Below are 144179 nucleotides of genomic sequence, written 5' to 3'. Positions count from 1 at the left end.
CTATGGATAAGTCAACCCTCTGGCAGGCCGTACAGCCCAAAAGCAGGGTGCTCAATATCATATGCGAGGGCATAGCTGCATGAGCAATATGCCCCCACTGCGTCCTTGTCAAACCTGGGACATAGTGAGTGAACAGAGCAGCCATTTTAATGCATGTGCTGGACACTGGTCAACAGAAGATTCCTAGCTACATGATAGCCACTCTGAACCCAGGGTTGTTTGGAATCAAACAACTCAGAATGATAAATCTAAATTGGTGCCAGTATTGGATCTATCCCTAAGTGTACCCAGGGGCCAACTAAGTGGTGCCCCCTGCAAAAGCTAACTATCCTGGCATGGTTGGTGACTGGTCTTATCCAGCTGCCACCTCCAGAGAGCCAATACACAAATCTTGGGGGAGAAGACCGCCTCTCCAGTTTGTAAGACAATGCCCTTTCTGGGTGGAGGAGCTAACACCCCCTTCCTCAGGAATGTGCATTGACCTGGTGGTGTGCTTCAAAGGGCTTACTGCCCTTGAAACTCGACCCCCAAGCCTGCTGCTAGCAACAGCTGGCATCCCCCTTTGCAACCCCCCACTTTTGGTGGGAGCAAAGGCAGGAAACTTAACAAAGGGTAGGAGGAGTGGTCTCACCTGGCATGCACCACCCCTAAGATGTTATCTGCGCAGTGGACCCTCTTTTTTCAGTTTCCTCCATCTTGGGATAGAGAGAAATAGCCAAAGAGGTTTAGGTCAGTGACCCTTCCCACAGAAAGTGGTCTCTATAGCGGGTGTAGCCACCCAAATGTAAGTGTCTCATTGGACACTACCAGGTTCCCCCTAAAACGACCACTAAATTCAGTAATTAGTATGCATCCCTAGACCAAGAAATCAGATTTGAAAGGACAAAGAAGACCAGCACCAAACAATATCCAAAGCAAGAGAACCGTGGACCTGCTGAACGAAGAAAAGGTGCCAAACCCTGCCTGCTGCACACAGAACCCAAAAATCACTACTGCGGAGGGGACCTCCAGGATTCACAAATCACCCCAGATGTTTTTGGATGGGACTTGTGAACATAATTTCTTGTCTTGTCTATTGCATCTATGCAGGTCAACACCCATCAGAAGAAAGAGACATGGAGAGCCATCGCCAATAAGGGGTGGACCCTTTGGGTCAATGGCCGGCAGAGAGCCCATTTTCGCAAGAGGTGGGAGGACCTTAGATGCTGGGCTCAGAATATTGCAGAGGCCCATCTGGGGCTGACCTCCTAACATGGGCGGGGTGCCCGTCGATCCATGATCACACTAATTACCCGCATTCTGAAAGTGGCCTCCCGGAGCTTGATTGGCATTTGAGGGCAGCACAGAGTGTCTCAAGGTGTGAGTACACATCAAGTTCCTGTCTGTCCCATTGTCAAGTGATTGAGTGAGGTACTGACTGCTCCCTCTGACAATGAGGGACAATGAGGTGGGAGATTGCTTCTGTTGACATGTCATATGCATCAAAGTGGGGAGCCTTGCCTTTGGGATGTAGGACCTAGGACAACCTAGGGGTAATTATCAAACCACTTGCTCTGCAGGGACCACAACTGGCTGTGTACAGCAATCATTCATGTACTGTTTGTTGTTGTAGGGGGATTAATTTCTATCCAACAGATCAAATCATTAACATTTATAAAGCGCGCTACTCACCCGTGCGGGTCTCAAGGCGCTAGGGGAAAATGGGGGGGTTATCGCTGCTCGAACAGCCAGGTCTTTAGGAGTCTCCGGAAAGCGGAGTGGTCCTGGATGGTCCTGAGGCTGGTGGGGAGGGAGTTCCAGGTCTTGGCCGCCAGGAAGGAGAAAGATCTCCCACCCGCCGTGGAGCGGCGGATGCGAGGGACAGCAGCGAGTGCGAGACCAGAAGAGCGGAGGAGGCGGGTGGGGACGTAGAAGCTGAGGCGTCTGTTGAGGTATTCCGGTCCCTTGTCGTGGAGGGCTTTGTGTGCGTGGGTGAGAAGTCGGAAGGTGATCCTTTTGCTGACTGGGAGCCAGTGCAGGTGTCTCAGGTGTGCGGAGATGTGGCTGCTGCGGGGTATGTCGAGGATGAGGCGGGCCGAGGCGTTTTGAATGCGTTGCAGGCGATTTTGGAGTTTGGCTGTGGTCCCGGCGTAGAGGGTGTTGCCGTAGTCCAGGCGGCTCGTGACGAGGGCGTGGGTCACGGTTTTTCTGGTGTCGGCGGGGATCCAGCGGAAGATCTTGCGGAGCATGCGGAGGGTGAGGAAGCAGGCGGAGGACACAGCGTTGACTTGCTTGGTCATGGTGAGAAGAGGGTCCAAGATGAAGCCGAGGTTGCGGGCGTGGTCTGTGGGGGTCGGTGCGGTGCCAAGGGCCGTGGGCCACCAGGAGTCATCCCAGGCGGACGGGGTGTTGCCGAGGATGAGGACTTCTGTTTTTTCAGAGTTCAGCTTTAGGCGGCTGAGCCTCATCCAATCTGCGACGTCCTTCATACCCTCTTGTAGGTTGGTCTTGGCGCTGGCGGGGTCCTTGGTGAGGGAGAGTATAAGTTGGGTGTCGTCGGCGTAAGAGGTGATGATGATGTCGTGCTTGCGTACGATGTTGGCGAGGGGGCTCATGTAGACATTGAAGAGTGTCGGGCTGAGTGATGAGCCTTGGGGTACGCCGCAGATGATCTCGGTGGGTTCTGAGCGAAACGGAGGGAGGTAAACTCTTTGGGAGCGGTTTGAGAGGAAGGAGGCGATCCAGTCCAAGGCCTGGCCTTGGATTCCGGTGGAGCGGAGGCGGGTGATTAGGGTGCGGTGACAGACGGTGTCAAAGGCAGCCGAGAGGTCGAGCAGAATGAGGGCGACTGTTTCACCGTTGTCCATCAGGGTTCTGATGTCGTCAGTGACTGAGATGAGGGCGGTTTCAGTGCTGTGGTTGGTTCAGAATCCGGTTTGTGAGGGGTCGAGCAGGTTGTTGTCTTCCAGGAAGGTGGTCAGCTGTTTGTTGATGGTCTTCTCTATTACTTTGGCTGGGAAAGGCAGAAGAGAGATGGGGCGGAAGTTTTTCAGGTCGCTCGGGTCAGCCGTAGATTTCTTTAGTAGGGCGTTGACTTCGGCGTGTTTCCAGCATTCGGGGAAGGTAGCAGAAGAAAAAGAAGAGTTGATGACGGTCTGGAGGTGCAGGGCGATGATGTCGTCGGCTTTGTTAAAGATGAAATGCGGGCAGGGGTCCGAAGGGGCGCCGGAGTGGATAGAGTTCATGATGGATTTGGTTTCTTCCGTGTTGATGTGGGACCAGTTGTTGAGGGTGATGGCCGTGGATGCCGGTTCGGTGGTGTTTGGTTGGGTCTGGTGTCCGAAGCTGTCGTGGAGGTCGCTAATCTTGCGATGGAAGAAAGTGGCGAGGGATTCGCACAGATCCTGTGAGGGCGTGACGGCGTTGGCGTTGGCGCTGGGGTTGGAGAACTCCTTGACGATGCAGAAGAGTTCTCTGCTGTTGTGTCTGTTTTTGTCCAGTCTGTCGGTGAAAAAGTTCCTTTTGGCGGCGCGGATCAGGTGGTGGTGTTCGCGGGTAGTGTTCTTGAGGGCGGTCATGTTGTCAGCGGTGCGGTCCTTGCGCCAGGCTTTCTCAAGGGCGTGACAAGTTTTCTTTGATTCTTTGAGGGTGTCAGAGAACCAGAGAGGTTTTTTGGTGTTGGTCTGTCGATGCGTGCGTTTGAGGGGAGCAAGAATGTCTGCGCAGTTGGAGATCCAGTTTCTGAGGTTGAGGGCTGCGTCATTGGGGTCGGTGGTGAGGGTGGGTTGGTTGGCGGCGAGTGCAGAGAAGAGTTGCTCTTCGGGGATCTTGTTCCACTTTCGACGAGGGATGGGTTGGGTGCGGAGGTGGCGGGTCTCGCGTCGGAATGTGAAGTGGACGCAGCTGTGGTCGGTCCAGTGTAGGGCAGAGGCGTGGCTGAAGAAGACGTGTTTGCTGGCGGAGAAGATGGGGTCAAGCGTGTGTCCGGCGATGTGGGTGGCGGTGTTCACCAGTTGTTTGAGGCCGAGGTTGGCGAGGTTGTCGAGCAGGGTGGTGGTGTTGGGGTCATTGTTTTGTTCCAGATGGAAGTTGAGGTCACCTAGGAGGATGTAGTCCGGCGAGGCGAGGGCGTGCGGGGAGATGAAGTCGGCAATGGCGTCGCTAAAAGGGGCGCGTGGCCCGGGAGGACGGTAGATGAGGGATCCTCCGAGGGTGGTCCTCGGATCGGTGCGAATCTGAAAATGCAGGTGTTCAGCGGCGAGAGGGGTGTCTTCGGTGGAGGTGGTGACGCTGATGGAGTCTTTGAAGACGATGGCGATACCTCCTCCTATCTGGTTGGTGCAGTCTTTTCTGGAGATCTTGTAGCCTTCGGGGATGGCAGTGGCGATGTCAGGGGCCGAGGAGGCGTTCATCCAGGTCTCCGTGATGAAGGCGACGTCCGGTGCTATGGAGTCCAGGAGGTCCCAGAGTTCAACGGCGTGTTTGTGGACGGAGCGAGCGTTGACTAGGATGCACTTGAGGTGGTTGATGGCGTGTGGGCTTGTGGTCATGGTTGTTGCGTGGTGGAAGGTGCGTTTGCAGGAGTTGCAGGCGAAGGGTCCATGGGTGCGTTTGGGGTGAGCTTGGAAGCAAGTGTTGGAGCGTCCTGGGTTGAGGGCGTGAAGGGTGGTGGGGTCGTAGCGGGTCAGCGGGGCTTGGGAGAGCTGGGGACCAGGGGTCATGGCGCTGGGCGCGGGACAGGCGCGGACGGGCGCAGACGGGCTTGCCTCTGGCGCGCCTCTGGCGCACCCGCTGCGCAGTTGCGCAGCGGCCGCCATATGAGGTAGGAGGGGGGGAGTGGTCAGGTGGGGGCGAATGGGAGCTGGGGGGCGGGGGCGTGCAGGAGGTCGCGGCGGGAAAGCGCGAGGGGGGGACAGGTAGAGTGAGAAGAGCTGGGGGAGGGGGGTTTAAGGGTGGAGGGGGGTGAGTGTTAGGAGGTTTAGGAGATAAGGGAGAAAGATAGGAGTAGGGTTGAGAAGATAGGGGAGGGGGGTTGTAGAGGTGGGTGAGGGTGAGAGGTAGAGTGAGAGGATAGGAAGATAGGTAATAGAGGGGGTGAGGGAGGGGGGGAGAGATAGAGAAATAGATAGAGAAAATAGATAGATAGATAGATAGATAGATAGATAGATAGATAGATAGATAGATAGATAGATAGATAGATAGATAGATAGATAGATAGATACATAGATAGATAGATAGATAGAGAAATCGATAGATAGGGAAATAGATAGAGAGATAGGAAGATAGGAGGAGGTGGAGAGTGAGGGAGTTAGATAGTGGGATAGAGAGATAGAGAGATAGGTAGATAGGAGGAGTGGGGGAGGTAGATAGTGAACGGGTTAGATAGGGGAGATAGAGAGGGGGATGCGAGTGGGGGAGGGCGATGAGGCAGGAGCAGGAGGGCAGGCGCGGGGAGAAGAGGACGGAGGAGGCAGAAGAGCCGAAGTCAGAAGACAAGAAGAACAGAAGACAAGAAGACAAGAAGACAAGAAGAACAGAAGACAAGAAGAACAGAAGAACAGAAGAACAGAAGACCGGAAGGAGAGAAGAAAGGAAGATCAGAAGACCGGAAGGAGAGAAGAAAGGAAGACCGGAAGAACACAGAAGAACACAGAAGAACACAGAAGAAGATACAGAAAACGAAGAACAGAGGGCAGAAGACCACAGAAGAAGATGAGGAAGAAGAGAAGTAGAGTGAAGACGGGGGAAAGAAGAGTACAGAAGAAGATTACAGACGAGGAGCGAGGAGGAAGAACAGAAGAACAGAGAAGAAGAAAAGAAGAAAAGAAGCAGGAGAGAGGGTGAGTAGCGCGGGGCAGAGCGAGGGGCTGGGAGGTGGGGGGTACTTACTGTGAGGTGGGTCTCAGGAACTCAGGAACCTGGAGGAGCTGCAGCGGCAGGGGGAGCGACCTACCCTTGGGTCAAGGGTCGCTACCACTGTCGCGCAGCGGCCGCCATATGAGGTAGGAGGGGGGGGAGGGGTCAGGTGGGAGCGAATGGGAGCTGGGGGGCGTGCAGGAGGTAGCAGCGGGAAAGCGCGAGGGAGGGGGGGACAGGTAGAGTGAGAAGAGCTGGGGGAGGGGGGTTTAAGGGTGGAGGGGGGTGAGTGTTAGGAGTTTTAGGAGATAAGGGAGAAAGATAGGAGTAGGGTTGAGAAGATAGGGGAGGGGGGTTGTAGAGGTGGGTGAGGGTGAGAGGTAGAGTGAGAGGATAGGAAGATAGGTAATAGAGGGGGTGAGGGAGGGGGGAAAGATAGAGAAATAGATAGAGAAAATAGATAGATAGGGAAATCGATAGATAGGGAAATAGATAGAGAGATAGGAAGATAGGAGGAGGTCGAGAGTGAGGGAGTTAGATAGTGGGATAGAGAGATAGAGAGATAGGTAGATAGGAGGAGTGAGGGAGGTAGATAGTGAACAGGTTAGATAGGGGAGATAGAGAGGGGGATGCGAGTGGGGGAGGGGGATGAGGCAGGAGCAGGAGGGCAGGCGCGGGGAGAAGAGGACGGAGGAGGCAGAAGAGCCGAAGTCAGAAGACAAGAAGAACAGAAGACAAGAAGACAAGAAGAACAGAAGACAAGAAGAACAGAAGAACAGAAGACCGGAAGGAGAGAAGAAAGGAAGATCAGAAGACCGGAAGGAGAGAAGAAAGGAAGACCGGAAGAACACAGAAGAACACAGAAGAAGATACAGAAAACGAAGAACAGAGGGCAGAAGACCACAGAAGAAGATGAGGAAGAAGAGAAGTACAGTGAAGACGGGGGAAAGAAGAGTACAGAAGAAGATTACAGACGAGGAGCGAGGAGGAAGAACAGAAGAACAGAGAAGAAGAAAAGAAGAAAAGAAGCAGGAGCAGGAGAGAGGGTGAGTAGCGCGGGGCAGAGCGAGGGGCTGGGAGGTGGGGGGTACTTACTGTGAGGTGGGTCTCAGGAACTCAGGAACCTGGAGGAGCTGCAGCGGCAGGGGGAGCGACCTACCCTTGGGTCAAGGGTCGCTACCACTGTCGCGCAGCGGCCGCCATATGAGGTAGGAGGGGGGGGAGGGGTCAGGTGGGAGCGAATGGGAGCTGGGGGGCGGGGCGTGCAGGAGGTCGCGGCGGGAAAGCGCGAGGGAGGGGGGGACAGGTAGAGTGAGAAGAGCTGGGGGAGGGGGGTTTAAGGGTGGAGGGGGTGAGTGTTAGGAGTTTTAGGAGATAAGGGAGAAAGATAGGAGTAGGGTTGAGAAGATAGGGGAGGGGGGGTTGTAGAGGTGGGTGAGGGTGAGAGGTAGAGTGAGAGGATAGGAAGATAGGTAATAGAGGGGGTGAGGGGGGGAGAGATAGAGAAATAGATAGAGAAAATAGATAGATAGGGAAATCGATAGATAGGGAAATAGATAGAGAGATAGGAAGATAGGAGGAGGTGGAGAGTGAGGGAGTTAGATAGTGGGATAGAGAGATAGAGAGATAGGTAGATAGGAGGAGTGAGGGAGGTAGATAGTGAACAGGTTAGATAGGGGAGATAGAGAGGGGGATGCGAGTGGGGGAGGGGGATGAGGCAGGAGGGCAGGCGCGGGGAGAAGAGGACGGAGGAGGCAGAAGAGCCGAAGTCAGAAGACAAGAAGAACAGAAGACAAGAAGACAAGAAGAACAGAAGACAAGAAGAACAGAAGACCGGAAGGAGAGAAGAAAGGAAGATCAGAAGACCGGAAGGAGAGAAGAAAGGAAGACCGGAAGAACACAGAAGAACACAGAAGAACACAGAAGAACACAGAAGAACACAGAAGAAGATATAGAAAACGAAGAACAGAGGGCAGAAGACCACAGAAGAAGATGAGGAAGAAGAGAAGTAGAGTGAAGACGGGGGAAAGAAGAGTACAGAAGAAGATTACAGACGAGGAGCGAGGAGGAAGAACAGAAGAACAGAGAAGAAGAAAAGAAGAAAAGAAGCAGGAGCAGGAGAGAGGGTGAGTAGCGCGGGGCAGAGCGAGGGGCTGGGAGGTGAGGGGTACTTACTGTGAGGTGGGTCTCAGGAACTCAGGAACCTGGAGGAGCTGCAGCGGCAGGGGGAGCGACCTACCCTTGGGTCAACGGTCGCTCCCCCTGCCGACCAACAGATCACTACTCCTAAATGTTACAAGCCAAAGGTAAGTAGGTTATGAATCACTGTACTCTGCCATGTGTCTGGGTATATGTGTATAAACACATCTGCCACCCAAAAGCTAATTTTCTTCAGTGTATGATGGGTGCTGGTGACTTACTGCAGTCTGTGATGCATGTGACATGGCTGCCATGGCTAAATGATTGCTGATATAGCAAACTACTTTCCCTTGGTAAGTGGGGAATGTCTATTGACATGAAGGATGTGTCATCACTGTTGCCACATTCCTTGTGCCTACATGTGAGCAAGTGTCCCTTTCCATTTAGGAAACATTAGTAAGCTGCTGTTTCAAGCATGTTATACCTATGTTGATGGGATGATGTCTGTATTTCCTCACATATCTGTGCATGGCAACCAGTATGTAGAATTGTACATTAACAATGGGGGTACATTTCATGTAGTGCTACAGGCACAAGTGTGTCACCATTGTATATTGTCTGACAGATACCTTCATGCATTATAGTTTGTCATTTGGCATGTAGAACTACAGTAGCGATGAGGGACATGACAGGCAGGCCCAGAATGTGGCACCACTTTCTGTTCATCAATGCCCTTGATGTTGAATTGTGTGGAAAACTGCACTGTACCTGTGTAATGGTTGAGGGTTGTGCCCTGACTGTTGGCATTCATGAAGAAGTGACTTGCAGTGATGTTGACATGACATGTGTTTGGGTACAGGCATTCATCCACAGACACCAGAGTTGCCATGTCTAAGATGTGGATAGTGATGTTGCTTCTCATTGGGCAACAGTTTGAGGGTCTTCTATTAGTCCTCGCAAGTTCTGTGTCCCTCCAACATGCAACAGACAGATGGCTTCTACAGAAACACTGAAAGTATGTAATTGTAATGGGTATTAAACATTAGTGGAGACTATCCTTGGTTTTGCTGATTCATTGTTTTGTGTATTCTGGGAACAGCTCTCCCTGAAGTATTCAACCTGACATCAACAGTGTTCCTTTCAATGCCACATGTGATGTCTATCTGAGTAACATTGATACTACCTCCTTAACTCCATTGGGGCACATGTCAGTTTGTGAAATGTACCTAGTTGAAATATTTCCAATGTGGCATGGGTACTTCCATGTTTTCAAGGGAGGGACATTAACCAGTACAGCTACATATTGGGAGCAAGCCAGGGGTAAGTTAATTGTAACTGAATCACCTATGGACAGGTGACCATTATTATCACAAACAGACGGCTTAGCTAACAACTGTGTTTTATGACCCATTGCTATCTCTTGCGCCTGACTTAACATTTGGGCCCTCAAGTGCCACAGGAAGGTTACAATTCAATAAGGTCCCCAGGAAGAAGTGTTAGCTTGCCTCCCCCTTAAAGAGACTCCCACTTGGTTAGTATGACCCACACCCTGAATAGATAATTTCTGTATAATTAAATTACTTTCCCAATTTTCCCTTCTTGGCTGTACAACTATTCTTTATGCCGTACCAGCAAATTACTAATTACGGGTAGGAGACTGGTCCAGGTTGGGTCCCCCTGTGGGACCTCTAGATTACACTATACAGTTTGATGTAAAAGTGTCCGGATTATCCACATTAGCCTTTCTGCACCTCCTCTTGCATTTGGCTATGGGTGAATACACTTCAGAAATAGAAGGAATGTCTGTAATGTTTGATAACTTGTGAATTTCAGAAGATCCAGGAGTCGACTCCTGCTCCCTATCAGGACCTGGTTCAGTGATTAAATCTTCACAACCTGAGGAGGGCATTACCACTTCATTAGGTCAAGCCATACCCACTGATTTGCTTAACAATGACACCCACAGCTCATGCTAGAAAGGACTCAATGGTGGAGATTTGTCTCAACTGTCTTATTACTCCTTGTCTTATGTTTGCCCATAGCCCCAATTATAATCATACTCAAGGCCAACCGGGCACACAGCGAAGTCACAAAGGTCTCTTTTCTAATATATTAAAGCCCCTGACAAAGGGATCTCAGCCTTGTTTGCGGTAAACAATACTAAAAATAGAATACTGTGGTGTCTCACTTTCTTCATGTGCACCCATGGCTCCTATCATGAAGCCAACACCAGAATTCAGCTTCCAAGGATAGACCCATTAGCGATGATCAGGATGGCCACTGAGGATTTGGCAATGTAATCAAGGGCTCCCGGTACCAAGAAGCAAAAGATGAGGCCCAGCCCGGCCTCATATAGCCACAGAGGGCGCAGACGGGCCTGTTCTTGGACAGCCTTCGCCTGGGGATGTGCCTGGGTGTGTCCTGCTCAGCATGTGTAGGCAGTTCTAGTAGAGCACCTGCAGGTGTGAACAGTTGACGTGTGGCCTCTCCCAGGTGCTGCTAGAGCTGGGAGATTAAGGCCCATATTTATACTTTTTTAGCGCCGCATTTGCGCCGCTTTTTGACGCAAAAACGGTGCAAACTTGCAAAATACAATTGGATTTTGCAAGTTTGCGCCGTTTTTGCGTCAAAAAGCGGCGCAAATGCGGCGCTAAAAAAGTATAAATATGGGCCTAAGTTCTCATGCCCCCTGGGCAACACTCTCCTCATTTTTCCATACCACGTAGCAGGTGCGGGCAGTTCCAATAAAGTACCTCCAGGAGAGAACAGGTGACATGCGGCCTCTCCCAGCTGCTGTTAGTGCAGGGAGATGAAGTTCCAAGGCCCCCTAGTCCCCTGGACAACACACCCCTCTTTCTTGTGTCCGTGGAGAGGGCAGTTCCAATTTAGCACCTCCAGGCACAAACCAACTGATGTTAGTGCTGCGAGATGAAGTTCTCAGGCCTCCCAGTTCCCCGGGCAACACTCTCCTCATTTTTGCATGCCAAATAAATTATTGTTTTCTGTGGGGAGTAGTTGTTTGATTTAATTCCAATGTGGTTTAGTAGTTCATAGTAAGTGCTACTTTGTTAGGTAGGAGGGTGTATATGAATGACATATTCCTGTTTCGGTATTCAACATGTGCGATTTAAATATAGGCAAATGGTTTGGGGCACATTTAGAATTTCCCATTCATCATCCATGCTTGCCATTGTCTAGGTTTAATAAATTATGTGCTGTAGCAAATATTATAATGAATTTTTCATTGTTAAGGTTATCATGCATGAGGAAGGGTTCTTCATTATATTTGGTATTTAAGTGTTCAGGAATTTGAATATCTTGGTATCTTGTAGAAGCAGAAGATGTAACACTGGTAGCTTTTTTAGTTTGAGGTTTTACTCTTTTTAAGGTGGGTATATAACTGTTTGATGCCCTATGACATTTTCAGGTACTTTAGAGTGTATATTTTTCAGTATTTAAGTTGTGGTTTCTTTGGAGCTAGTGCATGCTTCTGTTAAATCTTGTAGTACATTACTTACTTCTCTTACGGTGATATTTGGTGACTGGTTATATTCTCTTACATTATTACCAACATATTTGCCCTCCCACAGTGGACATTAGAGTAATATTTAAAACATTTCCATTTGACAGTTTTGTTGCTTGTACATTCTTGGCTGCAAGTGTAGTGCCAGTGAGATGAATTGTTTCCCATTCTATGTTATGATGTAAGTTGTTCTTTCTGTCATCATGTCTGTAAATAGTATATTAATAGAAATAATTATATGTTAAATAATGTTGCATTTATTATTGGCATGCAAAGCTATGGTTCTCGTTTTCTATTTTATGCTTACATATGTGTTTTTGCTGGTCATTGAAGTACTAAAATTCTGGTTTTCATTGGGGGCATTATAATGTGGATCAGGTGGCTCATTTCTGTTGGGTAGAAACAAGTTGCTATAGATTTATTTCAAACATTGTTTGTTGGTAACTTGTGGGGACCGAGGTTTTGTGGTTTGGTCTTTAGAAACATAAGTTCAGGTGTGTGATTGCTGTAGTTCTTTGTTACATTAGTATTTTTTCCATGATTTTGTAAAATTGCATCGCCTATAGTTCAGGAAACAAAAGAAGTAGTCTGTTTTGTTAAATATTTATAAAATCAAATTTGTAATTTAAATAATTTATGTTAGTTTAAATAAACATTTTACCTAGTTGCGAAGTTAGTTGTATGTATTCTTCTATTTTTGTTTTCAGATTGTCTTTAGTACATCTGCCAGAGTATTGTTGTCATGCAGCTTTAGTAGTTTTTGGTCTATTAAGTAGCCACATTTTGTTGGTTTAATTGATTTTTTATTGGTTACTTTGCTTAACGGTTTGTTTTTACTGGTTAGTGTTTGTTTAGTTAGAATTATGTTAACAGTTATTGCCTTTTATGGTGAATGCTAAGTAGTGTTTAATTCATAACGTTAAATATATATTTTTATTTTTTGTATTATTTAGGATGTAAAATTTATGTATATATTTTAAATAATTTTTGTTAAATTTTTATAGGTAAGTGCTGATTGTAAATATATATTTAAAATATATATTTTGTTGTATTGAAGTGTATAATCTTTTTGTGGGGTGATTTATGTTTATTTTAGTGATATGAAATTGTTAAAATGTTGTTAGAGTATTTATATATTTGCTAAGTTTATTTTTATTTTTTGGTTGAAGTTAAATGCTGTTATTTTAATGTTTAGCAATGAAATGTCCTTTTTTGGGAATATAAATATGGTTGGTATTGTATGTTGCAACATTTTTGACAATTTATATGTTTCTTTAACCCCTTCAAGGCCACGGACATAATGGCTACGTCCAGTGGTGCAGCGCTGCTGCACCAGGGATGTAACCAATACGTCCTGGCCACGGCCCATGGGGGAATCACTAGAACTCCCCCCATGGGCCTAGGGCAGGGATGAATGGGGAGTCACTTCCCCTTCCACCCCCATCCCGCATTCCTCCAGAGTGATGTGTGATGATGTCATCAGATGTCGCCCCATCGTGCTGGAAGCTCAGCTTCCAGCATGTTCGGAAGATAAATGCTTTCATTTCTCTTCCGATCTTGGGGTGGGGGTGTGCAGAGAGACATGAAAGGCTGCTGAAAAGCCCACTAGACACCAGGGAGTTTTTTATTAATAAACTATAAAGGGGAGGGACCACTTGGACAAGGGTTGCTCCTCTGGGAGGGCGTTTTTTTTAGGGCCTTTTCTGCCCCCCGTGGGGGGCAGATCAGCCTATTTTAACAAGGGGGCTGTAGCCACTAGACACCAGGGATCATTTGTAAAATTATTTTTTAGAAGTGGAGAGCAACCCCTTAGTCAAGTGTCACTCACCTGGGGACCATTTTGTTTTTAGGCCATTTCTGCCCCTCTTGGGAGTAGGTTGGTCTATTTTTCTTAGGCCAATCTGCCCCAAGGGAGCCAGAAACAACAGGGGTTGCACCAATTTCAGGAAAGGGGAGCGACCCCTTAGGCAAGGGTCGCTCCACTGGGAGGCAAATTTATTTTGGTCCATTTCCGCCCCTCTTGGGGGCAGACTGGCCTATTTTAATTAGGCTGATCTGCCCCCAAGGGGGGCAGAAACCCCTAGGCACAAAGGATTTTTTATTTAATTTTTTACAGATGGCGAGTGACCCATTAGGTAAGGGTCGCTTCCCTAGTGGGAAAGTTTCTATTAAGCCGATCTCCCCAGGGGGGAAGACGCCACTTATGGACCAGGGACAGGTGTGTGTGTGTTTTGTGTGGGGGGGGCAGCCTCTTGGGCAAGAGTCTCTCACGAAGGGGGCACATTACTGTTCTCCATTTATGCCCCCCTTGTGGGTAGGTCTGCCTATTTTTGTAAGGCCAATCTGCTCCCAAAGGGGGTGGAAAGCCCACCAGACACCAAGGAAGAACTTTATTCAAAAAAGAAGGTGGGGGCGTGGCCCTACCCCTCCACCCAAATAAATGGGGACAAAGTTGTTCTGCCCCCCGGTGGGCAGATGGGACAATTACCCCCAATCCCCTCCCTGAGGGGGCAGAAAGCCAACTAGATACCAGGGATTTTTTTTTAAAAGTGGGGTGGTGGCTACCAACCAGAATAGGCATGGTTATGCCATCACCCCAACTGAAGGGGGTAACAGTCTTTCTGCTCTCCCCCTGCACACTAAAAGATCTTAGCTCAGTGGCAATCAAGACGACATTTGATTATTTTGGTTTTTGGTTTTACATTTGGGCCATGAGAACTTGTATAACTCTCAAAATTGTCCTACTAGGAATGGTGAGGGCTGCACTTTTTGGACTTTGGGACACTGCCATGTAGAAAAACCTATGATACCAAGACACATCTAAAAACTAAACATCTGGGTGGGTCCAGGGTGGTGTACTTCACATGCACCCGCACCATTTTCTTACTCGCAATGCCCTGCAAATCTCTAACTTTGCATGAAATCAAACATTTTTCCCACATTTTTGTGATGGAACCATCCGGAATCTGCAGGAATCCACAAAATTCCTACCACCCAGCATTGTTACATCTATACTGATAAAAATTCTGCCCCATTTGTCAGCCTAAAAATGTTTTTTCTCCACCTGCCCTTTTGGACCTTCTTTGGCTCGCCCTCAATTTTGACATGTTTTTGGCTCTTCCTTGTCACAAGCACTTGGCCCACCTACACAAGTGAGGTATCGTTTTTATCAGGAGACTGAGAGGAATGTTGGGTGGTAGGGAATTTGTGCTGGTGCAGTGATCCCACACAGAAATATGGGGATTTTTTTTTTGTAGCTAATTTTGAGGTTTGCTGAGGATTCTGGGTAAGAAAACACTGGGGGATCCATGTAAGTCACACCTCCCTGGACTCCTTTAAGTGTCTACGTCTCAGAAATGTCTGGGTTTGTTAGGTTTCCCCATATGGCTGCTGAGCCCTGGACCAAAAACGCAGATGCCCCCCCTCCCAAAAACAGGTAGTTTTGAATTTGATTATTTTGATGGGTCCACATAGTGTTTTCAGCCATTTCCTGTTGCAGGCACATGGCTACCCACACAAGTGAGGTATCATTTTTATCAGGAGACCTGGGGGAATGCTAGGTAGAAGGAATTATGTGGCTCCCTTCTCATTCCAGAACTTTATAGCACAGAAATTTCTGGAAAATTTGTTTTTTGCCAAATTGTGAGGTTTGCTAAGGATTCTGGGTACCAGACCCTGGTGAGAACGCCACAAGTTACCCCATCCTGGGTTCCCCTAGGTGTCTAGTTGTCAGACATGTCTAGGTTTTCCTAGGTACTGGATGAGCTAGATGTCAAAATCCACAGCTAGGCACTTTGCAAAAAACGGGTCACTTTTCTTTTGGAAAATCTGATGTGTCCATGTTGTGTTTTGGGGCATTGCCTGTCGCGGGCACTAGACCAACCAACACAAGTGAGGTACCATTTTTATTGGGAGTCTTGAAGGAATGCTAGGTGGCAGGAAATGTGTGGCTCCTCTCAGATTCCAGAACTTTCTATCACCAAAATGTGAGGAATAAGTGTTTTTTTGCCGAATTTTGATGTTTGCGAGGGATTCTGTGTAACAGAACCTGGTGATAGCCCCACAAGTCACCCCATCCACGCTTCCCCTAGGTGTCTAGTTTTAAAATATGCACAGGTTTGGTAGGTTTCTCTAGGTGCTAGATGAGGTAGGGGCCAAAATCCAAAGCTAGGGACTTTCCAAAAAACACATCAGATTTCAATGTAAAAATGTGATGTGTCCATGTTGCATTTCCTGTTGCGAGCATTCGGCCTACCCACACAAGTGAGGTACCATTTTTATTGTGAGACTTAGGGGAGCACAGACTAGAAGAACAAGTGTTATTGCCCCTTGTCTTTCTCTACATTTTTTCCCTCCAAATGTAAGACCGTGTGTAAAAAAAGTAATCTATTTGAGAAATGTCCTGTAATTCACATTCGAGTATGGGGGCCACGGAATGCAGAGATGTGCAAATAACCACTGGCTCTCAACACCTTATCTTGTGCCCATTCTGGAAATACAAAGGTTTCCTTGATTCCTATTTTTCACACTTTATATTTCACCAAATTAATTGCTGTATGCCCAGCATAAAATGAATACCCATTGCAAGGTGCAGCTCCTTTATTGGCTCTGGGTCCCTAAGGTTCTGATGAACCTACAAGCCCTACATATCCCTGCAACCAGAAGAGTCCAACAGAAGTAACAGTATATTGCTTAAAAAAAATCTGCTATAGTTGGAAAATGTTATAAAAGAAAACATGGACAGAAATGGCTCTTCTTTCACCTCAATTTCAATATTTTAGTATTTTAGCTGTTACTTTCTGTAGTAAAACATTGAAGGATCTACGCAAATGACCCTTTGATAAATTCAGAATGTTGACTACATTTCTGAAATGTTTAGCTGTATGGGATCCAGCATTGGTTTCACACAAATTTCTGTCACTAACTGGAAGGAAGCTGAAAGCACATACAATAGTAAAAATGGGTCATGTTCCAGTAAAATGCCAACATTGTGTTGACAAATGTGGTTTTCTGATGCAAGTCTGTTGTTCCTAAAAGCTGGGATGATGCTGATTTTAGCATTGCAAACTCTTTGTTGATGTCATTTTCAGGGAAGAAACCCACAAGCTTTTTTCTATAGCTCTTTTTACCCATTTCTTTAAAAAAACAAAACCTTAGCTGTCTGTTGGCTAATTTCTTGGTCTCCTCTAGGGGAACCCACAAACTCTGGGTACCTCTTCTGTTGAATGCCATATTTATAGTACAAAATACAATGTATGCCATACATTTATGTCATACACATCACAAATCCATAATTTCTTCAAATGTGAATCCAAGCCTTCCAATAACAAGATTCTCAAAGGCTGTGATTTCAGAGAGGTCAGAGAGTCTACCTAGTGCTGTCCTAACACACCCCAAATCAAAAGTAGTTTGCATTCTATTGCAATATTGCGCCAGTAGTGTATGGGCAAAGCAGCAGGCGAGCTAAAAGTTATGAACGTACAAGTCAAACCTTGTCTTCACACTACAATAGAATACTTTTTCTCGACTGTTAGTCTGAAGATAACTACTATGGTAAACATCTAATTTCAACAGGATTTAATTTCCCATGAGCATAATGCACAAAATATCACCAATTTGTTAAATAAGTAATCTGCTAACAAATTGGGCCCAGCTTATTGCAGACCCATCTCAAACCTCCCATGTGTTACTAAGATCAGGGACCATGAGGCAAATCATCAATTGTAATCATTTGTAAAATTAAATATTATTGTATTTGATGAACATCTGAGTTTCAGACCAAGGTAAGAAAGGGACATTTTAAAAGCAGATATCAAGGGAGACCTCTCATGACCTAACTCAGGCAACAAGAAATTATAATCCATCTTTACCTGTAAACTCTTTAATGATACTATCGATCTCAAAATACTTCTGAAACTACTAAAAACGCAGGTCTTTTCATGTTGCCATAGTGTGCTGCCCAATAATAGCAAGAACGTTAGGTCAGGCTCTTCCTCATTATCTGAGAAACTCTTCTTTGCTGGGGTCCCAAAGTCTTCTGCACTATTTTCCCTCTTGTTTGACTTACACACAAGATCACTGGTTGAGTTATTTCTGAACACTCGTAGTTCAAAATAAACATGGATGACATCCAACTGCACATTCAGCTGGGTGAGCAAACAGATGCAGAGTTAGTAACACTTCCTGTCAGCAAAATATATACCATAGGATAACAGGCATGTATCTGTAGCTTAGCGTTACAAAAACAGAAATCCTCAAATTGGAGATCCCTCAAGTGATGCTTTTCAAATAGTCTTGAAGTGCCTACAAGACCTTGAAGATGCCCTTATGCCATTTCAAGCCGTAAAAAATCTTAGAATATAGGTTGATGCAAAAATTGCTTTTGATCAACACATCATCATTGGTTAAAAGCACAAACCTCTTCCTTATAATGAGAAGAATTATCCCACTACTTGAACTTCCATACCAGATTAAATTTACAAAGACCACTTCGCTTTTGTCAAGTTTCGTTTAAGATATAAATTTTATGTAAGAGGGCACCCCAAAAAGATATTATAAACTCAAGGGGACGTAAGCCAAGCATCCTGTATCTCGAATTAGAGAAATCCTCCTGTATCCTTCTGCCTCTAAAAGACTTGCATTGACTCCTTGTGGCAGAGAGATTAAATGGAAGACTTCATTGAAAGTCTTCAGTACTCAGAGAAGTCCTCATGTGCCATGAGGTATTTTCACCAACCTAGCTACTGTTTTGTATAGAATAGTTCCATACTTAAAAACGGACCAAGCTACCAGCCAAAATCTGAGTTCTGGAAGCTCAGACTTGATAATGAAGGCTAGATTTACCCAAGGAATATGAAAGATGTGGCTCCACTTCATCTCTGTACTTCTGGGACTGCCCCTTACCAGTGATCATCTTTTATATGTTTAGATCTTACCACAGTGAAAACGAGAGGGGCATAAAATGACCTCTGTAAAAGTTATGCAGAAGTATTTCTTAAGCAAGGGAGTTGCATACATAAAGAATGTGAAATGAAACAATCTTAATTCTGCATGACAAAGTTAAGATGAACCAAACATGTAGATTTTATAGTTTGCTAATGCTGTTTATACATTTCAGTCTCATTCACTTTTATAAAATAGTTCCATACTTAGGGTCCGAATACGAGTTTAGCGGTTGGACCACCAGACCACTGCAGTGGTGGTCCCAAGAAGTCCTCTGCACTAGCAGTCTCCCAGCTGCCATATTATTATATATGCAGGTTGAACCACCGACCGTATTGACATTTTGCTGCCAGCCAGCGGTGCGGTGGTCTGCAATGTTGACAGTGCGTACTCTACTCCATCGCCATCATGGCCGCGGCCAACTGCTGAGCCTTTTACAAAAGCACAGTTGATATAGCGGCCCCTTGCTGTGGTTAACTGATGGAGGTATGCTCACAGCAAAGCACCAGAAGACTGCCCATTGGAAGGATTAAAAAAACAACACAGCTGACATCCATTGGCCAAGTGGATACACCTGTAAATCACGCTATAAAGCACACCCCATCCAAAACCATGATACTTTGCCTCTCCATTGCAGCACTGCAAGACAGAGACCACACAACTTTTTTCATTTTTTTTACGTAATGCAGCCCTTTTTTTCCTATCCCAATATCACTTGTCTTGTTCAGTTAGTCACTGTCACCCACTTTAATTTTCAGTCATGTCACCCCCAAAAAATCCATGTTTTACAGAGGATGAGTTGAGAGTCATGGTAGAGCCACAATTGTTTGGAGCTCAAGTAAAACATACTCCTCTCAGTAGGAAAATGTAAATGTGGCAAAGAATAATTGACAGAGTGAATGCAGTAGTCACCACCTCGCACACAAATGAGGTTATTAGGAAAGGTTGGAATGACCTGAGGGTGAGGTGCATTGCCTGGCCTCCAGGTAACACCTGGAGTCCCTGAAGACTGGTGATGGTCCTCCCAACACCCCACTACAAAATTTTCCCTTGAAAGAGAAGGTCTTGGCCATCCTGTATCCTGAGGGCGTGATAGGAATAGCTGGGGATGTAAAGTCTGGTAAGTCACACCACAAAAACTGTCACAAAACTTCAGTGTCCTGTATACTCACATCTCAGCTTTTGCCATTGTGTTGTTCATCTACTTTCATAGCCTGCAATACCCAAAGTACCAGAGACAGTAAATTGATAATGTGTACTGTCGTACATATCATCAAATGTCGATGTCTATTACATGACATATGTTGGAATGGAGTCTGTAACTGGCTTAATATCAAAAGATCATCCCAGGACCCATGGTGTGTGTCAACATGTAAATTTATGGTCCAGCCTAATTACAGTGTGGCAACAGTTATGTGAGACTAAAGATTTGTCAAGTGTTGGGAAGTATAGAGAGTGACATGACTACATCTACCATGAGGCCCTATTTCTATATCTCAAAACAAGAGGCCAATGTGCACTTGCCCAAAGACACTTGTTAGCCATGTCACATCTGATGTTCACTCATCATGAAGTTCACAATTTGGCTAGTATTGGGAGTCAGAAAGTGACATGACTACAAAAACCACAAGGCCCTCTTTCTGTAACTGAAAACAAGAAGCCATTGTACACTTGACCAAAAGACTCTTGTTAGACATGTCACAACTGATGTTCACTCATCATGGAGTTCACCATTTGTCTAGTGTTGGGAGTTTGAAAGTGACATTACTACAACCACCATGAGGCCCTCTTTCTGTAACTCAAAACAAGAGGCCATTGTGCAGTTGCCCAAAGACACTTGATAGCCATGTCACAAGTGATGTTCTCCAATCATGGACCGAGCAATCAATATATCATGCTTATTTCTGAGACGTGTATGCCTATCTAGCATGATGTTGTCCTGATAACCCCAAATTACACCATTGATGCCATGAATGACACCTTATAACTGTGTGCATCAAGTAGTTGTAAGGCATTAAGCTGCTTCAGCCAATTAGAAGTGGCAGGTAACCCATTGATTCTGCACTGCTCAAATTATTTCTACTACTACATATACAGCCAATTTGTTTGCTTGCCTGTATCGTATATAACTAGGACTTGGAATGGTCAAATACATGTTACTTCTCCACTTTGTTGCCTGAACAGTTTGTTAGATGTCATGTTCATTCCTTAATTCAAAATGCATGTTATCAGCACATCTAAAGAGCTGCTTAATCCTAATAGTTTTTGCAATCTCCGCAAATGGCTTGTCAAAAACTACAATACCATGGAAATATATCACAATATGAAACCCTACCTATTAACATTTTCCTTGGGCTCTACTTACTGTAACACTAAATATTTGGATGTAGATTCTACACTTCCACCAATGACAATGTACCCCATTTATCAACAGCTCGAACTGGCACTGCACCTGGGGAGACATTGCCCACCGAACAGACTCCCAACCCACCCCCGGATGAAGCCCTCAGGGATGACAACACTCCTGGACATGTGGATTTGGATGACAAACCTGGCACATCTGGTCAGATGGCAACAGTGATTATCCCTGTGCCCACATCAGCACCTCCTACCATGGCTGCTACAACATATCAGCCAGCAACATGACCCCAACTTGTGTATCTAGCACAGTTAGTACAATCTCAAGCCCTTCAGTCCTGGATCCTGAAGTGCAAATCATCACTCCTGACACAGAGGGACCAGGACCCAGATGGAGAGGGCACCCTGGACCAAGGGCACAGGTTTGTGGGGTAGTGTCCGCGAGAGGGATGCTGTGGGCTAGCAGAGTGCGCCCACTGGAAACACCCCCAACCAGGACACCATCAGCCAAGTCTTGGGTGTCTATCAGGAGTCCCAAGGCATGATGGGCCAGGTAGTAACCACAATCCAGGAAATCAAGCAGCTGTAGAGAGACATGTACCGACACATAAAGGCCCATAATTCAAACATGGGCATCCTAACAGGGGTGCTAATGGGCATCCACACAACCCTGGGCTTTTTTACCACCATCAACCTCTTCCTGTGATGCAAGTACATCAAGGGCATGTACATCTGTGGCAGACACAGGGAGGAAGGCCCTGCCAGAGGAAGGAACATTGTCAGACACTCCTGCCTTTGCAGCAGCTGAAGCTCCCCCACCCTTGCAAGCCGGGCATCCATGCAAATATCCAGGAGGTGCGGATGGTAAGACACCCATCACTGCCAGCAAGAAACATCAATCTTAATGTCCTCCTTTGTGTGACACACATTCACTCGGTGAACTAATTCTGGACACTTTTCCATCACTGATGGGAGGAGTAATTTGGACTTTGGACTTACTTCAGATGATTTGACTTCTACATCTATGGTTTCATTCCCCATGACTGACTACTTCACTTTTTATTTATGTTTGTTTCTTCACCAAGTATGCCTTCACCTTTAATGCTTTAATAAATGCACAAGTCACAAACTCATTGTCTGCTTTAGTAAATTTCACATTTAGCAGTGTAGATATATAATACCAGGTGCACTATACAATGTCATAAAGCTACTTGTTTAGCCATGGATATGTTGCATGTGCACACTGTTTAGCTCAGAATCACAACCATGCAACACCAACGCATACGTACAGGTGTCTTGTCTGAGGAGAATTGAATTACACTGTTCAAATCACAGACTGTCAAGATGTCTGATACATAGAAAAATCAAACATGATTGAATCATACTGTGTAAGTGATGAAATTACAGGTACAGAACTCCAGAACATGTAAGGAAGGGATATATGTCAAACATTGTCCTGTAGAATAGACAAAATTATTTTGGTTGATGTTATCAGTTGAAGCCATATTGCCTACCTCACAAAAGGAATCCAACATCTCATGTTGCAACATTCACACACATGGCAGCATTACAGTTCCTGATCACAGGGCGATTACAATCCAGTTTTCTGCTTCTGGTGCTATGACACAAACAAATGTTAGTGATGCGCCTCAGTCACTTTGGCCTACAATGATGAAACACAAACAGTTACATACGGTTCAAACAAAAAGAGTACTTAGGCAGTGTGAAATAAAATGAACATTGATTTGGTCTACAACTACAAATGTACTGAACATATGATGGCACTCATAATGCATCATGGCCAACACACGACAAGGAACAAGTCCAATGGAGTCTCCTTAACTTCCATCCTATCACTGTGCAAGCTGTCTTGGCCCAGGTCTTATACATCCAAAGTCTGTGACATGCATTCCCAGAAACAATCCATGTCCACTCTGTATATCCCAACAGCATCAAGTACCTGCCAATGCCATAATTCTGAAATGTCCAAATGAAGATGCCATGGTGAAGGTACCTAAACAAACACAAAAACAAAGTGCATAGCTATGAAACCATACATATGACACATTTCACATAGCAAATGTCTGGAGACCGCAGTCCATGACAAAAATCTGACATAAACAAAGCAGCATTTAGTAAATGTGAATGTGTCAAAAGCTTCATCACCAAACACCCTTAGCCAGATTTTTTCAGAGCTTCAGCCTCCTAACATGTTTCACAAAATATGCTCCTCACATCATCACAACTAGAGTTCATTGTACAGTCAAAGTCATTACATGTCATGACATACACTAATGAGAAGAAGCTGTCGAAGACGTCTTGTCCCAAATCAACTCCTTCTTTACCATTATCATCATCATTTGAATTTCAGGATCCTCACCCGGTGGCACCCCAGGCTCTCCCTCCTCTGAAATGTAAGGTATGTTCCTTCGCAGGGTGATGTTATGGAGCATGCAGCAGGCCACGATGATCTGGCACGCCTTCCTGGATGAGTAGAGGAGGGCTCCCCCAGATTTGTCCAGGCTGCGAAATCAAGCCTTTAGAAGTTCAAATGTCCCCTCAACTGGCTTTCATGTTCTTCCATAGGCCTCATTGAAGCAGACTTCCCCAGGCATGGTTGGATTCCTCAGTGGTGTTAGCAACCAAGGACGGTTGGAATATGCTAAGTTCTCCTGTTTTGTAATGAGACATAAGAGCTAAAATGAGTTGCACACTTTCTGATTATAGCACCTGACACTGCACACACAAAGTTAGGACAGATGTTACTTTACAACAAGCCATACCCTCTCCAGTTGCAGCTGTGACATTAGCGATGGTATGGTGCGTTTCACGTTACAAAGGAATCATGAGCTGAACCTGGAAACCCAGCACAGATGCTTGAAATGTACAGATCTGGCAAGCAGATAACGTGTTTACTTGCATGCAGCGGCACTATTGCAGTATGGGTGCCATCAATGGTTCCCACCACATGAAGGAGGCAACCAAATCCATAGAAGCCAACCTTCATATTGGCTAAATCCTCATGTCTGGGGAACCTGATGAAGCTGTCTATGTGTTTCATGATTACTGACAGCATGCCTTTTAAAACACCACTGAACAGCTATAGCCACTGTATACTGAAAGGACCCTGTGGCCAGAAAGTGTAATACTGCCATGAGTTTCACAATGAGTGGAATACATGTTGGATTAGTGTTTTGAGTCATGAGAGCTAACTCAAACTGATGACATAGATTTTGCATAGCTTGCCTATTCACATAAAAACTTTTTATTGTATCCCTTTCTTCCATGGTCTGAAGGTCTGGAAATGGACCAGTCCACTGAAGGTTGTCATCTCCTCCCTCTTCCAGGGTACTTATGTCTAGAATCAAATAAATAGGTGCATCAGTCACAGGGTCCAAAGCAACATATATGAAGGGTAAGACAAAAGTAATGTGACAAAACATTGCAGGCTGAAAAACCATTGCACGCAATTCACATTTCAATTGTCTACTCTGCAAGATGCATCCAGAATTCCCATTGTTGTCTACACATGTTTACAACATATATGTGCACATCATACACCTTTATGGTCCTCATGTGCACCTTGTTATAGAAAAGTATGTTTACTCCTTCCAAACTACTATTACTGGCAGTGTACAGTGCACTCTGGTGATATGGCATTTATAACCAGTAACACACTACACTGATGATTGTATACTAGAAATTACACATCAGTTGAGTATTCCATATGTTTACATGTTACAATACATTTGTAGTGGTAATGACATATTTACCAGTCATCAATACTGTAGTTTCAACAGCAAAAATGGTGGATTACTGACCACGTATATTGGACTTCTGGATGCTGCTACCACCAGTGGAAGTCAACCATGCAGTGGGTGGTTTCATCCATGCGGGTCCAAGCCATAGGCTAACGTTGTTGACTGTGATTGCCGCGGACCAATGGCTGTGCCTGTCTATGCTGATGACTGCATATGGGGCGTGCATGTATCCCGTGGTTTGAAAAATAACTCACTTGCCTCCTAATACTGCTGCCATCAATACCTCTGCTGTTTTAGCTGCTCTGTGCCTCTTCTGCCAGGCCAACCAAGTGAAAGGCCCCCTCCCTTCTCTCCGGAGGAGCTGTAGAAACTTATTGATAAGGTCCTTCCCCTGTATGGTCAGCTCTATGGCTCACCAGAGGACCAGATAACTACCTTACATACATATCTCACTATGATGAACACCATCCTTTCCTTTCCCATGGGCTACAATGTGCCTTTGAGTCCCAGATGTTTTTGGGTGACTGTTTTTACATTTTCTGGGCCATTCAAAGGGTGTACATGTCATGGATTTTGGAGCTCTGTACTTTGTATATTTCAAATGATCATTGTGTTGTGTGATGTGTGACAAGCCCTAGATCCTCCTTCTGTTGCATTCACAGGTCTATGAAATTAAACCTTTGAGGGTAACAATGATATATATGATGGTAAATGAGAAAATACATGTATTTGCACTACAGCATGAGCTGTGTATGTATATTGTTAGAAGCAGTTAAGGAGGATGTTAGCAATGTGTACAGTCCCACATATCACACAGTCTAGATCAGGCCCTGGCAGACTGTTGTCTGAGAGCGAGCTAAACCTCATGGACCCCTTTAGAGTGCCACACAACCTTGAGTTCACCTTGAGGCCACAGGATGTACTGTTATGCATTGAAGTGATGGAAATGTGGCATTCATGTTGGTATAATTTACTCAGCCTGCAGAGAGCAAGGCCTGTCAAAGGTTTTCCCATGAGGGACCATAGCCCGGGCTGGGGCAGAGTTACTGTGGCAATGCAACTGATGTAGAGGGTAAACTTCCCGTGGACCTGCAAATCCTTGGATGTTCCCAAAATGAGTCTTCAGAACCAATAGTAGGCCTGAATTTTTACATTAACTACATTTGGAATGGTGACTGTGGTAGCCCCCTGATCTGCTACATCTTTCAATTGATCCACATTGCCAATGTGTGATATTTACTACTGACAGGCCCCTTACTCTCACAGGTATGTTGTCACTTTTCCCTAAGTCATGTTTGCACTGTCCTGGCCTCTTGCGCAAGTGACAAACATACAGTGCAGATAATTGGTTAGTTCTGGAGATATCATTACTTGTGAATCACTAGCTTTGTTACATTGAACTAATCAGACCAAACATACCTTGTGTAAGAGTGCCACATATGGTAAAAGGCGTGTCCAGTGACACATGTACATACCACACAAATTCAATCAGATGTTGAATGAGATTCCATTATGTGGTCCACGTGTCCATACATCCACAGAGAGGAAGCTCTCAGTGACACCCAAGCAGCCCTTTCATTGTAATCTAAGTCTTAGGGTGGAGTCTATACTATTGTAGTAGCCTATATGGACCAAATGCAACAAGTCAATGTGCCTGGATGTAAAGGTGTCTGTACAGTCATTCACAAGTTGTTTACCCTTCAGAAAGTCATAATGGGGTTTTGTGTTTCATAGTGGCCCACAGCACAGTACATGTTGGTTGGCCTGGGTTACATGCATTATGTTAGTGAGCTTGGATAGTCAGTGTAGGTTACATCCAGGGTTGTGGACAGTCAGTAGATGACCACAAAAGTGTGTTGGTATATCCCTGTACTTATCAGCATGAGAAATTTCCACATGTAGTGTGTTAAAATAAAATGCTTGTGCTACGAGTCTACAAAATTTGTGTGGACCAAAAAGTTATCCTAAATTATGCAATTATAATCTCTTCATTCGTCTATTGTATCCATACTTGTCGATGTTCATCAGAAGCAAGCCATTTGGAGAGCCATCGCCAGGAAGGTGTGGACCCTGGGGGGTCTATCACCGACACAGAGTTCATTATCAGAAAAGGTGGGAGGACTTGAGACGCTGGGCCCAGAACATCATGGAGGTCCAGTTGGGGCTGTCCTCCCAACATGGACGTGGTGCGCACCGGAATATGACCCTCCAATGGCCTGCATACTGATTGTGGCCTACCCGGAGCTTGATAGCCAGTTGGGAAAATCACAGCAGCTACAAGTGGGTGAATCATGGGCAGATTCATACATGTTACATTGTCACCTTTATATGTAGGTAGCTACCATCTCTCCCTGAATAATGGAGGTGGCCCATGTGCAACACACAAGAAGAGGTATTGTTATTGCCTGTTGTCCTAATGACCAGGTACACAGCAGAGTCCAGTCCACTACCATTATGCTCTCTTGAGCAGACACATGGCTTAGTACAGTGATCAATCAGTTCATGTTGTTTGCTGTTGTGGGTGACATTCGTACCCAACAGGCCACTTGTCTTCAGTGTGTCATGAGTTCTGGTACCTCACTACAGTGTTTCATGGGATGGTGACCCTCATTCATGTCACATGGAATATAGTGCACTTTGGTTACAGTCACTGATAAATAATTTCCCTTGGTAAGTGGGGATGTAGTTACGTGAGTTGACTAACATCACTGCTGCCAACAGCATTTATGCCTACATGTTGGCATGTGTACTTTTCCCTTTAGCAGTATCATTTACACTACTGTTTCCTACATGTTCAACTCGTCTTCATGGGATGATGTCTGATTCCATCACATATGTTTGTTTGCATGAATTATTTGGAAAACAGTCATATGTGCATGTTATAAAGTTCATGTTTTACCACAGACAAGAGTGTGCCAACATTGGTTGGTGGGTTCCACATACCCTAATCCATTACTCAATGTTATTTGTCATGTTCAATTGCTGAAGCAATGAAGGATATGGGAGGTAGATCTACAGTACTTATTCACAATGTGCATTCCTGTGCCATTGATGTGGGATTATTAAGCTTAGTGATTTGCACCTGTTTATTCGTGAAGGATCATTAACTGACTGTTGACATGCATCAGGGAGTGCCATGAGGAAATGTGTGAGTCATATGTGAATGTGTACACTCAGTAATACATTGGAATTTGTGTTTCCATCAATAAAGGTGTAGTGATGTGTGTTCCCATTGAGAAACAGATCAAACCCCCTCTTCAGTAAATTGAGTTTCCCTGATGTCAACAACATTCAATGTACTATTGGCTTTTAGTTATGCAATCTTATAATGTAATTCCCACCAGTACTAAGAACAACTGGTGCTTTGCCTAGACCTACCTGATTCCTTGCACTGTGGATATTTGTTGGGAAATCTTGCAGACATTTTGAACAGATTGTCTCTAGTGTACTTTTCTGTGTGTCATGTTATTTTGTGATGCTACATTAGTACTTCAATTTTGACAATGGATAGATAAGAAAGTTACAATTGAGAAGCTTCTACAGTTTAACACACGTTTTTTCATGTCAACTTCTCCCAGCTACTGTGCATCTTGCTGCAACATAGCTTTATTAGTTAACCATCATTTCATCATGATGTAGTATGAGGTATATGAACATTTGCAGATTTCAGGACCTTGTGTGCCATACTACTTATGACATGAGGTTACTGAGGTAGGCTACGAGAGCCGATCCATTCATGGTGACAAGGTTTCCTACTTGATACTAGGGTATTGTGATTGCACAACTTCACTAATTTAATTGGAGTTGTCTGTGATTCTGACTTTACAGTGGGCAATTGTTTGCAGTTCATGTAGCCTTGCAGGCATGTGGCCTTGCAAATGTTGAAGCGGCTTCAGTTGACCTTGAAGCTTGGGTCTATTGTACACTATAGTAATATTCCATGATCCTTACCATTGGCCAAGTATGTTCTGGTACATGCAATAAACCTATTTGTATTTGTCATTTGAGCATCATCCCAGGCCAGCAGAGGGGACAGGGTCAACATCTGTGGGGATGCAGCTGGCCATTTACCTCTGGCCATAACACCACAGATATGAAGGGGCACAGAGGGTGAGGGGACTGCCATGGATGACACTGACTCTACATCATCATCATCTGACTCCAGCTCCAGTGGACACTCCCTAGTGGTGCTGGGACATACAGGACCAGTTCCTACACCATCCTTGTCCACCACCCACACTACCATTTCAACCCTCCCTGTTGTTCCTCACCCAGTTGGCAGGGCCTGGTCACCAAAGAGAGGTCTCCTTTGCTCTAGGCACCTCATCCATGCCCCTGGTCCCCCTGCTGCCCTCAGTGAGGAGGCTATTGGCCTCCTAAGAAACATCTCTGTGCATTATACAGCAATACTGAATACCATCCAGGTGTAGGGCAGCCATCTGCAACAGATGGAGGCCTACCTGGTAGGTATTCACAGTTCCATGTCTTCCCCACAGGGATCTTTTCAGGCTCTGGCCTCCTCCCTCATGGCAGCCTTCCACCTATCCCACACTTCCATCCCACCACCTGCCTCTTCCCCATCTAATTTCCCCATTCCCATTCCTGTCTCAAGCACACTCACACATAAGCATGCACACACCTCAACAGCTCCAAGCAGTGCATGTAAACAGACACACTACAAAACACAGGTGCACAACCACTCATCAGACATTCGCCCCACTCATAACCACAACCACCCCACTATACACCCAGACACAACAGCAACACCTGCCCACCACCCCCGTCATTCGCCCAGACACAACACCCACATCAACAGACACATCCACTACTTCCACCTTGTCTCCAGACATCACGACCACACCAACAGACACATCCACCACTTCAGCATACTCCCAGACCTCAAACCCATACCAACAGACACATCCACCACTCCTGCCATACCCCCGACACCACACCCCCACTAACAGACACATGCCCCACTCCAAGCATACCCAGCACATCCACATTACATACCGCAAAGAAACACAAATACCCACACTCATCCACACAACAGACACCTGCAAAATACAAACCTCATGCATCAGACAGACAGACAGAAGCACCAACAACGCACACACCTACACCTGACACTTCCACTTCCTCAACCTCCCAACACTTAATCCCTCCTGGACACCTTCCCCATTTCCCTAAAGAAAGCTTGATGTTTGCCTTTTCCCTTACCACTGTAAAAACCACCCCCTCCTGAAGTCAAAGTGACCACAGCCACACCCGAACCCATCCCTTCCACATTCAAGTCCTCCCCTGTGTCACCTGATCCCTTCCACTGGGCACAACCATACCTCTAGGAAACCCCAAAAAAGAAATTGCATTGAAAGTAAGGCCACTCCTCCCAAAATCAAACCCACATATCCCAAAACTGAGCCCAACCCTCCCAAAGGACATCATTGAAGTGCCTGGACTGCCTGCTAGATGCCCCTTCCTGATGAGGTTCCCATGGTGGTGTTCTGAGAGGCATGTTCATTGGCTGAGTGCTGGACCACCTACTGAACTACTGGCTGGTCATTGGCCTTACCTACATGTGTTTATTTTTTTCAAATAAAAAAGAATTTGCTGATTTTCTTACACTTTAGTCCTGCCATTACTTTTCGACCATTTGGATGCTCATGGATATTTTGGGATGCATGACTACTGTTGTGTTTGTTTCACCCTGATTGATGATCTATGTGATGTGGTTGTTATGATCTGACCTTGGAACCAGTGCTGGAGTTACCCAGGATAATGGTAAATGTTATATGGATGGATTTGTGAGATGTAAGCTTATTGGGACTGACATTGCATTGGGTGGTGTTTCATATTGTAAGTATTTCAACTTGGATTGACCTATGTCAACCTAAATTGGCCTTACCGTCTCCCTATGATGAAGGTTGGGAATTTGTTTAATTTGTGCGATCTAGAGATTTGTTTGTCCACACACGGAAGGCGTTCAATTGTCACACATTTCTATACGTTTTAATGGATGTATCTATTTTCATGTGTGGACCTTACACCTACTCTACCTAAATGTGTGACCCATGCTTCTACTGATGAATTTGCTTTCAAGACTTGCAGTTACACAGTTCTAACATATGCATGACACTTGGTTATACTATTGGTTGTCCCTGATGTACATCAAGCCACAGTTCCTGAGCTGATAGTGGTTTTGAAGGATATGCAACGTGGTATGTGACCCATGGCACCAGTCTTCCAGGGGTCCCCTGGTAGGGCATTCCTATTCTGCAGGGATTATATTGTGACCTTTGAATGTTTCTCACACTAAATATTTGGCATCCCACTTACCTTGCATTATCTTGAACTGTAGGTGACATTTGGAAGTCCATTACAGAAGTTTAGCAGAGAAGGTGGGATTTAGTTTAATGACAAATCCATACAAATGTATCATTTATCTCACAACAGGTCATCATATGTGAACAATGTGAGGGTGTCACTTAGATTTGTAGGTGGGATACTGATGGTGAGTTGCTGTTGTGTGACACAATGTCAAGGACACATCACTATCCCTGAATATTGGTTGTGCACACATTTAACATTTAGAAGAGTGTGACTGTGCAGTGTCAGTGACCTGTCCAAAAAGGGCATCATAGGGCTGTGATTGGGTCATACATTAAGCACAACTCCAAAAAGGGGCACACAAAATATGTTTGACCACATACCCGATGCCAGGTCTACGGCAGGCCTCAATTTGCTGTGGAGTTGTTGGTATTGACTAAGGAGGTCATTTTGACCTCAGCGGTCTTTTGAAAAGACCGCTGAGGGACCGCCGTGCTGAAGACCGCCAGTGGTGGCGGTTTTCCGCTTGGCGTATTATGACTGCTGGCAGCTCTCCGTCCTCTTTCGGATGGAGAGCCGCCAGCAGCCATACTGGCGGGCGGTGGGGAAGTGGAGGTTGCTCCACCTCCACCGCCACGTCAACAGAACACCGCCCACCGAATCACGTCCTGTGATTCGGCGTGGCGGTGTTCGGTTGACGGTGTGGTGGCGGTGGAGCAGCCCCCATGGATCCCGTCCCCTCCTGGAGGATCAATGGACCAGGTAAGTTGATCGTCCGTTAGGGGAAGGGGGTGGGGCGGTGTTGTGTGGGTGCATGGGGGTGTGCATTTGTGCATGTAGAGGGGGTGTGTGAGTGCGTGTATGCTTGTGGGGGTGTTGTGTGTTTGGAAATTAGTGCGTGTATGTCTGTATGTGGGTGTGCGTGTATGACTGTGTGTGTGGCTGTTCGCATGTATGTTGATGTGTGTGTGGGTATGTGTGTTTGTGGTTCCTGCGTGTATGTCGGCTGTGTATGTGTGATGTGATGTTGGGGGTTGGGGTGAGGAGGGGGTTCCTGCCACCTTTCGGGGGTGGCAGGGGTGGTGGGGGGTGTAGGGGAAGGACTCTGGGTGGGGGTTGGGCGAGACCCCTATCTGTGCCACGGAAGGAATTCCCTGGCACTGATAGTGCTTACCTCCATGGATTTCATGGCAGTTCGAAACCCCATGAAATCCATGGCGGTCAGCCGGGTCAAAATACCGCCGGCGGTATTGTGACCACTGCCGGGCTGGAGACCCAGGTCTCCAGCCCAGCAGTCATCTCCGCCCTGGCGGGCGGAACGGAATAGTGGCGGATGACCATGGCGGTAACCGCCATGGTCATAATTGCAACATTTTTACCGCCAGCCTGTTGGCCGTAAGACCGCCGCTTCTCTGCCGTCCGCCAGGGTCATAATGACCCCCTAAGTGTTTGGCTTTCTGTCTGTTGTGTCCATGATGGCATCAATTTTGGGGATCGTCTAGCAACACAAACAGCAGAAGTGTATGTACGATCAACTCCATGGCGGCACCAGATGTGTGAAGCTGAATACAGCCTAACATGCATCTCTTTCTACCTGCTCAGATGTGGTGGTTGGACTGCCATAGTCACATCAGTGGAATGCCACCTCGTAATTTGACCGGTGGTTGCACTGTCGGATGCCCCTCCGACAGATGCTTTGGCCTATCTCACCAAGGCAGCAGTCTAGATTTGCTGCTGTGTTGGCGAAACCATGGTGGTATTTCGTCTATGTAACCACATGATTAGCAATAAGGTAGTCGGACCGCCAACAGTGCTGCGGGGTGACTGTCACCACCATGGCGGTTCCAAGACAGCTAAACTTGTATACATAAATGAACAAATAACTACATAATAAATATTGCACACAATTGTTAAACTAGTGACATGAATGAAGCATTTTTTTTTTTCTTACTCATATAACATAAATGCTACCGACATTACTGGCAGAGTTACCAGCACATATGCAAAATATACATGCATTTACAATTGTATGCATGAAACTGGAGACATAGATGCATCTCACAAAAAGGACAAAGGATGATTTCAGATCTACCACCGTGAAAAGGAAAGAGGCATAAGATGACCACAGTAAAAGGTTTCCAGACATATTTATTAAGGAAGGGAGTTCCATACATAGGGAATGTGCCACCTGTGTCCCACAATCAATATTCTGCATCACAAAGTAAAGATAAACAAAACACTAGTGTGGGGCATACATTTCGATCTCATTTACTTCAAAACGTTCTGTACAAAATAGTTCTATACTTAATAATGCACTAATGTTGGCCTATGAGCGACATTTCTTATAAGGAATTTATTGCACAGTGTTTGCATTGAACAAATGCTGTTTGAAAAACCTTATGTGGTGATGTTGTGCACTCAAATGCCCCTCTTAGTATATATTTTGTTCTTTCATATATGCTGTTCTCCAGCTCTTACAACAAAAATGAAGAGAAAAATGGGAAGATATCTTCTTCATTTCTCCTCATTTCTCTTACTGTACATCTGTTATGACATACGTAGAGAGATTATTACAGTCAGGAAACAGACTACGGATAGGGAGATGGCACATCAGACAGAGATGCCAAGTTAACAAAGGCTGCCATCTGCACTCCATATTGGTTGGCGAGAAGTGATAGAGTGAATAGCAAAAGCAGCAAAAACAAAAACAAATAACACATCTAAATTGTAAGTAAAATTAAAGTAAACTTTCCTTGCAACTCACTCACTGGATAAACATAAGCAAATCTAAAAATGTGGACATACACAGATATCCCACTTAGGAGATCACATGCACTCATGGTTATTTTTAGATATCCACGCGAATAATGCACACATGCAAGCACGCAGACACTTCCACGTATATAATTACACAAAATTGCATGGTTATCACGTCGTTGTTTGGAGTTCTGTAAATTCATAGTTTTACAAAAGAGACCTTAGATATGTGACACAACAAATGCCATGTATCCCTAAACTCAGGAGATTAAATGGAGAAAATTAGTGTGACGCTACTGCTAGAGCATAAGACAATCATTCTGGAAAAAAGGCATTTTCTACACCTCTCTCGGTCTGCAAGTAAGTGATGTCTGATGTTCACTAACAGAAGTGTTTAAAACATTGATAGTGAATGTCTTTCACATGCTTAATATTTTTTACATGTTGACCTCTGGCTACATGTGACTACACTCTACAACATGCATTTCTGCTTAACTTCAAAACGTGGCTGCCTGCACTGTATGTAAATTCGCATTATTGGCTATCAAAGATCTATGGCCCGTATTTATACTCCGTTTGCGCCGAATTTGCGTAGTTTTTTTCGACGCAAATTCGGCGCAAAACTAACGCCATATTTATACTTTGGCGTTAGACGCGTCTAGCGCCAAAGTATTGGCAAATAGCGTAATTTTTTTGCGTGAACGCCTTCCTTGCGTTAATGAGATGCAAGGAAGGCGTTCCCGTCTAAAAAAATGACGGCGACGCAAATGCGTCGTATTTATACTCCCGGGCAAAAATCACGCCCGGGAGTTGGCGGGTCAAAAAACCCCGCATTTGCGCCACTATTTAACGCCTGGGTCAGGGTAGGCGTTAAGGGGCCTGTGGGCTCAAAATGAGCCCACAGGTGCCCTCCCCTGCCCCCAGGGACCCCCCCTGCCACCCCTGCCCACCCCAGGAGGACACCCAAGGATGGAGGGACCCACCCCAGGGACATTCAGGTAAGTTCAGGTAAGTATAATTTTTTATATTTTTTAATTTTTTTTGGGTGGCATAGGGGGGCCTTATTTGTGCCCCCCTACATGCCACTATGCCCAATGACCATGCCCAGGGGACACAAGTCCCCTGGGCATGGCCATTGGGCAAGGGGGCATGACTCCTGTCTTTACTAAGACAGGAGTCATGAAATGGCGTCTGGGCGTCGTAAAAAAATGGCGCAAATCGGGTTGAGGCGATTTTTTTGCCTCAACCTGACTTGCCCCATTTTAAGACGCCCTAACGTCATTTTTGCCCAACGCCGGCGCTGCCTGGTCTACGTGGTTTTTTTCCACGCACACCAGGCAGCGCCGGTCTGCTTGCGCCGGATAACGCCATTCCATAAATACGGCGCCCGCATGGCGCTTCAGAATGGCGTTAGACGGCGCTAAATTTTTTGACGCTAAACTGCGTTAGCGCAGTTTAGCATCAAAAAGTATAAATATGGGCCTATATGTGTCTAATATCTACACACTCAAAAGATGGGGGAAATCAAAGTGGAATAACCTTTGCCATTGCATGTTCCTGTATGAATGACACTATTGTCTTTTGAGGCACTTTGCAAATATTTTGAAAATTGGAATGTTTTGTATAGACAAAACTTGAAAATATGCAATTCTTAAACATGTCTATGAGGTATCCAGCCTGTTACACGATTATCTGGTGGATGGGAGTGGTGCAGCAAACATGGCTTACACACAACTCATTTTAAATCATTGCTTTACTTTATTATCCCTTAACCCTGTCTTAAAGGACCAGCCTAATAAATAACACTGGCAAGCAGGATCAGGGCCCCACAGCCCCCACCAACACTAAAAGTATATTCAGGATCTCTCACTTACAGTGCACTGACAGAGCTCATTAGGCTGGAACTTGGAAAACCTAAGCCAGCCAGATGGCAAATGCACGGGATCCCAAACATTGAGAGTGAAAGTTGATGTCCCTCCCTCCTCTTCTTGTGGCAGCTGATTGTCTTTTTTCACCCTTGATTGTAAGATCTCACAGGAATCCCTGCGAGACTGTTACACAGTGGTGACCATCAATTTTAGGAGGGAGAGGGGCGGGCTGGAAGCACACTCACACTTATTCATTCACAAATGCATGCACATCAATTCACAACACTCATTGACATTCAAACATATATGCACGCATCAAACATTAATTTAAAAGAACACACACACACTTACCTTCAGCTTGGAGGTCCCAGGATGGTGGGACTGCTGCCTTACCGAGGGAAGGCGGCAGTTCCAACTTCGTCACAGAGTGGTAGGGGGTCAGTTGGACTTCTGACCCCACCCCACTCTGTGACGAGGTGTCACTGATTAACACTCACCCTGGGCGCTTCAGGGCTTGAATCTGAAGCACCAGGTTGGAGTCAATGGGTGACGCTTCCCCTTGTCACCAAGTGGGAGGGTCTCGAGGCACCTTTGCTGAGCTGAGGAGGTCACGCCCTTAGGAGCTGTGACCTCTTCAGCCCAGCAAAGTTCAGCTCAGGCAGCCAGGAGTCTGCACAAATCCTGCATGTCTCGCTCCTGGCTGCCTGAGCTGAACATGAAGAGTGTCTGTCAGGCTGACCTTTGCTCAGCCTGGCAGGAACTCTTCCTGAGGGGCAAAAGGTGGGGGGGCGTGGCCCCTCTGCCCTAAAGGACGGACCGTGCCTGCTGTTACATCTTAATAGAGTTCCTGTGGAACTGTAAGATTCTGAGGGAGTTCAGAAGCCATGTTGGTGAGGACGACTTATGAAAATACTATTCAGTCTACCAGCCCCCTCTTCCAAATGAGACTTTACCAAGGTCAGGAACAACAGCACTTACAGCTGTCCACTCTCAGGCCCATATTTATAGTTTTGTTTGCACTGCATTTACGTCATTTATTGGTGCAAAAGCGGCGCAAACTAACATAATATAATTGTACTTTGTGAGTTTACGCTGTTTTTGTGTAAAGAAATTACCAAATTTGGCGCTAAAAAAGTATAAATATGGGCCTCAGAGTCCAAGAATATGCAGCATTCAAGTCACTGAAACATCATCTTCATATACCAACAGAGAAGAAAGAGCTACCGTTCAACAATGGTAGCAATCTGAGCAACACTGTAGAGAGGTACATATTCTTCACTGTGACGTCAAGTTTTCCCTAAATAATAACAAGTTACCAATCTTCGAGCTTCAGGCAGATCGATCCAGAGCCTCAGAGCCAGACATGAGAAGGCATGGCTCAATTGTTCTTACTTTTAGGATTTCTAGAATCAAGTGTAATTTGTTTCGGTAGTTTTTCTTCTCTATGGTGATTGTGAGTTTGTCTTGAAAGTAGGAGGGCAGCAGTAGGCGTATAGAAGGTCACTTTACAATTATGGCATCTAGTCACAGTTACTAGATTTCTCTCATGATGGCGTGATGTGATCGGATTTCTCGAGAGCTTTACAGTACGGTAAGCAGTGCAAAGGATGACTATGAGAGTGGCTAGTGGTACTTTGATAAGGCCAGACAGTATTGTATTACTTCCATCTAGGTGTGATATGAGGAAGGCCTGAACAGTTTTCTTGGGGTCTTCAAGTGCGATTGAGTGCTTACATTTTTAGAGAAGGTGAAACTGGTTTCAGCCAGTTTGGAGATATAGGTAGTCCATGCCTTGTGTCCTTACATAGGGGGTAGAGTGGAAATAATGTATGGGGAATGTTCTCTGATAACCTGCTTGCCTGAAAAAGGCAGAAAAAAATCACTTTTTAAACAATGTCATGAAGAAAGAAAAAAGCTTCCATACCCTCTAAGCAATCTTTGACAGTGAATCAGGATTAGCGTGGTGCCTCTTTTAGTGAAAGGTTTCCTAAGCTGTGTATAACAATTTATATCTGTGTGATAATTACAATAGAGGATTGAGGAATTTCATTGAAAACTGAAGCAAACCATTACAGTTTTCTTCATATCAGCATCATTTAAATCAATTTGTATGTTTGGGTGAAATGAAAACTATGTCTAGATCAATCAAAAGTAATTCAAGGTTCTCAGTCTGACGGTTAAGTACAACTACTCACAAAATAAGCTATGCACCTTATTTTTTGATGGACTTTGGATCATGTTTTATGTGACAAGAATTCCTGGGAGAATGCATCTATAGTACATTGATTTGGTCAGATTGAGGTGCTAGGCACACAGTGTGATTAAACAGAAATCCTAGTAGGGAACCCTAACACAATCTCAAAATGGTAATAGAATGCTGTAATGTGTGAGTAGGCAGTGCCATGGTCTAAAGGAATGCTAAATTTTGTGAGTAGGTAGTGCCATGGTCTTAAAGAATAAATCATTCACAACAGTTTTTAGGGCCATATTTATACTTTTTGACGCAAAACTGCGCTAACGCCGGTGTGCGTGAAAAAAAACGACGTACACCAGGCAGCGCCGGCGTAGGGGGATATGGAGCTTGGGCGCCCCCTTAGGGCCATATTTATACTTTTTGACGCAAAACTGCGCTAACGCAGTTTTGCGTCAAAAAAATTTGCGCCGGCTAACGCCATTCTGAAGCACCATGCGGGCTCCGTATTTAATCAATGACGTTAGCCGGCGTTAGCCGCTGGCGCTGCCTGGTGTGCGTGGAAAAAAACGACGTACACCAGGCAGCGCCGGCGTAGGGGGATATGGGGCTTGGGCGTCAAAAAATGGGGCAAGTCAGGTTGAGGCAAATTTTTCGCCTCAACCCGATTTGCGCCATTTTTTTCGACTCCCAACCCCCATAGAAATGACTCCTGTCTTAGCAAAGACAGGAGTCATGCCCCCTTGCCCAATGGCCATGCCCAGGGGACTTCTGTCCCCTGGGCATCGTCATTGGGCATAGTGGCATGTAGGGGTGCACAAATCAGGCCCCCCTATGCCACAAAAAACAAAATATAAAAAATTACTTACCTGAACTTACCTTAATGTCCCTGGGATGGGTCCCTCCAGCCTTGGGTTTCCTCCTGGGGTGGGCAAGGGTGACAGGGGGTGTCCCTGGGGGCATGGGAGGGCACCTCTGGGCTCCTTCAGAGCCCACAGGTCCCTTAACGCCTGCCTTTTGCAGGCGCAAAAAAAACGGCGCAAAAGCGGCCGTATGTCATTTTTTTTGACCCGCCCACTCCCGGGCGTGAATTTTGCCCGGGAGTGTAAATACGGCGCACATGCCTCGGAGTCAATTTTTTAGACGTGAACGCCTACCTTGCATATCATTAACGCAAAGTAGGTGTCCACGCTAAAAAATGACGCAAACTCCATGGACTTTGGCGCTAGACGCTTCTAACGCCAGAGTATAAATATGGAGTTAGTTTTGCGTCGGAATTGCGTAAAAAAAAACGACGCAATTCCGGCGCAAACGGAGTATAAATATGCCCCTTAGTGTCTTGAGACATTTTGGAAAAAAATATCCAATTAAATATTTGTATATGGAATCAGGTTATTTAATGAGTAGCGGAGAAAGAACCATTCAAAAATTTGCACATTGTTCCTTCAGGTCATTTAGACTCAGAGGGACCACATGATTTCCATGGTGGAGCCTCTGTCATAAGAAACCCTTGACTAGGATTCTTGACTGGCACAAATAAGTCAGAAAAGCATTAGCTTTTCCCCAAGGTATGGAAAATCCAGGCAACGATAACAAACAGTGGTCCTGGTGCACAGTTGGAAAGCAGTTTGTCTGCGTTATTATTATTATTAATTTTTTTATGAGACAAACCAGTTTGGGAACTTTATTTCAGAAAGCCAAAAAGAACTAAATGGGCTGCCTGCTCTGCATTCATTTATGTCCTCCATGCACCTGCTGCACCGGGTGATGTACTGAAGGTAGAGAAAACTCTGCCAGTCTAGTGGGATCTCTAAATATGATGGGTGGTCTTCCACAGTGGAGTTAGATGCCAATGACTCCGCTGAGCTATCAGGGGATCGAGTCACCCACCAGAGTCTAAATGACCCTGCAAACTTCATATGAGCTGAGTCTGAGCTCCCACAAGGCCACACTAAGCTGATGCATAAAAGGTAAACTTGTTTTTGAGAAAAAAACAATGATCTGCCATGTTAGCATGCCACAAGTATCAAAGAGTTTCTCGGTCAAATGCATGTGGCACATGTGTAGCGTGAGAAAGGGTCTCCTCTTGCATTGACATTACCATTATTTTGTAGAGCTATGCTGTTGAAAATGGCTTACTCCTAATTGACCTATTCAACTTTCCATTGTTTATGTTATGCTAAAATACACCCATGACATGGAAAACTGAATGTCACTTATGGAATACAGCACTACAGTGATATCCACTGATAAAATAAACATATATCCAGGATTATCACTATAGCCTGTCTGCTTCAATTTTAAAACTGAAACCTGTCCTGCCAAACAACCCTTTTGGACAGGAGAAAAAAATCACTTTTAAATACTAATGAATTAGTCTTCGTTATGTCAACCTTGTAGCCCAGAAAGCAAGTTGTATTGCATTTAAAAGTAGGACATGTAGATATTTAAAGTTAACATGTCCTTACAATGTCTAGCACCCAAAACTATTTGCACTATATAGGAAGGTCCATAAAGGAACACTGGGAAGCAATATTACATGTTAATTATTTTTTATTCTGCTATCTCAGTCCAGGGATCAAATAGAAAAAAATGTTTAACAACTATGTTTAATATTAATTGAAAGCCCACCTTAATGGTGAATTTGGATTTCCGCTCAATATAAAGGAAAATTAACTTTTGGAAAGTTAAATTTTTCATGCCTGAAGTTCCTGGAAGATAATTTATATGAGCCTCCTATTGTCATCCAGCTGGTGATAATCCTTGAATTGGTGTGAAAGTTGCTCCCAGAGCAGAATCAGTGGTCTGAATGTGGGGAGGTGTTGTTTTTCCTGGTAGGAAGACTAGTTTCCCTGTGAATAGGAACTTAATTTACTTCAAAAGGGCCTCCTCTGTCACAAACAGATGTTAAACAACAACTGAACAGGCCACTTCCCTTGTCCTCCTAGTCAGGAATCAAACCCAGTGGGGCACAACTGTCTCAAGAACTAGTTTGAAGTGACCAGAGAGAAAGGGATACTCATTCACCTAGCCTTGCCTCTGGGTGGGCACACAGGCTCTGCACAAGGGGACAAGGGTTTCTCAATCTTGGATTGAGTAACTAAGGGGAAGTATTGCATTGTTTGCAGTAGAGCACACAGGAACTACTGCAACCCTAGGTAGAGTTGTCCCAGGGAACATTTCCCCCATTGGTTAGGAGTCATGAGTCACCCCTAACCACAAGCTAATGCCAGACATAACTTTGGTACCCCAAGACAGCTTCTTCAGAACATTCTGGATTCACATAAGTTCAGAAAAAGGACTGCACCTTTTGTTTGAGATGTGCAAGGAGATCCTCTCTTTCTGACCTTGTTCTGTGGACTTTAGGGATCTCAGCACTTTACCACTGGTAACCAGCTCTAAAATGGATGTGCTCTCTCCTCCTAACATGGTTTACCCCTGTTTGGCATATTTAATTTATTTGCAAATCTCTTGTAAAGCTGTATACCATATAACCAGGGCCTGTAAGTTAAATGCCACTATTGGGCCTGCAGCACTGGTTATGCAATCCACTTCAGTAGCCTTTCAAACTTGTCTCCAGTCTGCCATTGCTGGGCCTGTGTGTGCAGTTTCACTGCCACTTCAACCTGGAATTTACAACCTCTTGCCAAGCCTTAAACTCCCCTTTTATTACACATAAGTCACCCCTAAGGTAGGCCCTAGGTAGCCTATAGGGCGGGGTGCCACATAATTAAAAAGCAGGACATGTAGTTTTATGTTTTACATGTCCTGGTATTGAAAACTCCCAAAATATGTTTTTCAGTTCTGTAAGACCTACGCCTCTCATCTGCCAGCTTTGGGAATTCCTTAATATACCCTTAAACTGTAATTCCCAGGCAGAAAGAATGAGCTACATCATGCTTCATACCACTGGAATGGTAATGATAAATCCTCACTACCGGTCAGATTCAACATTACCATGGTAGAGAGGCCACTTTTAGAAAATATGCATTTCTCTGCCTGTGTGCCTTACAGCCTGTCTCCAATACGCGTCTGTGCTACGAGACAGTTACACTTCATACATTCCCTCTAGACAGCCACAAACACAGGAAGGGTGGGTGTGACAAAGGACTCATCTGCATTCTGATGGGCCTTCCTGGTCAGGAAGGGTGGAGTGGAGCTGTCACTTATATGTGAATAAGGAAGTGCCTGTCTCCACCCAAAGGGCTAATTATCCACTACTGATAGTATGGAACCAGGGCTTGAATGAAAGGAGGACCTGTGCACTTCAAGGAGCTGCTGTGAAGTCACCCTATTTCAAGGCCAAATTTAGGTATAAGTACTGGGGCTCTGGCCCTAACAAATCAACACATTACTGGACCTGGGAAGAACTCTGCTGGAGTAAAGACTGCTGTGCTGTAAGGATTGACACTCTGCCTTGACTGACTGTTCCAAAGAACTGCTTTTGTGCTTTGATGAGCTGCCCTGCTGCCTGCTGATTGTTGCCCTGCTAAGGACTATGACTAGATCCATCTCACTGGCCCCAGAGTGACACCAAGAGATTGCTGGCTTGCCTCCTGTTCTTCAGATGCCTCAGGGCAATCAAAGACATCATCTTCTTATCACTAACCTGGGACTCAGGAAGCCATGAGTCTGGTTGTTGAAACCAGCAAGGCCAGAGCTTTGCTCTCGAAATGATAAGCGCTCCATTCGGTGAGGATCAGCACTTTGCTGTACAAATGAAAAACAATCCATTCCGTGAGGACCAGCGCTTCGCTCTACAAAAGACCAGTGTTCCTTGCCCCACCCATAAGTGTCTAATGTCCATCCTGTAGTTGAATTTCATCTCAGAGTGGGACCTCGGTTAAGCAAACTAAGGGGGTCATTCTGACTTTGGCGGGCGGCGGAGGCCGCCCGCCAAAGTCCCGCCGGCAGAATACCGCTGTGCGGTCAAAAGACCGCCGCGGTAATTCTGAGTTTCCCGCTGGGCTGGCGGGCGACCGCCAGAAGGCCGCCCGCCAGCCCAGCGGGAAACCCCCTTCCATGAGGATGCCGGCTCCGAATGGAGCCGGCGGAGTGGAAGGGGTGCGACGGGTGCAGTTGCACCTGTCGCGATTTTCAGTGTCTGCATGGCAGACACTGAAAATCTTTGTAGGGCCCTGTTATGGGGGCCCCACGACACCCCATACCGCCATCCTGTGCCTGGCGGCCAAAACCGCCAGGAACAGGATGGCGGTATGGGGGTCGGAATCTCCATGGCGGCGCAGAGGATTCCCCAGGGCAGCGGAAAACCGGCGGTACACCGCAGGTTTTCCGTTTCTGACCGCGGCTGTACCGCCGTGGTCAGAATGCCCAAGGGAGCACCGCCAGCCTGTTGGCGGTGCTCCCGCGGTCGTTGGCCCTGGCGGATTTTACCGCCAGGGTCAGAATGACCCCCTAAATGTATTCTTTTGAGCCTGGTTGCCGGGACAACAGGAAGTGTACAGACGACATCAGTGCCATCTCGGACCACCTTTGGGAAACAAGGCCCATTTAAGACTTCTGCATCAGCAATTCACCACAATACTGACGTGAAGGGCCCCAGCCAAGTGAAGGATTGCCACATCAGGGTCTCTTTGCTGACCAATGGATGGACGAAACTGCCCTGAACCACAAGATGGTCACCCCGCTTCTTTGGCCAGAGAAGATGTACTGTGGTTGGGAATCAGACCTGCGAGGTCCTCATGGTTGACCTGCACACTTGCGGGTGGCTGGAATTTTTTGTATTCTCCGTACCCCAGGAACCCATGTGAAACTTTCAGCTAGTGCCTCTTTTAGTACAGCTCTGGACCCCTATGTGGCCTGGAAGTGACTATTAACTTTCATTCATTAGATCTGGTCATTTTCTATCCAGTATAACAAAACTGCCAAGAACATTAAGGTCAAGAGTGTTCCTTGACCTATGTGTTTACATTTTCATGTTTTTAAAACCATAATTTGCAATGTACTTTTTGGATTTGTAAAGTTTTGGTCTTGTTTTACTCAGATACATAGTCTCTGATTTTCTAAACCTTTGTGGAGTATTTTGTAAGGTGTTTTCATTGTGTTGCTATGTGTTTGTGTGTGTTGCACAAAACTTTGCAAATTGCTTCTTAAGTTAAACCTGTCTGCCTGCCTGAGCTGTGCCAAGCTACAGAGGGTGAGCACAGGTTAATTTAAAGTGTGTATCTGACTTACCCATACAAGGACTTTGCTCCCTATTTGGCAAGGTGCATACCTCTGCCAACATGAGTCCCAGGCCCAGATTTTCAATGTTTTGGCGCAGGGCAAAGCCACAAGCCTTCCTGCTGCTCTGCGTCAAAACAAAAAGGCAGGAATGCAACATATCTGCGAGATATGGTGCATTCCAGTCCTTTTCTCCTGCAATGGTGCACAAATTACTGCTGTGCACCAACGCAGGCTCCCTTGCAAGGGTGCCTTTGTTGCAGGGATGATTATTTTTGTGCAGGAAGGGACACCTTCCTGCACGAAAACAATCCCAAGAGTTTTCCTCTTTCTATGTGTGCTGCAAAATGCTGCACACATAGAATGAGGAAAAAAGGGAAGAAATAAAGATATTTCTCCCCATTGCATCACTTCTATGCCACCCCGGGGTGACGTAGGGTTTTGATGCACTCCCAGGTTTTCAAAACCTCATAAATCTGGGAATGCGTCAAAATCCATGGGTGTTGTGTGGGCACACACATGCAACACCAATGGAAACAACTCCCAGATGCAAAGGAAGGCAACTCAGTGACTTGCCCTGCGTTGCCTTATTCCACATCTACAAAGCCATGTAAAGCTGCGCAAAGCTAAATGTGACACATAGGCGTTGCAGGCTGCTTATAAATCTGGGCCCCGATTTATAACACTGGTTGACCTTCCTTTATGGTTATAGGGATACCACAAGCTGCAAGAGGCTTTTTCCTGATGTGCCCACATGACTAGTACCAATAGGATCTAAACTGGACCCTACTGTTGGCTTCGGCTGTAGAAAATCTTTGCATCCAAAGTGCTATTCCTGACATCCAGAGGCCCTTGGCTTAGTCAATATGGACTTCTAACGACTCTGCAAACCTTGGAAGTGGAGCGGTTTTAGATTTTAAGCCCTTAGGAGGAACAGGACAAACCTATCAGGCCAATCTACTAAGGTTTGACCTTGCTGGAATGAATAAATGCATTTCCCCAATCTCAAACTTCTCTACAGCAGCAAATCAGTTTCAGTGGGACCTCTGCGAGAAAGTACCTAGCCTTGTGGGGCCTTCATCCAATACAGCTTGTACCTTTGTCCTACTTGAGGATTTCAACCTCCAAAAAGAGACTAGGGGCCTGATTTGGAGTTTGGAGGAGGAGCTACTCTGTCACGATGGTGACAGATATCCTGTCCACTGAAACATAAGTCCCACTATTTTTGGCAGACGGGATATCAGTCACTGCTGTGACAGATTAACCCTACCCGCCAAACTCTGAATCAGGCCCTAAGTCGAAAGGTAAAAATCTTGAGCAGGTGAGGGCATCAAAAATATCCGATAGTTAAGAGGACTTCCTTGGATGGGAAATTCAAATATTCTTGTTCTGAGCTTTACCTCCACCAAAATGTACAGCTTCACCAGGACTTTGTCTAACACCTGTAGCCCTCTTTGGATAAGGTGTCACATTGTGGTTGGCTTGAAATTGCTCCTTCTAATGCAACCATTTACACTCATGGAAGCTTTGGGTTATTTGGTGCTATTTTTACTTCATTCTTTAAAAATGCATCTCTCCAGCTCCCTTTAATGGATTTTTTCTTGTTTGGTTGACATTTTGCTCATTAACTTACTCTCTTTTTCTATAAACTGGAGTGGGATTTGTACTGTGGTGTGTTTTTTGAGTTTTAACTTTTCTGGTATTACTATATGCTTTACACATTTTCTTCACTCTAAGCTTGTCCTCATACCTTTTACTGGACTTAATAAGACAGTTCCTTCATTACATGTGGCGGACTTCACTTCTCCCCAGCTAATAAACCCCTTTCTCACATGCAAGGACACTAGAAGAACTATACTGTCAAGAAATAAAGAAATTAAACTTTCCAACCAAAGTGAAATGAAAAGGGAAAATAATAATGAACAAAATAACATGAAAACAAAGTAAATTGGATATGGACCTCAAGTGCATAGTGAAAACAAAAATGTCTCAACTAAAAGCAACATGAAATGGAAAACTCAGGCCCATATTAATACTTTTTTAGTGCCGCATTTGCGTCATATTTTGACGCAAAAGCGGTGCCAACTTACAAAATACAATTGCATTTTGTAAATTGGCGCCGCTTTTGCGTCAAAAGCGGTGTAAATGCGTCTCTAAAAAAGTATAAATATGGGCCTCAATGTTTTTCCATGGGGTGAAGAAGACCAAAGTCTAGGTACCCTTTGCAGTCAACTCTTTGGAGGTGGGTATCTTGAAGAAAAGATGAAGTGCCGCTGAGAAGGCCTCCAAGAGGAGAGCTCAGCTCAGAATTCTCAGTGATTCCTTACAATTACACCAACAAATTCTGAGTAGGGAAAATATCGATGATAAAGCCAAAAAGGGTCACATCTTATTCAGAAAAGCACAGCATGTAATTGTGGTCCTTCAACATTATATTTTGTCAATGTTCCAAGTTTAAACACATTTTTGTAATTTTTTAACGTTAATAGTCTGCACACTTTTCAGAAAAGGTTCTTGGAACGCCAATGCACAGTTTCAAGTTACAAGAGAACTCTACAATACTTCAGTTCAATTTCACAGCACAATGTCCTACAATATTATAACTATATGCAGGTATTTGTCTGCAGGAACACAATTTTTGTCTACAGGATTGTCAACACTCCCTCAATATAAAGGATTTGCTCATAAAGGGGCAGGATAATTGCTTAGTAACTGAGTGCTTGTTTTCCTCCATCTTTCGCTGTTTCGGGACACTTCTAGAAGCATGCACTACTTTCCCAGTACAAAGGTCGGGACTCAGAGACTCAGTTCTAGGACCAAAGAGACAACTCTCAAACCACGCTGGCAAGAAATCATCTTATTTAGCAAGCTGGGGTGCCTGCCTGTCTTCATCTCCCATTAGCAGATGTGTACTGAGAGTGAGTCAAGCGGTTGGCAATGGCCCTTAACTAAATAAAATGTAAAATTCCTTGGGTCCCCTCTGCTTTAGAAATTCCATCTTGTCACTGTGAAGGTGCTATATTTGTTTGCACCAAATGAGGCTGTGTCATGAACAGCGGCTTTTCTCAGCACCGAGCCAAGCGCCTTTTTTATTATGTTTAATGCGTCTCAAATGCATACAATAAACTGGTAATTTTTCTGAGCAAATGCATGAAATGTAGACAGCACAGGCCTGAACCAGTGATCAAGGATTGCCACATTTTGTTTCTGACTTATACTGACTAGAGTTCATGAATTAACTTGGAGAATTTCTAGGTTCCAAACATGAACTATAGACACCTCAAATGCAAAACACCATTGCTTAATTTGTGCTTGTCGTTTCCGGTACTGAGCACCAGCACTTACTTTTGAGGGTCGGGATTATTCTTCTCCCTTAGGCATTTATTGGGAGCAGAAACACATATGGAAAAGACGGAGGAAGAGAAAAGCGCAAAAGTGCCACGATGGGAGAGAGCAGAAAGCTGCAAAAGTGAGCTGAAGGGGCAGAGAGTGGCTTTAAATGGATTGAAGAGGGTCGAGATGCCTTCAGGATTACACTGACTCAGTATTCGTGTTCTCACATTTAATTGCAGCAGCACGTGTTTAGGAGGAGGGCTTTGGGCACCAGCGCGTTTTTATTTGTAAATTAAGCACTGCAAAACACAAATATGTGACTCTGTTCTGAGCAAATACAGTCATGATATGGACATGGTATTTTGATCAGAGAAAGCAGAGGCTCGCAAAACAATTCCCATTTTCTTGTGTCCTTTCCTTAATCTGATAAATGATTATGCAATTAAAATTATCCTGACTTATTTGACATTTTATTAACAACGGAACAAGTTACACAAAGGTAAAATTCCAGATGTAAATATGGAAAGTTTTCTTTACTTTTGTATAATTGCACAAAGTATTTTCTTGAAGGCTAAGCCCTTGTTTACTACAGAAAAGTTAAAGCTGACCTTTATAGTGGTTCCTAAAAGTGCATTTAAAAAATGAAACATATCTTCTTAGTGTATATATTTGAAAAGTAAAATATTTGTCTTTTATTCAACTTTAAAATAGCATGGGCTGAAAGTCACATTTTGGCTAGCTAGTAAAAAGTAATACATTTCACAAAACAAAGGCAATGAACTCAATGGACATTTCATAACCTGCATTGCTAACATTAATTTTTTAATGTTGCCACATACATGCTTTGAAGTTAGCCAACCTGAATTGGTGACTTAAACCTTTCTTCGAGCTTAGACTCCTATGGATAAGAGGTGAACTGTTTTAATATCATATTATTTCTGAGGAAAGATGGTCCACTAACAGGCTTGAAAGGCTTCTCTGCACAATCACAATCACATTCCTGGCATTGCAGCCTAATTCCAAGCTATACAGGAGTGCTCAAAGGAAGCAGGGAAGCGGAAAAATAAAATGATAAAAAAAGCATTCATTTATTCTTTTATGTAGGGTGGGGCCAGCATCCTCCACTTCAGAAGAGGGTTGGAGGAGTGCTAGGTGCACTTTAAGGGCTTGATTTATACTTTTTTAGTGCCGCATTTGTGTCATTTTGTGACGCATAAGTGGCGTAAAGTTACAAAATATAATGGAATTTAGTACGTTTGCACCATTTTTACATAAAAACATTATGCAAATGCTGCGCTAAAAAAGCATAAATCAGGCCATAAGTGTGCATGTCGGTTTGGCTGGTTGCCTGAGGCTGGCCAAACCAACATGCACACTTAGAACTAAGCTCAGTTTCCCACTCCCTCACTGAGAGGCATTTCAGCCCGCACAGGCCAATCCTGGACCTTCGCTCATGCTGTGTAACAACATGAGAGAGGTGTCTGGATTGGGTGGGGAGGGTAGCAAAGCAGAAGCATTGAGGTGGCAGGAGCAGCGGGAGTGACAGACACAAGGTGTCGTGGCAGGTATGTGTCATGTTTTTTAATTATTGCCCCCTGCTCTGCCCCACCAGCCCTTCCTGCCAGAAGTCACGCCTATATACGTTGTGTCCAAGAAGCTTTTGTGAATGCCTGAGGAATTTTGATCATCAGGTAAGATAATTATAGCACTGATCCTGATGATCAAATCATTTCTCAGCAGCTATAATTTAAACAAGCATTGTTTTATTTCAGTTCCAAAAACAAATGCTCCATGGCCCCTCAACACATCATTTTATTTTGCTTTACTTCCAATGACAACTTTTTGCTTCAAAAAGAATCCTAAAATATCTACTAAATATTTAGAATCCCTAGATCAAATTTACTTGATTTGGATATCATTTTGATCAGTCAGTTTTTTTATTTCAATGTAGTTATTTTTGGAAATTTAACTTGCTTACTTTCTACCTGTAATGTTGTTTGCTGTTGCATTTCATTAATCTCAAGAAGGTCCTACCGTTGCACCAATCTGGCAAGCTTGTGCAAGGGATTTCTTACAAAAAGCTATGGGCATGATATATGACTGTATGTTTTGCGACTTGCAATTTGTGATTAATTTGCGAGTTACAAATGAAGAGTTGCAAAACCAAATGTATAACAGTGTTAACAACATTTTGCGATTCCCAGTAGGGGGGCAAATGACCTACTTCATCAATATTTATGAGGTGGGTCTCAATTTGCGACCCCATTTGGAGTGGCCCCACTCACAGGGATGGGGGCCTGCAGGGGGCAGCAGACCACCATGTCTGTGACTGCTTTTTAAATGAAGCTGTTTTTCATCAACAGCACTATGCCATATGTGAGTCCCACCCTGACAAGTGATACCACCCCAGTCCTGGATCTTTGGAAGTCATTCTGAAGTTGCTCTGCCATCCCATCCGTAATTCCAGCAGAACCAACACATCTCATCTGTTCTGTGGCACAACCTCGAGCAGAACCCATGCATCTCCTTTACTACGAGGGATGTTCCAATGCAATGACTCTGCATTGACCTCGCAGGCAGCATCAGAATCTCCTCTTTGCGTTGCATTTCTGACACAGACTTGTGTTGGAAATCTCTTGTCAATGACAGCCTTGATGATGACACAGGCTCTCGCATTGCAGCCTTGCACCTCTCCGGAACCAACCATCTTCTTAACTATGTGACACATCCTCAACGCTGTACTTCCCATTGTAACCCCTTGTTCTCAGATTACAGCTCCACAGTGCCTCTGAACCAACACACCACCTTGGCTGCATGATGCATCCTCAACACAGGATCTCTCAGTGTTCTGCATCAAAGATTTAAGGTACTTCTGTTTAGCAGGCCTAACTGGATCCTGGAGTGGGATTGCACTCCATGGTGGTTGGCCGGAACTTGTGACTTTGTTGCTGTCTATTACGACCTGATAGCCACAATTGCTGCTTTGTTCTTTTTGGATCTATTTTCACTGACACCTTTAAACGTCTTTGTTTCTGCTGATTGGATTTTTGTTATTTTGGCCTTTATTTATTTATTAAAATTAACTCTGTTCTAAATTGGTGTGGGATTTTTTCTTGTGTTCTGTTTTGACTTCATCACTGTTTGAAGTGCTGCATAAATACTTCACACTTTTCCTCTAAGTTTAGCCTAACTCCTCTGTGCCAAGCTACAAGAGGGTTGAGCACAGCTTAAATTTGGGATTTGCTTGCGATTCACCCTGACAAGGATTGTGGTTGTTGCATGAGTGAGGTTTCACTCCCCTCAACCAGTGACCCAGCTTCTTACTATAATCAATTAGGAGATAGTTTAAATTAGTAGGAATTCAGCCTCCATTTACATCAAGGCTGTGACTTTTCTTAGAATGTTTGCTGCACCTCCAATCATTTGCAGTAGTACAAGCAAGTTTCTGTTCTATGGATATGCTTTCACACAAAGCTATTCTGATCTCACTTTCACTGCTGGAATCCTAGATGGTGAAATCTTTATTTCCCTCTCTTCTTCACTACATTTTCATAACCCCCTTTTAAGGCTAGCTATGTCACTCTCTCATGAGGATTAAATGAAACCTCAAACTTCAAACCCCCATGCCACCTAACCTGCTTGCTGCATTTGTATCAGACACAAAAGAGATTGGATATTAGCAGTATGAGGTTAGCCAGCACTGCAGATCACCACTTGCTAAACATTGCAGCTTAACTAAATTTTAAATATATAACTATACCATTTAAGCAGTCAATCAATCAGTCTAGTTTTGATAAAATTAATTTATAAAAGAGTAATACCAAACTAACATTTGTTCACGACATCGACTGAAGGTCAACATTACTACAAAAGACATCCACAAAAGGAGAATGTAAAAATAAATATCATAATAAAAATGATACAAAATATTAATTAATGAGAGGACATTAGTAGATATAAGCAGATCGATCATAATATTATTTTGCAAATCTCACTTTGTTGTGGAGAAACATGTTCTTAAGAAATTACAACTTTATATTTAGTAACATGGGACAAAGAAAGAGAACATGATGTCTATCCTGCATATCACAGTATCAAAGAGGAGAAATACATTCATGTAGTTGCTTTCCCTCTCATCCACCTGTGTTAATTCCACTTGTTAAAATTCAAGCAAAAATGGTATAGAAGAAGTTTTTGCTAAGAAAATTATTCTGCTGTTTTCCTCTCAAACCTAAAATTTCAGCTGTTATAGTGCACAATATAAGATTTGTACAGTGTGCAACTTCAGAGATAGATGGTCTGATTTAAAGTTTGGTTGGTGGGTTACTCCGTCACAAATATGACTGACATCTCGTCCGCCATATTACGATTTCCATAGGTTTTTGAAAATCTAAACAGGTGCCTTAAACCAACAGAAAGTTAATTTCTAAAGAAAAGCTCTTTTTAACTCGCTAGCAGCTTTTATCTTAAAAAAGGTCTCTTATCTCATTAGCAGATCTGTGGATAAGAAAGCCACCAGGTACTTAGCATTGACTCCTATTAAGACGGCTTCTAGACAGAATGCTGGAAAGCTTTTCTATAGGGTCTTCATTCTTTTTAGGACATCTCTACTGTATAAATGTAATTTAGTACAATGAATTTGGCACATATCTTAAACTCAACTACTTATAAAATACAAAACAGTTGGTGGTACCTTTCTTGGGCTAATCTTCAGCCGATGCAAAAAGGCTCCTCTTCTCCATTGCATTAGACATTTTTGTACATTCCATTCATATGATGTTGCTCAGGGTATGTGCTGATGAACATGGAGAGAAGATCCTACAAAACATAAGCATTTTTGTACAGATATGCAAAACTGCTATAAGGCAGTAACTCAGAGATATTCCCCTGTAACATTTTTTTTGAGAGGGAGGATAATACACTCTGTGAATTTGTGACTAAGCGCCTGACTTAGACCTCAGCGTATGGGTTACTTTGTCACAACGCTGATGGATATCCCAGCAACCGAAATATAAATCCCATTACTTTCTATGCGATTTATAGTTTGGCGGATGGGATATTCGTCACTGTTATGAGGGAGTAATCCATCCACTGAGATCTAAATCATGCCCAAAGGCACACACAAAGCATTCTTTCACCCCATCGCTGCCAGGCCTTTTCCCCTCAGGCGCCAGGCCTTTTTTGGGCTATTTGGGGCAGTTCACGCTTAGGCTCTCATAACTTTTTTTCCATATAAGCTACCCATGCTGAATTTGCATCCATTCTCTCCAACGTCATAGGGATTCTAGAGGTACCCAGACTTTGTGGGTTCCCTGAAGGAGACCAAGAAAATAGCCAAAATACAGTGAAAATTTAGTTTTTTTCAAACAAATGGGAAAAAGGGCCGCAGAAGAAGGCTTGTAGTTTCTTCACTGAAAAGGACATCAAGAAAGGGTTTGTAGTGCTAACATCACCAGCTTCCCAGCTTTCATGAACAGGCAGACTTGAATCAGAAAACCCAATTTTTCAACACAATTTTGGCATTTTACTGGGACATATTTTTTGTGCTTTCAGCCTCCTTCCAGTTAGTGACAGAAATGGGTGTGAAACCAATGCTGGATCCCAGACAGCTAAACATTTCTGAGAAGTAGACAAAATTCTGAATGCATAAAATAACAGCTCAAATAAAAAAATATTGAAATTGGGGTGAAAACACAGCCATTTATCTCAATGTTTTACTATGTAACTTTTACAATGTCAGATTGTTGAAAGCAATATACTTTTACGTCTGCTGGACTCTTCTGGTTGTGGGGATATATAGGGCTTGTAGGTTCATCAAGAACCCTAGGTACCCAGAGTCAATAAATGAGCTACACCTTGCAAAGGGTTTTCATTTTCTACCGGGTATAGAGCAATCCATTTGCTGAAATATAAAGAGTGACACATAGGTATCAAGAAAACCTTTGTATTTCCAAAATGGACACAAAATAAGGTGTTGAGAAGCAGTGGTTATTTGCACATCCCTGAATTCCGGGGTCCCCATAGTAGCATGTGCATTATAGGGAATTTCTCAAATAGACATCTTTTTTATACACTGTCTTAAATTTGGAAGGACAAAATGTAGAGAAAGACAAGGGGAAATAACACTTGTTTTGCTATTCTGTGTCCCCCCAAGTCTCCCGATAAAAATGGTAGCTCACTTGCGTGGGTAGGTGTTATGCCATTAATTGTGTTTGACCAATGACTTTGTGTTTCACCACTGCGCATATTAGTTGTTCAATGCTCATTAGTAGCACATTACATTCTGTATTCAGTTTTGTTGCATATTGGCTTTAACGTGGCACTAGACATTACATTTGGTATTTAGGTTAGCTGCCTATTGGTTTTAACATGGCATTAGACATCACATTTTTTATTCAGTTTAGCTGCCTATTGGCTTTAACGTGGAGTTTGACATTGCAGTTGAGACATTGCAGATGAGCTGTTTTTTTCCACATGATAGACCAAGCTGTGTTTAACGTGATAAGAGAGCGTATATTTTTTGTTTACCTCTCTATCCAGCCTGGCTACGAGCAAAGTTTTGAGACTTGGCCACTCTCCAAACTCTTGTTCAGTTCCCCCACTGAGCCAGCATGTTTAGTCTAAGGGGCCTGTTAGCAGGCTTTTTACGGTGTCCCTGGGCAGCAGCGAGGGGAATTTTCCAGGACTTCAGTCAGGAGCAGACATCAGCTGCCTGACCTCCCGTTTGGGTGGAAAATCTCTTTCTCGCAGTTGAACAGGAGTCATCAACTTGCAGGCATAAGAAAAAGGAAGCGGAGTGATAGGCCCTACGGTGATGAATTTTGACTTTTATTCTTTGCTTTGAGGTTATGCTATAATATAATCACATGTATTTGCTGTGTACATTGCAATTGAGAAGTACTTTGATATATTTTGCTTTCATTGCTGCGACTACTTCTAAACGTGTGCTTCCAACCTACTAATATCATCTCTCAGGAACCTTGTGGTGCAATAATAATAATAAATGTCTTCTTTAAATTAAGAAGTGCTTTCCAGAGAAGTTTTGTCAGCTCGGTCATATGATAAGGAAAGCAAAACATTTTGGCATTACTCGTCAGTCTGGGAGTCGAATTGGAGACTGGAGGTGCACGATTTAAAAGTGCAATTGTTTTTGTTTTTTAGAGAATTAAAGAAGCACAGCAGACCATGTTTGAAAATGCATGTGAAGTTAAACTGCCTTGTGGTGCTGTGAGAAACATTTTTTCTTGTTTATCAGGACTTTGTGAGTCTTGGGATGGGTGCTTGGATAAAGCAAAAGTGTTTTCATATTTAGAAAATGTGCTTTTTGAAAGAAATGATGTCCCTTTTGTTTGACAGAAGGGTTTGGACAGTCTTGTCTGCTTACAGAAAAATGCATGAGAGATGTAGGCAGTTAGATCATAAGAATAAGAATTTGCGTGAGAAAATTAGCAAGGACATTGTTGCACGATAAAACTTAAATTTATTAAGCTGTTGCAGGAGAATCTGGCTTTTCCAGTAAGGAGGAGGTTAAAAAAGGTGGGAGCCAGTGTGAGCCTCTTGAGCAGAGCGTAGATCTCCGTGTGCAGAGCAGCCCACGGTTGTTGGCAGTTGAAGTGCATTCCTTAAAAGATTACACTGGGCACGAAGTTGAGAATGTTATATTCAGATCGCTTTTGCAAAGTACGATGTGTAAAATTAATTCAGACAAGGCAGAGGTACTGTCGCAAAATGTGCAGTTTCTGGGAATTCAGTGGAATCCAGAAAATAGACAGATGTTGTCACAGGTAAAACAAAAGATTATAGAGTTTCTTACTATTTACACTAAGCAAGAGACACCGAGTGTCACAAGCTTGTTTGATTTTTGGAAACAGTTGCTAACACGTCCCTTTCTGATTATTTTACTCTCTCTGGGACTCGTTTTAGGCCAATGAATCTTTTGACCCTGATTGAAGACACCTTAGGATGAGATTACTGATCAACATGTCAATCAACAAGTCAATACCGTTATCAATTAGACTCAGAAACCACCATGACCTTTCAGTCATGAATAACCACCCCAGTTTAGTACGATTTTGTGATGTTTATTTCCTATTGATTACAATTCTACTAGCAAGTTTATTAGTCTCAAAACCATGAAGCACATCAGCATTGTCATAATATGGCAACTCAAATAAGATTTCATCAAAGCAAAGATCACAAACATTAGAACATAGCACGACGTCAACATAAGTTAACCTTAGCAGAGTATCATTAGCGCATCATTCAACAAAGCATTGATCCAATCATTTGTCTGTTTGCGTCTGTTCAGTGATCCCCTTAACTAACCTCGAATGAGCATTGGCATGTTTGGCTTCATGCAAAACAATTTGGTAACAGGAATTTGGAATACATCTAACTATGGTCCCAGTCAAAAGAAGCAGTTGGTACCTAGAAAGGAAAGGCAATCAGACAATTACAATTTCATCATCATATAGTTACCCTCCGTAATGGTTCAGCATACAGATTCAGTCTTCGTCCTCAGGACATCAGTTGATTCGCCATCAGTCAGGGAATTCAGCAAACCGGGTAAGAAGGGACACTTCCCTCATAAGGAGGAAAAGTATATAACGGTCAAGGTAAGGCAAGGATGGCTTGAGGAACCAAACAGCAAAGTCTCTATGCAGAGTGACAAAATGTCTGGGTCATAACAAGTTCGCAATGGCATCTCTCCTGATGGTTCCTGGTGTCAAAGGTTTTTATCCCTTTTCTGTTGTACAGTCCCCTAATTCTTGATTGGTTAGTGTTGGCACCCCACTATCTGTATCCAATGGGTTCACAGTGTTAGTATCAAATGTTATCACCCCATAACAGTTCTCACATAGTTTATTGGTTCTTGTGATTGACGTCGCCAAAGGGCAGAATGTCCGGTATGATTTCATACTCTTGTGGTCCTCTCGCATCTTCAGTCAGTAGGTCCATTGTCTGTACCGGTTCAGACGACCTTGTACCTGTAACTAGTCTATAATGTTGCATTCAGCAAAAATGTTTCTTCTAGTAAGTCGAATTTCATGAGAAGGGATCTACTACAGTTACATTCATCCTTTAGCTTTGGAAAAATACGAGTACATGTCCTTCAGAAAGTCAGCACACTGCATGTTAGAAAAACACATTTAATATGAAAACCGGGCAGCTAGGCCTCGGCTCATGCTAACTAAGGCCTAAATGATTTATTAGCAAAACCTTAACATATCACTCCTAATATTAGTGTAAAATCATACTTTAACATATAATTTTCATTATTACTAGTCAGTTTCATTAGTCATTGTATAAATTGATGGCCACTCCCTGTGGGCACATTTCAAGCGCGTGTTTAGCAATAACACATTAATACATTTTCTATGTGGCATTATTATGCATTAGTTCATAAACATTTCATGTTAATTCTGAGTATAAAAGCTACGCTTTCTCACAGTATAGCCCTCATCTGAGTAAAATCTTAACACTTTGGTACAAAGTAACTAGGAAAAAACATGAGTTTGAAGGGAGTGAGAAGCAGCTGCATGCTTTTGATTTGGCAAATGAAATAATTCAACAGACTTTGGATTTGTGCGCAGTGCAAGAGGGAAACACTGATTTACATGTAAATCAGGAACAGGGGAGGACAAGGGTACCCCTGGAATGATGGATTGGAAAACCATCTGACTTTGTGAAGCGCTGTACTACTTTTGGAAAACAGCTTTTGACTTTTTATTGGGCTCTAGTGAATAATGAGCAAATTACATTAAATGATAATTTAATTCTGAAATCTGAAATATCAATCATGCAGCGGGTGGTGAGTTCACCTAAATCTCAGAGTATAGGACAGGCACAAGAGGCTAGTATCATACACTGGATCTGGTACATACAAAACAGGGCTTGAGTCACTGCAGCCCTACATGAACAGGTGTCACAAGCCCCTTTACAGGAGAAGGAGAGGGTGTAGAAGGTACCACAGGTAAAAGAGTCACCAGTGAAACTGAGTGCACCATTTGAACTCTTGTCCCCTGAGGATAAAAAGCGTGTTTGTTTGACTAATGATTCATTGAAATGCATGAGTACTAAAAGACAATGGAAAACAGTGTTATACAATCCAGTTACTGAAACGTTGTTGTCTACCACAGGAGTAGGAAAAAGTAACCAATATGCAGAGTTGTACAATGTGTGTCAGACTTTAAAGCAAGAGCTGCTTGAGATGTATCATTTTTACACTGATTCGTGGTTCACTGCCAATGGATTAGCCACTGGGTTTTCCACATGGCTTGTACATAACTGGTTCAATTCCCTTGAGGATGTTAAAGAGAAAAGTGTAAAGTCAGAAGTGTCCACCCAGAATTCTGGCTTGGTGGGGATGGCTATGTGGGTGCACCAGAAATGTGGACATCTGGGAGAAAAAGCCACTTACAGGTGGACAGAGATTAGAGAGATGCACATTCCCTGAGATTTGATGCAAACTGTGATTTTGCAATGTCCTATTTGTCAGCATACACAACAGAGATCTGTCCCACAAACAGTCAAAGAGCAGTTGGGGCGAGGAAAGTTACCAGGACAGATATGGCAAATTGATCAGGTTTTAGGGGGAGTGATTGCTGCAGATTACCAAGGAGAAATCAAAATTATTCTGATAACTAGAAGCAAATCCGATTTATTCATACAGATTGGTGTCATAAGTGCAGTGAATGGAGGTTTGGTAAAGAAGGAGTCTTCCCCAGCTCTTCTGACAGTGCAAGGTAAGGGAAGCTGTGATGCAGCAGATAAAAACCTCAGTTCTAAAGTGTGGGTTGAATCCCACGGTGACCATCCAGAACCTGCAGAAATTATAGCAAAGTGTCCCAAAAATGATCTGTTGATCATGAAACCACAACAGGAAAAATGAGATCATATTCCAGATGACAAATGATCCTACCATGACTTGCCACTGACCATGAGTGTGATGTGTGGTCTCCCTTCGGGTGTTTGCATGTGGGGTCGGGGGAGGGACCGCACCCCCAACCTGACCTGATTGATTAAAGTACAAACCCCATGGATCAATTTTGCGCAACTGGCGCCTTCATTTCAAGTTCTACATGGGATCAATATAAAGTTTGTCAACTTGTTTGATTACATTCTTCCACTGGAACTAAGCAACCTTGCCAGTTAACTGTGTTTTATTGTGTGGAACTCTGACTTTCACTTACATTCCAGCAAACCTTTCAAGTTGACCGTGTACCTTTACATGAGTAGAACTCATGCTACATCAACTTGCTGTTTTTGGAGAGTGGCTTTCTTATCACGTTAAACACAGCTTGGTCTATCATGTGGAAGAACACAGCTCATCTGCAATGTCTCAACTGCAATGTCGAACTCCACGTAAAAAGCCTGCTAATAGGCCCCTTAGTCAATACATGCAAGGCTTTTTACGGTGTCCATGGGCAGCAGTGAGGGGAATTTTCCAGGACTTCAGTCAGGAGCTGACATCAGCTGCCTGACCTCCTGATTGGGTGGAAAATCTCTTTCCCGCAGTTGAACAGGAGTCATCAACTTGCAGGCATAAGAAAGATGAAGCGGATTGATAGGCCCTACGGTGATGAATTTTGACTTTTATTCTTTGAAGTTATGCTATAATATAATCACATGTATTTGCTGTGTACATTGCAATTCAGAAGTACTTTGATATATTTTGCTTTCCTTGCTGCGACTACTTTTAAACGTGTGCTTCCAACCTACTAATCTCGTCTCTCAGGAACCTCGTGGTGAAGTAATAATAATAAATGTCTTCTTTAAGCTAAGAAGTGCATTCCAGAGAAGTTTTGTTAGTTCGGTCATATGATAAGTAAAGCAAAACAGTAGGCCTGATGCTCGTGACAGGAAACGCAACATGAACACATCACATTTTTACATTGAAATCTGATGTGTTTTTTTAAAAGTGCCTAGATGTAGATTTTGGCCTCTAGCTCAGCCGGCACCTAGGGAAACCTACTAAACCTGCGCATTTTTGAAAACTAGACACTTAGGGGAACCCTAGATTGGGTGACTTGTGGGGCTCTGGTCAGGTTCTGTTACCCAGAATCCTTTGCAAACCTCTAAATTTGGCCAAAAAAACACCTTTTCCTCAAATTTCGGTGACAGAAAGTTCTGGAATTTGAGAGGAGCCACAGATTTCCTTCCATCCAGCATTTCCCCAAGTCTCCCGATAAAAATTGTAACTCATTTGTGTGAGTAGGTCTAGTGCCCGTGACAAGAAATGCCCAAAAACACAACGTGGACACATGACATTTTGCCAAAGAAATCAGAGCTGTTTTTATAAAGGGCCTAATTGCGGATTTTGGGCTCTAGCTCAGCCGGCATCTCAGGAAATCTACGAAACCTGTGCATTTTTTAAAATTAGACACCTAGGGGAATCTAAGATGGGGTGACTTGTGAGGGTCCCACCAGGTTCTGTTACGCAGAATCCTTTGCAAACCTCTAAATTTAGGGAAAAAAAAACCTTTTCCTCACATTTCGGTGACAGAACGTTCTGGAATTTAAGAGGAGTGCAAATTTCCTCCTACCCAGCATTCCTCCAAGTCACCAGACAAAAATGGTACCTCAGTTGTAGTGGTAGGCCTAGTGCCCGCGACAGGAAATGCCCCAAAACACAAGGTGGACACATGACATTTTCCCAAAGAAATCAAAGCTGTTTCTTGCAAATTGCCTAGCTGTGGATTTTGGCCTCTTGCTCAGCCGGCACATAAGGAAACCTATCAAACCTGTCCATTTCTTTAAACTAGTCACCTAGGGGAATCCAAGATGGGGTGACTTGTGGGGCTTTCTCCAAGTTCTGTTACCCAGAATCCTTTGAAAACCTCAAGATTTGGCCAAAAAAAAAACTTTTTGATCACATTTCGGTTGACAGAAAGTTCTGGAATCTGAGAGGAGCCACAAATTTCCTCCTATCCAGCATTCCCTCATGTCACCAGATAAGAATGGTACCTGACTTGTGGGGGTAGGCCTAGTGGCCGCGACAGGAAATGTCCCAAAACACAAGGTGGACACATGACGTTTTCCCAAAGAAATCAAAGCTGTTTTTTGAAAAATAGCTAGCTGTGGACTTTGTCCTCTATCTCAGCCAGCACCTAGGGAAACCTACTAAACCTGTGCATTTCTAAAAAGTAGACACCTAGTGGAATCCAAGATGGGGAGACTTGTAGGGCTCTCTCCAAGTTCTGTTACCCAGAATCCATTGCAAACCTCAAAATGTGGCCCCAAAAACACTTTTTCCTCATATTTTGGTGACAGAAAGTTCTGGAATCTGAGAGGAGCCACACATTTCTTCCTACCCAGCATTTCCCCAAGTCTCCTGATAAAAATTGTAGCTCATTTGTGTGAGTAGGTCTAGTGCCCGTGACAGGAAATGCCCTAAAACACAACATGGACACATGACATTTTCCCAAATTAATCAGAGCTGTTTTTTGCAAAGTGCCTAGCTGTGGAGTTTGGCCTCTAACTCAGCTAGCACGTAGGGAAACCTACCAAAGCTGTGCATTTTTTAAAACTAGACACCTGGGGGAATCCATGATGGGGTGGCTTGTGGGGCTCTCTCCAGGTTCTGTTACCCAGAAGACTTTCCAAACCTCACAATTTGGCCAAATAAACACTTTTTCCTCATATTTCGGTGGCAAAAAGTTATGGAATCTGAGAGGAGCCACAAATGTCCTCCTACCCAGCATTCCCCCAATTCTCATGATAAAAATGGCACCTTACTTGTGTGGGGAGGCCTAGTGCCTATGACTGGAAATGTCCCAAAACAGAACGTGGACACATGACATTTTCCAATGAAATCAGAGCTGTTTTTTGCAAGGTGCCTGGCTGTGAATTTTGGCCTCTAGCTCAGCCAGCACCTAGGGAAACCTACCAAACCTGTGCATTTTTTTAAAACTAGACACCTAGGGGAATCAAAGATGGGGTGACTTGTTGGGCTGTCACCAAGTTCTGTTACCCAGAATCCTTTGCCAACCTCAAAATTTGCACACAAAGAAAAAGCTTTTTCTACACATTTCGGTGACAGAAAGTTCTGGAATCTGAAAGGAGCCACAAATTTCCTCCTTTCTACCGCCCCCCCTAGTCTCCCGATAAAAATGGTACCTCACTTGTGTGGGTAGGCCTAGTGCCCGTGAAAGGAAATGTTCCAAAACACAACATGGACACATCACATTTTCCCAAAGAAATCAGAGCTCTTTTTTGCAAAGTGCCTAGCTGTGGATTTTGGCCTCTAGCTCAGCAAGCACCTAGGGAAATCTACCAAGCTGTGAATTTTTTAAAACTAGACACCTAGGGGAGTCCAAGATGGGGTGACTAGTTGGGCTCTCACCAAGTTCTGTTACCCAGAATCCTTTACAAACCTCTAAATTTGGCCAAACAAACACCTTTTCCTCAAATTTCGGTGACAGAAAGTTCTGGAATCTGAGAGGAGCCACAGATTTCCTTCCATCCAGCATTTCCTCAAGACTCCTGATAAAAATGGTAACTCATTTGTGTGAGTAGGTCTAGTGCCCGTGGCAGGAAATGCCCCAAAACACAACGTTGACACATGCCATTTTCCCAAAGAAATCAGTGCTGCTTTTTGCAAAGTGCCTAGCTGTAGATTTTGGCCTCTAGCTCAGCCAGCACCTAGGGAAACCTACCAATCCTGTGCATTTTTTAAAACTAGATACCTAGGGAAATCCAATATAGGGTGACTTGTGGGACTCTCACCAAGTTCTGTGACCCAGAATCTTTTGCAAACCTCAAAATCTGGCAAACAAACACTTTTTACTCATATTTCGGTGACAGAAAGTTCTGGAATCTGAAAGGAGCCACAAATTTCTTCCTTCCCAGCGTTCCCATAAGTCTCCCGATAAAAATTGTACCTCACTTGTGTGGGTAGGCCTAGTGCCCGTGACAGGAAATGCTCCTGTCTTATCCAGGTGTCTGGTTGACACCTGTTCGGTATAAGTCAATAAGGACGCTCAATGAAGGACCACACGCCAATTATAAATACAATTTAGCTTTACTAGAATTGCAGGTAAAATGTAGGCATTTAGCACATTAACAATAGTATAATATGAATAGCAATGAAAAGCATCTATTTATATATATATATATATATATATATATATAGGCAAAGAATTAATTGACAGATATAAGTTTTGATTAACTGTATACTAAAATGCATTGCACTACGATATTCAGGAAACAGAATATAAATGAGTTGAATACTTAAGATAAGCTTTGATTTACTGCACACCAAAATGCATGTTTCAATTACTGCAGCAGGCTCTCACTACGATGTTCAGGTGGCAAAATATAAACGAACTGAATACTTCATTTAAGCTTTGATTTACTGCACACCAAAATGCATGTTTTAGTTATTGTAGCAGTTCACAATAATAGGTTTAGAAAGTAAAATATAAACGCTGAATACTTCAGGTTATAAACACAGTGCAGGCATAAATAATCAGTCTTAATAATAGAGCAGAGAAACAAAGGTATTTTATCCCTGTGTGGAAAGTTAACCTAATCCACGACATGCTGGGGAGCTCTCTGCCGCCTGCTTGGACCTCTCTCCCCCTCAAGCACCACGAGCAAACAGGGAGGCAGCGCTGGGCCATGGCAGCTTCCACAATTCCATCTGCGAGCTCCAAATCCCTCACCCACAGTTCAGTGCTTAAAAAACTTGAAGCTTGGATTCTATCTCATTCTGGCATTTTCTAGCTATGTTATCAGTACTTGGCTGCTCTGCCTTTCTCCAGCCTTTGTTTTCATTCCATCTTCTCCCTGTACTCTCGTTCTCAAGGTTGAGACGGAGTCTTCTACACAAACAAGCTTGAAAATAATATCATGAACTTTTCCACGATGTTTGGGAGGGGGTTTCAACAGGCATCACACTCATCTACACTGCTCAAGCTAATTAACCCTTCGCGTTACAATGTCTTCCGCATCTTTCCCTAATACTGAACAGCTCCAAAATACAATGTGAAAACATCAAATTTTTATGAAGAAATCAGAGCTGTTTTTTGCAAAGTGCATAGCTGTGAATGTTGGTCTCAAGGTCAGCCGACTCCTAGGGAAACCTACCAAACCTGTGCATTTTTTAAAACTAGACTCCTAAGGGAATCCATGATGGGGTGGCTTGTGGGGCTCTCTCCAAGTTCTGTTACCGAGAAGCCTTTCCAAACCTCAAAGTTTGGCCAAAAAAACACTTTTCCCCCATATTTCGGTGACAAAAAGTTCCGGAATCTGAGAGGAGCCACAAATGTCCTCCTACCCAGCGTTCCCCCAAGTCTCCTGATAAAAATGGTACCTCACTTTTGGGGATATGCCTAGTGCCCGCGACAGGAAATGCCCCAAAACAGAACGTGGACACATGACATTTTCCCAAAGAAATCAAAGCTGTTTCTTGCAAGGTGGCCAGCTGTGAATTTCGGCCTCTAGCACAGCCAGCACCTAGGGAAACCGACCAAACCAGTGCAGTTTTCGAAAACTAGACACCTAGGGGAATCCATCATGGGGAGACTTGTGGGGCTCTCACCAAATTCTGTTAACCAGAATCCTTTGCAAACCTCAAAATGTGGCAAAATAACACTTTTTCCTCACATTTTGGTGACAGAAAGTTCTGTAGTCTGAGAGGATCCACAAATTTCCTCCTACCTAGCGTTCCCTCAAGTCTCCCAATAAAAATGGCACCTCACTTGTGTGGGTAGGCCTGGCTCCCACGACAGGAAATGCTCCAAAACACAACATGGACAGATGACATTTTCCTAAAGAAATCAGAGCTGTTTTTTGCAAAGTGCCTAGCCGTGGATTTTGGCCTCCAGCTCAGCCGGCACCTAGGGAAACCTACCAAACCTGTGCATTTTTTAATACTAGACACCTAAGGGAATCCATCATGGGGAGACTTGTGGGGCTCTCACCAAGTTATGTTACCCAATATCCTTTGCAAACCTCAAAATTTGGCAATAAAAACACTTTTTCCTCACATTTCAGTGACAGAAAGTTTTGGAATCTGAAAGGAGCCACACATTTCCTTATTTCCAGCATCCCCCTAAGTGTCCCAATAAAAATGGTACCTCACTTGTGTGGGTAGGCCTGGCTCCTGCGACAGCTAATGCTCCAAAACACAACATGGACACATGACATTTTCCCAAGGAAAACAGAGCTGTTTTTTGCAAAGTGCCTAGTTGTGGATTTTGGCCTCTAGCTCAGCTGGCACCTCAGGAAACCTACCAAACTTGTGCAGTTTTAGAAAACTTGACACCTAGGGGAATCCAAGGTGGGGTGACTTGTGGGGCTCTCTCCAAGTTCTGTTACTCAGAATCCTTTGCAAACCTCAAAATTAGGCAAGAAAAACACTTTTTCCTCACAGTTTGGTGACAAAAAGTCCTGGAATCTGGGAGGAGCCAAAATTCCCTCCTATCCAGTGTTCCCCTAAGTCTCCCAATAAAATTGGTACCTTACTTGTGTGGGTAGGCCTAGTGCCCGTGACAGGAAATACCCTAAAACACAACGTGGACACATGACATTTCCCCCAAAAAATCAGATCTGTTTTTTACAAAGTGCCTAGCTGTGGAGTTTGGCCTCTAGCTCAGCCGGCACCTAGGGAAACCCACCAAACCTGTGCATTTTTGAAAACTAGACACCTAGGGGAATCCAAGATGAGGTGACTTGCGGGGTCTCACTAAGTTATGTTACCCAGAATCCGTTGCAAATCTCAAAATTTGGCAAAAAAAAACGTTTTCCTCATTTCGGTGACATAAATTTCCGGAATCTGAGAGGAGCCCCAAATTTCCTTCCACCCAGCACTCCCCCAAGTCTCCTAATAAAAATGATACCTCAAATGTGTGGGTGGCCCAACAGCCTGCAACAGAAAATGAACAAAAACCTGTAGAGATTGAGGGGCTAGCACAGCAAGTTGATAAGCACATATTTTGCTTTGATACATCGGAAGGCTGACTCTACTTTGGGGACCCACACAAGTGAGGTATCATTTTACTTGGGAGACTGGGGGGAATGCTGAGTGGTAGGTAGTTTGTGCTGGAGCAGTGATCCTACAAAGAAAAGTGAGGAAAATATGTTTTTTTAAGCAAGTTTGAGATTTGCAGAAGAGTCTAGGTAAGAAAATGTTGGGAGATCCACGCAAGCTACACATCCCTGGACTCCTTGGGGTGTCTAATTTAAAAAAATGTCTGGGTCTGGTAGGTTTCCCAAGATGAAGGCCGCACCTCGGCCCAAAAATATAGGTGCCCCCCCCCAAACACAGGTAGTTTTGTAATATATCATTTTAATGTGCCCACATACTTCTGTGATGTTCCAAACACTAAAATTGTGTAGAGAAATGCATTACGTTATGTTAAAAAGACACCTAGCGTGTCACGGATGTGCTGTGACGCCTGATTACAGCGGAGCAGGTTTTGTAATTTTTACCACACATACTAGTTGGATTTGGCATGAGGATGAGTGATGGTTCAGTAGATCAAATTTTATTAACAAGAGATTTCACAAAAGTAAAATGCACTGTTAATAACAGAAAGGCCAAAAAACGGAACCAATGACTCACAGCTCGTAAGCTGTAAAGCCGCAACAAGGTACCAACCGCTTTACAGTCCATTCACACACCTTTCATACATGACATGCACAAGACCATTCATGCCACCAGCCATGGGCCCACTGCATTACAACAGTTGCATCGACAGACAGTGCCACTCAAGGGCCCATCACTTTCATAAGCCCATGTGCCTGATGCAGCAATCACACAAGCTGATGGGAGTGTGTGGAATGGCGTTTGGCGGGCACCGCCTGCCAAGCGCCACTCCACGCACACCACCAGCCAAGCTCCACTCCACACACACCGCCAGCCAAATGCCACTCCACACACACCGCCAGCCAAGTGCCACTCCACGCACACCACCAGCCAAGCGCCACTCCATGCACACCGCCAGTCAAGGGCCACTCCACGCACACCGCCAGCCAAGCGCCACTCCATGCACACCGCCATCACTTTTTTTTTGTTTTTCAAAAACAAAGAAACCACTAACTAATTATAAGTACAAAACTACAAACACAAAAGCTCTAACTGAATACATGACAGTAATGCCAACAGTGAAACTGAACATATGAAAATATAAAATGGCAGTTTACGCTCATGGTAGTTCCCAGCAATTCTTCTGTGTGTGGTAACTCATGAAACAGCCTGCAACACACAGCCCAGGCTTTGAAGGAGAGTCCGGGCAGTACATCCAGCTTTCCCTTTGGGCACAAACTCTACATTTCTTAGCGGGAAAGTCTTTTTTGGGAGTGGGAGGAATCTGATCAGAAAAGTGGTGATCGTTCAATCTAGCCACATCTCCCACAACTGCTACTCTAGGAACTCTTGCATGATCCACCATAACAAGGCTCTCTATCACTCCCTCCCGAAATTTAACAAATTTCATCCTTGACTCAGGGGAACAATCCTTAAACACAATAAAAGCATTAAAAGTTGCCAGATTGAACAAATGGATGGCCAACATTTTATACCACACGTAAGACTTACGAACAGCAGTGTAGGTGTTCCAACCTCTGATCTACTCTATCAACACCACCCATGTGCTGATTGTAATTTAAAATGCACACAGGTTTGCGCACTTCAGCAACTTGACCCTTACCAGCCACAGGTGAAGTACTCTCATCATGGATGGTAGTTAGCAGGTACACATCCCTCCTGTCTACAAATTTCAGAGCTAGCAGCTCATCATTCCGCAAAGCACTGCACTGTCCCCTTTCAAGTTTTTTACAGACAAGCTCCCTTGGATAGCCTTTCTGGTTAGAGAGGATTGTCCCAAAAGCAATAGTGTCCATTCTGAACAACTGAACTCCAGTGTAGAAGTTATATACCTATAAATGGTGACCTTTGTTAAACAGTCGTCTACCAAGTTCCCATACAATTTTCTCGCTAACTCCAAAAGTGGGTGGACAACCAGGAGGGTCAATACAGGAATCCCTACCTGTGTAGACCCGGAAATTATAAACATATCTTGTACTACTTTCAGACAGCACATACAATTTAATTCCATACCTTGCCCTCTTGCTGGGAATGTACTGCCTAAAAACCAAACAACCCTTGAACAGGACCAAAGACTCGTCCACACTTATTTCATTGCCTGGCACATAGACCTCTGAAAACCGATCTACAAAATGATCAAGGACAGGCCTAATATTAAAAGGACGGTCACAATTGGGTTGATCTCGTGGCAAGGCTAAAGCACTGTCCATAAAATGCAGCAGCCGAATAAGCAGATACCGATTAAGAGTCATCGTTGCAGGAAATATAGCCGTTACCATCAAGGGACTATTAGACCAATAAGATGCCAGTGACAGCTTCCTTATCAACACCATCAAAAAAGTCAAACCCAAGAACTTTTTCATCTCTTCCAAATTTGTGGGAATCCAAAGGATAGCTCTAGACTGAGGTCTAAGTCTGGCAGCGTTGTCCCTCAAATACTGCTCTGCATACAAATTGGTCTGTTCAACAATCTCTTCTAAAAATACATCGTCCATAAACAACTCAAAGAAATTGAAAAGCAAAAAAGTTTTCTGTATTTACTCTACACCCTGGGAGACTAGTAAATGCAGGCAACTGTGGCTGCTCCATGTTTGGGGCAACCCAGGTGTCAGGCCTTCCAATGAGAAGCCTTTCAGCCGACTGCTGCTGCACCATTGGCACATCAATGTCCTTCTCAAAAACAGGCCCTTCATCTGCACTGAGAGTGGCTCCCTCATCAGAAGACTCCTCTTGGACTGAAATCTCACTGCCAGAATCTCTCTCTTCCTCCTCTGCCTCAGATGCAGAGTCCGTCTCATAATCATGGTCAGAAAACAACTCAAAAAGCATGGCAACAACCTGTTGAGTGGTCACTCTGCGGCAAGCCATGGTCCTTTCTAAGAAGTGTAACGTGACAAATGCGCCAACAACAACCAGCACTGTCTAAAATAAGTAATAAACAAAGTGTGGCTTTATTACAAAGAGTTATGTACTCAAAAACTATAACACTCACTGACCTGAAAAAACAAGACTCACCAGCAACTAATCCGCACAGACTCAGCAATCACCAATGATATCCCACTAAAAAGAAAAGCATATTAGACAGAAGACAACACAAATATTGTGAACAAATCTAAGGACAATTTCACACACAATCCTACATTTAGTACACCACCTACAAACATTTCATTCATGCATGGCAAAAATACTCCTTTAGAGTAAATTTACTTACCTAAAACAAGCAACTACTCAAACTGCAGGTCAACCACTGCCAAAATGAGCCACTACAAAGAAGCAAAAGCTTTGATCTAGAACAAAAAAGAGAAATAAACTGTTATAATCAAAAATTGATTACTTTGCCAGTTGAGAAGCACCCCGCCGCCAAACAGTTACAAATGTTCCCTGGTGTCCAGTGGTCTCCGGGGCAGATGGGCCTAAAAAAAAAGCTAGCCCAATCTGCCCCTGGGGGGCAGAAACAGTGTAAAATATGATGCCTCCTTGAGGGAGCGGCCCTTGCCCAAGGGGCCACCCCCAGTACAAAAAACACACACACAAAATAAAATCCCTGGTGCCTAGTGGATTCTGCCCACCTTGGGGGCAGATGGGCCAAAAAAAAAAGGCTGATCTACCCCAAGGGGGGCAGAACTGCCCAAAAGTGTTTCTTCCCCTTTGGGAGGTGACCTTTGCCTAAGGGACCGCCCCCTCATGCAAAAAAACAAATAGCAACACACCCCTGGTGCCATCGTGGGTTCTCCCCCCTGGGTACAGACCGGCCATGGGGGGGCAGAAATGTCAAAAAAGATTATACCCCCTTGGGGGTGTGGCCCTTACCCAGGGGGCTGCCCCTGTACAAAAAAGTCACACACACACAAACATTATCCCTGCTGCCATTGTGGCTTCTACCCCTCCCCCCCGGGGACAGATTGGCTGAAAAATAATTAGCTGATCTACCCCTAGGGGAGAAGAAACGGCATAGAAGATTATGCCCACTTGGGGGAGCAGCCCTTGCCCAAGGGGCCAGCCTCCGCACAAAAAACTCACACACATGCACATACAAACAAAATCCCTGATGCCTAGTGGCATTCCTGCTGCCTGATTGCATCGCGATCGAGCAGCAGGAATGCTAAAAGAGGCATAGAGGGAAAGGAAAACCCTTTGAAACAACCCCCCCCCGGCCAGAAGAGTAACTCACCTCTTCCTTTTCAGATGCGAGTCGGGCGGCCTCAAATGATGTCAATTAGATGGGGTCGGAGTGGAAGGGGAAGTGATTCCCCTTACAGCCCTGCCCAGCCGGGGTGGGAGGAGCACCATCGATTCCGCCAAAGGCAGGGTGCAGGACGTAACGGTTACATCCTGGGCATCCAAGCAGTGCTGCCCAGGACGTAACCGTTAAGTTCCAGGCATCCGAGGGGTTTAATACCAGTCATAAGTAAGGACCTCCACTCTGTGAATCCTTTTCCATTATCACAATTGGGGTGCCATCTCTGTCCTTTGCTGTTGCCTTTTTGCCTTTTTATAGAGGTTGAGATTTCATTAGCTGATACAAATACACAGGGTAGGAAATCCTTCAGTCTGTGATTATCTCACACTTTCGTGTACGCATTATTCTCCGTGTATGTCTATAAGTGATCCATTTCTGCTCTGTGATAGAAACTGTCAATCTTGTTATTTTTGTGCGAGTAAATAAAGTGATCACCAGTTGGTTTGAGAAGGGTGATCTTTAACAACTTCATGGAGTGAACAACATGCTTGTTGTTTTTCATTTATTTTCTTTATAGTTCTCCTACTTTATTTTAATTGTTGTCATTGTTTTTGCACAGAGAAGAATGAAAGTCAGATTGCATACTTCAGTGCTTATTTAACTAAGAGCAAAGTTGACTTTGTCTTTATTCTTTACTTTGTAATTTTGTTTTATTCTCTTAGATCATTTTAAATTTCCAGCCATTATGGAGAGAGTTAAATTGACGGCTACAAATACCTTTCAAGTTTTTGCTAGTATATCTGACTTTGCTACTGTTGATATTAAATTCATAAATGTTGCTCTGTGTGTGCAAAGTCCAATGTATCTAATTATTTGAGTTGTAGAGTACATTCTTACCCTTGAGATACAATCTAGCTACGGCCTTGATCATGCTGGAAGAATCATGGTACACTTTCATTTTGTGGTCACAGTAGCAAGTGAAACACATTGTCAATTGCTTAGCAGTGAAAATATATTAGGGGCTATTCACGAAGGTAGCTTTACACATGTTTAAATCCACACATTACTCTTACCTTGCATAACCTTAGTACTTTAGGCTATTCACCTTTCACAAGTATAAAGTTACTCAAAAGTGTAGACTTCCATGTACTCACCTGCATATTGAAATATTTAAATTTAAGAAAGACCAAGGTTATGGATAAGAAGTCACAGCTGAGTAAATAAACTCTATTGATTAGTGGGCGCACTGAAGTACAGATGGATTGTGCACAGTTAGGAGAGGACTGTGTAAGTGATGAGAACATGGTACTTAAACACTAACCAAAGCAACATATTAGCAGGACAGGAGGTGATTGTGCACAAAGGTAACTATAGATGAGGCACTGACATGTTGCTTACACTTTGAGCAACATATTAGTAGGGCATGTGACAGTGTAAGAAAAAGACTGTGGATGTTACAAGGACATTTAGTTAAACTTAAACCAAGGAGGCAAGAAGAAGGTTCTATGGAAAAGTGTTTGTTAGAATATAAAAAGACGGTTGTTGGAAGAGGTGGGAGAACCTGTCACATAATCAAAGGAATTGACCTAGGTTGAGCTGTGCAGAGGAAGAGCTCTCCTGCCAGACTCTGAATGATGATCTTTTTGCTGCCACTGTTGGTGTGTGTTTGCTGCCTGCAAATCAAAGCTCAGTAAAACTTCTTTTTTGAACATTCATGGTGTTTTGTGTACATTTTCCTAATAAAGGGACTACCTGAAATTAAATGTAATTTAGTGTAATATAATGTTGTTTAATTTAATTTAATTCAACAACACACTACTCCATGAAAATGGGGAGAGAGGTTCAGTAAATACATCAAATACAATTGTAAATGTACTGCTAGCAGTGACTTTATGAACCTATTTGACATTCCACACATGTGGTGGAAAAGAACAAGGTTTGTCGGTAGCATACCAAGCAGTGGGAAGAGGTTGAGTATTTATTTGTGAAGATTCATCAAAAGGTATGTGATAGTTATACAAATGTATATATTTCATGATCCAAACAATAGTTAGACATCAAAGGTAGCATTGACAGAACAGTCAATTTCATAATAGTAGTGAGGTAAAGAAAAATACACATATACACTTGGTATTGGGTAAAACCAATGCTAAAGATGTGACATAAGCATGCTCTCACAGTGTTCAAACGAATACAGATTACATCTACTATAGCCAACACAGTGTTGTAACAGAGAATGTTTTAATGGTGGGAAAGGGTGTGAAAATATGACACAAGACAGAAAAAACAAGAGAAGTTACAGGAAGTTGTTGTATGCAAAATACACAAAAATGGTTTCAGATGGGGACTCAGAGGGGAACCAAAGAACAGACAATTAATTCTTCCAAGATGAAAGATGGATAACCTTAGTTATAATGCCAAATATTGCATGAGAGTACACCAGTGAGTTTGTGATTCCCAGTCTTGGAAGAAAGTAAGAGTTGGGTTAAGAGATGATCCAAAACTCTTCATATGAGGGATGATGATTGAAAAGCATAGGCACAGAGTAAGGGGGTGAAAGAGGGCCATTTCACCAATGTGTTAGTACAGTTCAAGAAATAGTTCACAAAGAGAATGTAAAAAACTGCATTAAATAGCTACCAAAAGTTGTTTTGAAGGTTGACAGGAATACAAAGTCTTGCATTTGAGTATCCAACTATAGTAGAGACGATTAATCGAATATATTATGTATGCAGTGTTGGACTTAGATAAAGTAAAGCTGAAAGGCATTAAATAAATTAATCGCCAGTGTTGTTGTTACTCACATTGATTTGTAAAGCATCGTACTAGATAAGAAACTGGTGTGCATGATATGGCTACTAGTACTGCTAATATAATTTACTGAGAGCGAAGCAAGATTAAAATAAAATAAAAAAATTAAATTATGGAGTACATGGGTTGTGATGGTATTACTTATTCATATTATGAGACCCGTGCATGCTATATCATGTTAGAAGACTAAGGCCCTCATTGCAACTCTGGTGGTTGGTGATAAAGCAGCGGTAACACCGCCAACAGGCCAGCGGTAAACAAATTGGAATCATGACCATGGCGGAAACCGCCAACACACACAGCCACTTTAACACTCCGAAAGCCACGGCGGTAGCAACAAACACCGTGGCGGTAACCGCCAACAGCCAGGTGGAAGACAATGTATTGCCCATAGCATTATAACCCGCCCATCCGCCAGCTTTTTCCGGGGTGGTACCAACGCCATCAAAAGCACGGCGAAAACACTACTCTGAAGAGAAACGACTCACCTCTCGACACTCAAGGAAGAACCACGGCACCATGGAGCCGGAGCTGCAGGTTTTCCCCATGCTGGTGTATCTTCTCACACACTACGAGCTCAATGCCGGCGATGATGACCACAGTAAGTACGGCACCTAGCACACAAGGGAGGGGGGAGGAAAAAGAGAGTGACACTCACACGCAACACGCAACACCCCCACCATAATTCAGAACACTTTACAAACAAACACATGCAACAACATTAAATCTACACCCTGTAACCCTCTGGAATAACGCAAGGCCAAAAGGAATGGAGTCAAATAAGTGTAATATTAGTAATACTTGTAAATACGTTCAGAAAGCAAAAACAGTGTGTACAATGTATACAATATATACAAAAGGCGGAATAATGTCCACACAAAAATTGTCTGTGGCCCACTGGGCCAAAACACATAGGCCATGCCCATGTTTGACTCCTGCCTCAATACGGAGAGAGCACTGCAGGGGCATCAGGTCGAAAATACACAGGCACCTCACGGGGACAGAGAATGGGGGGCAACTCAGTTGGAAGATGGTACTACGCCACTGCTCCTGGAGGGGGCTCTATGCCCACTGCTTGGTCATGGGGAGTGCATGGCCACAGTCTCTCAAGTGGGTGCTTTGCCCACTGCTTGGTACTGGGGAGTGCAAGACCACAGTCTCTCATGTGGGTGCTTTGCCCTCTGCTTGGTCCTGGGGAGTGCAAAGCCACAGTCTCTCAAGTGGGTCCTTTGCCCACTGCTTGGTCCTAGGGAGTGCAAAGCCGCAGTCCTCAAGTGGGTGCTTTGCCTACTGCTTGGTCCTGGGGAGTGCAAGCCACAGTCTCTCAAGTGGGTGCTTTGCCCACTGCGTGGCCCTGGGGGGAAGTGCAAGACCACAGTCTCTCTAGTGGATGACTTATTCCACTGGTTCTGGAGGGGGCTTTGTGCCCAGTGTGCTTCATCCTGGCAAGGAGGGGCTGAGTGGATGGGTTCTTCCACTGGTTCTGGAGGGGGCTCTGTGCCCAGTGTGCTTCATCCTGGCAAGGAGGGGCTGAGTGGATGGCTTCCTCCACTGGTTCTGGAGGGGGCCTTGTGCCCAGTGTGCTTCATCCTGGATGGGCAAGGTCAGTCTCTCACCTGGGTGTCACACCGCCAGGTGTTGCAGGGGCCAAGACACACTGCAGCTCATGTTGTCACCACTATACACTGCTCATCGGCGGTGACAGCTGCTCAGTGAATCGCAGTTGCGCTGCAGGTGGTGGTGCTGGCAGTGGTGGTGGTAGCCTCCAGGCCTTCACCAGCAGCCTTGGACGGCTGCACAAAGGGGCTGCTGCTGCTATCAGTGGTGCTGCTTGCAGCGGTGCAGATGGCGGTGCTGGCTGTGGTGCAGGTGGTGGTGCTGGAGGTTGTGGTGGTAGCCTCCAGGCCTTCACCTGCAGCCTCGGATGGCTGAAGTGCCATGGCTGGTGTTCTGTGCCCCTTCCTGCCTCTTAGCAGATGATGGTGCCTCCCTGCGTCTGCCAGCTGGAGTCTTGGACTTGGCTTTGCTGGCTGGTTGTGCCTCCTTCCACTTGCTGGATGCTGTCCCCTTCTTGCCCTTGCCAGGTGCTGGAACCTTCTTGGCCTTGGCAGGTGTTGGTGGCACACTGGCTGGGCTGACGGGTGCCTCCTTGGAGGCTCTCACAGCTGCAGAAAACACAGCGGGTGTGGACTGGGTGGCTGAGGTGCTGGGCTGGGTTCTGTCCACCCTGGCCCGAGCTGAAGGACGGGGGGGGTAGGAAAGAGGTCAATGTTGGAGAGGAAAAGCTTCTTAGGGACACTGGGGTGGGAAGAGGGTGAAGGTTTGTGAGGAAGAGGGAGTGGTTGTAGGAGGTGTCAGTCTGCTGTGTTTGGGTGCAGGTACATGAGCTGGATGCTGTTGTGAGGTGGATGGCTGTTGGGTGGGTGTGTGATTGCGTTTATGTACATTGGGAGGAGGGGTCACAGACATAGTGGGAGAGGACACAAGGGACGTGTGCATGGATGTGGGGGTTGTGACTGCCAGTGAGGGGTGTGTAGTGATAGGCGTGATGGTGATGGAGGTAGTGGATGAGGATGTAATGCATGCAGATGTGAGTGGATATGCTACTGAGAGGGAGGTGGATGATGAGGAGGAGGGGGACACAGTGGAGGCAGTGGATGTTGGTGTGTCTGCATGGGGATGTTGCTTGTGTGAGTGCCTGTGAGATGAAGTGTGGTGCTTGTGTTTGCTTGAGCCACTTCTGTGTGTTGATTTGGGTGATTGCTTGTCTGAGGGTGTGCTTGGGATAGGCTGGGGGTGAGGGGATTGGGACTGGGTAGAGGAAGTTGGAGAAGGGAGGCTGGAGACAGGGACAATGGCTTTCCATCAGTGTGGATGCCAGAGCATGAAATGCGCTCTGTTGGGCCGCTACGCAGGAGTGAATGCCCTCCAGGTATGCATTTGTTTGTTGCAAATGCCTTTCGACACACTGGATGGCATTCAGTATGGTTGACTGCCCAACAGTGAGGGATCTCAGGAGGTCAATAGCCTCCTCACTGAGGGCAGCAAGGCTGACTGGGGCAGGGCCTGAGGTGCCTGGGGCGAAGGAGATGCCCACCCTCCTGGGTGAGCGGGCACGGGAAACATGCTGAGGGGCTGCTGGGAGTGTGGTGTTGATACAGAGGCGGCGGCTTTACCTGTTGTTGGGGTGGGCACAGAGGTGTCCACCACCGCCAGGGAGCTTCCATCGGAGGAGAAGTCGCTGTTGGTAGTGTCCCCTCCTGTCTTCATCGTGGTGCTCCCCTCACCCTCTGTCCAACTGGTGCCCTCACCGTCAGTGGATTCGGCCTCCAGGTCCATGTGAGATGCAGTTCCCTCCATCGCCGGTGAATCTGCTCCTCCGCCAGATGATGATAATGCACACAAGGACAGGATGACAAACCAAGAAGGGGGAAGAGACAGAGGATACTCTTGGATAATAGCAACAACACTACCGTTGGCGTACACAACACACAGGGAACAGCCCTATGCACTAGACAATGTACTACCAGTTACAAAGCTAGTCACCAGCCAATGGGGTACATTGCCTAACACCATTAGCTGCACACCTGAAACCCACAGGACTCTGTCCAGTAGTAGATGCCCACTAACACTATTGGGGTTTGGAGTGCTTCAGAGCCTGCCCAACAAGGGACCTATCCTGCCAGTTCGTCCTGGCCTAGGGGCACCCACAGCCCACATCCCCCACACAGGTAAAACCTTAACACGTGTAAAGTCATGATACTGAATCTGTACTCACCCCCTTGTGGCTGCTGTGATGCCTTTAAGCTCTCATCCAAATCTGGATAGGCCACCGCCAGGATGCGGAACATCAGGAGGGTCAGGGTACGATGGGCACCCCTTCCTCATTGGGAGACAAGCCCCTGCTGGGCCTCCGCTGTCTTCCTTGCCCAGCGGTGCAGGTCCTCCCACTGTTGCGGCAGTGGTTGCTCCGCCTGTCAAACACCCCGTGGGTCCACACCTCCTTGGCGATGGCACGCCAAATACTGATGGGCACTGACCTGCAGGAAAATATGCATAGAAAAAGGGATTAGTCATACTGCCCGGACTGTTACACTCATAGCCCACAATATCCCTCCAATCCCCTTGCGCACAGACATTGACCACCAGACATGTAGCACTCTGCCCAGGACCCCTCAGCCCCCCCCTACACGAGGCTTACACACACAGGAATTCATACATTCATGGCACATGCATCATGCTCACAGTGTACTCACCGGTTTGTCTAGAGGACCATAAAGTGTACTGGGATAGGACCCCATCCACCAGTCTCTCCAAACCTTCTGAAGTGAAAGTGGGGGCCCTTTCTCCAGACACTTGAGCCATTGTCACTTCCAGACACAGGTCACAGCAGCACTTGCAGTGTAGGTCCTATCCTGTTGAAGGTCAGGTAGCAAGTGAGTGAACTGATAGAAAATGGCGGTCACATCAGCAGCGGTGCATACCGTCACCGCCGGCGTACATCACCATTGGCTCCTGGAACCCATAAGGGCCAATGATAACCAATGCGAAGTTGTGCGGCGGTCATCGACCGCCAACCGCAACGGCACACAACATCAGTGGAATTCCCTTATTTCCACTTGTCTCTCCTCAGAGGTCAGGCAGCCGCCATTTCAGGGGGGTACGGGCCATGGCACCTAACTGCATCACAGCAGACATTGGCACATCAACTGACTCTCAAATTCACATACTGTTTCTGTAAAGGCAGAAATGCAGATTTATTTTAACAGATGTGTGAATATGACCCTCTGCTCGCCGTTTTTCACCCTAGAGTTCAACTGCTGAGGATGAATAGGAGATTGAGACATCCCCTGTGTACAGACCCCTGGTGGACCTGGTGACTATGGAGAACAGGCACATTATCCTGACCTACAGACTTGATATGGCCACAATCCAAGAACTGTGTGCCCAATGGGAGCCAGACCTGATTTCAGCTATCTGCCAGCTCACAGGTACCCCCCCTCGATTGCAGGTCCCGTCAGTGCTCTATTTCTTGGCAAGTGGTTCCTTCCAAGCAACAGTGGCCAGAGCATCATGGATGTCTCAGCCAATGTTCTCCAATGTGCTGACCAGAGTGTTGTCTGCCCTGCTGAAACACATGCGCAGCTACATCGTATTCCCCCAGGTGGAGGATTTGGCCACAATTGAGGCTGACTTTTATGCCCTGGAACATACCCCTAACATCATTGCTGTCATTGATGGTACACATATAGCATTTGTCCCACCCCCCCAGATAAATGAACAAGTGTTCAGGAATAGAAAAAGCTTTTACTCTCTGAATGTGCGTATTGTGTGTTTGGCGGACCACTACATCTCCCATGTGAATGCCAAGTATCCTGGCTCTGTGTATGATGCCTTTATCTTGAGGAATAGCAGCATTCCATATGTGATGTCTCAACTTCAGAGGCACCGGGTGTGGCTAATAGGTGAGCCCATGGTCCCTACCCAGTTGATGTAGGTATATGGGTGTGGGTTTGGCCCTAAGGATGAGTGTGTGGCTAACAGGTATCCCTCGATATTTGCAGGTGACTCCGGTTACTCTAACCTCTCATGGCTACTGAACCCAGTGAGGAATGCCATGACAAGGGCAGAGGAACGTTAAAATGAAGCACATGGGCGAACAAGGAGGAAATTTGAGAGAACCTTTGGCTTTCTGAAGGCCAGATTCTGGTGCCTCCATCTGACAGGTGGATCCCTGTACTACTCACCCAAGAAGGTATGCCAGATCATCGTTGCATGTTGCACTACCTGGCCTTGAGATGCCAGGTGCCTTTTCTGCAGGAGGATGAACCTGGAGATGGTCTTGTGGCAGCGGTGGAGCCTGTGGACCTTGACAAAGAGGAGGCAGAGGAAGAAGATGTGCACAACAGAAGTACACTCATTCAACAGTACTTCCAGTGAGACACAGGTAAGACACAGTAACTTTATCTTTCATTGCAGTTTTGTGTTTGACATTGAACATGGCAGCCTGATTTCCCTATGTCTATGGCCACTTACTATACCTTTGGCATCTGTCTTTTCAGATCTCTGTGCCCCACTCTGGCTCCTGGTGTGTTTACTGCTGCCCACTACATGCCATACCTATGTAAATATTACAATACATTTCTATTGCAATCTTTACAGTTTTTTAAACTAATACATATGTAAAAATTTGGCAGACTCCATACTTGAAGTTGTTCCAAGGGTGTTTATATATATGTGCTAATAAGCGGAGAGGGTATTGCAATGGGCTGGGTTGCAGATAGAGGAAAGTACAGGGTAGAGTTCAGTCTATGTGTATCACAGGTGCAATGTCCAAGGGGGCATAGAAAGGGGAACAATGGCAGTTCAAGGTGGACAGGGTGACAGAGTGGGACAGGAGGGTGACAATCAGGAGAGTCTTATTTCCTGGTGGGGGTCTTGGCAATGTCTCTGGCTTCTGTCTGGATCGCAGGGACCGTTTGCAGGGTGGTTCTCCTTCTGCAGGGGGTGGGGTGCTGGTGGCCTGTTGTTCCTGTGGCAGGGCCTCCTGTGCACTAATGCCTGTGGAGGTGGGGGGATGTTCTTCGGTGTGGCTAGTGTCAGGGGCCGTTGGTGTGCCACTGCCTCCCTCATGGTGTTGGCCATGTCTGCCAGCACCCCTGCAATGGTGACCAGGGTGGTGTGGCTGTCTTTCAGGTCCTCCCTGATCCCCAGAACTGGGTACTGTCTCTCCTGCAACTGCTGGGTCTCCTGCAACTTGTACAGTATCTAGCTCATGGTCTCCTGGGAATGGTGGTATGCTCCCAGGATACCTGCAAGTGCCTTGTGGAGTGTGGGGTCCCTGGGCCTGTCCTCCCCCTGTCGCAAAGCAATCCTCCCAGTTTCCCGATTGTCCTGCGCCTCTGTCTCCTGAACCGTGTGCCCACTGCCACTGACCCCTGGTCTCTGATTGTCTTGAGTTTGGGGGGTTGCCTGGGGCCCCAGTTGTGGTGGATACACTGCTGATTGACGTGTCCTGGGGACAGAGGTATGGGCCCACTGGGTGGGTGCTGTGCTGGTGTTTCCTGAGGGGGAGGCTCGGTGGTGGTTTGGGACTGTGGCATGGTAACCAACTGTCCAGAGGTCCCTGATGGGCCAGGTCGGTCATCGTGATCCAGGCGTGCAGAGCTGCTGTCATCACTGTGGGCCTCTTCGGGGGGACTGGATGTGGCTGGTACCTCCTCCCTGGTGACGTTGAGTGGGGGTCCTATGGGATGTAAATGCAGTGTTAATGTATCTGCGTGTGCCATCTTGTGCATGGATATGTTTCCCTCTATGGTGCTGGCAAGGGAGCTTTGGCTTGTGTTAGTTGTGCTTGGTTTGGCTAAGTGATTGTCACTAGTGTGCATGCTGTGGGTTTGGGTGTCCATGCAGGTCTTTGATGGGTGTCCATGCATTGCTGTTGCATGCAGGGCTTGGTATTGGTATGGGTTATTTCTGAAAGTGGGGTATATGTGAGGTGGTGGAGTGATGGGGGTGAGGGTATGGGTTTGGAGTTCGTGATGGCATCAGGTAGGGTGAGGGATATAGTAGTAAAGATTTGACTTACCAGAGTCCAGTACTTCTGCTACTCCTGCGAGGCCCTCAGAATGCATGATCGCTAAGACTTGCTCCTCCCATGTTCTTAGTTGTGGGGGAGGAGGTGGGTGTCCACCGCCAGTCCTCTGTACAGCTACCTGGTGTCTTGCAACCCTTGGAACGCACCTTCCCCCGTAGGTCGTTCCACCTCTTCCTGATGTCATCCCTTGTTCTTGTGTGCTGTCCCACGGCGTTGACCCTGTTAATGACTCTCCGCCACAGCTCCATCTTCCTAGCAAAAGACGTCTGCTTCACCTGTGAACTGAATAGCTGTGGCTCTACCCAGATGATTTCCTCCACCATGACCCTTAGCTCCTCCTCCGAGAACCTGGGGTGTCTTTGTGGTACCATGGGTGTAGTGAGAGTGGTATGTGTGAGGGTGTGTGGGGTGATGTGTTGGGGTGTGTGCTGTGAGGTGTGTGGATGGTGTATGAGTGATGGTGTTATGTGGCTCAGATTCAGTGGGTGCTCCTGGCTTGTCTCTCTCTCAGTTGGCAATATTTTTTTTCGTTTTAACAGGTTGTGGGTATTGTGGGTGTGTGTTTTATATTGGATTGGGTGTGTGGGTGTGTGTATGTGTGTCAGGTGTGTGTAGTTTGAATTGTCCAATGTGGTGTAGTTTTGTTAGTGTGTGTGTATTATGAGCGCTGCCAATGGTTTACCGCGGTTGAATGTCCACCGCGGTTATTCGTGGGTCATGATGCTGTGGGCGTATTTCTATTGGCGTAATGGTGTGGGTTTTGGTACCGCCAGTTTATCACTGACCATTGGGCTGGCGGACTTGTGTGGGTGTCTGTATAGTGGCGGATTTCTCTCTGTGGGTCATAATACCCGTAGAGGTATACCGCCACAGTCACAGTATGTTGGCGGCTATCAGCACAGCATAGGTGGCATTTACCGCCAATGTTGTAATGAGGGCCTAATGGCCAGATTTAAGGTTGACAGATGGAATGAAGGCAGACAGGTTAATAGAAGACTTCATTTCCCCCACCCTGCCCTTAAGCCACATGCCAAATTAAGAGAGGTCTGCTGGTCCACTTGCATGCCTATACATTGGGAGGAATCGTCAACATGGTTCCTGCAATTTTGGAAAAGTTTGATGGACAGCAAATTCAGCTAGCCATCAAACTTTTATTAAGTATTTAATTTTTCATCAACAAACTTTGAAAGAAGTAGTTTATCTTTGAAAAGTAAAAAAGACTATTGGCCCACATACCAAGGAGATTAGCTCCTATGGTGTGAGGATAATAATTATTTTCCTTTCTGCCTGGTTTTACCTAGCAGTTACAATAAGGGAAAAAACAAATATTGCTGTTCACCCTAAATAGGGCTGGCAGGTTTATATACTTCCTCCATTGGGCCCGACCCCGTTTGGGTGTTGGAGAAAGGGTTTCTCTGACTGTGCAAATTCTACTCCATCGCCACTAACCTGGCGGTCTTCTGGCTAAAAATCTGACAGGTGAGCCAAGAGTTTTGCAGAGAGGGTACTCGTTTGTCATTGTGACAGGATAGCCTTTCTACTAAACTCATAAATAGGAATACCAATCATAGGAAGCCATAGAAAATACAGCAAAATGTTGCAGCAATAGAAATCAGAGATTTAGTAGGGTTTCTGTATATGTATCGGACTGGAGATGCTGAATTAGTGCTAATTGGTGTAGTCTAAATTATTCACCCCTCATTTTCCTTTATTTTTTCAGTGTGTGTCTTTGTGATTGTGTATTTTACATTTCTGTCATGTTTTAGGTGTGTTTTTTGTGACTTTTTGAAAACTTTATCTTTTTTGCTTTTCCCTTTACTTTATTGTATTTTTTCTTATTTCTTCCTTCCTTCTATTTCTTTCCCTTTCTTTTTCCTACCCAGCTCCATGGCAGAGGGCAGCAGAGGGAGTGATAGTTCCGATGTGGCTGCTAGTCACTTACCTTGTGGGAATCAGCGCTGCCAAAGGGTGCAGCCCCACCCCATTTTCATCGAGGCAGAGGGTGCAGCACTCGTCTTTTTGTACAACACCACTTTTACTCCATGCTGGCAGCAGGCCACAAGCTTGGGAGGGGTTACGCCCTTCTAAAGCATTGACTGCTGTGGGGGAGGATGCTCCGGTTTGTTTTCTGGCACAATGGGGTCCAGGGCACTGATCAGCAGTTGATGCACCATCGGCCGGACATAATCAACCGTGAACAGGACCTGATCAAATTGCTAGGCATCGAACTTTCGGGTGCTCAGTAGGTAATTATTATTTTTGTTGTTGTGTGTGTTCTACAGTGCTAAATTATTTTTGTAATAGCAGTGTTGCCTCTCATTTATTTATTGTTTGATTTAGTTTGAGCTCGCAAGGTGAGTCAGGACTTTCTGATTGTACTCATTTGCATGCATTTGGGCTGATTTAAGAAGCCATGCAGACAGGGACTCCTCCTGTCACCAAGAATAAGATAGTGGTAGTAGTAATAAGTAATATCAGTGAGTTAGCATTCCCTTCTCTTTGCTGTCCTTTATATAGCTTCCTTCCCAATCGCAATCCCCCGGTGATGTGTAGTATGATATCATCATAGTATGTATGCATCTATGCATTGAAAAAAATGGAGGCTCAGTCACCCAATCAAAGGTGGTTGAGAAGCAAAAATCATTCATTACAATATAAATGCATTGTTAGTTGTACATAGTTGTAAATATAGGGCCATATTTACAAGGCAATTTGCACTGCAGTAAGTCACGTTTAGTGACGGTCTGGTGACGCACACTGCAGGGCCATAATTACAAGACCACGTAAAGCCAACCTATGTGGCTCTTCATGGCCTTGTAAATGTGGACTGAGTCAATGCAGCACAAGTCACTGCTTTAATTCACCCTGCGACAGGGAGGTGTGCAATGGGTGTTACAGTGAGTGTTCCCAAGTAACACCCATGGCATTTGACACATTCCCAGATTTACAAGGTTTTGAAAACCTGGGAAGGCGTCAAAAACCTATGCCTCCCCAGTTGAAGCTTAAGGGAGGCACAAAAAGGTGAAATATCTTTATTTCTCCTCGTCTATTTCTTTATATATGTGTGCTGCAATCTACAGCACACAAATAAAGGAAAACTCCTCTTATGATTGTTTTTTTGCAGGAAGATGTCCCATCCTGCACTAAAACAATCATCACCACAATGCAGGCACCCTTACGCACGGTGCAGGGGTGCATGCATTGGTGGCTCATGGCAGCGTATTATGTGCTAACGCAGGAGAAAAGGACAGGAATGCTCTATATCATGTGGGTAGAGCATATTCCTGCCCTTTTCTTTTGTTGAACGGCAGTGCTGCAAGAAGACTTGGTTTCTAACTGTGGTTATACCTGTGGAGGAAATTTAAACTAGAAGAGATTGAAAAAGGAAATGGCAATGTGGCAAAATTTCTCTGGCTGGGTCTATATTGTAGAGGTAGAAAGTAAAACATTAGTGATGAAAATAAAGCAAGAGAATGTGAAGTGGCTAAGATAGGACAATAATAATAGACATTGATGAGAAGCTGTTATGATGCAACAAAAGCTTTGACAGAGCAGTATTATTAATGGTAATGGTGGTTATTTTAGTCATTTTCTTGTAGATGATATTGAGAGAAATATAACACTTCTGACATAGATTACCCTGGTCGCCATGTCAAATAGGTAATTGTATATTCAGTTAAACTACTTTTACATCAAGGACACAAACATAGACAATCATGGCTAAAATGTTTTGTTGCTAGGTAGACAAATGCTGTAATACACCTAATAAAAAAAGTAGTTGGCAAATAGCAAATACAAAGTAACAATCATCTCATTAAAGCATTCTAAATTTATGAAGGGTTGGGCTGCTAGAAGGGAGTAAAATAAAGTAGGTGTTGATAGGCAAGTAGAGTGTTTCAGTCCATCCCTATTGGGTGACTTGTTACAATAAGAGAAGGGAAAGCAGAGACAGTAATACAGGTATGCATAGAATGTATATAATATGTTGGTACCTTGAAAGTTGGCATTAAAAAGACTGTAACAGTGCTAGTTCTTGATTAGTTTAACAATAGCTTGTACATGGTAGACAAATACAAATAAGCTATGTAAGTGAGGAATGTCTTATTAAGCTTTGTGATAGAACAGGCAAACTTTCATAGTATGCATATGTCAGCTATTGATAGCGTGTGCTAAGGGCCTAACTCATCTGGAACAATTTGCTGTTGGGAATAAAAAAATATACAGAGGTTGTCTAGTTTGCATGGCAGAATAGCAAATAATGCTATATGAATTAGGATCACATTTCAGTAGTTGCTTATTCTATTAAAAAATCTTATGTTTTTACTTGTCCTTACAATGTAATAATAGGAACATAAAGTAGCGTAATTCACAAAATTGATTCAATCACTTATCAATATATTCTACTATGATAATCCACCTAGCTCATTATTGCATAAGGCTACTGTTTTGTCTCCTCAGCTAAGACACCATTCAAATGTATTCAGAATGTGGAAGCTGATGAAAAGATTCAAGTAGGCAAAAGTACTAAAATAAAAATGGTTCAAATTATTGATCCTTTAGCTTGTGCTATGATTAATGCTTGTTCCCTGTCTAAACCTAAGTTGGAAATTGAAGATTTGATTGGTGTCCATAAATTAGATTATCTTTTTATTACGGAATCTTGGGCTAAGGCCTATTCCACTCTGGATTTTATCATGCCGATGCCTCCAGGATACACCTTTAATAGACTGCATAGAACTACGGGCAGAGGTGGTGGGTTAGCTATTATATGTAGGTCTTATCACACGTGTCAGTGGGATGCTGCTAATCCTATATCTAAGATCTGTGAGGGAATGTACTTGAGGATTTGGCAAAAAACTCTGTTCTACTTCAAGGACTTTTAGTCTATCGACCTCCAAGTCCTTACTCTACCTTTCTGCAGTATTGGCCTAATTTGATTGAGCCGTTAGCCACATCCATGAAATGTATTATAATAGGGGATTTTAATCTTCATTTTGACGATAGTCACTACCCTCTTATTAAGGAATTTTTAAATTTCATGGTGGTCTTTGACTGGAAACTTAAAGTTAAATCTGCCTCTCACACGGCTGGCCACATATTAGACGTGATTTTTGCCCGTCCTGAGGATCAGGTCATGGTGACAAACATACAACTTGAATGGACTGATCATCATCTCCTAACCTTTAGGTGTACGAATGTACATTCCGTTTAACACCTAGTGCTAACTGTAAATCTTTGAGACATTGGAACCATATTAAAAAGCATCAGCTAGGTCCAGCCTTGGCTGCTGGTTGAGAAGCTGCTGGAAATCTCTCTATGCCTGCTCTAGATAGTTTCAATTGTAGTATTAATTATGCTATCAATCAACTTGTTCCGGTCGAGACTTCAGCCCCGTCAGGAAACATAAAAATCAGATGTCCATTGTTTACTAAGGATCTCAAGCTTTTACAAAGGAAATATCGTCATCTAGAAAGACGATGGAAGTTAGCTCCTAACTCAGTAGGGAAAGATAAGCTTAGAATGGTCCTGAAGGTTTATAAAGATGCTAGTTTTACGGCCAAATCAGATTATTTTACTCTAAGCATTGAACGTCCCTAGTGAACTGTTTAGTGTGGTACGAGCTTTGATGGTGCCCCCTCCCTCCTGTGAGGTGGACAATTCTCAAGAATTCTGTAATAAGGTGGCAAAAATTTTTGAAAAACTAAATTAAAAAAATTCACTCCAGCTTTTATCACTCTGAAGAGACTTTACGTCTTCTCAATTTTTTGAATACCACTTTAGACATACCATCACGTTGCTTGCCAACTTTCAGCCATTATCTCCTGATAGGATCAATGAAAGTCTAATGGGAATTAAGTCGGGCTCCCCGAACGATCCTTGTTTCCGTATATCCTACAACAGGTTCCAGAATTAGTTGCTACTGCTCTTGTTCTGGTTCTGTTTTTTCAGGAGGTTTTATCCACAGTAGTCTTTCCTCCTTCCTGGAGGGAAGCAACGGTTATTCCACTGAAAAAAAAAACGGACCGAGCATCACATTATTTGAGCAACTTACAGCCTATTTCTTTACCCCCTATTGAGGCCACAATCTTTGAGAAACACATTAATAAAGAGTTAGCCAGTTTCCTCCATAACTCTGGTAGCTTAGCCATGGGTTCAGGAAGGGTCACAGCACCGAATATGCGCTCATTACCACTTCAGACACTAGACGTAGGCTTGTGGATGAGGGGCAGGGAGCAGTTCTAGTCCTACTGGATCTATCTGCTGCATTTGATACCATCTCACCTCAGATTATGGTATCTCGCCTCCCTCAAGCAGGGATTAGAGATTCGGCACAGATTTTCGAATCTGTTTTCGATTACGGTGAGACGGGCTTATTTTAGGACCCCAGCGTTTCGTCTACCATGTGGTGTTCCACAAGGCTCTGCTCTTAGCCCCAACTTAGTCAATCTCTATGTTGCCCCTTTAGCCAGACTGATTTGTTCATATGGTTTTATTCCCACCTCATATGTTGATGATACCCAACTGATCATCCCTGTTTCTAAAACAAATTGGGATGAAGGGACAGACCGGTTTTACAATTGCATGCGAGAGATTAATCACTGGATGGTTCTGAACTGGCTGAAGCTGAATGGTGCCAAAACAGATATTTTGTTGTTTGGCTTCAGTAAAGAGCTGTGGAATTCTCAATGATGGCCTCCGGAGTGTTGCGAGCTTCCCAATCCTATTACTGCCACTAGAAACCTGGGAGTCATTTTTGACAACTGTCTTTCTTTTGAGCCCCAAGTAAACTCCATTATCAAAACCAGTTTCTGGACTTTTGAAAACATTGAAAAAAATCCTTCCCTATTTGCGGATGGAGGAAAGAGTTGCAGTCATCCCGGCTTTAGTAATATCTAGATTGGATTACTGCAACTCTTAGCTGCTTGATCTGGTTAAATTGTCACTTAGAAAGCTTCAGCTGATTCAAAGTAATGTGGCCAGCTTGATTTTAGATCTCCGTCGCTTGGCTTCTGTCAGCAATAGCCTGAAATGATTGCATTGGCTTCCAGTCGCTAAGCGGTTTATAATTAAAACTCTATGTCTAACTTTTACGTCAGTACATGGAGGCGGAGCTGACTATGTGGCTTCGAGGTTATGCTGGTATAGCAGAGTCGGCAACTCAGATCAAAAGAAGCTTACTTGATTCAAGTTTGTTGCACTCGTAGAGCTAGATGGGGAGATAAGGCTTTCACAGTTGCTGTGACCTAAACACTGGAATTCGCTTCCTTTTAACATAAGGAAGGAGCATAATTTTCTGACCTTCAGGAGGTTCTTGAAAACTTGGCTTTTTCCTCCGTAACTTGCCCTCCTCTTGCTCTTTGACACTTACTGTTTTCGCTTCAGCGATTCGATGCCACGGCCGCGATGCACTTTATAAATACCGAATACAAATAAAAATACAAATACAAGTAAGCATTCAATGTGTGGTAGTACAGTATATTGCTAGTGAATAGAACTTATATTTTGTATAGCTCTGATATGTTTTTGAATGCATTTGATTAAACACCAAATCAAGCTTCCAACATAAATTTCTGAGCAATGGCATATATTCATAAAGTAAAAAAATTAGTATTATAAAATAATGAAACTATGTCCCTCATTATGTACATTACCACCACCGGCATGGCGGTCTCGACCGCCATATAAATAACAAGGGAAGACCACCACAAGCGGTCCTCCGCCACTGGCAGGCTACTGCCGCCAGGCAGCCTGATGATGGCGGATTACATTATTTGACAGGGCAGCACAGCACGTAGCGATGCCCTCCGGATAATGTACCCTGTTTCTACAAGCCTTTCCCTGGTGAGTTCCCCTGCCAGGGAAAGGCTGGCAAAAGGTGTGCCATGGGGCCCCGGTGCAGTGCCCCGACACGCAGGTCACTGCCCGATTTACGGGCAGTGATCTGCCCGATGGGTGCTGCTGCTCCAGCCACACACCGACATTGGCGACGGCTCCATTTGGAGCCGCCATCCATGCTAAGGCCCTGTTCCCTGCTGGGCCATTGGACGGAAACACTGTTTTTGCCTGCTGGCCCAGCAGGGAAAACATTATACGGCTGGTGGGGGGGGCGTTGCGCTGGTGGTTTTCTGTTGACCACCAGCACTGATCTTGGCGGTCTTTACCGTCAAGATCATAATGAGGGCTTGTGTATACTATGCCTTTTCTCACAACTGTAGCGTAGCATGCCTCACATAATATCCCCATTTTGGATCACATTAGGTTTATTATGGATCACTTGTGTTAGTGAAGTATTATTAGGGATTGGTTCCAATGTAGTATGCATTGTGAAAATATATCAGTGTTTGCATAAGATAAGCACACATTGCTTGATAAATTGAAAGAATTCACAAGGACAGGACCAGGGGCCTGATTATGACTGTGGTGGTCCAACTGTTGGACCACCACTTCAACGGTGGTGAGGCTACCACAAAGCCAGCAGCCTCCCCATTGCCTTACTATGAACTCCCTGCCGTGCTGGCAGGCACAGTGTGGTGGCATTGGCTTCGGCTCTCAGGGAGAGATGAGGCTACTTCCACTGCACTGTGTGTGCCAGCAGCACATTAGAAGTGTGCTAACAGGGGGGGCTCTGTGGCCCTTTCCCTGACTTCTTTCCACCAGCCTTTCCATGGCAGAGTCCCTGCCATGAAAAGGCTGGTGGAGAGGCAAGTCGTAATCAGCACATCTGTGGCGAAATTGGCACCACTGTGGTTGCTCACGACTTGCACCACCACCAACCCATCAGGATCAATGATCCTGGCAGGGACAGCGGTGTGCTGGCAGTCTGACCAACAGCATTGTAATTTGGCAGTCAGACTGCCAAGGTTGCGGCGGTCTGACCGCCACCGATGCTAAGGTGGTCCATGGAAGGCCGTACTTGTAAACGGGCTCTAGTTTTGGTATCTTGTTTTGTGTTTGCTTAAATAATAATTTAAGCCTTTGTTTCTTGGAGAGCTTGCACTTTGCTTTTTCCACTACGTCATGGCTGTAACCTCTGTCAGTCTTTGGTAGCGGTGTGTAGTCTAGTGTGGCATTCTATCCAATTTCACTGTTATTTACCCTCAATGCGTTGCTTTAAATGTGACAACATTAAAATGAGATCTGCAGTTTAAAATAGATGTGAAATACATTTCAGTATTTTAAATTACATTTGAAATATTTGTTTTTATTTTCTAAATAAACCCACACAAAGTAAAACATTTCTATATATTTATTAAACAGTGGAAGGTATTAAAAAATATGTATAAAATTAATGTAATCTATTTACTTTGATTTAAATATTTGTTGTACAGAAAGTAAAAGTATTTTAAAAGAAAATAGTATTCAATTTATTTTCAACTATATATTTACATATGTATTTGTAACATTAAAATAATAATATAGATATTAATACAGATATATACATAAAAATATATATGATTAGAATTAGTTAATTTATTTTAACATTATTTCCCATGTTTTTTAAAAATCCCTACCAATATCATTTTCTATAGGAAGGTGTTGCAGTATCTATGAGTAGCCATTAGTGGTGCTGAACTTACTCCAGCTTTCAGATGAAATACATTTACAACTGTTATGGGTCCTTTTTGGCTGTAGTAACTCTAGAAGTGCAACTTGTACATAAGAAAGGTCTTATTCTTTTGTGGGTTGATGTTGATCTCTTCCTGAACCTCTCTTTCAGACATTGTGTTGCTGGTTGATTGGAGTGTCAGTTCTGGTGAAGCAGCAATGACAGTTCTTGTAAGGGTAAGGCACAAGCAAACCCCAAATTATCTTGTGCTCGCCCCAAGGTAGCTTGGCATAGAACAATCAAGCTTAGCTTGAAGGCAATGTGTAAAGTATTTATGAAAACAGTGAAACAGTGAAAACACCACACATAAAGGATACCATACCTGGGTAGAACAATAAAACTTAATTTGATAAATAATACAATACCAAAATGCCAAAAATCCAATCAGTAGAACTTGAGTTATAACTTTTAAAGAGCAAACTGTAAAATAGCCCTTAGAAACAAGAAGCGACAACCGGGGATATCTGGTCACGCTGAACCGGGACAAAATCAGATGTTCAGACAAACTGAGATAGAGCACAGGCTGGCTACAGAGACCAAGTTAGACCCAGTTGGGCCTGCTGAACAAAGTACCTTAAACCTGGTTGTGGAGCATTATGTGTATCAGAGGTGAAAATGTGTTGTGCAGTCGATGTGTCAGTTTTGATGAGTGATAAGCTGCAAAGCAAAGTTTTTATGCCATCATCGAGGCTGCTGTCAATAAGGGATGTGAGGTCCTGCTCTAGGGAAGCTTTGTACAGTTGTTATTTCAAAGGCGATGCGTCAAACCCTAGTTGCGGGATGCAGCAATGATGCAAATCTTCTTTGCTGGGCCCAATCCATGCAGCAGTGGCGATACATCAGTACTACTTGAAGATGCACTGAACAGCCAAGAAGATGTACCAGTTCTGCTCGGGATGCATCATTCAGCAGAGAGGATGTGCTGGTTCAGCTGTGAAACACCTTAGGCCCACTTCCGACAGTCCAGGACTAGGGTGGCACCATTGACAGGGTGGTTAGAATTATTTTATGTCAATGAGACTTCAGATGAGGAGGCCAGTCAACTATCCCTTGGAGTCACTCTGAGTTCTGGTTTGGAGAGATGCAAGTCAAGTCCTTTTCCCTCCCAGGGTAGCAGGTAAGCACAGCAAAGCAAGAGTGCAGAAGAGTGCAGTCCAGCACAGTGGCAGTACTTCAGCAGCACAGCAGTCAGTCCTTCTTCCTTGCAGAGTATCCACAGGTCCAGAGATGTACTGAAGTGGTGTTGTCTGAGGTCCAGTTCATATACCCAGTGGTGCCCTTGATGTGGGGGAGACTTCAAAGACATACCATTGAACTGCAGAGATGTCCTGCCTTTGCTGCCTTAGCTCCAGACTCAGTACAAGGGGGTATGCAGGCATTTGTGTGTATACAGGAAGCAGCCTATTCAGGTATAAGTGAGACTATGACTAGCTCCTCCCTTCCATATTGCCCAGGATGACCCATCAAGACACAAATGGCCCATCAAGTCACACCTAAGCTCCCTTTATGTGTGGCTGTTTAGGGGGAATACACAAAGTCCAGCTATCCCCCGCCCCAGACATGTGATCAGAGACAGGCAGCAGGCACCAAATGGATATAGAAAGAAAATGCTATCTTTCTAAAAGTGACATGCTGAGATCTGCAATTCAAAAGTCAAACTCACCATAAGTCAGTATTTGTGATTCCAGAGACACCAAACTTGGAGGAGTTCTCTCTCTCCATTTGGAAATTATGCATATAAAGCGTAATAAGGTAATTCCAATGTTAGCCTATGGGAGAGATAGATGTTGCTGTGGTGAAAAACTAATTTAAGAGTTTGTCATCACTAGGATATGTAAAACTTAAAAGCACATGTGCAACATTTTAAATGCACTGCATTGTGTCCTTGGTGCTGCCTAGGGGCTGCCTAGGGGTGTCGTATATGTAATAGAAAGAAAGATTGAGCCAAACAAAAAGTTTATTTTGCCAGGTTTAATTGGCAGTTCCCTAACTGCACAAACCGGCTCTGCAGTGACAGGCCTGAGATATGTTAAAAGGGTGACTTAGATGGGGGGCACAACCAGTGCTGCAGGTCCACTAGTAGCATATAATTTATAGGCTCTGGGCACACATAGGGGGTGATTCTGATGGGGCCAGGGTCGGCGGGAGCACCGCCAACAATGCCCCGCAGGGCATTCTGACCGCGGCGGTTTGGCCGCGGTCAGATGCGGAAAACCGGCGGTCTCCTGCCGGTTTTCCGCTGCCCTGGGAAGCGCCGCCATGGGGGATTCTGACAGCCCATACCGCCATCCTGTTCCTGGCGGTTCTCCCGCCAGGAACAGAATGGCGGTATGGGTTGTCGTGGGGCCCCTGGGGGCCCCTGCAGTGCCCATGCCAATGGCATGGGCACTGCAGGGGCCCCCGTAAGAGGGCCCCACTTTGTATTTCAGTCTGCATTGCAGACACTGAAATACGCGACGGGTGCAACTGCACTCGTCGCACCTTCCCACTCCACCGGCTCAATTCTGAGCCGGCGTCCTCGTGGGAAGGGTTTTTGCACTGGGCTGGCGGGCGGCCTTTTGGCGGTCGCCCGCCAGCCCAGTGCAAAAGCCAAAATACCCTCAGCGGTCTTGCGACCGCGGAGCGGTATTTTGGAGGGGGGAAGTCTGGCGGGCGGCCTCCGCCGCCCGCCAGACTTAGAATTACCCCCATAATGTACTTTACTAAGGACTGGGGATAAGTCAATGTAACCATGCTTTAGGGAAAGAGCACAAGCATTTTAGTACTGGTCAGCAGTGCTAAGGTGCACAGAATCCTAATGCCATCAAAAGCAAAGACAGCAAACAGGGGATCTGAAAGCAAAAATGTAGGGAAAACCACACCTAGCATCTAACACTCTCCATAAAAAAAAGTTACCTTAGTTGTAAATATTCTTCATTTTGCAGCCTCTCCGCCATCCCTTCCACACTTATTGCAAAATCATATACCCATGCGTGCAGCTAGCTCGGCAGCTGAGAATACCAGCCCACAAAACATAGGAGAAAAGGAGCTGAAGACTTCTGCATCTAGGTTTGTGAATAGCATTTTGTAGTATGTTTAGTAGTACTGATATAGCGCAACTAATGTACTCCTAAATACAGTTTGGAATAGACTTCAATTTTTATTAAGTATGCACACATTAGGTGTCTTGATGAGTTGAGCACCTGTGTTTTTGCATGCAAGGTGTCTAAAGCTCAAACACATAACTCAGAATTTCTCTGAGTTAATTCATGAATTTAAAAAAAGTAACAATTTGAAAACAGTGAGGAGGGATTGACTCCCTTTGTTTTTGACTTGTTTTGTCTTATGTTCATGCATTAACCTAGGGACAATGTGAGTTTATAAAATTGTACTTTGCAACCATAAAATGAACAGTGCACAACCCATCATGAGATGGCCAAAATAATAGTTATTGGTACATCCTATCCAACTATGGATCAATTTCTGATGCAGGTTTTAAATGACAATGGTCACAAAACCTGTTTCTGGTTAAGGTTTCTATTAAATCTTTGGGATCAGTTAATGCCAAACTATTGCTGCAATACTTTGAAATCAGCATCCACTAGGTTAAATACCAACCTTAAAGTTTTTCAAGGTATACCACACCTCTTCACGTGCCCAATTCGGGCACATTATTTACTCCAGTCCTAGACGTCATAACCCAAAGACAATCTCATGCACAAACTCCTACAGTTAATCAAAATCTGAACCTATCATACATTTCTTATTCTAAAGGTTAGACCTGACAGGGTGGTCATCCCCCAACATTTTGCCTGCCTCCCTCCACTTGTCCAACACTGTTTTTTGCTGGTTTCAGGACTCTGTGTGCTTTACCACTGGTAACCAGTGCTAAAGTGCATATGCTCTCTCACTACAAACATGTTAACATTGGTTCATACCCAATTGTCATATTTGATTTACTTGTAATTCCCTAGTAAAGTGCACTACATGTGCCCAGGGCCTGTAAATTGAATGCTACTAGTATGCCTGCAACACTGAATGCGCCACCCACATAAGTAGCCCCTTAACCATGTCTCAGGCCTGCGATTGCAAGGCCTGTGTGTGCAGTTTTAGTGCCACTTGGACTTGCCATTTAAAGTACTTGCCAAGCCCTAAACTCCCCTTTTTTCTGCATTTAAGTCACCCTTAAGGTAGGCCTTAGGTAACCCATAGGGCAGGGTGCTTTGTAGTTAAAAGACAGGACATGTACATGTGTGGTTTATATTTCCTGGTAGTGGAAAACGTCTACATTGGATTTCCACTACAGTAAGGCCTGATACTCTCATAGGATTGCTTTGCTGAGAAGGACTGCTGCCCTGCTGTTGCCCTGCTGCCTTGCTGCCTTGCTGCCCTCTGACTTTGCTCAGAAGTGCTCTCTAAGGGCTTGGATTGAGTTTGCCTTCTGTTTTCCGCCGTCTCTGGGCCAAAAAGACTTCACCACTTGAGAAAACCCCTTGTGTACCAAAAATCAACTCACAGCCTGCCTGAAACAAAGCACAGCCTGCCTTGCGATGAGAAAATCACCGCACAGCTGAGCCGGAACAACGCAGTCCTACTTCCCAAATGAAGACTAGATGTAGCACCTGCCATGCGACAGAAAATTCTACAGGATAGAGGCAACCCTGTGACTTCTTTCAGCACGGCCAGGATTTTCCCTGCATCGTCCCTGGGCATCAAAAAGCTCCCCACATCACACTGAGGGTCTAAAACTGTATTCCAGAAATTAATGTAAAGCCCCTTGCAGCATGGAAAGAAACCCCATTTTTCCACGCATTTCCTCTGCGGTCTCCGTGCATCTTATTTTTGTCACAAACCAGGTACTTTCAGCAAACAAGATACAACTGTTGATTTCTAAGATTTAAGACTCTTTTTAACCTTGCAAAAAGTGATATCTCAACTTGTGCTTAATGAATCTTGATTGTTTTGACCTTAATTTAACCAGATAAATATCTTATGTAGGAAGTTGGCTCTGTATATACTATTTCAAAGTAAGAAATAGTGTGCATAGAGTCCAAGGGTTCCCATTAGAGGTAAGATAGTGGCAAAAGTAGATAATTCTAATGCTTTATTTTGTGGTAGTGTGGTCGAGCATTAGGCTTATCAGAGGGTAGTGTTAAGCATTTGTTGTACACACACAGGCAATAAATGAGGAACACACACTCAAAGACTTTCTCCAGGCCAATAGGTTTTTATATAGAAAAATATATTTTCTTAGTTTATTTTTAGAACCACAGGTTCAAGATATACAGTTAATACTTTAAATGTAAGGTACTTCACTTAGATACTTTAGGAACTTTGAATGAAAACAATATCATGTACAGTCATTGTATAAATGGCAATAAGCTATTTTCAAAGTGGACAAAGTGCAAAAATCAACAGTTCCTGGGGGAGGTAAGTAAAGGTTAGATTAGGAGGTAAGTAAAACACTTACAAGTCTCAGTCCTGGGGCATAGGCAGCCCACGGTTGGGGGTTCAAGGCAACCCCAAGGTTACCACACCAGCAGCTGAGGGCCGGTCAGGTGCAGAGGTCAAAGAGGTGCCCAAAACACATAGGCGCCTATCGAGAACAAGGGTGTTCCGGTTCCAGTCTGCCAGCAGGTAAGTACCTGCGTCCTCGGGGGGCAGACCAGGGGAGTTTATGTAGAGCACTGGGAGGGACACAAGTAGGCACACAAAACACACTCTCAGCGGCACAGGGGCGGCCGGGTGCAGTGTGCAAAGCAGGCGTCGGGTTTTGTATAGATTTCAATGGAGGGACCCGGGGGTCACTCTAGCGGTGCAGGCAGCACCAGGGGGGGCTTCTCGGGGCAGCCACCACCTGGGCAAGGCAGAGGGTCACCTGGGGGGTCACTCCTGCATCGAAGTTCAGTTCCTTCAGGTCCTGTGGGCTGCGGGTGCAGTGTAGGTTCCAGGCGTCAGGTCCCTTGTTCCAGGCAGTCGCGGTCAGGGGGAGCCTCTGGATTCTCTCTGCAGGCGTTGCTGTGAGGGCTTAGGGGTGTCATGTCTGGTTACTCGCGGGCTCGCAGTCGCTGGGGAGTCCTCTCTGAGGTGTTGGTTTTCTGCAGGTCGAGCCGGGGGCTTTGGGTGCAGAGTGTAGAGTCTCACGCTTCTGGCGGGAAACGTGAAGTCTTTGAAAGTTGCTTCTTTGTTGCAAAGAAGTAGCTGGTTTTGAACAGGGCCACTGTTCATGGGAGTTTCTTGGTCCTGTAGTCCAGGGCAGTCCTCTGAGGCTTCAGAGGTCGCTGGTCCCTGTCGGATGCGTCGCTGGAGCAGGTTTCCGAAGTTGGAGACAGGCCGGTAGAGCTGGGGCCAAAGCAGTTGTCGTCTTCCTCCTTCTCTGCAGGCTTGTAGGTCAGCAGTCCTTCTTCTTTCTTCAGGTTGCAGGAATCTGATTTCCTGGGATCTGGGGATCCCCTAAATACTGAATTTAGGGGTGTGTTTAGGTCTGGGAGGGCAGTAACCAATGGCTACTGTCCTTGAGGGTGGCTACACCCTCTTTGTGCCTCCTCCCTGTGGGGAGAGGGGTATATCCCTAATCCTATTGGGGGAATCCTCCAAACTCAAGATGGAGGATTTCTCAAGGCAGGGGTCACCTCAGCTCAGGACACCTTAGGGGCTGTCCTGACTGGTGGGTGACTCCTCCTTGTTTTTCTCATTATCTCCTCCAACCTTGCCACCAAAAGTGGAGGCAGTGGCCGGAGGGGTGGGCATCTCCACTAGCTGGGATGCCCTGGGGCCCTGTAACAAAAGGGGTGAGTTCCTGCAGGGGGAGGTAAGAAGCACCTCCACCCAGTACATGCTTTGTTCCCCTGGCCACGGAATGACAAATGCACTTTCCCCATGTGGCCAGCAACAATTTGGGTGGGTGACAGGCTGGCAGAAACTGGTTAGCCTACACTAGTAATCGGGTGGGTATCCAGGGGGCATCTCTAACATGCTCTCTGGGTGTATGTTATAATAAATTGCACACTGGCATCAGTGTGCATTTATTGTGCTGAGAAGTTTAATACCAAACTTCCCAGTTTTCAGTGTAGCCATTATGGAACTGTGGAGTTAGTGTTTGACAAACTGCCAGACCACATACTCTTATGGCTACCCTGCACTTACAATGTCTAAGGTTTTGCTTAGACACTGTAGGGGCATAGTGCTCATGCACATATGCCCTTGTTAACGTGTCCCTTTATGATTAATTTACTCACTTTGGGATTCGTTTTGGGCCAATGAATCTTTTGACCCTGATTGAAGACACCTTAGGACGAGACAACTAATCAGCATGTCAATCAATATATCAATAAAGTCATCAATATTTACCACAATAAGACAATTCAAATTAGTCAGAGACATAAATAAAACTCAGAAACCACCATGTCCTGAGCAAGCGCAAAATCTACACCACACATGCTAGAACGCCTAGAACATACCCAACTCACTTAGGCGAGCTCCGAGATTCCGGGAAAGTCATGGGGAATTTAGAGAAGCATCATACCTCCAATTTGCATTATCTTGAAAAAAACACTTTTAAACAATGGTCCCTCGTCCTAGGGCCCCAAATGGCCTAAACCGTCGCTCTGCTACCAGAACTGTTAACTCATCCCTCTATGATTAATTTATTCACTTTGGGACTCGTTTTAAGCCAATGAATCTTTTGACCCTGATTGAAGACACCTTAGGACAAGACAACTTATCAGAATGTCAATCAATATATCAATAACGTCATCAATATTTACCACAATAAGACAATTCAAATTAGTCAGAGGCATTTCTAAAACTAAGAAACCACCATGACCTTGCAGTCATGAATAACCACACCAGTTTAGTAATATTATATAAAGTTTATTCCCTATTGATTACAATTCTACTAGTAAGTTTATTAGTCTCAAAACCAAGAAACACATTAGCATAGTCACAATATGGCAACTCTGATAAGATTTCTTCATAGCAAGGATTACGAAGATTAGAATATAACACAACGTCAACATAGGTTATCAAAGAGTCATTATCACGTTATTCAACAAAGCATAGATTCGGTCATTTGTCTATTTGCGTCAGTACAGTGAACTCCTCTTCTAACCTCGAATTAGTATTGGCATGTTGGGCTTCATGCAAAACAATTTAGCAACACCAATTAAAAAAAACATCTAACTATGGTCTCTGTCAAAAGAAGCAGTTGGTACCTAGAAAGGAAAAGCAAACAGACAATTACAATTTCATTTTCATATAGTTACCCTCCATATTGGTTCAGCATTTAGGTTCGGTCTTCATCCTCAGGACATCAGTTGATTCGCCATCAGGAATTCAGCAAGTCGGGTAAAGGGGCACTTCCCTCATAAGGAGGTAAAGTGTAAACGGGCAATATAAGGCAAGGATGATTTTAAGAACCAAACAGCAAAGTCTCTATGCAGAGTGACAAAGGTGGTCATTCTAATCCTGGCGGTAAGCGAATGACCGCGGTAGCACCGCCAACAGGCTGGCGGTGCACCGCTGGGCATTCTGACCGCGGCGGCTCAGCCGCGGCCAGAAACGGAAAGTCGGCGGTGTACCGCCGACTTTCCGCTGCCCTTGAGAATCCTCCATGGCGGCGGAGCGCGCTCCACCGCCATGGGGATTCTGACACCCCCTACCGCCATCCTGTTCCTGGCGGGTCTCCCGCCAGGAACAGGATGGCGGTAGGGGGTGCCGCGGGGCCCCTGGGGGCCCCTGCATTGCCCATGCCAATGGCATGGGCACTGCAGGGGCCCCCGTAAGAGGGCCCCACAAAGTATTTCAGTGTCTGCTATGCAGACACTGAAATACGCGACGGGTGCCACTGCACCCGTCGCACCTTCCCACTCAATTCTGAGCCGGCGTCCTCGTGGGAAGGCTGTTTCCCACTGGGCTGGCGGGCGGCCTTTTGGCGGTCGCCCGCCAGCCCAGTTGGGAAACCCAGAATGACCGCTGCGGTCTTTCGACCGCGGTACGGTCTTTCGACCGCGGTACGGTCTTCTGACGGTTCCCGCAATATCAGAATCACCCCCAAAGTGTCTGAGTCATAGCAAATCGCAATAGCATCTCCCTAACTCCCTCTCCTAGTCTCCTATTCTCCTCTTCTCATTCTTCCTTGTGCCAAGGGTTTTTATCCTTTTTCTGTTGTACAATCCCCTAAAATTTTATTGGTTGGGGTCAGTACCCCACTATCTCCCTCCAATAGAGTTTCAATTACTTCATTGAATTTGTCACCCCATAACTGTTCTCCTGTAGTTTATTGGACCTTATGATTGACGTCTTCAGCGGGTAGAATGTCCGGTATGATTTCATACTCTCGTGGTCCTCTTTGCATCTTTAGTCAGTGGCTCCATTGTCAGTTCTGGTTCAGGCGACCTTGTACCTTTGAGTAGTCTACAGTGTTGCATTCAGCAAGAATGTTTCACTAAGCAAGTCGAATTTCATGAGAACGGATCTACTACTGTTACATTCATCTTCTAGCTTTGGAAAAAACACGAGTTCATATCCTTCAGCAAGTCAGCACACTGCACGTTAGAAAAACACATTTAATATGAAAACCAGGCAGCTAGGCCTCGACTCATGCTAACTAAGGACTAATGATTTATTAGCAGAACTTTAACATATAACTGTTTATTATTAGTGCAAAATCCTATTCTAACATAACATTTTCATCATTAATAATCAGTTTCATTAGTCATTGTATATATTGCCGGCCACTCCCCGTGGGCACATTTCAAGCGCACGTTTAGCAAAATACATTAATACATTTGCTATATGACATAATTACACATTAGTTCATAGACATTACATGTTTATTTCTAAGTATATAAGCTACGCTCTCTCAGTCCCTCCTCTGATGACACTTGTCATCACACAAAACCTTTCCCTTCACAGCCTTTCATTTTCTTTAAATTGTGCATCTCAATTTCTTCCTCCCTATGTGATCTTTCACAAATTTCTTTGAACATTTTCTCCTTTTCTTTTTCTTCTTTTCTTTTATTACGTTTTGCCAATTTTTTTTTATTCTTTTATTAATTTTGCATGATAACCACAGTCCAAATAAACAAATCAGGACAATCAACAAATCCCCTAATATTTTTGCAAGAACCCCGTTCCAAATACTACTAAACCAATTCCCTACTTTGGTAATTCCTTTCCCAACATTTTCCCAAACTCCAGGTTCCTTCAACTCCTTCAAATCTGCACTATCTCTTGTTAAGTTAGTAAGCATACCTCTAATCTTTTTACTGTTATCAGGAATGAATGCACAACAATGGCGCTCATTAAGCATTTTACAGACTCTGCCACGCTTGGCTAAAAGAATGTCTAATGCAAGCCGTTTTTGAAGAGTCATAGCTCTTTCCGCAGCAAGTTCAGTATCCATCAGGAGTATAGCCCCTGTGAAGTTTGTCAGCATGTTATCCACAATAGTGGACAACTTTCGAATCTATATGGAGTTTAAGATAACCCCTACTGAAGGAATTATAGCTCCAAATATGTCGCTGTCTCTCGCTTTTGTCTCGTATGTTGTAATTCAGACATTTTAGGAATTTGCTTTAAGTCATCAATCTGGTAAATCTTTGGGAAAACTATTCCCAAATAACATGTCCCATACCATCCCTTTGGAAGACGGTAATAAGCATTAAGCCCACTTATATAATAGATCCCAGGGATCGCTGGATCCGGTCCATTTAACATGAATGTCCATTTACTCTGAAACAGAAACACATGCCTACATTCACTCGTTCCCACAAATAAAGTGTCATGCTCAGATTTCGGCCTATATACAAAGCAGACTATGATAAGTAACCCCTTCTTGTACTAATGAACGAATCTTTGTGCACACATAGCAATTCTTCGCACCCATTGTGTCAACATATTCATTCAGCAAGCGATAGAGGACATTAGTAGATAGTTCCCCTTTTGAATTCGTTCCCTCATGCAAGTATTTTGCATCCTGCTCAAACTTCTCCCATGGTGTTAGTGTAGCAGCTTCAGGATTTGAAGCATAGTTAGTCACTTTCTTATCCACCAATGGCATTCCCACAATCACACCTATAATTATTATTGCATAAACAATACCCAGAATAGCACTCAACCAACCACACATCCTACCCTTATTACTATTATCTCTATTATAATTCATGATCTGTAAAGAATCAGACAGCAGAATAATACAAAGCAACCAATCAACTTGAGAACGATATAAGGCTCTTTTTTTTTTTCTCTGTGCAAAGTCTCTCTCTTTCTCTGCAAGTCTTTACAGCGTTTCACTCACTCCAGGACCCTGTTGTCAAATCAGGTTAGCAGCTTGTCATAATCAGTTTTTCAAAGTCAATTCAAGTTAACAGTGTCATATCCGGTAATTTATCCGTCTCTTTTTTCAGGTTTTCTGCTTTCAAATTCAATTTCAATTTAACACAGTCTCCTTCTAAGGTTGAGTTCAGGTGCCGCAGTAGTGACCTGGAACCTCTCGATCAAAATAGAACGCCAAGAATTCTTGTTGCCATTCAGCTGATGTTGCATATGCCCATTCTGGACCTGCGTACCTTCTGTTTGCAACTCATTTTCTTTTCAGTTTGCGGTCACCCTGTAACTCTCCTTCACTAAGATCTTCTTTCCTGGTTGTGTCAACTTCTTCCTCTATTGTTTCATTAGGGATCACTTTCTCTCCTGCAGCTTGTGGCTCCGGCCAATTATCCCCTTTAAGTACTTTCTTTTTGCTTGGCCTTTCAGGACATTGAACAGCGCCCTCCTCTTGTGCTATGGTGTTTTCTCTTGATGGCTCTGCAGTGGCTCAGGAGAAGTCAGAACCCCTTGACTTCCTTCTGCCTCACTCCCCTCGCCTTCAGGGTCAGTTATGGGCTCAATTTCAAACCTGTATCCGTCTGCTTCTGGGAGAACCTCTATTTGTGTTAGTTCCCCTGATGCCCCAGCTGAGATAGGCTCACTGTCACCCCCCTGGATCTCGTTTTGAGTGATTAAGCCATCCTCAGCGGGCTCTCCTTCAGTCTCAGTTCCCCTTTGAATACGCTCCGGCCCTGAAACTTCCTTCTCTGCAGCTGTTGTTTTGGACACTTCAAGTTCCTCATCGGTTGGACATCACCTTCTTTGTGTGACTGGCATGTATCCAATTCGGAAGACCTGCACATTTCACAGCAGTAGTTGTTGTCAGTATCACTTGATATGGCCCCTTCCAACGTGGCTCCAGATACGATTTCCTCACGTGTTTGTTGACAACCACCCAGTCACCGGCTTTCAGGGTGTGACCTGGATCACTTATCGGTAGCAATGTGGTAGCCTCCACCTGGTGAGAAAAAGAGCGGACCACGTCAGCCAGACCCTTGCAGTAGTCCAACACCATATCATCTGTGATATTCACAAGAGCATTTGCAGGTACTGCGGGCAATCGCATAGCTCGGCCCATTAGAATTTCATGTGTAGACAGTCCTGTTTTCTTGTCAAGTGTATTTCTCATTGACATCAGTACTAAGGGCAATGCATCTGGCCACTTCAAATTGGTAGCTGCGCACATTTTTGCCATTCTCAACTTCAAGGTACCATTCATCTGCTCCACTAGTCCTGATGCTTCAGGGCGATAACTACAATGTAGCGTCTGCTCAATGTTTAATGCGGCACACAAGAGCTTAATCACCTCATTGTTGAAGTGTCTGCTCCTATCTTATTCTAAAGAGATCGGGAATCAGAAACGCGGTATTAACTCCCTAAGCAGCAGCTTTGCTACTGTGAGACTGTAATTCCTATGTGTAGAGTAAGCTTCAATCCAGTGGCTGAAAATGCACACAATCACCAACACGTACCTCAATCCTCCACACATAGGCATCTCAATAAAATCCATCTGCATCCTGCTAAACGGACATCCAGCTCTCCCAACGTGGCTCATATTCACCACAGTCCCTTTCCCTGAATTCATCTGCTGACAGATGATGCACCTGTGACAGATAACCTCTGCAGCTTGTCTGAATTTTGGATTGAACTAATCAATTTTGAACAACCTGATCATTGCGTCTCTCCCAACATGTGCCTGACCATGATAAAACCTCACAAACTGTGACAAAAGACTGTTTGGCAAAACCATTTTCCCCTCTATTGAAACCCATAAGTCATCAGACCTCTATACACATTGCATTCTCTGCCAGGAACGTTTCTCCTCTTTGCTAGCACGTCCCTGCAGTGATTTTAGCTCATCTAATGTGTCAACCACCCTTAATGCAAAGTTTAAGCATGTTTCATTTTCAGTTTCAGGTAACTATTCCCACTGATCCCGAAACGATATACAGTTCAATGCACAAAACCTTGCGACTTGATCTTCAAAGCCGTTTCCCATTGACACAAAGGGGGTCATTACGACCCTGGCGGATTTCCTCCGCCAGGGCCGTGGGACGTGGTGGCACCGCCGACAGGCCGGCGGTGCCCCGCGGGGCATTCTGTCCGCGTCGGCTTAGCCGCGGTCAGTAAAGGGAAACCGGCGGTCTCCCGCCGGTTTCCCGCTGCCCCCAGGAATCCTCCAAGCCGGCGCAGCTTGCTGCGCCGGCTTGGGGATTCCGACTCCCCCTCCCGCCATCCAGTTCCTGGCGGTTCTCCCGCCGGGAACCGGATGGCGGGAGGGGGAGTCGCGGGGCCCCTGGGGGCCCATGCAGTGCCCATGCCAATGGCATGGGCACTGCAGGGGCCCCCGTAAGAGGGCCCCTACAAGTATTTCACTGTCTGCTTGGCAGACAGTGAAATACGCGACGGGTGCAAATGCACCCGTCGCACCTTCCCACTCCGCCGGCTCGATTACGAGCCGGCATCCTCGTGGGAAGGTCGTTTTCCCCTGGGCTGGCGGGCGGCCTTTTGGCGGCCGCCCGCCAGCCCAGGGGAAAACTTGAAATACCCGCCGCAGTCTTTTGACCGCGGCGCGGTATTTTGGAGGGCGGAATTCTGGCGGGCGGCCTCCGCCGCCCGCCAGAATCAGAATCAGGCCCAAAGTCTTGTGACTTAACATGAGCATTGCATTTCACCATGGCAATTTCAAGAGGTAACTGAATCGTGTGCAACAAATCCTTAATCTTTTCGCCATTTTTCACTGGTGAACCAGAAGAGGTCATGAAACCCCTCTGTGACCATAACTGGCCAAAATCATGTACAATTCCAAATCTGTATCTGCTGTCAGTATAGATAGTGACTTTCAGGTTTTCAGCTGCGTGGCATGCCCTAGTAAGAGCAATTAATTCTGCCACTTGAGCAGAGTACACTCTTTCGAGCCAAGAAGTTTCTAAGATGCCAGTGATTGTACACTCGGCATATCCAGCTCTCAGTACTCCTACTGCGTCTCTCAAGCATGAACCATCAAAAAAGATAATGTAATCATTTTCTTCAAGTTGGGTATCTTTAATGTCAGGCCTTAGTTTGGTGCACAGATCTGTTACCTCAAGACAATGATGTTCTACCTCCTCAGCATCATCAATGTCTGCATTTTCAACAGGTAGTAAAGTTGCCGGGTTCAATACAGTGCATCTCTTAACGGATACATTTGGTGACCCCAGTATAGTTGTCTCATAATTAGTAAGGTGTGCATTTGTCATATGCTGCATTTTGGTTCGGGTTAACAGCATTTCAACTGAATTGGGGACCATTACTGTTAAAGGATGTCCCATCACTATTCCTTCACACTGGGTGAGGCTTTGACCAACTGCTGCAGCTGCACGCAAACAAAATGGTAAGGCTGCTGCAACTGGGTCCAAAGAAGCTGAAAAATATGCTACTGGGCGGTTTGCACCTCCATGGACCTGTGTCAGGACAGACAAAGAACAAGCATCACGTTCATGACAAAACAGTCCAAAAGGCTTTGTGTAATCAGGCATACCTAAAGCTGGTGCCCTGCACATACTTTACCTCAATTCCATGAATGCCTTCATCTCTTTCTCAGACATGGTTATGGCACCCGGGCTATCCTGAACTTCTTTGACAGTCAGTCTTATCAAGGGTTTAGAGATGATCGAGTAGTCGGGAATCCACTGATGACAGTAGTCCACCATTCCCAAAAACATCCTAACATCTCTTTTTGTTGTCGGGGGATTCACCTGCAGGATGGCTGTCACTCTCTCTTTGGATATTTTTCTCGACCCTTTCTCAATTAGGTGACCTAAGTACTTCACCTCCCTCTGACAGTATTGCAGCTTCTTTGGGGACACTTTATGTCCGTTCTTTCCCAAATGGTTCAGTAAGGCAATTGTGTCGTACTTGCAGTCATCTTTTGGCCTGGACGCAATTAACAAATCATCAATATTCTCCTCTAAGGTTGAACTGAAAGGCAGTTCTAATGACTCCAAGGCCCATATTTATACTTTTTGACGCAAAACTGCGCTAACGCAGTTTTGCGTCAAAGAAATTAGCGTCGGCTAACGCCATTCTGAAGCGCCATGCGGGCGCCGTATTTATCGAATGAAGTTAGCCGGCGTTAGCCGCCGGCGCCGTCTGGTGTGCGTTAAAAAAAACGACGTACACCAGGCAGCGCCGGCGTAGGGGGATATGGGGCTTGGGCGTCAAGAAATGGGGCAAGTCAGGTTGAAGCAATTTTTTCGCCTCAACCCGATTTGCGCCATTTTCTTTCACTCCCAACCCCCATAGAAATGACTCCTGTCTTAGCAAAGACAGGAGTCATGCCCCCTTGCCCAATGGCCATGCCCAGGGGACTTCTGTCCCCTGGTCATGGTCATTGGGCATAATGGCATGTAGGGGGGCACAAATCTGGCCCCCCTATGCCACAAAAAAAATAAAAAAAAACACTTACCTGAACTTACCTTAATGTCCCTGGGATGGGTCCCTCCAGCCTTGGGTGTCCTCCTGGGGTGGGCAAGGGTGACAGGGGGTGTCCCTGGGGGCATGGGAGGGCACCTCTGGGCTCCTTCAGAGCCCACAGGTCCCTTAATGCCTGCCTTTTGCAGGCGCTAAAAAACGGCTCAAAAGCGGCCGTACGTCATTTTTTTTGACCCGCCCACTCCCGGGCATCAATTTTGCCCGGGAGTATAAATCCGACGCACATGCCTCGGAGTCGATTTTTTAGACGGGAACGCCTACCTTGCATATAATTAATGCAAAGTAGGTGTCCACGCTAAAAAATGACGCTAACTCCATGGACTTTGGCGCTAGACGCGTCTAACGCCAAAGTATAAATATGGAGTTAGTTTTGCGTCGGAATTGCGTCAAAAAAAACGACGCAATTCCGGCGCAAACGGAGTATAAATATGCCCCCAAGTCTTTCTTCAATATCTGATTGAAGATGGAGGACGACTCAGAAAACCCTTGAGGAATTCTGCACCAACTGTACACCTTATCCAGGAATTTGAAACTGAATTGAAATTGGCTATCCTCATGAAGAGGCACCGAAAAGAATGCTTGAGACAAGTCCACAACTGTGAACCACTCTGCATCACATGGGACCTGAAACATGATTACAGCTGGATTGGACACTATGGGGCAACATTTTACCACAATCTCATTTATTTTCCTCAAGTCTTGGACAATTCAAACTTTCCCACAAGGCTTTTTCAGACCCATTATTGGTGAATTACACTAGCTACTCAGCACTTCTTTCAGAACCCCTTGCTTCACAAAGTCCGCAATTATCTGTACTTGTTGAATGAGGACATCTTGTGCCATGTGGTACTGCGGTTCCTGGTGAATGCCCCTTTTCAGAATCCTCAAATGGCCACTGAGCACTGGTCAGCTAGGCTCTGCTTGCAGGACTTGATGGAGGGGACTCTGGGCAGTTCCTTTGTACCTGTAGCAAACAGGGAGTCCCTTTTTTGAAGTAGTAGAAGACAGGCAAAGTTATTTTAGTGGTGAAGCCCAAGTGTGCAGCTGGTGCAGTCCTTAGGAGTGTGGTGCCCAGGGGCAGGTCAGGGGTCTAGCAGGGCAGTCCTTCTTCTTTGTCTGGTTCCTTGTAGGGATCTGAGGTCTGGGGGCAGCTCTGCCATATTCATCTTTGCTTCTGGGGTGGAAAGCAGGGTTGGGGGGTGACTGTCCAGTCACAGGCAAGCTGCTTCCCCTTTTGATGACCACTTCCTGGGAAGTGTGGCAAAATTAGTCCTAGGGAGCAACATTCTTCAAAAATCCAACATGGCTGAAACTGAAATTTTTGGAGGTTAGATCTGGCCACTGGTGCGGCTAAAAATCCTAAACACGCCCCTCTCCTGCCCTCTCCTAATCTAATCAAGAGGGCACCTAATGTTCTGGGGTAGCAGGAAATGGGGGAGGTCCAGAGGTGTTCTAAATGTCCTTCCCTCCTTTGAAGACCAGTTTGGCTGCTCTTCCCTCATCCTGTTTCACCATCTGCTGAGGCAGATCTCCCCCCCACCCCAGGCACATCCTTTGTGTTGAGCCCAGGCCACTTCACACCTCAACAAAGGCAGCCTTGCCAGGCTGCCAGATGCTGGCCAATCAGAGAAGGGCACAACAGAGCTGAAGTTGGCAACTTTCAGGTAGAGTTTTAAAACTCTTCACCTGAACTAGTTATATTAAATCCAATAATGGCAAATTGTGGGATTTACTATAACAATTAATTTGATACCTAACTCAAGATGTTTAGCTCTTATGGGGACTCTGTTAATTTACATAAAGTCCCACATTTTAGTTTATGGAGGCCATTCATTACAGAGATGAAAAAACTAATTTGGCTATTTTACCTCACCAGTGCTTGTAAACAGTTTTTATAAGGTCCCTGCTTATCATTACAATGGTCCCAAAACTATGGGCACATAGGGTACACCTTAGGAGTGACATATGTAAAAAATAAGGTAGTTTAAGACTTTGAAAGTACTTTTCATTTTAAAGTTGAATTTGCATTTAACTTTAGTTTAAAAGCAGCCAGCAAGGCAATCCTGCCTTTAAAATGACACTGGGCACCTCAGTAGTGCAGCTATGAGTGCACTACCTACGCTGGGATCCCTAAACCTACTTGCCCTACCATATACTAGGGACTTGTAGGTAGGTTGATACTGCCAATTAGAATTAGCCTAATTTTCATACTCATTTTACACAGAGCACAGGCCCTGGTACTGGTAAGCGGTACCCAGGACACCATAAGTCAGGAAAACACCAGGAAAAAGTGAAAAATTAGGGCAAAAAGTTAGGGGGACTCTGCAATCAGACCCGTTTTCTCACACAGTCCATAAGGCTTTGTGTGATATCACAAAATAGAGATTATGAAAGAAAAACATAAATTTGCCCCTGACAATTGGAGCGGAGAGTCAGTGCTTGATTTACATACCAACTTCTAGCTAACACACAGCAGCTTTGTTAGGGAAGATTGAATTCCATTATTACCTCTACTCCCATTTCCATCACAAAGACCATCATCATTAGAAAACCCAAGCTGTTGCAAAAGTCAATGTCATACATCTGGGCAGAGGTACATGCATGCTTCAAATGTATTTGGCATCCAGGCATAAATGGACTCTTGAGACCCACAAACTGGATGCTGCCCTGGCAGTCATAGGCAAAATGTATGAAGTATTACTGCTAAAGATTGATACAGTGACAATATACCCTGGCCTTCTCAAGGCTCATCAAAATAAATATCTGATAGATTTGCAGGGACCGAATCATCATTCACTACAATAGGGCCTTCAGCACAAAATCATGTGTGATCCCCGGATATTAGGGCTGAAGACTCCAAGGGCAGATCGGGAAGAATAATTTGGAAATTATTGGGATCCTGGAGAAAATCAATGAGATCATAAATGCATGTAGAAGAATGGATTTCAACCTAGATTGCATCTTGAGGTCTCTCTTGAGTCTTCTCTATAGAAACAGTAAAAAGAGTTCCACTGGCATTACCGAGGCCTGGTACCCTATTCGTTCAATGGGTGTCACCTGCCTAATTATGGAGACCGCAATGGCCCACTTCAACTTTCTCTGCAAAATTACCAGCACTTAGTGGAAAATAGCAAAGTGCACTTGCTCCTGTACTTATCCAATGGAGTTCAGCAGCAGTTAAACTTGTTCATCACAGTCATGAGACGCTTCAGTTCTTTGAGACTGAAGTACGCTTCTCTTTCCATCAAAGGTTAACATTCTCGACGTGGAAGCCTCACTTTCCTTTGGGGAAACGTGGGCTGTGGATCATCCATCAAGCATGGTGAAGGCTCACACAAAAACACATTTGAGGGAGATTTAGCAGATGGAAATTGCAAAATAGATATAAACCGTCAGTGAACCTGCTATGAGTTGGGCTCTCAAGTTGGTAGAACTGCACACCCTCTGGTGACTAAAGCACTTCCCGCTCCACTTAGGCAGGAGAATTCAGATGCCATTGCATTAGGACTTGTCACTGATGTGGAGAAAAAGAATCTGGATACTGAATTGCCTTCTCAAGTCACTCTCATTATATTAGAGAATTTAGGGGCATAGTTATACTCTGTTTGCACTGAATTAGCGTCCATTGTTTTACTCTAATTCAGTGCAAAACTAACTCCATATTTATACTTTGGTGCTAGTCCCGTCTAGAGCCAAATTTATGGAGTTAAAGTCATTTTTTGGAAGTGGAAACCTACCTTGCCTTAATGAGATGCAAGGGAGGCGTTCCCGTGAAAAAAAATACTCTTTGGCCTTAATGTCATATTAATACTCCTGTGCAAAAATGGTGCACGGGAGGGAGGAGGGGTCAAAAAATGGTGCAAAGCTTGCTTTGCCCCATTTTTTTAACTCCTGGGTCAGGGCAGGCACTAGGGGACCTGTGGGCCTATTTCCATGGTGGAACACCATGCAATAAGACCACAGGTGCCCTCCCCAAGCCCCAGGGATGCCCCCACCCACACCAGAGGGACAGCGGAGGATGGGGGACCCCAACCCAGGTAAGTAGAGGTAAGTATTTTTTATTTTTTTTAAAGAGCCATTGGGGGCCCTGAAATGGCCCCCCTACATGGCACTGGGTGCATTGGCCATGCCCAGGGGACCCTGTTCCCCTGTGCTGGCCATTGGGGTAGTGTGCATGACTCCTGTCTTTTTTAAGACAGGAGTCATGTGGTATGGATGGTTTTACGTCAGAAAATGACTCTAGGCAGGTTAGAGTCGTTTTTTTTTTTTTTTTACTCTAATCTGCCTAACGTCATATTTTTGTGCAAAAACCCCTTCTTCCACATTGCCAGCCCAACCCAACTAAGGTCATTTTTTTTGCTGCCTACCCTTTGCATCGGCTTGCGCTATTCCATAAATATGGTGCCAGGCTGGTGCACAGAAATGGTGCAAGCCGGTGCTAAACCTTTTGGTGGAAAACTGAGGTGGTACAGTTTTGCTCCAAAAGTACAAATCAGGGCCTTAATGTGAAATGTCAAATTTACCTTGTATTTTGTTGGTACATTTGGCTTGCACATGTTTCATACTTAATGTCTGAGCAGGAATGAGTTAGCACTCTCTAATGCACAAGAACTCTCCTGTGAATGAGAAAAGATATAGAGAATAAAGAATTTAAAGAATAGATGCTTTAGGCGGACCTTAGGCAGTGAATAGCATTAGGGGGCATCCAAGAGTCTTTCTTAGCCGCTACTAAAATGTACTCAACAACAAGGGTCAAAGTGTTTCACATTAGACTTCAAGTATTTTCTGGGCAATGGCAGCTTTTAATCTTGTCCCGGGGAAAGTTTGTTAATACTTAAGAGTTTTGCAAAAAATCGAGCTTTGGCTGGGTGTGCTTTATGGTGGTAAATGGGCACCCACAACCCCCCCACCCCATCGTTTTTCACACAAAACCCTATTTACTATCTGCTAAATATTGTTGACAGGACTTATTGTCAAAAATCCTCAAATGTTTCTCAAACGTCTTGCCTTGAAGCAGGCGTAAGATTTGAGAAACATTCTCTTTGCACTTGTGGACTTTGTAGTGTACATGTGAAGTCAACCCTTGCAAGGGGGATCGATGAACTACATGCTCATTTGAGAAATAAAAGCAATGATGAAGACACAGGCATTTGAGTATCTTCCACAGACCAGATGTGAATATAGGAAATGGGGAGAACACCTAAGAGAATGCAATTATAAGGAGCTTCAAATTGAACAACACAGTAAGGGCACAGGTTGTGATGCATTCTGGCCTGGTTAACTTGTAATTTAGGCAGGTATTATTGGGCGTCTTAACCTTGGTATGGAGAGCTGCAGGCCCCAGACCAGTGGGCTGTGTCAGCACAAGAGGCCTGAAACTGCAACGTTTGCTGCCTAGGGCCATAACCTGACTTGAAGCTCCATCCTTGGTCCATTGTTAGTGAGTTTTAAAGAGGGCACAAGCATGGTCCTTGAGTTTGGATTGGCAAGCCTGGCTGAGGGGCTGTGTATTTTAGATGGGCCCTACAATGTGTTCTCAAGCCTGCAAACTCTTACAGACTGATATACAAAGGTAAACCCACACTTTTGTGTAAATTTACAATTGTTTGTTATTCACAAAGGTAAATTACTACTAGTATCCAAAGAATGACTGGAACCTTTTCGTAATGCTAACTTTCCATACCCTACTGAACAGATTTGTACTAAACAAAGCTCTGGAACAGCTCTAAGTAAAGTTCTAATTTCATGCCAAGTCTAGTGTAAACCTTCCCAGCAGTTTTTTCTATGGTGTACATCATATATGCTCAGGGAGTTAAGTTGTTTTCCCTCCTGCATGTGCACACATTTTTTAAACTTTGTTTATTAACATCTATCAGCACTGTGCACAAAGTACATCAATAGTAAGCAAATAGCACAAGACCAGAAAGCGGCCAAACTGGCACCAAGTTGAAACATACCTTTAACCGTCTCCCAATTGTCATACCCTCCACAACAGATGGCATCAGAACACGTTTTCATGTTTCATGTATCGTACCCAGGTGTCCTACCACTCCACCTTCTACCATTTACTGACTCTCAGAAATTTGGTGTTGATACACTTCCCTCAGGAACGCTGTCACCTCTGGCGATCCAGATGGGCTCCTTGGCCACCGTGCCCAAGCCATCATCAATACAGGAACCTTTGAGGTCCACGCACCAGGGGAAACCACCCTCAGTCACAAACCACTGCTTCCTTCAGGGGTGCCATACCCTTTCAAACTAAAGAAGACATCCTCTAGATTTATATACCTGCTACTCCACCCAAATACACCAGCTGAGCTAAAGCCAATGTCCACGACCGTGTCAGGGTCTTTAGTTTGCATGCTGGTTTCCACCACGGAAGGGTCGATCCCCACAGTTCATGCTCCCAGCAGAAGGCTCTCTATTTGCCTTGGTCAAAATATGTTCCTGCTTCCAATAAACCTTTTTTCTGAGGTCTTTTTTAATTAAATCATATGCACTGCTTAATTAGTAATGAAAGAGAATGAGTTTGTAAATACGGATTTTGACTAATGTTGTCTCTTAAATGTTTTGGTAACTAGTAATACACTTGTAAAAATAATTGTTCGAAGTGCTAGCATAATATGTGTAACAGTTTTCCACAGCATGAAAAAAGCTTTCCAGCTCCGATTAAACGAATTCACCTAGGAGATTTTCGTGTCATTTCGCCATCGCTCTGTTGAGCATAGATTATTGAATTTTACGATTAAGTATAATTCCTGCACTTAGTCTTTTCTCTTCCTGCTGGACAAATCTGCTGTCAACGTCAAATAACGCAGTGTGCATAAAAAAGTCAACATCGAAACCAGTCTTTCGTTCCGGCTGAACAAAAAGACTTAAAACTATCGATTAAAAGCAATGTTACTGTAACAGTCGAAACGAGCGAACTTGGAATAAAAGCATCTTCCTTTCAAGTGTGTTGATCAAGCAAAATCATTTTTACGGTAAAACTGACTCAGTTCGGCTGCAGAAATAGAAAACTGCTATTATACTACCCTACTACTCATGATGATAGAGAGACATAAATTAATTTGGAAATTCTGAAAAAGCAGTAAACTTGTAAAGACTCAACAGTTGTATGTAAAGGTTAAAAAAATGTAATGGGAACATTTCAGCTCAATGAGGGAGGAAGCTATGATTCCGCCTCATCCCATTTAGACAATTTCCTGGGGAGAAGGGGGTCCACACAGTGCTTAATTTGTAAATTAGGAGGTGCCGGTGCTCAAAGCCCTTCTCTTAAACACGAGGCTGCTGTAATTAAATCTGCAAGCACTGAATACGAAGGCAGCAATCCTGAAGCCATCTCGGGTCTCTTCAATCCATTTACGGCCACCCCTGCCCCTTCAGGTTATCCTGCAACGTTCTACTTTCTCCCTTTATGATGCTTATTAGTTTTTCCTTCTTCCGTCTTTCACATATGTGTCTTTTGCTCGCAGCAAATGCTTGAGGCATAAGAATAAGCCTCGGCCCTCACAAATAAGTGCCGGTGCTCAGCACCGGAAACAACAAGCACAAATGAAGCACTGGGTCCACAATAAGTGCTCAAGTTCGTTCAACTTTGAAATTAAATGGTAATCCTGGGCTAGACGCTATAGGGCAGTTTTATCAATATTTAAAGCAATGCAGTGCAGAGCAGCAAGACACCTTGCTGTGCTGCATGAAAGGGATTGGGCAGGAATGTGCCATATTCAACATTATAGGGCGTCTTCCTGTCCGCTTCGTGGACTGGGACAATTTGTGCTGCCTAACGCCAAAGCAGGCACCCTTGCATCAGGGTGTAAAGGTGCCCACATTGCAAGCAGGATTGTGTTTGTGCAGGAAGGGAGACCTTCCCGCACAACAACTCCTCTGAAGCCTTTTCCTTTTTCTATGTGTGCTGCAGCATGCCAGCTCAACCACTCATGGTTAATCTTGGATTGTTCCAAAGTTCATCGGTGGTGCATGGGAACACCACTGCCCTACGCCTGGAACACCTCCCTGGGTCAGAGTAATTCAATAAAGCATTTTTTACTGCCTTGTGTTATCCCAGATGAACCAAGCATCACAGGGCCACACAAGGTGGCCTTGTGTGGTTTGGTAAATCCAAACTTAGTTTTGCATTGCGCTTGTGTTACCTTGCGTGATGCAAGTGTAAAGCAACACTTTGTTACTCACATGTATATTTACTAGCACACCTATTAGTAACTGACACTTTTTGCTGTTACTCATTCCTGAGTGTAAAGTTACACCCATGTGTAGATTTACATGTCTCTACTCCATGGTGGTGCCTCCTAAACTGAGATTTACGAATGTAAAGTTACAGCACATTAAATTCAATGGGGCATATTTATACTCTGTTTGCACCGAATTCGTGTCATTTTTTTTCACTCTAATTCGGTGCAAAACTAACTCCATATTTATATTTTGGTGCTAGACCCCTCTAGCACCAAATTTATGGAGTTAAAGTCATTTTTTGAAAGTGGAGACCTACTTTGCCTTAAAGAGATGCAAGGTAGGAGTTCCCGTGCAAAAAATGACTCTATGGCCTTAACGCCATTTTTAGGGGCATATTTATACTCTGCAGCATATTTATACTCTGTTTGCACCAAATTAGTGTCATTTTTTTTTACTCTAATTCGGTGAAAAACTAACTCCATATTTATACTTTGGTGCTAGACCCATCTAGCACCAAGGCCCTGATTTAAACTTTTTTTGCACCGCATTAATGTCATTTTATGACACAAAAGTGGCGCAAACGTACAAAATATTGGCCCTTATTTATACTTTTTGATGCAAAACTGCACTAACTCAGTTTTGCACCAAAAAGTTTAGCACCGGCTTGCACCATTTCTGTGCACCAGCCGGGCACCATATTTATGGAATGGTGCAAGCCGGTGCAAAGGGTAGGCTAGAGTTTAAAAAAATGACTTTAGTCGGGTGGGGCTGGCAGTATAGAAGAAGAGGGTTTAGCACCAAAAAATGGATTTAGGCAGGTTAGAATAAAAAGAAATGACTCTAACCAGATTAGCGTCATTTTATGGTGCTAAACCTACCATGCCACATGACTCCTGCCTTAGAAAAGGCAGGAGTCATGCCCACCACCCCAGTGGCCAGCACAGAGGACAGGGGTCCCCTGGGCATGGCCATTGCACCCTGTGCCATGTATGGGGGCCCATTTCAGGGCCCCCTATGGCACTTTCAAAAATAAAATGCACTTACCTGTACTTACCTGTGATGGGGTCCCCCATCCTCGCAGTCCCTCTAGTGTGGGTGGGGGTGCCCCTAGGGCCTAGGGAGGGCACCTTTGGGCTTATTCCATGTTGTTCCACCATGAAAATAGGGCCACAGGTCCCCTAACGCCTGCCCTGACCCAGGTCTTAAAAAATGGGGCAAAGCAAGCTTTGCCCCGTTTTTTGACCCCTCCTCCCTCCCTTGCACCATTTTTACATGGGAGTATAAATATGGACGCACTTTCAGCGCAAACGTTGCCCCATATTTAAACCCTGACGCCCGATCCGGCGCACAAGGAAAATGGCGCTATGTGCGCCAGTTTTTGGAAGCGGCACCCCGCCCTGCGTTAATGACATGCAGGGTAGGCGTTCCCGCTCAAAAACCGAGGCACACAGCGGTGCTTCGTATTTATGCTTCCGGGCAAAAATCCCTCCCGCGCGGCAGGCGGCGCAAAAAAATCACGCAAAGCACAAATATCGTGAAATTTTAACGCCTGGGTCAGGGCAGGCGTTAAAATGGTGCAAACACACCTGTACTTAATCAGAACACACAGAACAAACAACAGAGCAGCAGAGCAGCAGAGCAGCAGAGCAGCAACAGGGAGAAATGGAGGTGCTTTTTCTTCAGCGTGCACGTAGACGCAGAGCCCTGCAGCAACAACAGCAGCTACAACAACAACAGCAGGGACCCCAAAGACAGCGCAGAAGGCAGGAGAGGATATTCCGCCCAAGAACAACCCTGCATGGCCTCAGGGAACGAGACATCATCCAGAGGTACCGGTTGAACTGGCAGGCCATTCAGCAGCTGCTGACAAATATTGAACAGTAATTGGCCCCCACTTTAGTGACTCCACGCACTATCCCAACAGAAACAAAGCTGCTTGCCGTACTTCACATGCTGGCAAGTGGCTCCTTTCAGACAACTGGTGCCCTGGTTGGTGGAATATCACAACCATCTTTCTCCGCATTCCTGCCTAAAGTACTGGATGCCATCATTGGACTGACACCCCACCACATCTGCTTCCCTAACACACTGCAGAAGCAGCAGGAAACCAAACAGGGGTTCTACGCCATCAGTGGCTTCCCGCACGTCCTTGGTGCAATCGACTGCACACACGTACGCCTTGTGCCACCTGCTGCGACTGAACACCTCTACCGCAACAGGAAGCACACACATTCCATCAACGTGCAGGCCATAGTCGATCACCAAGGACTGATCAGCAACATTGTGGCTAAATATCCTGGGAGTGTACATGACGCATTCATCTTCCGTCACTGCACCATCAACCAACACTTCCAGGATGGACGGTATGGCAATGGACTACTTGTTGGTAAGGACAAAAATCTACTTATATACTCACTGCACAGAAACCCTCTAGGATAAACAACCCATACACCACAATAGCAACACCTAGACAGGAACACACTGAGGTACACACATCACTAGCCATGTTTCACAAGTCACCATTGAACCTCTCACACACTGGAATTTACTCTACAGCTTAGTGTGAAGACATTAATGTCTGTGGTTGCCTAAATGTCACCTTGCAAATTTGAAGGCTCACAATAACCTGTACAGTAATACAATGCATATGTTTTAAGGGATGGGATGGCCTGGGTATGTTCATATGAATGTTTCTAATACACTTTCATGTTTCAACTCTGCATGGAACTATCATCACACCCCCAGTGAGGACACACGGACACCTGTGTCACAAGTCACAATGCAAGGGAGGGCACACTGTACTTGAGAAACCAATACATCCTGCTGACAAACAGTTAGCCAACAAACACTTGCTCAGCCAAGGAAAAAAAACAATGCCAAAGTTTTCACCAACAACCATAGGTTGTCACATTAGTACACAAAATAGTCGCAGACAACACAACACAACTACTGCCATCAAAGATACGTACAACAGTGCCTCCTACATCTAATTGATACCATTCTGTGTTTCTCTTTCAGCTGATCAGGGGTATGGCATCCAGCCTTGGATAATGACACCACATGGGAACCCAAATACTGCTGCTGAGCGGGCATACAATGACGCCCACAAGAGGACACGCAGCATTGTGGAGCGGACCTTTGGGATCCTAAAGTCAAGGTTCCGCTGCTTTGACATCACTGGCGGTAGCCTACTCTATTCCCCGGAGATGGTCTGTAAGATCATACTCACTTGTGCCATATTACACAATATTTGTGTGAAAAGGAACATTCCCCTCCTTGAACCGGACCCAGACATGCCTGAGGATGACGATGAGGAGGATGCTGGCCTGCAACAGGAGGGGGAACAACCTAACACGGCAGCAGGAGTGCGTAGGCGCCAACAGATTGTCAACAATTTTTTTACTTAAGTTATTATAATCACTTGTATTCCACACTTGTAAATAAACACAGATAACAAACACCACATCATGCTTTGGCCTATTCATTTCAGACCACCTTTAGTTTGAAATTGCTGAAGATGAATGTCGTCTCATTGAGCAAGAATGCTATAACATTCATCACACCAAAAATAAACATCACAAATGTATGCACAGAGGGTAGGATGTGACATGATACATTACCATACACAGAGCCCAACAAGAGTACAAATGTGACAATTACAGATGCCGGATCAAAACAACTGAAACAGTCTCTCATCCAGCCCAAAATTGGAGATCATTTGAAAGTCACATCACACGTGTTCAGAGACAGGGTGGGACCATCCATGTGTACGTGACCATGTCATCAATGGCTTCTCTCAAGTGTGTGATATGAGCAATACACAATTGGTACAACATCAGCTGCCACTAACTCAGGAGGAGACCTTGAAGTTACAGTGACAACATACACCCAGACAGGTGATAGTGGATCCACATTCCCACACACATGTACACATATGTCATACAATCAACCTAATATTTGAAAGTAGACCATCACAGTTGTGTTCCAGTTTGAACCTAGCAGGAAGATTGTAACATGACACTAAACCAGTTTATGCAGAAAGGGACACAGACAACCAAAAAATTATTCTCATTATCACATCGGGAACGCTGAGAGTCTTGCAAACATAGTCATAGGAAAATGGTATGCAAGTTAGCTCCAATTCATCATTACTGCAAACGTCAAATGGGCTAATGAGATGAATGAATGGTCAACAGTCATTCATACCATATGGCCTTACATTAGCCTGCTGCTGCAGGTTTGCCATGATATAATAAATATACTCCATGGATACAGTAGCTATTCTGGATGGTCAAATCCTAGGGTGCTGGGGGCCTAAGTCCACCTCTACCGCCCCCAAAACATACAAGAATCATGTACTTGTGAACTAAACACATGCATAAGGCACATGTGTGGCCTCCATGTCATAAGTCCAACACAAATCTGAAACACAAAATCATAATGGGACATGGTTAGCCCCATAAAAACTGTAAGTGACTCTTCCACTCCCTGTTAGGACTACAGATAAAAGCATCACCATCATAAATGTGGGCACATTTTGGAGACGGAATACATAATGGTATCCCATCCATCATTTCAAAATAGCCATCAGCAATTACACCAAATATGTCGTCAAATACGGTCAATACATTAGTTAACGTATCCCAAACATTACAGTGTGAATGCCTTCTATACATAAAACAACGGACATGTGTCATATCCAAACACAAATGTGTATCACATCGCACCGTTTGACCATGACAAATCACCTTTCCAAAGGTAAAAACCTGAAGACATAAGGATAAATTTGCTCCATATTCTACGCATACAGCATGGGCGTCATAATTTGTTCACGTACATGAGTGCACACAATGCAGAGTCAAATACAAATGTATCCAAAAGTGTCTTAATATTTCGCCTTCAAAGTATATTTTACATCCACAATATTTTTGACTCTGCATCATGTGCACTACTGTACGTGTAAAAATTTTTACGCCCATGATGTATGCGTGGTAAAATTGACGCTACATGGACAATATGTTGGTCATCTCATGTACATAAAAAATTATTAATATTCATATCATATTTTTTCACTCCGCATCATGTGCACTACTGTACGTGTAAAAAAATTGACGCCCATGATGTATGCGTGGTAAAATTGACGCTACATGGACAATATGTTGGTCATCTCATGTACATAAAAAATTATTAATATTCATATCATATTTTTTCACTCCGCATCATGTGCACTACTGTACGTGTACAAAAATTATTGATGCCCATGATGTATGCGTGGTAAAATTGACGCTACATGGACAATATGTTGGTCATCTCATGTACATAAAAAATTATTAATATTCATATCATATTGTTTCACTCCGCATCATGTGCACTACTGTACGTGTAAAAGATTTGACGCCCATGATGTATGCGTGGTAAAATTGACGCTACGTGGACAATATGTTGGTCATCTCATGTACATAAAAAATTATTAATATTCATATCATATTTTTTCACTCCGCATCATGTGCACTGTAATGCGTCAAAAAAAATGACGCACAACTGTGTATGCGTGAAAATATGACGCATAACGGGAAAATAAAAACGGCGGCCATTTTATGCAGGAAGTGATGTAATAGGATATCCTGTTTACCAAATCTGTACTGGGAGTTAACTTTCACTTTCACTTTGCAGTCTCAGATTTATCTAGACTGTGTGGTTGTGTGAAAGGTGTTGTCCTGTGTTTTACTGTTTTATTGTCCTGTGCGCCTTGTATTTTGTCTTAGTGTCAATCTATTATTGTTGTATAATATTGTCTCAGTCTGTTTAGTCTTGTTTTGTCTATACCTGTGATAGTTTGTATTGTCTGTGGGAGTCTGTTGTGGGTAGCATAGTTTGGGGGGTTAGTTGGGCTATTTTTCTCCTTCTTCTTTTTCTTTCACACCTCTACCTTTCCCCATTTCCCACTTTTACTTTCATATTTCATTTGTCCATTTTTAGACCTCTCAATATGTCAGGTAGGCCTCACCTGTCCAGGATGGGTGAAGACGAATTGGGGGGGTTCATATGGCTAGTAAGCCATTTCCTCCCACTGATGCTGGAGGCTGGGGGCCGTGTGATACAGGGGTATCACACGGAGGCGAGGAAAATCCGGTGGGAGAAGGTGCGCCATCACCTGGTCCGGGTCTACGGGAGTCTGCGAAATGTCCATCAACTCAAGCACCGCTGGGCAGATCTGATCCCCAGGGAACAGGACCTGCTGGACCACCTGGGACTCCCGATTGGTGGCCATGTTGGTGAGTACAAATCAATTACATGGGAATAATAGAAATCTGTGTGTGAACATGTGATGATTGTTAGCCAATCTGCAAAATAAGTAGCTGACTGTGTGTAATGCTAGGGAAACCTAGGCCCATGGTTATACACATAAATCCCCATTTTTGCAACACATGTACACGCAATAACAGCAGTAAAATCCAACATCTATTTGTATTTTGCTAAGTAGCCCCCTCTCTGCGTCACAAAATGATGCAAATGCTGCGCTACAAAGGTATACATATGTGTCCTAATGTGTATTTGTTGCAGAATGTGTATGAAGACCTATGCTACCAGTCCGATGGCTCATTTTTGCAACACATACCAGATGCCTGTAGCTGCATGTAATGTAGTGTTGCATTTGTGTCAGAAAAGCAACACGTGAACTGCTCTATTTGTACTCTACTGGTCATAATGGCCAGTGAGTACGTCATGTAGAAACAACATACCTACATATGTAGACGCCATAGCTAGACAGAAAATTGGAAACACATGATGATGCTATACATGTGTGTTGCCTTCACGTCACATGAAGTTAGTCATGTTGTCCACACATATGTCACATGTGTGTCTGGTTGCTGTGTGTTGAACCTGTCCACATAGCCTGTTTGATTGTGAGTGGTCATGCAGTCCTCATGGAACCAGTTTTGGAATGTCTCTCTGGGATGCACATGCTGAGATGTATGGATAAAATTATTGTTGGGGCATACTAATGGAGGATTAACTTGGACAACACATGACTGTCCTGGCCACTGCATGAGTGTAGTAGGGTGTGTCACTGGAGCAGGAGACTCATCCAATGATAATGTTGAATACAAAGTCATCCATGCAGGATGAGCATGTGTGAAAGTGTATCATTACCATGTCATATTCACACAGTGTCATTGTAACAGAAATTATTTGTCCGTTCACCCAGTCTGAGTATATTCTTCCTTTCATGCTTTACAGGTGGACCAGCCCCGTACACCGTGGGAGAGGTGGCCCATTTTGACGACCCCGATACCTACAGTGAGTGTCGCCTGAGTGCTATTTTCATTGTTTGGTAATGAAGCATGATGGATTACTGTGTGTTCAAGAGAATTCATGATTTGATGTGCTGGCCATTCATTGGCTTTGTTGTTTTAGTGTGATATCAAATAGGAATAATGTTTCTGTAAAGCAATACCTAGTCATCTCTCAGATTGAGGGGCTGTAGGTCATTCAATTAGGGCGGCAATTGGGAATGGTATGACTCATTTGGAATACACTGGTCAATGTTAGACTTGGTCAGGGACTTGCCATTAACTGAGTCTGCATATCAGACTGACAGTCTCCCAGATAGCTTAGGCACATGGCTTTGATGACAAGTGCTTCTTCCTAGTTGAGGATGGACTGTGTACACTGTAGGTCGGATCTTCCGGGGGCATGTACTTCCACAAGGTGAATTCGAAGTGTGTGTGACTTGAGTGCAATGGCCTAGGTGTTCTGTTGAATCATGTGAATGGGTGTTCTACCTCCTCTGTGTGTGTTGTAAAACATGCCTCACTAATAGTATGTTATGTTGGGCTAAGTCATATCATTTTGACATGTGTGGACCTGGGATGTGACAAGGTTGGGCTGACTACAACGTGTTGCTAGCCCTTCATAGGTGTTGTGTGTGAAGGCACATACTTGTTGAACTTTCTGTACACTCCTGGGTGTGCATTGAACATGGGATTGTTGGTTGTTCTTCCCACACCACCCACAAAGACTGGGATGTTACTGTGAAACAGGGTACCTAGGACTGTAGCAACCAGTATGTTACACGTACTTAACACCTTTTGTGACTTGAGTTAGTACCTAGGGCCAGATGTAGCAAAATGTCTACACGTTGCAAATGGCATAAATTTCTGTTTGTGAGTTGCAAACGTCTGTTTCCTATTCCAAAATGTATTTGGTGGTCATGTACATATTAGCAAAATGCTTTTCAAAATGCAAATAATAAAGGGGTTTACCAGACCTACTTGCAACTCACAGTGGTAGGCAATCCCATTTGCAACCGAGTACGTGGTTGCAAAGTGAGTAGCTGTTATCATCCACTTGAAGTGGATGGTAACCAACTTGCTGACTGGAAGGGGTCCTCATTGTAAAACTTCACCTTTGTGAGTGGACCAAAATAATCCTGCGCAAAACAGCCAGTGGTCTAAGGGACCAATAATTACCGTGAAAATTTCCAAGTTGAATTGTTGTGATTTTTAACTAATTGCAGCTCATTTACCTTTCAGGTAAACGGCCTACACTTGGGGAAAAATAACTTGCTTTATTTAAAAGCAGTCACGTCTATGGAGTTCTGCTGTTCCCAGCAGGCCTCCATCCCCGTGAGTGCCCATAGTTGCTAAGGTGGGGCAACTTGGAACCCACATCATTGATGTTCATGAGGTGGGTTTTAGGGACCCCATAGCGACTCGCAGACGGTGTCAGAGACACCGTTCTGCTTTGCAAATTGCTAGTTGATTTTTCAAAATTCCTACATCTGGCCCCTAGTGTGGACATATGATTCTGGGCCAGGGGTTCAATCTTAGCACACAACTAATTCCAAATGCCATTGAGTGAGGAGTGTGATTGTTATCACATAGAATGACATATGTAGTGAAGTCAGTATGCGGAAGAGCCATAATGTCTAATGCCTTAGGTATGATTTGGATGAGTAGTTTAGGGTGATGTCATCCATCATGTAGAGACATGGATATGCTATGTGTGATATGCCCTTATGTATGCATGATTCACATGTACTTCCTCTGAGCCTTTCCGTGAACTATGTTGTAACAATTGCTGCAACCAATACATTTCTAGTAATGGACAAATGACCCATTGTGGTATTCAACCCACTGTAAATTCAATGCTCAATATTTCCCTTTTCTCTTCACAGCTGCAAACCTGAGTGCCGCAGATCGCAACCATTTAGAGTGCCGTGCGATGAGGTACAGGCACATCCTGCAGGTGCAGTGTGGGTATCGGAGGATGGCCCGCAGATATCATTCGGATCGGGCCTCCGGGGCGTGGTATGCCACACCACAGGCTCCCCCAACGGTGCCACCAACAACCACCGCCACTACATCCACCAGGTCTGCCCAAGTGGACCCAGCAACGGACCAAGCATCTTCCTCCAGACCTGGACCCAGCCGTGTGGTGGGAGCAGGGCTGTCCCGTGGCCACACAACTCCAGCAACAACATCCACCTCCACCGGCACGCAAACCAGCACTGACCCTCCTATCGACCCTGCGGCCTTCCAGGCATTGTCCCGAAAATTGGACAGGTTGATTCAAAAGGTTGACAACCTGACGGAGGACATGAATGAGGTCAAGAAGAAGGTGCGCTCCATCCGGCGCACACCACGGAGGGCAAATCTGTAGTCATTTTGCCCTCCTGAACTTTTACCCCTCCCCTCTCACCTCTTTCCTATTTCATACTGTTAGTTGGGTTTGGGGGGTTAGTTATAGGATAAGTATAGGAAATTAGCTTAGTTAGTGTTAGGTAAGAGGGTGGGGGGTCCTTATTCTTTCTATCTTATATTTTTGTGTGGGTGGGGGGCAATGTTGGGATTCCTGTTTAAAAAAAAAAAAAAAAAAAAAAAAATATATATATATATATATATATATGTTTGTTTAGGATAGTATAGTATGTGTGTAGGTTAGTAAGTGTTGTCCTGCATGTGTCTTGTCTCATAATGGTGGGTGGGGGGTTGATGTTTAGATCGTTTTGTTACATGTGTAGAGTAAGTTTAGCTTAGGTTAGTTAGGGGCAGTTGTGGGTTAGTAGTAGTCAGGTTAGATTAGTGTAGGTTTACCTTTCCCTTAGTTGCCTCTTTTATTACTACTTTGAAATAAAAATTTTGTTAACCCTTTACATGATGCGTTAGGTGCTACCTTTTCATGGCCTTGACATCAGTGTAGCAGAAAGTTTTAGTATGACATTTGTGTCCTATGCTCGCTATCCCCAGGCTATTGAGGTTTAACATGCCAGCTACCCGTGTGCTAACTTGGTAAGTATCCACCATGTGGGAGAGCCACCATTGGTAGTGTGCATTGATCATCAAGGTTTGGGGTTGGTATGTATCCTACTTCACAAAGAGTGCTTCCAGACTTGTTATTGTAGGTAAATAGATAGGTCGGACAGCAGTGTGAAGTTCAGGGAGATCTTTGTAGATGAGGATTTGTTCACACTCTTGTCTTGTTGCTGTCATTGCTGACCTACATCATGTGTGTACTGATTCAGCATGACTTTCCTTCATGGAAGCATACGCCGTAAGGGTGATTGATGCAGTGTAATTTGTTTATCATTCCTTTCATTTTACAGCATAATTTCTAATTTTAGTATTGCATGGTGCCTACATTTCTCAGCCACCATTAGTTGTCTAGAATAGCTATAGATGGTGCATCATTCTGTCCAACACAGCATGATTGTGTGTGCTTAGTCCCTTCATCAGTTATTTTCCTCAGTATAGTAAAGCTATGATGCAATCCTGGCCACTGCACAGATGTTTCAGTATACATGAAATCAGGACAGTAGTATAGAGAATCGACATGGTTGCCACACAGCCACTTTGGAGTTATGTACTGCACAGTTGAAGTGTGAAATAACACAGAGACACAATAGGTGTGCAAGTGATATTTATTTTTAGGTGGTGTAGTGCAAAATGTCCATTCACAATGTTAGCTGAGTCCGTTCTGGTGCATTCTTACATGGTGATCCTACAGACGGGGTGTGGATGATGCTCCTGACATGCTGGGGTAATGTCACAGACAGTGCAGAGGAACAGGAATTGCCAAATAGTAGGAGAGAAACATTCACTGCCAATGGGGACAAGTCATACAGTGGATTGCCGAACAGTCATTGAGGATAGTTGTAGTGAGACTGGCATGTGTCAAAACGTAGGACCTTGGTCAGAGTAGGCCATGGTGCAGGGACTAGGGCTTCCGGGTACTCTTGCGTGTGAATGTTATCTGTTCCATGTCTTCTTCTTCTGATGTGTGTGTTGCCTGGTGTATCCTTGTTGTTGTTGGTTGTGAAGGGGCAACCCACACCTCAGTGTTAGAAGACATGGAGGCAGACATCCCGCGGGCTGATCCCTGTCGAGTTATGAAGGGCAGTACTGCAGCAAGGAGGGCCTACTGGTTTTTCAGAATGGCAGCCACATCCCGATGGTAGGCAGCCAGGTCGGCCCTGAGGGGTTCTATGTTGCATTCGTGCACACGTTGACTGGCTTGCAGTTGGAGTTGTTGTGTCAACTGGATGACAGCTGTGCAGATTTCCTTCTGTGTTTTTAAAAGTTCCTCCAAGAGCGATGTTCTGGCTTGCATTGCAGCTGCCTGATCAGCAGTTGACAACATGCACGAACGCACCCCCTCAAGGCTGGCTGCCATAGTTTGCATCCCCACCCGCACCTCCTTGGCCAGCTCCCGCTGGACCCCAACGACTGTTCTTTCGAAGCTGGTGCCAGTGTCGTCAGAGTCCTCAGCTGTGTTGGAGCTGGCAGGTCTTACAATTGGGGTGGCGGGTGGTTCTACTGTGGTGGCTGCTTCTTCTGTGCTCCTCCTTGTGACTGAAGGTGGGGTTTGGAGGCTTTCAAGGACCATGTCAATGGTCTCTTGTGGGAGGTTGATGGTCTCGTCATCCATGTCATCAGGGAACTCATGGACAGGCATATCAGCAGGAGATCCGTGTTCCTCTGCAATGAAACAGGGTACAATTAGAGTGTCTGTGTTGTGACAATTTTGCACTAAGATACAAGCCTTTGGATGCCTTAACTTTGTACTCTGTGTTTGTCTTGGTATCTGCTGTCCGTCATAGGGCATTGTTGTAGGCCTATGGCCCACCTGTGTGTCACATGTATGATATGGAGCTATCAGACATGTCTGCCAGGTCGCCTCTAGGTGTTGCTTTGTAATTATTTAGGAATAGGCGTATTTTTGTCCTACTCCTCCCTCGGTGTTTCACTATTGTTATGGAGGGACATTTTGTTGGGTGGGCTCTCATTATCCTACATGTGATTCTTGGCTTTCTAGGCAGCAGGATAGCTAATGGTGTGGGGGACTAAGTTTGACCCACTTGTAAATAACTCTGTCACCCAGATATTCAATTTAGCTCAGACAGACTAGCAGTGCCTCTGGTCTCCCACATCAAAGGAATGTTTAGACATCCGAGTGCATGACATCTTTGGAACTTCTCAGGGAAGTGGTGGTCACTCAGATCCTACACAATTCTATCTTTTCCGGTATGTTCCCATACACAAATGACAAAGACAGTATTTGTTTAATATGAAGTTTCATTGTACAACTGAGTTGTAGAAATTTAGGTGTGAGCCCCAATAACCCAAACAATACACACTGTTAGAATTGAAATAGTCCGCAGGAGAGTAATACATTAGTACACAGCTATCATGGTGCCTAACAGTTTCTACTCTACCTCTGCTTGTTCTATGTATAGCACAGCATGTTAAGTTTGGAGCTTGCCTGTCTGAATCACAGGGGAGACATCATCCCTCATATCAGAGGAATGGGCTGGGATCTGGTTGTGCATCAGCAGCAAGGCAGGCAGCATCTAGTTGTGATTTTCTGTTTGGAAACTCCCCCATGCGTGTCTTGGGACGAGGAAGTGAATTTAAAAGACATATGTCATGGTGATGAGAAAGTTTCCCTACGCAGGAATGCCAAACCTTAACCCCTACCACATCTATCAGCAACGTACCAGACGGTATCCTTGACTGGGGCACAGAGTGAATATGTTCTGGCAAACTCCAGTGCAGAAGTAGGCAAAACAGTGTGATTTGACTAATTGACAACACCTTGGGACTGACTATTTGATACATTAACTGATAGGAAGGGCAATGAGATTCATTTAGTGCAAAGTGCTCTGAGGCTCTTAGATGTGAGCAAATGAGTATAAGTACATTGAGGGTAAGATGCACAAAGGCCTCCAGCCTGAGGCTAATGCGCAAAGTATACGTTTCACTTGCAACACTACACTTTGACTGACTGTGGGTGTTGTGACTGCCCTGCCAGCACACTTGCCTCTCAGGCCCTGCCCCATACACTTTTTATTCACATTGCATGATCTGTACATGTTACGTGGCATTACCTATGCATGTCAATGTTAGGATGTGGTATGGATGTAAACATTGTTGATGTTTGAATATGATGGGGTATCATGTGTGTCTTACTGGATTGGCCTGTTTATTGTATGAATGTCCTATTTGTTTGTCAGACTGTGCAGATGTGTTTCAGTGACCAGTTGCCTGTGTCCCCTCCTCAATGTTGTTGTCTGAGCAGTATGACATTAGTGATGTAGCCTTGTTAGCCAGGCACGTGAGGGACCCTGACGTATGCAGCATGTGTGTGTCGTTAGTGCTGTGTGGCTCCTATTGATGTTTACTTAGGCTTATGTATGTGTAAGTTATGGACATTCGGCATTTGAGTGTACTGGTACCTTTGTCTTATTTCTAGGAGTAGTTGCAGATGTCATCCTCACCCCCTAATTTAGGTATGTATGTTCCAGGGTGGGGTTCCTGCCATTTGGTACTATAGCTGCACAGAGATGAGAGGTGTTATTGTCAACTGTCGTGGCAGTTACGTTGCAGTTGTTGTATTTGCTACTGCATTACAGGTAGGGACCTAGTTGATGTAGAATAGATTTTGCACTACAAGTGCCTGGATGTGGATTTGAGGTAGTGTCCTTCCCACCTGTCACTGCTTTCCCTTGGCTCTCTTGTTGTAATTACAGGATGTCCCCGTGGGACTGTTGTTGTTGCTGTATTTTGTCGTGCCCCAGCTTCGGTCAGTACTGGGCATGCCCCCCTGCCGTGCCCCTTTCCCCATGCCACTTCATATATGTGCTAAGTTACATGCATTGTGTGGTAGGTATCCCCCCCCTGCTTACAGTCCCCATTATTGCATTTGAATTCCCCATGCGACTTACCCTGCATGTCCGTTGTGTCGTGGTAGTCTGCGCTGTCCAGTCCTTGAATCCCTGTGACGATCTCCTCCGGGATGACGGCTGCGACCATCTCCTCCATGTGGTCCAGGGCCTCCTGTTGTGCTGGACTCCCCCCTCCAGTCTGCATTGCTGCCTTCCTGTTCCTGGCCATTTTCTCTTTGGTCCTACGTTTGCAGTCATGCCAGCGTTTCTTACACTCGGAGACTGTCCGGCGTTCTTCAGCCACACTGTTAATCTTGTCCACAATTTGTTTCCAGATGGCCTCTCTCCTACTGAGTGGCAATTTTGAGGAGATGAAAAGTTGGTGCTGGTGTTCCGTCACCTCTTTCACCAGGATTTCCTGCTCCTCTGCACTGAAGCGACACTTTCTTTTTTTTGTTTTTAATGTCCTGGTTCCTGTATGGATCCTCCTGGCTGGTTCCTGGTCTGCTCTCATCCTCCTGGGGTCTGTTGGGGCATCTAGGATCCATTTTGGCTCTCCTCTGCTGAAAGGGCAGTTTTCGCGCAAAAATTAAACGCAATAGCGTGAAAAAAACCAGCGTTTTCACGATTGCGCTGTCGTAAATCGACCCACAGTGATGTGCGTCGCATTTACGTTGGTTTCCTTTACGACAGACCGACGCTGTGTGCGTCACGAAATAATGACTCCCACCTGTTGGATGCGCCGCCGTACGTCAAAGTATAAATTTGACGCCCGCATGGCGCTTCAAAATGGCGTTAGACGGCGCAAATTTTTTTGACGCAAAACTGCGTTAGCGCAGTTTTGCGTCAAAAAGTATAAATATGGCCCTGAGTGTAATACACATGCTTTAAAGAGAGAGTGCAGTTACATAAAAATAAGTGCACAGCTCTACTCTGCATTGACTCACAATGTCAAGGTAACGCCTCAGGAGGCATTATAGCAACAGAGCTTTCCTACACCAATGCTTTTTGCTTGAGCATTGTGTGTTACGAGGAGATGGACAATATTGCTGTGCAGACACACAAGAATGTAGAGATACCCATACACAGGCACATGAAGACCTGCAAACACTGATGCACACTGATCAACCGACATGCATCCAACCACAGGAAAAACAAGTGCCCATGCACCTGAATATGCAGTCACTTGTGCACATACAACAGCAACATACACATTATCAAAACATTCCTATGGAGAAATGCTTGACTATGGCCCCAATAACAAATGGCCCAGACATTGGTTAGGTATTGACCATCCCCTATGCATACCATTACCATATGGTAAGGTATTTGCGGCTGCCAGGACATTCCATTACCCTTGGTTGAGGTATACATTATTTTCAGTAAATACATTAGACAGTAAGGTTAGGGTCCTTGTAGAGATTCTTCCTCACCTAACTCAAGCAAAGAAGAAGATCAAAGTCCCATTTCATCCCCCGAAGAGCTTGTAACTCATATTCATAAACCTAAGCCTCTCCCCTGGGGATCAGGCAGACATTACCATGGCTCTATTCCATTTTCAAAAATATACCTCAGCAGTTTAGTCTTCATCCTTCACATGCTTCAGAATGCTACCACCAAAATTCTATTAAATGTCCAAAAGTTCTTCAATGGCTACCCATAAACAGATGCATTACATACTAGACCCTTTGAACTGAATATCAAACCATCCATGGTGTCAGATAACCTTTGTGCAGCACAAACTCACCATATTCCAACCACCAAGTATCCTTAGCTCAAAACTGGCATCACTTCTGACCATTTTCAAGTTCAAAAATCCCCACGTTGGTAACAGCCCCTTTTTTGCTGATAGCCAGACTGTGGAAGACAATCCAAAAATGAATCTAAGCTATTACAGGTATAGCTATTTATTGCCATATAACACTCACCCTCATCTCCCATTGATCAATAATATCCATTTTGCATGTTCCAATAATGCCCTAGTGGTTGGTGCACTGACTACAGCCTTTCAATGAAGAGATTACATACAACGTGTGTAATACTGCTAACCCTCCATACTAGAGAGAACAAAGTGCAGTAAGGAGAAAAGCACACATCTGGCTTCCTAAGACTCTGCATCCAGGATAAGAAACTGCATCTCCATCTTACAGGACCACCTCATTCCTGCTGCAATTTTGGAAAGAGCTCAATACTCATCTCTTTAAAGAACAATACATGACAATACAATAGCAGTTCATGTTTGTTCTTTTAAACAAGCTACCCTTCACAATCACACACTCACCTTATCTATGTTGTCAAACCTGTACTGTGCTCTAATGCTTTCTGGCTGGGTTCCTGGTGCCCAAATATCAAAGTCACACAAACACACACACACACACACACAGACACACACACACATACATTCATCCATGGACACCATGAGTACTCAGCCTCAATAAATCATTGTCCTCTTTAGAACTAACAGTTGTATTAAAAATAGACTTAACTTGGTTACCCCATTCCATCTTTAGCATCTTTGCTATAACTATACAAATGTAATACTACAATACTGTTCAGAATTTTCTCCAGGAATAACATTTGTCACATTTTGTATTGCCAGATCCCTCCATGTAAACCAATAAACCATTGGTCAGAATGATCTGGCAACCCAAACTGCACATTGGAACATTAATGCATCAAAGTCCTTTGTTTGAAACTAGGTTACTGGTTGACTGGGGTATGAGCCCAGGTCAAGCAGCAACTACAACTCTAGTCAGGGTAAGTGACAGGCATCCCTAAATTTACATGTGCTCAAACTCTGTTAGCTTAGCACAGATTAGTCAGGCTTAGATTAAAGGCAGTATGTAAAGTATTTGCACACAATCTCAAACAGTAAAACAGTGAAAACATGGCACAAAAAGATGCCACACCAGGTTAAAAAAATAGAGCAGAATGTAATGAAAAAAACAACACTAAAATGACAAACATCCAATCAGTGGAACCATAGTTATGACTTTTTAAAGAATAAACTGCAATATAATGCCTAAAAGCATTAAGCACAAATTGTGGTTATATGGTCTCGCTGGACTGGGTTAAAGTCAAAAGTTCAAGCTGGCCACTATGGAGCATAGGTCAGATACAGCCCCAGATTAGTCCAGCTGAAGTTTTACCTTCTTAAGAATTGTGCCAAGAGTCCCGTTCATGGGGAAGAAGTTAGCCGGGAGCAAAGAAAGTGTTGCTGGTGATGGTCTGCAGGGTGAGAGGAAAAGGCTGGGCATCGTGGACCGATGGGATGAAGCATTGCGATGGCGATCTAAATGGTTGGACAATGCTTTCAGTGTGAACAGACTGACTTGCAGCTGCTTGCGCTGGATTTCTGGGCGAACAAAAAGGTTTTGGAGAGAAAGTGCCTTTTCACATTACCGAAGAGCCCCAAAACTTGATTTTAAGTGCTTAAAAAGGATGTCCAAGGGCTCAGGGCCTGAGAGACACTTTTGGGGGGTCAGGAAGTCATTGAAGGTGGGTCCTTGAGCTGTGGGGAGTCTGTTATGTCCCTGAGGCTCAGATCAGGAAACCAGCAGACTTGCCATTTGAGTCACTCTTGGGTCCTGGGTTCAAGAGGGCTTCCAGGTCCAGTTCTTCCTCTCCATGGCAAGAGGGAAGGAGGCAGCAGGTCAGCAGAGCAAGGCAGCAGCTCCTTCAGAGTTGCAATCCTTTCAGCAGCACAGCAGTCCTTCTTCCTCGCAAAGTATCCACAGTTCCAGACATGAACCAAAGTACTAGTGTCTGAGTTCCAGTTCTTCTACCCCGATATGCCTCTGAAATGGAAGAGGCTTCAAAGACAGGCCCTTGAAGTGCACAGAAGCACTATCCTGCCGGGCTGGATCCAGGCTCACTGTGTGTGTGGGGGGTGGTATCCAGTCGTTCGAGTGTGGAAAGGACACATCCTATTCAGGTGTAAGTGAGGCTGTGTGCAGCTCCACCCTCCCATCCTTCCAGGATGGCCCATCAAATCACACCTAAACTCTGTGTGTGGCTATCTAGCAGCAATATACAAAGCCCAGCTGTCACCCACTTCAGACATGATCAGAAATAGGTAGTAGGCACAAAATGGAGTAAGAAATTGCCAAGTTTCTATAAGTCGCATTTTCAGAGTTGCAATTAGAAATCCAACCTCCTCATAAGTTTGGATATTAAATTGTGATGCAAGTGACAACAAACTTGAAAAGTGTGTCGCATCCCAATTGGAAATTACACTTATAACATAAAATAAGGTAATCCCACTGTTTTTCCTGTGAGAGAGAAATGTCTTGCAGAAGTGCAAAAATTACTTTGGGAATTTTTCACCACACAACATGTAAAACTTAAAAAGTGCATGCCCTTACTTTTATGCACATTCAATCCTACACTCTGGGTTGTGCAGGACCTACAGTAGGGGGTTTGTATATAAACAAATGGGAGGTTTAGGCCTAGCAAAAAGGTTATTTTGCATGTGTGACATGGCAGTATAAAACTGCACACAGAGGCTCTGCAATGGCAGGCTTGAGACATGGTGAAGGAGCTTCTTAAGGGGATGGTACAATCAGTGCTGCAGGCCCACTGGTAGCATTTTATTTGCAGGGACAGGATACACATAGTATCTCTTTACCAGTGACTTACAAGTAAATTAAATATACTAATTAGGGCTAAGCCATTATTAAAAAATTTAGGGGAGGGAGCTTAAGCACTTTAGCACTGGTTAGCAGTGGTAAAGCGCACATATTCCTAATGGCAGCACAGGCAATGTCGGAAAAGTAGGCGAGGTAGGCAAAAAGTAGAGGGGCAGACCACCCCAAGGCTGTCAGGCCTAACAATTGCCCCCCCCACAGAAAGTTGGGAGAATTACCCAACCCCTTGAGAGCTCTCATCATTAAGGCAGAAGTACCTGAAGAGACCATCCGCATTGGTATGGTCTAACTCTGGACTGTGCTCCACTTTGAAGTCTATTCCATGTAGGGAGATTTGCAACTTTTACAGTTTGAGATTTTCACCCCTCATCTGCATGAATCATCTGAAGGGCCTGTGGTCTGTCTGAACCCGGAAGTGAGTCAGAAACAGGTATGGTCGCAACTTCTTCAGTTCCCATACCAGAACAAAAGCTTCTCTCTAAATCACACTCCTCTTCTGCTCCTGTGGAAGTAGCCTCCTGCTAATGAAGGCTACTAAATAGTTTAGGGCCTCTTCATTTAAATGTACTAAGACTTCCCCAATGCCATGCTCTGAAGTGTCTGTTTTCATAATGCAATCCTTGAAGTATTTAGGAGCCTTGAGTACAGGTGCTGTATGCATGGCTTTCTTAATGGTGTTAAAGGCTTCCTGGGAAGCCTCTGTCCAGATCAACAATCTAGCTGCTTCTTCGAAGTCAGCTCGGTTCAGGGGTGTGACAATGGTGCCATATCCTTTAATAAATCTTTGATAGTATCCTGTGAGACCCAGGAAAGCTCTCACTTCTGTCTGGGTTTTAGGTGGTTACCAAGCCGTGATAGTGTCAATGTTGACCTGGAGGGGCTGCATCTTGTCCCTACCTACCAGGTAATCCAGCTACACCACAAAACCATGCCCTATCTGGTTCTTAGTGGACTTGATAGGCTTGCCTGATGCAGGGCCTGAAGAACTTCATGGAGGTGGTGCAGGAATTCCACCAAGCTGGAACTGAAGACAGCAATGTCATCCAGGTAGGTGGCACAAAAAGCCTCCTTACCAGCTAGGACCCTGTTAACCAATCCCTGGAAGGTGGCAGGGGCATTCTTCAAGCCAAACAGCATCACCTGAAAATGGAAGAGATTGCTGACTTCTCTTTGGACTCCTCAGTCAGAGCACTCTGCCAGTATCCTGAAGTCAAGTAAAAGGTACTGAGGAATTTGGCAGCATCCAGCCTGTCAATGAGCTAATCAGTTTGGGAGATGGGGTGTACATCACTCTTAGTGATGGAATTGAGTCCCAAGTAGTCCACAAAGAACCTGAGGTTTGAAGTGGCGTCCAGTGCTGGTGCCCACCACCGGGCTGGACCAGGGACTATTGGAGGGCTCAATCACCCCTAACACCAGCGTCTTGAAGACCTCCTCCTTGATACTGGGCCTACCTTATCTGACAACCTTTACATTTTGTTCTTTCACAGGTAAACTGACTCCTGTGTCAATGTCATGGATGCACAGGTGTGAGTCCAGGGGTGAGAAAGAACCGAGGAGAAAAATGTCCCAATAGCTAGTAACATTTGCTCTGCTCCTCTGGGGTCAGTAAAGAAGAGAGGTTGACACCTTGCTCTGACTCTTCCTGGTCCTGGGCAGAGAGGAGGTCAGGGAGAGGCTTGCTCTCCTCCTCTACCCCTTCATCTGGCATAAGAAGCATGCTCACTTTGTACCTCTTGAAGTGAGGCTGGAGACCATTTACATGGAGCACCCTTAAGGGGTTCCTGAGGGTCTCGAGGTCTACCAAGTAGGGTGAGCTCCCACATTTGCTTCTTTATATCATATGGGTTGGTCCAGTGATCCTGGAAAACTTTGGGTTCCACCGGCTTCATGACCCATACTTTCTTGCCAGGTTGAAATTACACCACAGTGGCATTCTGGTTTTAACAGAGCTTCATGACCACTTTTTGCCTTCCTCCAGAAGTGTTGCATCTGGTTGTGGAGGGCCAGCACTTAACTGACCATATCCTTGGGGTTTTTCCTGGATGCTTTCTCCCACTCCTCCTTGACACGTCCTAGAGGTCCCTTAACAGCGTAACTATAGATGAGCTCGAAGGGGCTAAACCCCACTCCTTTCTGTGGCACCTCTCTGTAGGCAAAGAGAAGGCATGAAAAGAAGACATCCTCATTGGCTCAAGCAGGCTCATAATCATGCCCTCCAAAGTCTTATTGGAACACTCCACAAGAGATTGGGGGTGATGGGGTTTGGTAAACCTGCAGGTTACCCCACACTCACACTATATTGTCTTCATGCATACTGACATAAATTTAGTGCCTCTGTCTGGCACTTCCTGCTTGGGGAACCCCACATGGGTAAAGATCCCAATCATGACTATAGTCACTACTAGTGCAGTCAGTAACCCCAGAGGGATGGCCCCTGGGTAGCAGGTGGCATGAAACCACCTGTTGTCTGAGGCTGTCTTGGGGTCCAAGGGTCCAACGATTTTGATGCCCACCCTCTCAAAGTGGGTGCCATTGACTGGCAATGAATGGGGTCAGTGGAGCTGTTATCTTTTCCCCTGATTTCTCACTGGCCAGGCAGGTAGGACAGGTCCTAAAGAAGGTATGTGAGGCTGTCATCATCCAGAGCCAATAAAAGTGGACAAAGGTCCTGTCTTGCCCTAGATGCCCTGCCAGGAGTGGGTCGCAATCCAAATCAAATAGGAAGGCCCCGCAACGCTTGGGGATCACCAGCACATGGGATGCTCCTATTTGAGGAGCCTTATTTTCACTAGATAGGAGATTTTCTCCCAATAGATTAGGAGATCCCAGAGGCTTCACCTTTTGGCTGGGCCTCAGCTTGCCACCTCAGGCCCTCCAGATTGTGACACTATTTCTGCTCTCAGCAGAATTCCTCCTGGGTGGGTCCACCTTTAACTGACAAGCAAGCAAGCTCAGGCACATCACCTGGGGGGCAATGTCCTCCCCAGTTAGCTTAGGGGCCTCTTCCTCATGACCCCTATCAACCTCGACTTTGGGAACTTCAGGGACTGGTTTCTGAAGCCCATTGCCCCTTTTCTTCTTTGCAGCTGTCAGGGCCATTGTTTCAGGCTCCAGATGTCCTTGACTTCCTTTCTGGGCAGCCATGGACTGGGTGGTTATGCAGACCCATCAGGCAATCCCACGATCACCTGAGTGTGACCTGAGCTCTACCCCCTCCAGGCAGTGTGCTCCAATCTATAGGCATGGCAGGGCTCACAGCTACGTTCAAGCAACCAGATTCCACCCTCCTCAAAGGGAACCAGAGCCACTGGTAGATGGCTCTCATGATTGCCAGCAACTATGATTTGGAGGAATGTGTTCAGTAGGACCTGCTCTGCAGACCCCAGCTAACATGTTACAGTAGTCAGGCTGGCGCCTATGTCTCACAAACCCTCCAACCATTCCCTATTGATGGCCCACTGCCTATACTTGTAAGTATTAGCCGGCTTAAGGGCATTTGGCACCATCTCCTTATCCCTTAGGGACACTAGAGCTCTCTTGGTCCGTTCCTCAAAGCTACATGACCAAGTGCCTCTTAAATTGTACAACCCAGCATAATCATGAAAGTTGCTGCCTTGCACCCAACCATTCAGTCCCTTACTGGAGGAATCCACAAAATCTAACTCAGACTGGTTGGGGAGCTTCTGACTGTCCCTAAACATTTGGTGGTACTTTTCAGGGGTCAGCCTCAAATTTGGCAAATAAAACAGCCTTCATGGGGGCAACTTGGTGTAGTCCCCAAGCTAGGCAAAAATTTGGGTGGAAGGCCACCCTAAGGCTGTCATGTCTAACATTCTTTAAAATAAAATATTTTACATATGTGCACTGTAAACTTATAAAAAATTGTTTCTGTCAAATTTCTCTTTCAGGTTGCATCACTTTCTGAATGTTCTTTCCTATAATACAGTAGACCTTTCACGACTTGAATCCTTTAAGTTGAAATTACATTGAAAAGTATACTTTTCATTAGATGTTAAAAGTTTGATATCTCTCGGCATTTCCTGGAAGTACCATGAAGGCTGATGAAGGCCTTTTTCATTTGTATGGCTTGGTGCAAGGGAAGTTGTGTGAATCTCTCACACAATGCCCAACCTGTGATGAATACATTGAATGTCTTTTTCTCTGTAACAGGGATTTTCTACTAGTGATTGTGGACCTATCTGGAGCCCATTAATAATTAGTATTTCATTTAGAAACCATGAGTTTAGAATGAAACTAATGGTGGAGGATATGAGGAGTTTTCTTTTCATATGACAACCTTATTTGAACCTCAAGCAACCTCTGCATCCTTACTTCAAGTTGGGATCTGCACTATTGAATAGATGTATTATTTGTGAGCCTGCTGGGTTCCTCTCCAAAAATGTAATTATTTTCCCCTTGCCAATATTCCGTACAATGAAATCATCCATGACACTGTTCTCTGTCCTCACACTACTGGGTAGAACCCTGCACTCTTTTGATATATCAGTCTCTGACTAAGGGACTCTAAGCTTCTCTATGGACCCACACTTGAACCAAGGCTAAACTTAGTCCTTAACTCAACGACTCAACTCTTCATATCAATGACTTCAGGATCCTAATCCCAGTCCCATCCACCTTTCTTCCTAGGTCTGTGAAATGAGGTCTCCTTCCAACCCTAAGACCACAGTGCACTTTGCAAGGCTGTCGATGACCATGTGACATCCACCTTTAACCTAGCAATGGTTGGTTACCTCAATACCTATAACTTTCCAACTGACATAAGCTTCCAGCCTGCCTACAACACCCGTTGCCACCAGCTCCCTCTCTAACATCCCCCTTAGATGAAAATTCATAACAATGGGAAGATCATGTTCCAAGCTAACAACTCAATCCTGGACGCCATTTTAATCATTTATCTCACCCTCAGGTCCCCTGACGATCAGCCATTATCCCCCCTCTCCTTCCACCCACAACTCCTCCAACCCATTCTCCCCTCATTCTAGTCCTCCGAGACAACATCTCTCTCCCTGGATTCTCCTACAATCCATTATGCCCCCCACAACCCGCACCTCACCGCCAATAACAGACCTTGAACATCCCACCCACAGACCATCTCTGCACCATTCTTCTCCAACCTTCCACAAATCATTATCTCCCAAACCGGTTGCTACCTTCACCCTTTTTCCATCCCCACAGTCAGCCCAAAAGTCTCCCCCAAGCCCCCTAACATCTCCAATCACCAGACACCAACAACCAGCGCCTCCCCCCACCTGTACTACCTCAACTCATCTGAGTTCACCTGAATCCTCCCACAATTACTGAACATAGATGGACTTTGTTCAACAAGCTCCTTTCCTCATTCTCATACCTTTTTTCGAAGAATGGACATCCTCTCATCAGCTCTATTTCAGCTGAATGACCCCCTTTTTCTTCATTTCTACTACCCTCATCATCCCGTGGCAGACCCTCTCCATACACCCTTCCATCTTACAGAGAGATAGCCACCTACCCAGACCCAAACGGACACAAACACCCCTACACAACTCTGACCTTCTCCATCTCCTAAAGAGTTACGCAGATTCTAATTCAGCTAACCCCTCCTCCTATATTTTTGTAGGAGGCTGCCCAGTTTTCTCCATCATCTCTGACCATATCCAAACTCACTCACCAACCCAGTGCACATTCATTACATCTGAACCTGATACAAATCCCAACTACCCTCCCGGATCTGCTTCTCCCTGAGCTACATGCGACACAATTGTCGATCTTCAGTCAAACATTGTCTAGAGATATCAGACTTGATCCTGACCCATAACCTTAACATCCTGATCCTCATGAAAATGTTGCTCAATGTTTCATGTGACCATGCTCTAGTCATTCTTCTTCCTCCCAACTATTCCATTTTGCATTGTGACTGGGAAGATAGACACAGTGGAGGTTTGGCAGTCATTCACTGAAACTCTCTGAGATGCAGACCCTTCCAATGACTCACATTCAGTCCTTCAAATGCATGTTGGTGGAACTGTCCTTAAACACTACCTCTAACCTCAGATTGAACGTAATCTACAACCCATCTGGTCAAAGCAACACTTTGTCTGAGTAATGCATGGATTTCTTCACCTCTCAACTTATCAGCTCTGACAACAATATCTTCCTTGGAGACTTCCACATCCACTGGGGAGACGTGGGCAACAGCTATGTGGACAATTTTACCTCCTTTCTCAATGCCAACAATTTTCAACAACACTGCCATAAACCTAGACACCACAGAGGCACCGTTCTGGATCTGGAAATCTCCAATTCTTACACCTAAAGATGTAAGACCCCCATCCCAGTTGACTCGTCTGTTCACTTGCAGATCCTGTTCTTTCTAAACAGCTCTTATTACAAAATGTTGAGGCAACCCAAGAAAGAGAAAATATTATCCAGAGACATATGGTCACCATGGCCTTTCCCACCCTAAATTCAATTACACCTCATCTTGACACTAACAAAGCTACCGACAAGTACATCTCCTGCATGGAATCTCTTATTGACAAATTTGACCCCTGAAGTGCAAATTATCCAGATCAAAACCCTCTAGGCCCTTGTTCTCAAAAGAGCTTTATGAAGAACAAAAGCTTATCAGAAAATACAAGAAAGAGTGGAGACAAGCACCATCTCACCAGAGAATGACTAAGTTTTGCAAAGTGAGAAAACAATAGAAAGAGCAAATCATCAGGGCCAAATCATCCCATACAAGAGCCCTTATAAATTTTGCAAAGAATAGACGTAAGTGCCTAAGAACATTGCACAGTCTACTAACCCTTCTGCCTCTTCAGATCCAAAGTCAATCAAGGCCTTTTGTAACATCTTTGTGGATTTCTTTGATTAAAAAGTTAGAGACATCCATCTCTCGCTTCCCATCAACAACTCCTGTGAAACGGTTGAGTCTCTGCCATGCAAAGCTCTCCAATCATGGTCTTCTTTCTCTCCAATCTCTGAGTAGGACCTTCAATGTACTATCTCCAAAGTAAAACCCTCAAACCATCATCAGGACGTCATTCCAGGTTCTGTCATCAAAGCTCATGCCACACACCTACTCCCGATATGGCCCACCATGGTCAATTCCTCTCTCAAGCAGGACCTCTTCCCAGAATGACTAAAATTGGGTAAAATCACTCCACTCTTAAAAAAACAATCTCTTGATCCTGAGAACCTGAACAACTACCGCCCAGTTTCCATACTCCCATTTTGAGGCAAAGTCATCAAAAGTTACATAGGGTCCAAACTAGCCTCACACATTCGAACACACAACCACCTAGACACTTTCCAATTAGGTTTCCACCAGGGTCACAGTACATAAACTGCAATCCTCCAAATAGCCGATAACTTCCTTAGAATCCTCAACTCTGGCAACTCCTGCCTCCTGGTCCTCCTGATTTATCTGTCGCACTTGACACTGTTAACCATCTCAACCTCCTTTATATTCATGAGCCATACATGGGATTAGTAGGCATTGTCCTCAACTGGTTCTCCCCTTACCTATCCAACCATTCCCAGATTGTGAAAAAGGGCAACTTATTATTGAGACCAGTCAACATTCAGCAAGGGGTCCCTAATGGTTCAGTCCTCTCCCCAAACCCTGTTTAACCTTTACCTAGAAACACTGTGTGTGATTCTCAGAAACTATGGTATTCATTTCCACTTTTACGCCAACGACACCCAAATATACCTGAAAATCTCATCTTCAGAAGACACTGCTCTGCTTCATATTCACTCCTAAAGATTCAAAACTGGATGTCCAACCACCATTTAAAACTCAACCCAACGAAAATAAAATGTCTTTAGATCTCATATCCGAAAGGAAAAACCCCAGCATGAGAATGGATGACCAACTCTCTCACCCTGGGTGGCTGCCACTCTATTGTCCAGTATGCCAGATCACTTCACCCTTGATGATCATCTCAGTCTTCACAGCCACATATCAGCCATGGCCAACAGCGCACAACACCAACTAAGCCAGCTTTGAGGTATCAGACAATTGATTCCGGAACAAGACCCCAAAACGGTGGTGAAGTCTCTCATTCTCTCCACACCAGGCCATGGAATTTCCCCTTCTCTCATACATTTCCAAAGTTAATTCAGGCCCTCTGAGAGCAACACTACAAGCTACAGAAAACTTTGTCTTAGTCCTTAATAAATGTTACCACCTCTCTGCTACCCTGCTAACCCTCCAATGGCTTCCCATTTAAGTGCGGGCCCAATTCAAAATTGTTTGCATTACCCAGAGAGCACTGCACTCCTCCACACCCTCCTATCTAAATGAAAAACTGAAAATCTCTACAGCAAATAGGGGTTCCAGAAATGCCCAATCCCTGCACCTGGAACCACCCACCTTAATTTGAGAATGATATATGAACCAGTCTTTCACTGATAGTGTCACTAGAACTCCCACCCTCTCTCACTCCATATAACAACCTGCCTAGTAACTTTCAAAAAGGACCTCAAGCTCCTCCTATTTAACAGACGTCTTGGTTAATTTCAGCTTCAACCAGATTTAAGTCCCCTTTTCCAGTAGGCCCTGATCTGCATTTGTTATTTGATTTAACCATCTCAATCGATGTTCTAACTATGTTTGTTCTATACCCAATTGTTGTATCTGTCTCTTGAAGTAACTCCTGTACACATTCACCAATGTAAACGTCCGAGTTGAACTACTATTACTACAACATCCAGTAACCCTGTATTCTGTGTTTTGTAAAGCATTCTGATGCCTTTGTGCTATGTCTGCGTTATATAAAATTGCACAAATAAAAAATAATTTAAAAAAAACGTCATCACTTCACTTCTTCTTCCAATCTCCATCTTCATTGTATTTTTGCACATGTTATTTTTGTGTAATGGTCTTCTCATTCATTAATTGGTAGTTATGTTTGAACAGTACTGTGCATTAAGATAGCTACATGTGCCAAACAACTGCTTTACAACAATCATTCCATCCAATGAATTTAAAAATTCACATTAAAGTTTATGTTTGTAACTAAACAATGGCAACATAGTTGCCAGAAATGTAAACTACCTATTTTTGTATACATTCTGAATGTCAACCATCACAAATGCAATGGGCATTCTTGCCTAGTAGTATGGACCTTTTGGAGCCTCCTGAAAACTTTCTGTAAACACTGCGGTGAAAATGAAAGACCACTTCTGAATTCTAGCCAAACATTGAATTTTTTTTTTTCAGTTTTAACAAAAACATAACCTTAAATAGCTTTTCATAAGTGCCAATAAGCCCAATAACTTTTGTGGCTCCTTCATTCAGATTTTTCTTTTTGTCTAAACACTCATCAGAGAACTAGTAGTTTTGCTTTTATTTTTAAAAGTAGGGATTTAGAAATAGTAGCGTGAAAGATATTGTTAGGTAAAACACTGACTGAAGGTGCAAAACACGAAAAGGACCATGGCCAGGGACATACTTCATAAACATGGTTCAGCTTCAAACAATGCTTTTAGAGTAACACATTGTCATTCAGAGACAGTCAATGAGAAAGATGATACAAGAACATAAGTGCAAGATAGAAAAAGAGAAAGAGTGAGGAAGAGGAAACAAGAGATCAGAAAGGCGAGTGAATAACTGTTTCTAAAGGGTTGGCATTCATGCAGTGTACTGTGCAGAGCCAGGCCTGCTGTACATTTGAAGTTAACACAAGCACAAAAACAAAGGAAGTTTGCAATATTTAATTTGCAAGATGTAGCATTCGTCGGTGATGGGAAGAACAGGGAGGATTATTTTTAGCAAGGAAGGTGCTGAGTTTCATGTGACAAGGTCCCAGATCCATGATATTAATTGGTGTCCTTCTGAGCAACCTACTTAGTTTATTTATATTATGATTAATCAGGTGTGTAATAGGATATATTTAACCTGTTAGAGAGGTCTAATGTTGAAGGAATAAGACGGCTAGATCCTTGTAAACCCAGAGATAGCTTTATTATCTGGGGTTTCAGATTTTGAATATTCTCTTCGAGACTTGATTCTGTATGTTCCCTTTAGCCAATGTGATGACTCAGTGATCTGAACATTCACAGAGGGCAAATGAGGTGTCCTGGTGGGTTGCATTTTAATCCCTGTAAGTTAGATTGTCTTTTGCTGTTCGGAAATCTGTACATGGTTTTGAAATATTTGAAGCATTTGTTCTTCCTGATGAAGTGTGATTGATGTGCCCCTGTGTTTAAATGGCAATCTCAACATGTGTATTTAAGGCTGACGTGATTGAGGTGTTATAAAAGACATGGTAGTGTCCTAGAGACAACCATTTGATCTCTATTTTGGACTGAAATATCAAGACTTACTCAGGGATTATAATTAATATTCTCACTACTTACTCTGAACTTTAAACTTCATGAAAACAAGGAATATTGCAGAGACATATATATATGTGTATCAACCTTTTAATTGTTCACACCACTTGGACTTCTGAGCACTGTGCTGTCTGCACTACTGTATGAATATGATACCATCCAAAGGGTTATAGATAAGACAGTTTTTGCATTTGGAAAAGCCTTGCTAATTTTAATCTTTTACTAAAGTGCGTTAAACACTTTGGTGCCAATGGCCGACATCTGTACCCTCTTTCCGGTGCACCTGTCCGCCATTGGCTGACACTGGACAGGATTTAAAAGGATCTTCCAGTGCTTGCACCAGAGGATTCCTTTTTTTCCTGAAGGTAGGGGTGATGTGGAATGGCTTCGGCATCAGCCTCCATCCCCTTCTGTCATCTATGACATTATAGATTCCACACCAGTGGTAGAGGAGACAAGGGATGAGTTCTTGCCCCGCCATCCATCATGGATTTAGCAGGCCAGATGTCTCCTCAAGTTTCAGGCAGGCATTGTTTGAAAGATGAGAGTCTCTCCTTTCCAATCATGCCTTCCTGAAATATTTCCATGGCTGTGGACCACTGTCGTGACATGATCCACAGACAGGAAATCCACTAGGCAATGTGGTGAAAGTGCTGACCTCCCTGGGGGTTGGGGGCAATTTTTCTTTTAAGTGTTTTTTCCTCTGGGGTGTGATTGTACCCTAGGGGAAGCTTGAAAATAAAGCTCCCCAATTTGTTTTTTAAGGTGCTAAAACCATTCTGTATGAGTGGTGGTGTTATTGTAAAAGTTCAGAAATACCCCCACATTTTCACCTACAGATGTCCAGTGTGGTATAATTTGTTTTGATCCCCCTCACTCTCCCACAATGCCCTGCAAGAATTGAAAGTTTTCTCAAATGGCCAAGATTACTCCTTTATTTACATTTTGTGATGGATAGTTCTGAAATCTGTTATGATCCACAAGTAGAACAAAAACCCAGCCTTTCCACATGTTTCCACATCACAAGGGAGAACAATATTTTTGAGTGGCCCTAGCACCCACAATCAGAAAATGCTAAAAATGCAACATGGACACATTACGTTTCCACTAAAAACAACCCTGTTTTCACAGTGTGGATTTTGAAGCTGTCTATGCTGCCACTCAGAGAAATCTACCAAACCCATGCATTTTTGAAAACCAGAAGGTCATGAGAGTCTAGGAGTTTGTGACTTGGGTGGCTCTTGCTAAATAATGATACCAGGAAGCTGTTGCAAATGCCAAACTTTGGTAAAAAACCACCTGAGTTCCCACATGTCTTCTAATATGAAAGTCCTAAAGCACTAAGTTGTGAGATAAGGAATATAGGTAGCTACAGTATTTGGGGCTGTGCTGTGGCACTGTTGCGTAGGTTCTCATTATCACAATGAGACTACTGGATTTGGGTGGCAGAATCACCTGTACTGTGGGGGACTGAGTCTAATCCAGCACCATGTGACACCTGCAGTCGAATCCGGGTTTTGTTCTGGCTAACTAGCATTGCCTC

Source organism: Pleurodeles waltl, chromosome 8, assembly GCF_031143425.1.
Source record: "Pleurodeles waltl isolate 20211129_DDA chromosome 8, aPleWal1.hap1.20221129, whole genome shotgun sequence".
NCBI classification, from domain to species: domain Eukaryota; kingdom Metazoa; phylum Chordata; class Amphibia; order Caudata; family Salamandridae; genus Pleurodeles; species Pleurodeles waltl.
The sequence above is the reverse complement of the archived record's forward strand: the minus strand, read 5'-3'. Positions refer to the sequence as shown.